The 144,179-nt window shown below is 33.1% G+C and overlaps 1 protein-coding gene across 3 annotated transcripts; it reads left to right on the top strand.

Moving 5' to 3' along the window:
• The first annotated feature begins 3,538 nt into the window (after nt 1-3,538).
• Nucleotides 3,539-75,827, top strand: Triqk (triple QxxK/R motif containing). 3 transcript variants are annotated; one of them, XM_071602428.1, is made up of 6 exons: nt 3,574-3,646; nt 4,647-4,749; nt 18,985-19,144; nt 46,325-46,406; nt 67,373-67,458; nt 72,718-75,827. In XM_071602428.1, the coding sequence occupies exons 4-6, from the start codon at nt 46,346-46,348 to the stop codon at nt 72,829-72,831; spliced, it is 261 nt and encodes an 86-aa protein (XP_071458529.1). In that variant the 5' UTR covers nt 3,574-3,646; nt 4,647-4,749; nt 18,985-19,144; nt 46,325-46,345; the 3' UTR covers nt 72,832-75,827. The 3 variants fall into 3 exon arrangements, with proteins under 3 accessions (XP_071458531.1, XP_071458529.1, XP_027802123.1); XM_071602430.1 differs by lacking the exon at nt 4,647-4,749 and having other exon boundaries at nt 3,539-3,646; XM_027946322.2 differs by lacking the exons at nt 3,574-3,646; nt 4,647-4,749 and having other exon boundaries at nt 19,062-19,144; nt 46,328-46,406.
• The last annotated feature ends 68,352 nt before the right edge of the window (nt 75,828-144,179 follow it).

A 144,179-nucleotide genomic window follows, 5' to 3' on the forward strand; every position in this document is an offset into this window, starting at 1 on the left:
TGAATTATTTGTAAGCTGAATCATGATTTGGGAAATGTTGTAGAATTATTGACATATATAATTGTTCAATAAATTGAGAGAAAAAGCTTAAATGTGAGTCTTTTCAACTGGCTAGGCTATAAGATATGTCTTATCTACATTTCATTTTTTACAGATGCAGCACATAGCTGCATATTTGAAATCGCATCCTTATAGTATTTGATTTGTGACTCCATTTTTCTTTCACTTATGTGAAACTATTCTCTACACATGTTTTTACATTATTTAAATATATCATGTATAATATATCATCTATAATAGATAATTTTTCATGATTTCAGAGACCATCTTGCATTCAATTATTTAAAAACAAACAAGTGTTGAAAATGACTTAATAATATAGGTTCATTCTTCCCATGAAATTCATTTTTTATATGTGCTATGCAAATATAATTTAGAATATTGTACAAGCCAACAGAAAATATTTTCTGTGGTTTACAAATCTCCTGACTTTTGAGAAAGAAGCTTTTCTTTTAAGAAGACCATTCCCATTTTCAAGTTTCTAATAAGTGGTTTAAATATAGTACTGTAAGGCAAAACAATGACTTTCATGCAAAATTTTAGGGGATCACAGAGCTTTTTTTGGGTGGGGAGAGTGTAACCAGAGATTGAACTCAGGGGCACTTGAACACTGAACAATATCCCCAGCCATGTTTTGTATATTTCATTTAGAGACAGGGTCTCACTGAGTATGCTTAACACCTCGCTTTTGCTGAGAATGGTTTTGAACTTGCAATTCTCCTGCTTCAGCTTCCATAGCTGCTGGAATTACAGACATTCACCACCACACCCAGCAAAATTTCTTAAATTAAGTCACATGAAAAATAATTTCTTTAAGTAATTTAAACAAAGTTCACCCTAAATGTTTCCCTGATTTTGTCCTAAGATGAATGCGGGCAAATAGCAATATGGGTCTGACCTATTAAGTAATCAGTTCCAGGTACTTTGATAATTCAACCATTAAAATAAGATAAACCTCTTCTAAACAAAATTAAATAATTTCATGTTATATTTACCATTTTAATGTATTCAATAGACTTCACAATATTTTGGCAGAATCATCATTTTAAGATATTTAAATTTCATGATTAATAAAACAAGTTACTGCAAATGAGTAAAATTGATCCCATGAAACTTTTAAGTGTATTATTTTAAGTCAAAGGTGTAAGCACACATAATTATTAGATTCTAGTGTATATTTCAATTTGTCACAAATAGAACTTAATATATGACATTATATGATAAAGAAATAAGTATATTTATAAAATATATCTGAATGCTTTATTTTATATTAAGTCTTTTAGGTCTTGTTGTATATCTCGAAAATATATTTAATATTTGCTTAGTTATATTAGTTCCTCATAATTTTTTTCCAATGTACATTTATAATATGGAATAATTTCAAATCACACGTTTTCCAAGTTTTGGAGCAGAAGCATGATGTGCAATAGAAATAAGTGAGATGTGAATAGCACAAAACTCTCAATACTCCAAGTATGGGGAGTATTAAAAGTTAACTGGAAACATTACTTTTGGAGCACATTTTGAAAAACTTATAAAACTACTTCACAATAGTTATACTATAGGATGAGTTAGCTAGTGCTCATTTACACATCAGTAAAATGTAGAATAATTGGTTAAGACAAGCTCTTAAGTATATGTTCACAAGTAATTCAGGGATAGACTTATTATCTGCTCTTTTTTCCTTATTTCTTCACAGGGATATAGTTTAAAAATTTATTATTCATATGTAGCACAGTATTTTATACTGGGTGTGTAACTAGATACGAAGGTATAGAGTTTCAAAAAACTTGAATATATGCTTCAAAAATCTGGAGCTGTACCTATGGATAATATATAACTGTGTTTATTTCAAATATTATAAATTTACAAGCATATAATGCATTTACTTAAGTGTATATTTGTATTTTCTCACATATATGTGAGAATGTCCAAACGTATTTGCTATACTTACACTTATTTGAAATGGATTCAAATAAATACATTCAATGCTTAAATTTGCAGTACTTATTTATATAATGCACTTAACATACAATTGTAACTCTTTCTTTTTAGACTAAAACCAGATATTTTTGAAAGATTAAAAAAACATAATGAAGACTAGGAGTCTCACAACTGAGAAAGTTCTATAGAGTTATTTGCAGTTAGTAAGCTTTCAGATTTTAGAAATTCAGCAGGACAAGAAAATAAAATCATTTGCAATTGGAATGTGTTTCTTTTATTTCAACAATTTTATCACAATATGGTGGGCATTTTAATTGAATCTCAAAGCACCATCTAGAGATACTGTTTTTCTTGGTTTTGGTTTGATATGCTAAAAAAGGGGTGGGGTTTGCTATTTTAAAGTCACACACCAGGAACCTGATTAAGGATATTAATATAATCACGTTTTCACGTTTAACTTTACCTTTATTTCTGGTAGATTAACTGGAGACTAGAAGACGATTTAGGAGGACACAAAATAAAATTACATTTTGGATTCAATTCCTGGCCATGATATCCTGGGAAATTTCAGAGAACCTTCTGGTTAGTCTATTTATACTTTTCTTTTTTTTGAATGCTACTTTCTCATGAGTTTTTTTTTTTTTTTTTTTTTTTAAAGATGATGGACTAGCCAGAGATAGGTAAATTATAATTCATCAAGAAAAAAACTAAACTGGAAGTTGCATGATTTTTTGAAGGACATTTAAATTGAGTTTACTAAAGTATAAAAAGACTCCAGACACTTAGATTTTGTTGAATAATTAAATAAATGTAATCTCTCCTAGCCTATGTTTCATTGTTCATAGGCTGTGGATAATAACTTCTCTTAGTGGGTTTTGTAAGATTATATAAATATATTACATAAAGTATTAGATTGTCAAATGTATTCCAAGTAATAACTAATATCTTAATATTTCTTCCTTATTTTATAGAAATAATATTTCTTCCTTATTTCATAAAAACTAAGTACCTGAAACTGACCCCAAACCCTAGTTGTGGGTCATATTTCAGCAATTAGCTTTCCTAAAATTTTAAGTTAAAATTAATATAAAGTTTCTTTTTTCTTTCTTTCATTCTCTCTCTCTCTCTCTCTCTCTCCCTCCCTCCCTCCCTCCCTCTTTTTTTTTGGCTGGCCAAAGCTGCAATCAATACACTGTTTTCAAAGACAGTTCAGACTTCTACCTAGGGATACTTGCCTTTGAGTGTCAATTTGGGAGTATAAGGGTGTGTGGGGTGGGGCCTGTTCAATATCACAATAACTTTTTTTCGTCCTATATCTGTAAAATAAGTCAGTTTTCACATTTCTACCTTGCCAGACAGGTGTGGTAGCTTCTAACTTATTTCAAAAGGAAGGAAACGCCTCAAAGCGCTCTTTAGCCTTCAGGATCGCGCAGAGGCGGGAGAGAGACCAACCAATCAGAGAGAAGACTGAGGGTTGGTCCCGCCTCTGCCGAGTGAGCCCTGCCCCTTTTTCGAACCGCCCTGTGGGAATAGCGGCGTGCGCCTGGCTCGTCCCGCCCCTGCCTCTGAGTGACAGGACGGTGGACAGCAACATTCCCAGCCGGACACGAAGTTTGTCAGCCCTTGCCTTGGCTGAGCGGAGGTGTGTGTGTGTGTGTGTGTGTATCTGGTGAGGGCTAAGGGGCTGGGGAGACCCTGCAAAGAAAGCTCCGGGCCCGGATCTGAAAACGGGCGCACCTCCTTAATTGAGTCCTCAAAACGTTTAGGACACGATCGTTCCGCCCCTGGGAGCGGCTCTTGAGCGGACTGGGGGAAGGGAGATTTTGTAAGAGGAACCCGGAGCTCGGGTAATCACTTAAGGACCCTTTCCCCGAGAGCTAGGCGTTCGAGGTGGGATTGAGCGGAGAGCGGGCGCAGGGTTTGGGCGCAGGGTGGGCGTGGCCGCCGCGGTTGCTAAGGAACGCGCCGTTCCTGCCCTGCCAGCGTGTCTGGTGCTCGCCGCTGGGCCTTGGAAACGTTAGTCCCGCCCACTTCCTGAGGTTTTCCACTCGGCTAGGGATTGGTACCGTTCTGCTGTCAATTATCTTGCGACCCTTCCTCCCCCACCCCCCTGGGCTGCCTTCTTGGTTCTGCAGTTCTCATTCAGGCCTACCTTTCGTGTATCATTTCTGCTTATTCGTTTTCCTGTTTCTCCTTATTAGTGAACAAGTATGCAGACTAAAATATTTGCAGAGAAGAGTGACTTGGTGCTTGTGGTGTTGGTGTTGGAGCCGGGTTACTTTACCTGGTGCTTGGTGAATCCCTTAATCCAGGAGACATTGGTGTCCATGTGGATGATTCTGAAAGAAGGGTTTAGGAATCTGTTCTCTTCACTTGCAGTTATTTTTCTCTCTTGCTTTTCTGAGCTCAGTGTACTTTCTCAGAAAGTTGAGACAATTCATTCCTGGAGGTTCCCCATTATAGGCTCCCCCCTTCAACCCCTATGCCTGGTCTATATTTGACAGTCAGTGGCTGTAGGGTAACAACCATTTCAAATGTCCTCTCCTTTGCTCATATCACTTGGCCCCAAATGATTCAGCAGAGCAAACATTCCAGAGAGAAAACAAAGGAGCTAAAATTCTGCTTTCACTTCCCTGTGCCAGGTTTGCAGTGTAAATCTTCAGGAAGGAAACTTGTACTGCTTGTTAACACTGGGAAGAGCATTGGCCTACAAGTCAGGAAACTGGCAGGATTAATTGCTTTTAGGTAATAACCCATTAATTGCTTTTAGGTAATAACTCTTTCTCATCTTTAAAGTGGGGATACTTGTTTGTGTCCTTCCTTTTAGGAAGGACTGATTTGAAAATGTATTTAAAATAATAATCTTTACAAAGTGTTTTATACTTATAATCTGTCTATATGATCTGAATTTGACAAAATGGTTAATCTGTTTAAAGTACTTTTAATTTTTCCTTATGATTTTTTTTTTAATCTTTAGGTTTAGAAATAATCAAGAAACCACTAATGTATTCATTAATGATTCAGGGTTGTTCTGAAATGTCTTGCAGGATAACCTGCCCTCCGCCCCTCCCCACACCATCCCTCCTTTTTTTTTTTTTTTTTTTTAATGACGTGCATATATAGCCTGAAAGGAAGGGAGAGCATGTTTCTAATCCATTAATGATTAGACACTACAAGGCTGTACATAGAATTCATTATTTTCTTTGCTCAAGTCACCAATGAAAGTAGGCATCAATTGTAATATCAATTGTAGATGTAAGATGTTATCATTGGATAAGGACGAAATTGAAGAGGGAAAGATTTCTTACTTTTGTAATAAATCTTAAGGATATATATGTGTAACTTTTATTTCCTTAGCACTTTAATTTGAACTCTTTAACATTTGACTCTTTCCTTTGACTCTTTCATTATTCAACTCTATTTCTAATAGAAACTAGAATGAGGAAAAATGGATACAAGATAATGGACTTAGTGATTTTAGGGGTTCAGTAGTAGGTCTTTTTGAACTGTCTTGAATTTGTAAAAAGTTTACAACATCAGCTTTGTTACTAACAGGCTGGTTGAGATTAGTGCTTTAAATAGGACACCAAAAATAAGTACTAGTATTTCCTACCCTCTTTTATCCCCTAAAAAAATTTAGCTGATAGAAAAATTTCATTTTTTAGAACAGATGCATTTACCCAGAATCACTGCTGTGCAACCATAGCTGTACTCATTGGCATAATATACACCAGCATATTCCAGCCACTGATCAGATAACTGCCCTACTGAAAAGCTACACAAGGTGAGGGATCTTAGGCCAGGACTGTTAACTTAATGCTCTGGTTTTCCATTGTGGGTGATACCTCTGGTTAACTGGAAATGTGTGGTAGTACTTTTGAGTTATTAAAGTATCTTTAAAGTAAGTAATGGCTTTTGGGACCCTGAAGTTTAGAGATGTAAAATATTTGGTATGTAGAAGAATTATGAAGTTTCACAAAGAATAATTTTCTTCCCTCACTCCAATGCACAAGGCATTTCCATGGAAATATTGGTCCTACAGAAGTTCTTTCATGTAGAAACATGTTTCTACATGAAAGAACTAGGGCATATTTCCCCCATTTTTGATATCAATAGATTTGGCTGTAATTGTGAAGTCTTAAAAATACTACTTAGAATATATATTTCTTAGTATTCTTTCAGAATAACTAAAACGATACTAACTAGTGAGACATATTTTGTATTTGCTACTCTCAAGAATTTCTTACTGAAGAGATAATGATTATATAGTCCTAGAACTGATTATTTTTCATAGCTACTATATGTATTTAACATTTCCTATATGGAAGAAATGTTAAGTATCTTTGGATAATTTGAGTGAGATGGGTATGTATATATTTTTATGAAATAATTTTGAAATGTTAAACAGCAATAAAAAATATGTGTTCTACATCCAGAGGTTTAACAATCTGTTTCATTGAATTTGAAAGTAAATAAATGAGGGACTCTTGTCAAGTTCATGGCTTTATACCACTGAACATGGAGAACGGGGATAGTAATAAAGTAATTTAGTTCCATAATAGTGTTACTAGGGACATAGTTGTAAAAATAGCATAACAATTAGATTGAACAGCTTAAAATTTTAACAAAGAGAAAAGAAACTTGACTGTATTTTAAGCACATTTGTTTTGCATACTTTAAATGTTGAAAATATTTAAATATTTTGGGTATTAGGAATAACAAATGGATACCTAAGAAAATGTTCTAATTTTGGTTTATGGTTTATGACCTACACCAGGTAGAAAATAACACTGGATGGAAAAACTTGGCTCCGGTATTAGAGATATTATTTTTTGGATATTGTAACACTTCCAGTGATCAAATTCATTATATAGGAAGGGTTGAAGATATGTAGTTCTCTTCCATTGTTTTTGAACCATATACTTGAACATTATAATATACTCCCATTATTCATAGAGACTTAATATAGCACTGAATTTCTCTCAATAGGGGCATGTCAGTGTTGTTGTTGTGTTTTTCCTCTTAATATAGGCAAGTATAATCAGTTTCTGATTCTGTTTCTAGGGGTCTGTTCTGTGTCTCCTCTCTACCCCTTCAGGTTATCTCTCCTAAACATATTTGGAAAACATTACACTATGCAGGACCAGCATATACTCTTTTTAAAATACAAAAATAAATAAATTTAGCATTTGAAAATGAATTAAGTGGAACAAAACATCCCACAAAATCAAGGCAAAGGAAATCAGCTGAAGACTCTGAGGCATACCTATGAAAACTTAAAAGTAATTTTCTGCTAAAGAAGAACATTTCAGGGAATTCTTTGATATTTAACATATTCAGGCATACATGAACTCTGTGGATAGGAAAATTCTATTTAAAAAGGACAGATACTGATGATGTGATAATAGGAAGATAGAGAAAACAAAATAAGTACAAGGAAACTAAACATATTAGAGATATATACTTTTTAAAATTCTTGCTATAACAAATTACAACAAACTTTGTAGCTTAAAACAACAATTTTATTTTCCTATAGTTCTATAGTTGAGGAGCCTGACATATACCACAATGGGCTGAAATAAAGAAATCTGCAGAGCTGCATTCCTTTATGGAGGCTCAGAAAGATAATTTTCATTTTCTTGACTTCTAGTTTTTGAGGTTGCCCACATTCCTTTCTTCCCTCTTCTTCCATTTCCATAGTCAACAAGATGGCATCTTTATGGCTTCTTATGTAGTCACCTCTTCTGAATATAGCAGGGAAAGGTCATCCACTTTTCAAGACACATCTAGATTATCCAGGGAGATCTTCCCATTTTAAGGTTCTTCATTTAATCATGCCACATAATCCTTTGAGCCATATAAGGTAACTTATTCACAGATTCTCAAAATTATGATGGAACATATTTGGGTCAGGGGAGTATTATTCTGTCTACCACAATAACATTAAAAATCTGTATTTGAAGCAGTAAAAGGCAGAATTGATATTGTGATAAAGTTTAGTCAATACAGAGTATAGTCTTAAAAAGTTATATAGCTAAAAGTTATGTCATACAAGTAAGATGATATATATGAGTATAAAGTATGAAGACCACTTAATTTTTTAAATATTTGTAGATTCTGAAGATGAGACAATAATATAGATAATTTTTCCAAAAGAATAGAATAAAGCATTTGAAAAAAAAAGTAATAAACAACAGCAACAAAAAAAGAAGGAAATAAAACTTTTCCCAAGCTGAGAAAGACCTATAAATGCAGAAAGTCTTTATATAAGACATGACAACACAAAAAGGGACGATATCACAAAATTTTCAAATGATGATAATGAAAAAAATATTTTACATAGGAAGGAAAGAACAAAAGCATGTTATTATCAGGAAGTAAAAATTAGGTGGGTTTCCAACTTCTATTCTGTAGTGTAAAATGCTTGAAGACAACAGAACAATGTTTTGAATTTTAAAAATATTCCCATGCAAACTGTATTTCTGATGTGATGGCAACATGAGACCATGTGTATATAAGGGGAAAAAACACTAAGATACCTACTGTAAATTATATATAAAAAGAAAAGAACCATGATGTGTTTGTGTATAAAACCTGATGGAATACTCTAGTATAGAAGTACCTTGAGATAGTTTTGTTAAATCTACTTAAAAATTGACTGGAAATTAAAAATTTACCTGCATAAGAAGATATATATTGTAAAAGTTAATTCAGTAGCAACATTCTATATTTAAATAAAATTTTGTGACCTTCTAATTTATTTATTCCAGATATGAAATCTAGTATTTCAAGATAATGAACAGATTTAAAAATATAACCACACCATTGATTTGCAAACTATAACCAATGGGCCTACTCTGGCCCACCATATCTATCACATGACCTTGTAAAAATCATGTCATTTTGTGAAATGAAAATTTAAAAATTCAAATTTTATTATTAATAAATAAAGTTTTATTGGAAAACAACCACATTCATTTATTTCCATATTGTCAATGGTGGCTTTTACACTGCAGCAGCAGAGTTGAGTAATTGCCACAGAGATGCGTATGTGACACTTTCATTGCTGCTTCTGTGCATACTACAAATAGTAGTGACACAGTAGTAACTTGATTTTGCCTCTTGGCATGCAAAACATAAATTATTTGTATCTGGAAAACAGAAAAACTTTTATAACTCCTGAACAGAATTATAAACTTTAGTGTATAAATTAATATTTTTCTTTTCAATTTAAGGAATCCCGATTTACTCCATTATTGCTTTCTTATGTCAGTATCTCTGGTCTTTTATGAATTGGTGTTAACATCAAGAAGATCTTATTCTTTACATTTAATAATCTGTAACTTCTTTTTCCCATCTGTAGAGATGGAACAAATCTCGTGCAAAGATTTCATACTTTAATTTCCAAAGACAAAAATCAGTTAATATGTCATTATTATAATAATGAATACTTTACTGTTTTGTGCTGAAATTATGAGTGCTTATAGAGATAAGCATGTGCAGTATTTAGTGAGTTATATGTCAATCAGATAATCACAGATTTGTCTGGCATGTATAGGGGAATTATACAGATAACATACGTAATTGAAACAGAGTCTTCAAGAACACCTATGAATTCAAGATAGATAAGACTAGGGATAAGGTTACATTGAGGTAAGAACAAGGTTTGTGAAGCCATTAAGCTGTAGCAGAATCTTGTGATTAGGAAATTGAAAAAAAGTTTAGTGCCTAGAACAGGATATAGTTAAAAGCACCTGGAGTTTAGATAATGTGGACCTGCTAGACTAAGGTTAGAAAGCTTTTGAACACCATGCAAAGCAGTTTGCATCTTATAGGCAATGAGGACCCATTTTAGGTTTTAAAATGATAGAATAATATGACCAGATTAGTATTGTAGAATATTGGTTCTTGAATTTTTTAAGTACAACATACTCCAAGATTCATTAATTCTATGGCAACACAAATAAAAGTTGCCTTGGGAAAGATCTACTTATGTCTTACTTATGATAAACTTTTCCTTGAAAGACAGTATATCAACAGTCCCCTAGTTATCCTAGGAACATCGGTGTTATATAAATTTATGTGGAATATAAACTTATGCTATAAATAAATAAAAAACATTTCATATTTTCAGAATTAAGAAGTTTCCTGTAAAGTAAAAAAGTAATCTGTTCTGATTTCTCATCAGTAGATAAAAAGATAGATCTTCTTTAAGATAAAACACAACGTTTTTTTTGCATACTGCCTTACTTTTACATAGGACTTATAAAAAGTTTGCAGAAACTTAAGATGATAGTTTAATTATGGGATATTTGAAGATGTTTGGATTTTATATTTTAAATATTTAAAATTAACACTTAGTGTTTAGCATTTCTTTCAATAAACATTTTTTTTTCAATGTCTACAGTGAATTTGATTAAGGTAAAATCCCACTTTGAACCTTTATTATTTATATAATGAAATAGTTTTGAAGGTAATATTGTCTCTGATTTATATAGACCTTGATATTCAGCATATTATTTTAATAATATTATATTGAGCAATTAACTTACTAAATAATAAGGAAACTCAGTTTCCTCATTTGGGGTTAATTATACCTATTGGAGGAGAAAGTTAGAATTTCTTTTTGGGGGAGGGTGGGGTACTAGTAATTGAACTCAGAGGCTCTCCACATATCCCCAGCCCTATTTTTCATTTTATTTAGAGACAGGGTCTTACTTAGTTGCTTAGCTTCTGACTTTTGCAGAGGCTGGCTTTGGAATAATGCTCCTCCTGCCTCAGCCTCCAGTGCCGCTGGGATTACAGGTGTATGCCACTGTTCCCGGCAAAAGTTAGAATTTCTAATCATATATGTGACCATGTATAGTATAGTATTTGCCATATTAGTTGACATTTGACATTTGGCAACTGCTAATCAGCAGTTGTATTATTACTAATATTATTATCTTTAATAAGGGTCCAGTGTCCATTATTTACATTTTAAAAATCCAAAAGTTCTACAAAATTAAAATTTCCCAAGTTTTGCCTGAACTCAACTGAGGAAAAAACCAGCCTTGATTGAAACAATTTATATCAAGATTTTTCAATGAAGTATTAACATTCTTTATCCACATCCCTTAAGGAGTATTATGTTTTTATGATAAATGGGATGTATTGCTCTTTCTGTAATCTAAAACCTTCACAGAAACATCTGGCCCAAACATTTTAAATAAGGCCTATAGACCTGTGTTATTATGACATCTTTAATATCTTTATTGAAATATAATTAATAATTGTAAGTAAGATTTATCATTTGAAAATATACAATTGTTTGGTTTTTGTATTATTCCTGGAATTGCACAACTACCACCACCATTTAATTTTGGAATATTTTCATTATCTGAAAAACAAACCACATACCTATCATAAGTCATTCTTCATTCCTTCTGCCTATATCCTCTAATGAACTATTATTCTGTTTTTTGTCTCTATTTATTTCCCCATTCTAGGTACTTTTATAAAGGGACTAACAGGAGTAATGTATTTAGCCATATTTTGTGGCTAGATTTTTCAGAGCACAGTGTTTTCCAGCATCATCCATGTTGTAACATATATCAATATTTCATTACTTTATATGGCTGAATAATATTCCATTATATGGACCAACCACATTTTCTCGGTTCCTCATGGATTGTTTTTACTTTTTGTTATAATAATAGAGTAATGAACTTTGCTTTTATTCTTATTTGTTATGTACAACAGCAGAATGCATTACAATTTATATTACGCATATAGAGCACAGTTTTTCATATCTCTGGTTGTACACAAAGTAGAGTTACACCATTCATGTCTTCATACATGTACTTAGGGTAAAGATGTCCATCTCATTCCATGTTCTTTCCTTCCCCTTCCTCTCCTTTGCCCTATCTAGAGCTCATCTAATCCTCCCATGCTCGTCCCCCCCATTCCCATTATGAATCAGCATCCTTATATCAGAGAAAATATTCAAAATTTTGTTTTGGGAGATTGGCTTACTTCACTTAGCATTTTGTTCTCCAACTCCATTTACCGGAAAATGCCATGATTTTATTCTCTTTTAATGCTGAATAGTATTCCATTGTGTATATATACCACAGTCTCTTTATCCATTCTTCTATTGAAGGGCATCTAGGTTGGTTACACAGTTTAGCTATTGTGAATTGTGTTGCTATAAACATTGATGTGGCTGTGTCTCTGTAGTATGCTGTTTTTGAGTCCTTTGGGTATAGACTGAGGAGTGGGATAACTGGGTCAAGTGGTGGTTCCATTCCCAGTTTTGCAAGGAATCTCAATACTGCTTTCTAGATTGGCTGTACCAATTTGCAGTCCCACCAGCAGTGAATGACTGTGCCTTTTTCTCCATATCCTTGCCAACACTTATTGTTGTTTGTATTCTAAATAGCTGCTATTCTGTCTGGAGTGAGATGAAATCTTAGAGTAGTTTTGATTTGGATTTCTCTGATTGCTAGAGATGTTTAATATTTTTTCATATGTTTGTTGATTGATTTTATATCCTCTTCTGAGAATTGGCTATTCAGTTCTTTGGCCCATTTATTGATTGGGTTATTTGTTCTTTTGAGGTTAAGATTTTTGAGTTCTTATATATATCCTAGAGATTAGTGCTCTGTCTGTGCTTGTGGTAAAAATTTGCTCCCCAAATGTAGGCTCTCTATTCACCTCACTGATTTTTTTTTTCTGAGAAGACACTTTTTTAGTTGGAATCTACCCATTTATTGACTCTTGATTTTAATTCTTGCACTATAGGTGTCTTATTAAGGAATTCAGGTCCTAATACGACATGCTGGAGATTTGGGCCTACTTTTTCTTCTAATAGGTACAGTGTCTCTGGTTTAATTCATAGGTTCTTGATCCACTTTGAGTTGAGTTTTGTGCATTGCGAGAGATAGGGGTTTAATTTCACTTTGTTGCATATGGATTTCCAGTTTTCTTAGCACCATTTGTTGAAGAGACTGTCTTTTCTCCAATGTATATTTTTGGCACGTTTGTCTAATATAAGATATCTGTAGTTAGGTGGGTTCATCTCTGTGTCCTCTATTCTGTACCTTTGGTCTACCAATCTATTTTGGTGCCCATACCATGCTGTTTTTGTTACTGTTGTTCTGTAGTTTAAGTTCTGGTATAGTGATGCCACCTGCTTTACTATTCTTGCTAAGGATTGCTTTAGCTATTTTGGGTCTCTTATTTTTCCAGATGAATTACATGATTGCTTTTTCTATTTATATGAGGAATGTCATTGAGATTTTGATTTGGATTGCATTAAATCTAAATAGTGCTTTTGGCAGTATGGTCATTTTGACAATATTAATTCTCCTATCCAAAAACAAGGTAGATCTTTCCATAATCTAAGGTCTCCTTTAATTTCTTTCTTTAGTGTTCTATAGTTTTCATTGTAGAGGTTTTTCACTTCTTTCATTAAGTTAATTCCCAAGTATTTTATTGTTTTGAGGCTATTGTAAATGGGGGTAGTTTTCCTCATTTAGTCTATATACCTCCTTAAAGGTCTATATAAATAATAGACAATATTACCTTCAAAACTATTTCATTATATAAGTAATAAAGGATCAAAGTGGGATTTTGGCTTAATCAAATTTTCTATACACATTGAAAAAATGTTAATTTTATTGAAAGAAATGCTAAACACTAAAATCCTTTCAGAGGATTTGTCACTGATATATAGAAATGCCTTTTACTTATGGGTGTTGATTTTATATCCTGTTACTTTCCTAAATTCGCTTATTAATTCTAAAAGTTTTCTGGTAGAATTTTTTTTGGGTATTCTAGGTATAGAATCATATCATTGGAAAATAGTGCCAATTTGAGTTCTTCTTTTCCTATCCATATCTCTTTAATTTCTTTCATCTGTCTAATTGCTTTGGCCATTGCTTCAAGAACTGTGTTAAATAGAAGTGGTGAAAGAGGGCATCTTTGTCTTGTTCCAGTTTTTAGAGGGAATGCTTTCAATTTTTCTCTGTTCAGAATGATGTTGGCCTGGGGTTTAGCATAAATAGCTTTTACAATGTTGAGATATGTTCCTGTTATCCCTAGTTTTTCTAGTGTTTTGATCATGAATGGGTGCTGTATTTTATCAAGTGCTTTTTCTGCATCTGTTGAGATAATCATATGATTCTTATCTTTAAGTCTATTGATGTGATGAATTACATTTATTGATTTTGTTATGTTGAACCAACCTTACATCCCTGGGATGAACCCCACCTCATCATCATGCACTATCTTTTTGATATGTTTTTGTATTTGATTTGCCAGAATTTTATTGAGAATTTTTCTATCTATGTTTATTAGAGATATTAGATGTTTTTTTCTTTGATGTGTCTTTGCCTGGTTTGGGAATCAGGGTGATACTGGCCTAATAGAATGAGTTTGGAAGTTCTTCCTCTTTTTCTATTTCACTAAATAATTTGAGGAGTATGATATTAGTTCTTTGTTAAAGGTCTTGTAGAACTCAGCTGTGTATCCATCTGGTCCTGGGCTTTTCTTGGTTGATAGGCTTCTGATGGCATCTTCTATTTCATTGCTTAAAATTGATCTGTTTAAATTGTGTATATCATTCTGATTCAATTTGGGCAAATCATTTGACTCTAGATAATTTTTTGATGCTTTCAATATTTTCTATTTTATCGGAGTACAAGTTTTCAAAACAATTTGTAATTATCTTCTGTATTTTTGTTGTGTCTGTTGTCATATTTCCTTTTTCATCATGTATGTTAGTAGTTTGAGTTTTCTCTCTCCTTTTCTTTGTTAGCATAGCTAAGGGTTTGTTAATTTTATTTATTTTTTTCAAAGAACCAACTTTTTGTGTTTTGTCAATTTTTTAATTGTTTATTTTGTTTGAATTTTATTGATTTCAGCTCTGATTTAAATATTTCCTGTCTTCTACTAATTTTGGTGTTGATCTGTTCTTTTTCTAGGACTTTGAGATGTAATGTTAGGTTATTTGTTTGTTGACTTTTTCTTCTTTTAAGGAATGAACTCCATGCAATGAACTTTCCTCTTAGTACTACCTTCATAGTGTCCCAAAGATTTTGATGTTTTATCAGTGTTTCCATTTACATCTAAGAATTTTTTAATTTCTTCCTTGATGTCTTTTGCAACCCATTGATCATTCAGTAGCTTATTAGTTAGTCTCCAGGTATTGGGGTAGCTTTTATTTTTTTCTTTTATCATTATTTTCTAGTTTCATTCCATTATGATCTGATGGAATGCAGGTTAGTATCTGTGTTCTTTTGTATTTGCTAAGTGTTGCTTTGTGGCATAGTATATGATCTATTTTAGATAAGGATCCATGTGCTGCTGACAAGAAAGTGGATTTGCTCATTGAAGGATGAAATATTCTATTTATGTCAGTTAAGTCTAAGTTATTGATTGTATTATTGAGTTCTGTAGTTTCTTTGTTCAGCTTTTGTTTGGAAGATCTATCCAGTAGTGAAAATGGTGTGTAAAAGTCACCCAGACTTATAGTGTTATGGTCTATTTGATTCTTGAACTTGAGAAGAGTTTGATGAACATAGAAACTCCATTGTTTGGGGCATATATATTTATAACAGTTACGTCTTGTTGGTGTATGATTCCCTTGAGCAGTATGTAGTGTCATTCTTTATCCTTTTTGATTAGCTTTAGCTTAGAAGTGTACTTTATTTGATATGAGGATGGAAACCCATGCTTGCTTTTGGAGTTCATGTGAGTGACATGATTTTTCCCAACCTTACACCTTCAGTCCTTGGATGTCTTTTCCTATGAGATGAGTGTCTTGGAGGTAGCATATTGTTGTTGTTTTTTTTTTAATGCAATATGCTAGTCTATGTTATTATTGAGAGATGATTTGTATTCCCAGCCATTTTTGTTTATTTTTGGTATTTAACTTGACTTGTTTTCTCCTTTGATTAGTTTTTCCTTTAGTGTAATATCTTCCTCTGCTGATTTTCATCATAGCTTTTCATTTCCTCTTTATGGAATATTTTGCTGAGGATGTTCTGTATTGCTGGCTTTCTGGTTGTAAATTCTTTTTAACTTTTGTTTATTATGGAAAGTTTTTATTTCATCATCAAATTTAAATCCTAATTTTGCTGCGTATAAATTTCTTGGTTGGCATCCATATTCTTTCAGAGCTTGTTATATATTATTCCATGATCTCCTGACTATGAGGGTCTGGGTTGAAAAATCTGCTGAGATACAAATTGTTCTCCTCCTATATGTGATGATATAGGGGGAGATTCCTCTTTCTTATGACATTTAAAATTCTATCCTTTTTCTGTATGCCACGTATTTTCTTTATAACGTGCCTTGGTGTAGATATGTTGTAATTTTGTACATTTGGTGTCCTGTAAGCCTCTTGTATTTGATTTTCCAATTCATTCTTCATGTTTGGGAAATTTTCTGATATTATTTCATTGAAGAGATTGTACATTCCTTGGTTTGAAACTCTGTGCCTTGCTCTATCCTAATAACTCTTAGATTTGTTCTTTTGGTGCTATCCCTCATTCTTGAATATTCTGTTCATGGTTTCTTACTATCTTCACTGTGTAGTGAATTTTATTTTCCAGATTGTATACTTTGTCTTCATCATTTGATGTTCTGTCTTCCATGTGATCTAATCTGTTGCTGCTGTTTTCTATTGAGTTTTTTATTTGGTTTATTGTTTCCTTTATTTCAAAGACCCCTGATTGGAGTTTTTTCAGAGTCTCTATCTCTTTCTTGAAGTAATCTTTTGCTACCTGTATTTGCTCTCTTTTCTCTCTGTTGGAGTGATTAGTTTTTGTCTCTGTTTGCTCATTTAGGTCATTCTTTAATTCACAGATCATTTTAATTATGATCATTCTGAAGTCCTTCTCTGACATTTCATCAACTTCACTGCCATGGGATCTGTTATGATAGTATCCTGATTTGTTTGGGGTACTTTCCTCCCTTATTTTTTCTTGTTGTTTATGTGTCTTATTTTCTTGCAGTGTGGATCTGAGATATTATAGTTTCTGCCATGCAGATTATCTGTACCTCACCTTGATGCTGGGCTTCCAGACCCTACAGGTGTCCCACGATGGATGCTACTGCAACTAAAGGTGGTGATTGCAATAGGGGAGGCAACTCGAGATAACAGTGGAGGTGCCCCAAGATGGATGCAAAATCTTTCAGAGATTGGGCTGAAATGGTGTACCTTAAACCGGCTTTGGGATGCCTGCTCCGAAATGTAGTTGCTTTTAGGCCCTGTCTGTTGTCGAAAGGTAGAGGCTACTTTGTGGGGAAGACTATGGCAATGTCTGCAGTGTCCCAAGATGGAAGTGGGCTAGGCCTGGGCTCACAGGTCGGAGGTGGGTGGTGAGGAACCTGGACTTACCCTGGGCCTGAGTCCTGCACAGGTGGGTGGAGGCGGATATATAGGTGGGCCTTGTCATGAACATTTATGTACAAGATATTTTCATTTTATTTTATTTTATGTGATGAAAGCTATTTCAGTGTAAAACTAGGAGTAGAATTGTTAGTTGTATGGTAACTTTGTGTTTTGCTTTTTGAGAAACCACTAAACTGTTTTCCAAAGTGTTCACCATTTTACTTTCCTATCAGCAATTTATGAATGCTCCAGTTTCTCTCCACATCCTCATATTCATTTGTTATTGTTTTTTTGGTATCATAATTCTAGTGGGAATGAAAGATATCTTGTAGTTTGTGTTTGAATTTCCCTAATTGCTAATGATGTTGTGCCTTTTTATGCACTTATTGGTAATTTATATATTTTTGGAAAAAAATCTGTTCACGTATTTTATCCATTTAACAATTGATCTATTGATTTATTTCATTGCTGAGTTTTGAGGGTTCTTCATATATTCTGGGTAGAAAACCTTTATCAATCACCTGATTCGCAAGTGTTTTCTCCCTTTCAGTGGATTGTCTTTTCACTTTCTTGATCATGTTCTTTGAAGCAAAAAGGCTTTATATAGATGAAGTTTATCTATTTTTTAAATTTTGTGCTTGTGGTTGTTTTGGTGTTGTGTCTGAGATACTGTGGTCTTAGTCAAAGGCACGAAGTTTTACTCTTGAGCTTTTTCCTAACTGTTCTAGTTTTAGTCTTTGTGTTCAGATTTGTGATTCATTTTGAGGTAATTTCTGCCCATGGTGTGAGATAAGGGCCCAACTTTATTCTTTTGTAAAACCATTTGTTAACAAAAGACTATATTTTCCTGTTATAACTTCTGACTTGGATTATTATTGGTGATCTTAACAACTTCAAGGTATTTTTAATGATCTTATTGGAATTGGTGAAATTTATATTCTCTAAATTTTGAGTTTATTATTATTAGCAGTAGTTCTAACCATTTAAATGTGATATTCTTTTCCATATGAATGTTTTTGTAGTGTAAAAGTATAAAAAAAGTTCAGTGTTGATCACATGATAGGTATTTAGTTAATATTCATTGAACAAAAATAAATAAATCATGCTTTACTTGATTTTTAGTGGGTGCTTCTGGTTGATATTTAGTGGGTGTTTAGAAAATAATATATACTTGAAAGTTTATGATTAAATAAATACAATTGTATTGTGAGTCAGCCTGGTACAAATTGAAATAACAGAAAATAATTTCAAATTAGTTTCTCTGCAGGCATACTTGATTCTAGAATGTATTGGAAATATGTCCTATTACTTTTTAGATAATCTTTGCAGACATATTGGATAAAGGAAATTTTAATAGGATTTTCTATTATATAATCTCTCAGTGTCCTTATTATATAATTGTGGCTTGTGAAAGTGGGCATAAAATGCAATATTTTCTGAGTGTATTCTGGCCATGTAAACTTATTTTGATTTTGTAGGTAACAGAGTTAGCAACCCAAAAAACTTTTAGAAATGCTTTTACTGTGATTCTATTTTGTAGACAATGAGGGAACTGGGGATCATCCATTTAACATTTACATATGCTCTATTTTGAATTTCAGTAAGAAAAAGCAACCAGGGATATTATTTTTGGTATCTGGAATTGAATTTGCCAGGAATCCAAGCACAGCTTCCTCAGTAAAGACCTTGGTTTTGGAAACATCTTACCCCTTGGCGGCTCTCCAGAGTTCAGACTTGGCAGCATCAAGGACACAACACAAGGTGTTTATTTGATTTAACATTTGGCAAAAGGTGTTTTGATTTGTAGTTTATTTCCTCTCACTTTGTTTTCTTGTTTTGGGTTGTTTGGTTCTGGCAAGGAACCTGGGTTCTGAATACAGTTCTTTCTTATGGAAGGCAGTATTACACTGAGGAAATGTTTTTACTTGTTTTTATTTTATGGTATTTGGATAAATCTAAGTAAATGAAGCAAGATTCATAAAGCTATTAATCTTTTTCTGATTGGTTGTTAATTCATTTTATATTATTATCTACTAAGATTTGTTGCAACATAAAGAACTTATTCTCTCTTGATATTTGATACATTATTATACTTTGGTACATTAAAATATTTTGGTAATTACATATTGGTTTTACTCAATCTTGCTGCCTAGCAATTAATGAACATAAATTATCAGATATTCAGTGTTTTTTTGTAAGATTTCTCCATGCTGCACATGTATTATAGAGAGAGGAAATATGGCATAAGATGAGAGATTGGGGCTGTCGTTTCTTTGACCTTATCTTCTACTGTCTTTTCCCAGTCTTGACTCTTTGCAAAACCATTCAGTGGTTCTTCATTGCACTCAAGATAAAAGCTAAAGCTCTTAAATTGACCCATAAAACTGACCCCTTGTTTTCTAATTTCATCTCTGAATATTGTCATCCTCCTTCACTTGCTCCAGGCATACTGACTCTTTTGTTTGAATATGCCAGGCATTTTCCCATCTCAGAACTTTTGTGCTTAGGTTGTTTGCCTTTGCATTGTTCTTGTCTTGGATATCTGCATGGCTAGTATCTTTACTTTCCTTTGTATCTGCATTAAAAAGGTCACCTTCAAATTGAAGGTCTTATCTGACTACCATGCAATACTTGATAGTCTTTCCCTGCTCTATAGCATTTATCACTATTTAATAAGATATGATTTTATTAAGTATTTTTTTTTTTGCTTATTGCCATTGTTCCTCAGAAAAATATGAGGTTATGATGGCAGGAATTTTTGTTTGCTTTGTTTTTACTCTATCTCTACTAACTAGAATAGTCTCTTGTTCTTGATGACTGAATGAATGAACAGTTAATTCAATAAACATTTTAAGAACTTACTGTGCGCTTAACACTGTGTTTTCACTGTATGGTGAGAATGCACGACCGAAGTACACAGTTCCTTCTTTTAGGAGTACAGTTTAATAAGGGAAATAGATAACTGCGACAGTCATTTTATTACATTCTTGTGTTATAATAAGAATATGACTATAATGCTATCAACACTTGGAGAAGCAACATTTAAATCAGTTGATGTTGCACTCATGAAAATGTAACAAAAGTAACCCTCTGTATAAGTAAGAATAGCCTAGGTTGTGCTGCAGGAGCAAACCGGCCAAAAAAATACTGTTATGACACAACAAATGTTTATTTCTTTTATAGGCTGTTTGCCCCAAATGGGTTGATAGGGAAACTTTAGGGACCCAAGATGTTGACCACTTCATCCAAAAGTATTTCCATGATCACAGCAGCAGTGGGAAGACTGGCTTATTATATATTGTCATTTATGAGTTTGATTGGTCAAAGCAAATTGTTTAATTTGAAATGGGGGAACTGTGAAGTATAATATTGCCTTCTATCAGAGGGGAAGGATAATTAGAAGATTAGAGTCAAATTAGTGACTGCCATACCCTTTTTCTGTTTTAAGGAAGAATAGAACATATCCTAATAAAAATATTTTGAAGCATTTTTAGAGAAAGGAAGAGCATGAGCAAAGATAGTAAAGTATTGTGTAATATAATAGCAAACTGTGTTTCATTCCAAATAGTGGGAGCACATTATATGTGTGGGATAAAGACAGGTTAAAAAGATCGGAGAGACTATGGGCCAGAGTTTACAAAACTCTGAAGTAAGAACTGCATCTTAAAGGACATGGGGAAATATTCAATGATATAGCATACTTCAGGGGAATATCTTGACTAAACTTAAATCATAAAAGATTGTTCTGGAAGTGCCATGATATAGATTTGTGGGAAAGAAGACTGAAGATAGAAAAAATCAATTCTGCTACAAATTCAGTATTGCAAGTGATGCCCCAGGTGGAGGCACTGACAGAGCATATAGAAAGAATGGAACAAAAGGCATGTTTTGGGGGTAATCTCCTGTACACAGGGGAAGCCTTGGCAGAAGACGGAACATTTCTTACCCTGAGATCAAAGTAGAAGTACTGATGCAGACAGGGTTTGTGTCTAAGGCTATGTGTAGATTTGTGTGTTGGTGTCTGTGAGAGACTTAGAGCAAGCTTGAATATTGACTGATTTACCTGATGGCCTGTATTTTCTGAGTTAGGAAATGAACCCAAGTGCCCAGGCTAAAATGAATATGGATGGGGATTTGAGCAGAGCTGTGCAAATTGGGATGGCTAGAGTCAAATGGGAGATACAGAAGATTTGAGGCACAGGGATTGCTAGAAATTTTTAGCATTTTTTTAATAAACTATACATTTTACTGCAAAAGTTGCTTTGGGAAACTCAGTTGCTTTTATCTTTAAATTGTTTATAATTCAGCAAAGATTGAAAATGTATACCTTAGCATGTATAGATTTAATAGTTCTATAGAATTTTGAGCATGTGATTTTTATTAGGGGGCTTATGAAATATAATAGCCTCTGGATAAGAATTTTGTTTAACTTGATAAGAAAATTTCAATCATTTCTTAATAGTGGAAAAATTTTATAACTAGTTAAGTAATTATGCAGTACTATTATGGAAATTTTTTTTCTGATAGCTCTAAACTTTTTTTAGAACAGCTTTTAAGTTCACAGCAAAATTGAGAGGAAGGTATAGAGATATCCTATATGCCTCCTGTCCTAATGCATGCATAATTTGTTCGTTATCAACATTTCCTACTAGATTCTTATATTTGTTACAGCTGATGAATCTGCATTGATACAGCATCACCCAAGTCCATTTCTTACTTTAAGGTTCACTGTTGCTAATGTACATTCCATGGTTCTGGACACATGTATAATGACATGTATCTACCATTATAGTATCATATAGAAGGAAACTTTTGTGTTCTGCCTATGATTGCTGCTTCATATTATAAGAGTATGATTATTTTTGTAAGAAAATGCCAAACTTCCAAAATGGCAATATTGTTTTGCATTCCCACCATCAATGAGTGAGAGTTCCCATTGCTCCACATCCTTAACCAGCATTTGATGTTGTCAGTGCTCTGGACTCTGTCCATTATAATAGTGTGAAGAGATCTCATTATTGTTACTATAATTTAAGAATTGTTCTAAAATTGGGTTTCTTGTTGCCATTATATGTTAGATCCAGGATTATTATAAACACAGAAATGCTACATTTATTATCGAAAGGTCCAAACCTCTATGATAGAATGAGTTTAATTAAAGCCAGGCTACTGCTCTAATATAGGAAACTGTATTGACATGCACAATGCATGTGGCAGATATAATAGAAAAATTGACTTACAGACTAAGTAATACTAACATCAAGAAGAGGACATAAGGAAGAATTGGCAGAAGTGGTCACCTGACAAGGTCCTTTTCTTAAACAGAAGTATAATTTGGGACTTCACGCAATCAGATATTAAGCTGCCAGTTTAAAAAATAGTGAATAGTGTGTGTGCTTTTTTTTTTGTTGTTCTAAAGTATTCAATTTTAGAAAGTAAATATTTTTGAGTACCCATTATGTACATATACTGTAAGTATGTAAGTGATACTATGTTAATCCAGAGTTTCCAGCATTTATAAGCAAGGACAATATACATTTATTATCACAAATGAAAGGTTATTTGGCATCTTGTAAGTTATCTAAAGACACTTTTATTGAAGATTCTAAGCTGTTGATAAAAGATGGGTAGGAGATCTAGCAGTAGCAGAAACTGTACAATTACCTGTAATTAAGTTGTTACAGGCTTAGTATATTCTGAGACCATTCTTAAGAACCTATATATAATGGAGCTTATTGATTTTTAATGAGATGGGGTTAAGGTCAGGGTGTTTTATGAGGGGGAGTCTAAAGTACTGTTTGCCCTGTGAACCTTAACAGTAACTTATTGAATCAGCACAATGTAGAGGTATTAGTAATACTGAGTACTTATTGTGTGAGAAGCATCATGTTAAGCACTTTATCTGATTTATTTATTTAATTTAGCCACTATAATACAGCCATGAGATAAGTGTTCTTATTGTACCCATTTTAAAAATGTAAAATGAGCTTACATGGGTCAATAGCTAAAAAGTAAGAGACTCAGAGGAAACAAGTTAAAGTAGAGTTCATCTATACTTTATTATGCTCATATTCTTTAATAATATGTAACTACTTGTGCTAGACATTGTCCCTATTTTTTGAGAATCTTTAGTATGCAAAGCAAAGATCCCTGTTCTTTTGGTACTGCATTCCAGTCAAGAGAAGTCAGAAAATAAACAATAGACTAAGTTTAGTGTGAAAAATTATTTTAATAGTTTTAAACATAGTTTTGATAGATCTAAGAAAAATAACTTTTATGTTTCAACACTGATAATCTGATTGTTCATTAATTTGGTAGTACCTACACCAAATCATGCAAAGTATGAAATATTGAGTGCTATAAATATTTATTAAATAATTAATTTGATGAAATAATGCTGACCATTATTATAGTGAAATCTCTCCCTTTTCTCCTTCCTTATACACTGAAGATGCAGCATTCCAACGAAGCAATTAAATATCATTTGTCATTTTTAAAGGTACTTTGTTTTCTGTAATTACAGACCTAGGTGGTCTGTGGCTTAAAAACAATGAAACTGAATTTTAAAAAGGCCCTAGGATATATTTTTCTAAAGAAGGACACATTTAAGTACAGTCTTGGCATCTCAAAATATCTTCAGAAGCTCATGATTAAAGATTTAATTTTGTTCTTTTTGTTTGCAATATATGGGCTTATATATAATAAAAGAAAAGGGAGACAATGAATATGAAAATGAGAATGAATTACACTGGGGCTCCTTGGGTAACTTTTTCAGAATCCTACCAATGTAATGCAGGGAATTGACTAAATATTTACATATTGTTAAAATAACTATATCATTTTTCTCTGTGTTTCTTCAACTTTTCTTCAAGCAATCTTGGTATTACTATACCATATATTCCCTTATGCAAGCATGTCTAGTTTTACTGCTTTAAACCCTCTGTTAGGTAAACCATGTTGCATTAATTCTTTCTTGTGAGTGCTTCAAAGGGTTAAATAATGGATATGGTTTATGGAATTCATCCCTGAAATAATAATGATGTGGCAGAGTGAAAAATTAAAATGTTCAATCACAAGGTCATTAACAAAGAATAAAAAATAATTAAGGGCAAAAGAAGAAAGAAGGTTTTAAGATAAAATCCAAACTCAACTTGAATATAAAAAGAGCTGGGTGTTGAAAAAGGCAAAGCCAGAATTTTTGCAGAGAATGGAATCTATATTTAAAGAAAAGTATAGTTCTATTTGTAAATAGATTTTTGTATTGAAAGAGATAGCATGAATGTGTTTAGAACAAGATTCTAAAAGAATTTTGGAAAAAATAGAGGTAACAAAAATGACACATATATTTAAAAAATAAACTAGTTTGCATGACACATTCAGGAGAAATATGGTCCAGTCAGAGATTATGATGATGGCTAATTACATTAAAAAGTTGGAAAACAACTTTTTTTTTTTTTTTTTTGCTTATTATTAGCTTTAGGGAATTTACTCATGAAATTAACAGTTGCTTACTTTTACAAAATCACATTTTTTGATCTGAGCTACCCAGAACAAGTTTAAAGGCAGGAACTCAGAATAATTCATAGCCTTTTTACTACATTCATTTTTAAATGCCTTATTTGAAAGGAATGTCCTGGTTTATGATTTTCATATTTTTCCCTTTTAGAAAGAGGCAGATGGTATGAAAACTGGACTCCCTTATTTAAAGGAATGTTGATATTTATAACCAAGCTTATCTCCAGCAAGATTTGTTTTTTGCAGCTGTTCCAGGTTGGAAAAAAATATTATATGAAATTCCTGGCTTGTTTTCCTTTCCATATTTTGGGGGGATTTCAAAATGTGAAAAAATGATGTTTGATTTTAAATATGAATGCAATGTAAACTGTGATTTTTTTCTGTCTATATGTGAATTTTCTGTTTGTATGCTGTGATGATATTACTTTTTGTTTTACTGATCTATTTCCTTGGTACTTCACACTTAAGAAATAATTTACTCATTATTTTCTATATATCATCAAAATATTCTAGGAAATGTAGATTTTCATGAGGAGTTAGCTTATATTATTAAACAAATGAATTTCTTATTTTCCATTTTAATATTTTAGGCATTTTCCTCTCTGTTCAGAGTATCTTTACTTGTTTTTTTTGCCTATAACTATATTTATATAATTTATTTTAATTTTTTCTTTTTATTTTGTTCTCTTTGATTCTCTTTTTAATTATAAATGATGCCATATTTCTCTGGATATATTTTACATCCCTTATTTGTATAACTTAATTGAAAAATAACTATTTTATACTATGAACAATACATGAAGCTGTCTCTTTGGGCACATGTAAATATAAAAGAATGGACACCCATGCCTCCATATGCATATAATTTTTATACATATGTATATGTGTATAACACATATATAGTGTTCCATAAAGAAAGAATTTGTAATTAATGCATTGTGAATAAATGTGTTAACTATTGATTAATGGGAAAGTAGCAAATAGTATGCTTGTCAAATTAAAGGAACTCCATTATTTATGTAGTGATATCTTCTTGAGTATGAAATATTGTGCAAATTGTTACTATGTCAGACTTACATATTTTTCATTTTAAATTCTGAAGCAAAAACTTTTACTTAAAATTTTTTGTTGCCTCTCTATCTCACTCAACAATTTCACCATTTACTTCAACATCATGAAATGCAGCATACTTGAAATCTATGAAACCAGTCATTACTAGTAGCCAACAACTTAATTATCTCCAGAGAGATTTCTTGCTCTTTTATGAACAAATGTTTTAAGTTTCAATCTTTAGTTCCCAAAATAAATTTCATTTTTTTCTCTCATTAGTCACAGAGTGAATGGTGCATGAGTCCTTTCAGTAAATTTTGTCACTTCAATCTATTCCACATCTTCTTTTATCCTTTCTTTATTGTTTACAGTGATGCTCACTGAAGTGAAATGTGAAGAATATGGGAACTCAGTTGGTATATCACCTCTTTCTTTCTTTTTATAAGTGATGTTTTCACACAAGTGGAATACTCCATTACACAAATGCCATTCTGTCCTTTTATGAGTGTTTGCTTTATGTGGATTTGGAAAAAAAAGTTACATGGAATTTTCAAAATAGAGGAAACAAATTGACATGACACAGTTAGTTAAAACTCCTAGCATTCTACTATTCTATACATTTACCATGTAACAAAGCAAGTGATTCTGTATAAGGTATAAAACTACAAATAAAAATGTTGCACATCTCTACTCCAGTTTTTTTTTTTTTGTTTGTTACTGCTTTACGCTTCTTTATGTTTGTTTCCAGTGAATAACTATATGAGCAAGTGTTTAAGGACCATACAATGTGGAGTTGTCTGTTTTCATTTTCTACTCATTAAGCAAGGAGATCCCACATATATGTTATTAAATCCTTTGAAAATAAAAAAAAAATGAAGGATATTCCTTCAATCAGCATCTTACATATCTGAATGAACATAATTCAGATAGGAAAAGCTAGGACATAAATATGATATGGCTGAAGAAGGAGATGATGTGTTTAGCCATATAAATATAAAAGTACCAGTATATAATAGAAAGTGAAATAAAATATATTTAACTAAATTAAAATCATTGGATTTTTAAACTCAGAAAGTTCTTATGAATTTCCTGTTTGCAGCTCTTTAATGTGAAAATTGGTGATTATTTTCAGTCTGTTTATTGAGGCAAATAACAAATTGCTGATGATGGATCACTCTCTTTTGGAAATATCCTTCTTTAGAGCCCAATACAGAGATTAAGTGTCAGCTTTTCAGAAGGAGGATTTGATCAATATTGGTGCCATCCAGCATTGGAGAAAATTTCTTGGATCAAATCTTTTTCACCTAAAATTTTTCTTATTTCTCTAATTTTGATCTCTAGACCAAAATTTAATTTATGTGAAACTTGTCTTCCCATTCATTGTGACATAACCACAGAATATCATCATAGTTACAAATTCTATCCACACACAAGCTGGGGAGGCAGTTAGGCAAGGGTGAGAATCATTGGGAGTCATCTTAGACTTCTGCTTACCACATTTGATAAAAAGTATTACCTATCAATATGAATATAATGATAATTTTAATGAGTAATCTGAAATCAGTTTTCTTTTTTTAAAAAAAAAAAACTTGATCACAGCTCCTTCTTGCTTTACTCACAACATTTTCATATTTACTTTGACATTCCATTCTCTAGATCTCTGTTGCTACTATCATAGTTTCCTCTTTATCTGGGTTTAGAGTAGTATAGACATCAGGAACCTACGTTTTCAGGTTTCTTGCCTTTTCTGAATTCCCAGGGAGAATTATTCTGTGTCTACATTCTACATTCAAAATTATTTTCAGAAAGCACAGAATATCTCAGCTAAGTACAAACAAACAAACAAACAAAAATTCTGCCATATATTTAGGAACAAATGTAGCAGAAATGCAATAATGTATTTTCTTATCCTAGGATCCCCAGACAACATATTTTGAGGCACAACCTAGGGTTGGGTAAAACATTGGAAGATAAAGAGTGAGGGAGAAATGGAAGAAAGAGAAACAGTGAAGGAAGAAAAACAAAAGTTGATGACTAAGCAGCCCTCAGATATATAAGAAAACCCAGACACTGTCTTAGTCACTTGCTCAGTCATGCGGAGCATCGCCAAACTGTATAGAATCAATCCGTTAAATTAAGGTAGGGGAAGAGATTTATCTGCCAACATCTTCCCAACTCTTGGTTTTCATTGGTCAAACTTCTTCTCATGGCACATATCATCCCTGTTCTTTCAGATTGTGGTCCTAATCCTTGTGGGCAATTGTTGGGGGAAGTCAGATCCCACAGTGTAGGCTGTGAGGCTTTATTGGAATCTGGAAGTGATAGGAAAAACCAAGCTTGTGTGGGTCAGTGTATAGGTATTGCTGTGACTGTGGAGGTGATGTTGGAGCTGTGCCTCTTCCTTTACCCACAAAGGAGCGCTATGCCAATCAGTGGTTTTAGAAGATAAGTTGAAGGTAGTGCCTGTTGCTTGCTAAGGGCATTGCCTAAGTGACTGAGAATTCAGTAGGTAGTAAATCTGGGCAAGTACAAAAACTGGGTTCAACACAGGATGATGGTAATGATTAGATCTGGCCAAATTCTTTAAAGATTATTTATCATATATAAATGTGATTTTCACAGTATCTGGTTCACAGTAAGCACTCATTATTTGTTTGTTTAATTTTTAGATAATATAGTTTCTCTGGTCCTTAGAGTCTTTTCAACATTTGGATATGAGTTTCTTTTATGGTGGGAGAATGAATCAGGTATAATTACTATCAGAAACATAAATATCATTTCTTTGGATATCCTTTATTGAGTGTTTGAGTTATTTAAAAAGCATTGATCTTTTGAATGTGTTACTTTTCAAATGTGAATATTCAGTTAGGGTAGTATTCCTTACTGGTGTGACAAAAAGTACTTATGAATTTCAAATGTCTGTGTGGAATAAAGAATTTCACAATTAGGCATTCAGATATTTACATGTCTTCTTACAGAAAGATTTTATTATTATTATTTGTTGGGTATTATCAAGGTTGATTTAATAAATGTTATTTAACCTTTTCACTTTGGTGCTGGTAATGATAAGTCTGTTTTCTAAGAAATGTAAGTTTAAGAGAGAGAGATAGGAATGACAGAAATTCAAAGTGACTGTGGGATTATCCAGAGCAGAGTAGCAGGTTCTCTGAAAAGAGAAACTAAGGAAGTTTCTGAACATTCAGAGTGTCTCACATTTTCTTGCTATTGCAAAAATCTATGACAAATTTATGTAAAAACAAAAACTCAACATCCATGCAAAGTTTATAAGCTTTTATTATTTAAAACAACAGCAACAGGAAATATGTATTTTAATTTTCAAATTTATTGAAACAAGTAGTTTTTCTTGGAATCCTCCTGTTGGATAATCTCTGCAGAATATTTAGTCGTGTTCTATTTTTCATTCCTAATATTGTTTGTATATTTTTCTTGTTCTGTCTTGATGAGAGTTAGTACTATGTCATTATTTTAAAAAATTTATTCTAATTTGTTATATATGACAGCAGAATGCATTTCAATTCATATTACACATATATAGAACACATTATTTTCATATCTCTGGTTGTACACAACATAGAGTCATACCATTCATGTCTTCATACATGAAATTAGGGTAATGATATCCATCTCATTCTACCTTCTTTTCTACCCCCATGCCCCCTCACATCCCTTCCCTCCCCTTTGCCCTATCTAGAGGCAAATGCCATGATTTTATTCTCTTTTAATGCTGAATATTATTCCATTGTGTGTGTGTATGTGTATGTGTGTGTGTGTGTGTGTGTGTGTATATATATATATATATATATATATATATATATATATATATATATATATCTCACAGTTTCTTTATCCATTCATCTATTGAAGGGCATCTAGGTTGGTTCTGCAGTTTAGCTATTGTAAATTGTATTGCTATAAACATTGATATGGCTGTGTCCATGTAGTTTGCTGTTTTTGAGTCCTTTGGGTATAGACCGAGGAGTGGGATAATTGGGTCAAATGGTGGTTTCAGTTCCAGTTTTCCAAGGAATCTCCATACTGCTTTCCAGATTGGCTGCACCAATTTGCAGTCCCACCAGAAGTGTACGAGTGTGCCTTTCCCCCCCACATCCTTGCCAATTTTTATATTCTTAATAGCTGCCATTCTGTCTGGAGTTAGATGAGTAGTTTTGATTTGAATTTCTCTGATCACTAGAGATGTTGAACATTTTTTCATATGTTTGTTGATTAATTATATATCACCTTCTGAGAATTGGCTGTTCAGTTCCTTGGCCCATTTATTTATTGGGTTATTTGTTCTTTTGGTGTTAAGATTTTTGAGTTCTTTATATATCTAGAGATTAGTGCTCTGTCTGATATGCATGTGGTAACATGGTAACAATTTGCTCCCAAAATGTAGGCTCTCTATTCACCTCACTGATTTTTTTTTTTTTTTCTGAGAAGAAGCTTTTTTAGTTGGAATTTACCCATTTATTGACTCTTGATTTTAATTGTTGCACTATAGGACTCTTATTAAGGAATTCAGGTCCTAATCTAACATGTTGGAGATTTGGGCCTACTTTTCCTTCTTCTTTTTTTTTTTTTTTAAAGAGAGAGAGAGAGTGAGAGAGAAAATTTCAATATTTGTTTTTCAGTTTTCGGCAGATGCAACATCTTTGTTTGTATGTGGTGCTGAGGATCGAACCCGGGCCGCACGCATGCCAGGCGAGCACGCTACCCCTGGAACCACATTCCCAGCCCCTACTTTTTCTTCTATTAAGTACAGTGTCTCTGGTTTAATTCCTAGGACCTTGATCCACTTTGAGTTGAGTTTCATGCATGGTAAGAGATAGGGATTTTCTCTTTACTTAATTTCTCTTTAGTCTTTTGTAATTTAAGTTTACTCTAAACATTTTCCTTTTTAAAGAAAAAAACCTAATTGACTTATAATATGTACAGGAACATGCTTATGACCTAATAGTGTATATATTGAATTTTTAAAAAATGCACACTGATGTAAAACCATGAGTATTTTATTTTAGCCACAATTTATATACATTTTGTTGATGAAGTCTTTGGATCTGTATAGTCCACAGCATGGAAGTTAGAGTCTTTTTCTTTTGTACAATTTATTTCAAATCTATATTTTTCTTATTTTAATTTGCTAGCTTTTTGTTTTCTTTCTTTTTTTTGGAACTGAATGCTTTTAGAAAGCTCAACTATCACTATGCAGCATCACTTTGACATCTTTTAAAATGAAATGCCTTAGGAAAGACATTTCACATTTGACAGTGTAGGAGTTTGGGAACAGGAGATGGGAGATGGAAAACCACTAAGATAGAATTTTTTTTGCTTGCTTTATGTATTTTAATCATATCTGACAAATCATTTTTTGTTAATCCATTGTAACTGAAATTTGATTGTACTTCTTTTCTCTCTACATTCTGCATTAGAGTTATGTTAGTCATAACTCAATGCTTTTCCCCATCAATGGTTTCCACATTGTTTTCTCAGTTTGTTACCTCAATTTCTTTATTATATTTCCCTAGTAATACAATTTGGTGGTTTTACAAATGTGTGATTTGTATCATAGTTTGTAAATGTAAATTTTAATTCCACATTCTGTTTAAAAACTACCAGTTTGAAAAACTTATTTTGGTGAAGTGGTAATGATAGAATCACATAGTACTTCAATATAATACCCTTTCCACATTTAATGTAACTTCTATATAATTGAATATATAGTAGTTATTTTTATACTTTTCACAGCTACTTACTAATAAGGCTATTTTAAAATAAATAATACAGAATGATAAATCTATAGAAATGAAATATCCATGAAGGGTATTCTAATGGTTGCTTTCAACTCTTTATTTCACCTTATTTTCTTAGATTAAGATTACTTTGGTAAACATAGCTTACTTTCATTGGTTTTAAAATATGTGTTTGTTGGGCATGCTGAGGTGTACCTGTAATTCCAGTGATTTGAGTGGCTGATGCAAGAGGATTATAATTTTGAGACTAGTCTTGGTAACACAACAATGTAGCAAGACCCTGACTCAAAATAGATAAATAAGAAAATAGATAGATAAATAAATAAGTAAATATAATGTTTTATAAAGCAGACTGGAGATATAGCTCAGTGGCAAAGCATCCTGGATTCAATCCCACATTACCAATAAATAAATAAAGAAAAAAGATATGAGTTTTATAATAGTATTATTATTATTAAGATTATTCTAATATGCAAATATGTGTTTCTAGGCCCCAAAATAATTATTCACAGTTGAGTACATGGGCTAATATATATACAGTTTTTTTTTTTTGTTTGTTTTGTTTTGTTTTTAGTTGGAAAGGAATCTAGAAATTGTTTAAGAAGGGAAACTACATGACTTTGTCAAGGCCATTTAGTCTTTTTTTTTTTTAATAATATGGTTAAACTAAGGTTTTATGCCTGTGACCTGGAATGTTTACCTACTAGTTTTTATTTTGTCAAGGGACACAGACATTGAACAAGTATCTTTTTGAAACTGGACCAAACTAGAATTTTTTTTCTTTCAGTTTATTATTCCTGAAGTAGTTAGCTATATACAGAGAGAGTGAAAGACAAATCTGTATTATTTTTGGTTCCCTCTGTATGGGCTTAAATGGCTTTTCTTATGATGTTTTTGTTAGATCTGGAAATGAATTACTTGAAATGGATAATGGACATGGAAATGACTAACAATTAGCATTAGTGATGGCTGCCATTAAAATAGATAAGGAATTTAGTGAGTAAAATCTCATTTGTATATTTTACAGTTAAAAGTATGAAAATCATTGTTTTAAAATCCTAGATTAAGTGATGAATGAATATATTTACTCATAATTTCACTTTATGGGTATTGAATATAAGTAATTTAGTATAGCCAAACTGTTTTTTAATGTACAAATATTTATGTGTATATACAGTATGTGACTATATATTCAAATGACACTTTTAGTTTCCTGTCTAGAATTCTTACTCTTTATCTTCAAAGAAGTCTGACTATATTCCATTATCTACTCTTGCTGAAGACCGCCACATACTTAGGGGAAACAGATCCCACTGTCAGTTTCAAGGGATAGTTGGTTTAAATACAATCTCATTTTCCTTACCATAAAGTGGAACATATATGTCCATAATGTGTAAAATAATGTGATAGGCCTGTATGGGTGTTTAATATTGGATATTAATATCATCCTCCAGTTGGTCCCTATCAACCCAGGATATTTATTTGGTACATTTGGTTCAAATGAGCTTTTATCATTTTTTTTCATAAGTAATTCACAAATTTAAAAAATCTTAGATATTAATTTTCTTTTACTAATTACTATAAAAATTATCCATATGACAAATTTATATTGATAACTGTGTCCAACAGGTTTCTCAGTGTCAAAGAAGAAAGTTATACAGATAATTGTGGAATAGGCAAGACTAAAACTTGGTGATATTGGATTGGAAGTATCAACTTCACACACACACACACACACACACACACATATATATATATATATATACATATATATATATATATATATATATATATATATATATATATATATATATAAAACAGTATATCTCCATTAGAAATTAGCATATCTTGACTTCAGATCTTTGTTTCTAGATCCAATTTTTGAGGAAATGTATACTGGGCATCTTGGAAAAATAGCAGATTCAAGAGCAGGTGTAGGAAAAGTTCAGGATGATCTATGAATATTTTAAGGGCTAGACAGTATGGAAGTAATTAAAATAATTATGGTAGGGGCTGGGGTTGTGGCTCAGTGGTAGAGTGCTCGCCTAGCATGCATGAGGCACTGGGTTTGATCCTCAGCACCACATAAAAACAAAATAATGTGTCCACCTAAAACTAAAAAAAAAACATTAATAAATAAATATTTTTTAAAAAAATTATGGTGATATGTCAAAAGGACACAAGCCACCTTGAAGGACATTCCATTGGCCAATACCAAAGCAATTTGGGCATTAAAATAAACAAATGATACAGATGAAATCTAACTCATTGATCAAAAAGTGATCTATGATTATATACTGCTATAAACACAAATGAGTAAATAGGGAGAAGCAAATACTCTTGTACATAGTACAACACCAACTAATAAATGTGGTAGGAATGATGAAATTGGAAAATAATTATATGGTAACTGTCAGAGTTTTAATAATTCAAGAAACATGAATAGATGGCAAACTAATAGTTGCAAAATTTTATAAAGAACAAGATATAAAACTTTTTATAAACACATTGATTACTAAGGAAAAAGCTTAAATTCACAGTGGAGAAATTGGGTAGAAACTACCCTAGTGAAGTAATCAAAGTTAGCATCACCAATTGAGGACATCATGCAATAAAAACAATACTATATTTGTGATATTCCTGTGATGTATTTGTGAGTTGAGTGAAAACCAAAAATTGAGGGAGAAAGCAGGGTAAAAAAGTTAGACAAAGGATAAATGAGAAAATTAGGTTGATCATTCTCAGTCAGAATGATTCTGAACGTATGATAGAAGTAGTCAGGGCTAGGGAGACAGGACCTTAGTGTATATTTGAAAGAATAAGGCACCAGAGGAGAGCATATTATATGGAACAGGTGAACTTCGGGAACATCAATTATCAGTTTCACAGGCAGAGGTAGAGTGCTTATAAAGGAGGCCAAGAAAAAAATCTAAATGGAGAGGAGAATCAGGAAAAGTGTTACCTTGGAAACCAACAACTTAATATTTTAGGACTAAGTACTCAGTGGTGCCACATGCCTCAGAGTAATTTTGTAAATAATGACATTGTTTTCTCATAGCACAACTTTCTCTTATATTATCATATTTGCTGCAGGAAATTTCTAAAATATGAATGTTTCCTGAAACATAAGTATTGGAAAAGAAGATTTGCCTTCCTTCCCTTTTATTGCAATACCTTACTAGTTGAACTGTGGTGTATTATAAATTGTCCTTGTGTTTCATAGTTGTGGCAAGGATATATTCCAGCTGTCCTAGTTTACACATTTGACTTTGGGTAGTGGGGACCCTTGCTTTCACAAAAGGGTCCTGGTTTGGATGATAAATTATATAGCCATCCTGTTATAAGCTTCTGTTAATAGGATCATGTGAATCTGGGGAAGTAATAAATAAGTCGGTGTTGCAGCCAGTTATTGATATCTTTTATTCATTAACCAAAAGCTTATTCCCTTCCTTTATAATTCTAAATCAGCTTTTTAATAAATTTGGACAAATAACACTGGGAAATGTGGCATATTCAAGCCCACTCTTTGAGACTGACAAGGCACCTGTACAGACTCAGAGGATTTTCAGTAGACTTTATTAACATATTATCATATTTGGAGTATATCAGAACATTTCATCTACACTGAACACACATGCTTCAGAAATTCGTAATCATATTCATCTAACATTTGGGCTATACAGATACAAATGTATTTTTACTAATAAATCTTCAGAAAAAAATTATTGGAAACTTAAAAAGTAGTTGCCATTTGAGATGTTTACATCTACAGTGTATCTATCACTTTTCTTCATCCTTTAGTCACCAGTTTTTGGTACCAGTTGGAAGAAGTATGGATTATATTATCTATATGAAAGCTAAAGAAACTCTGGATCTCCTAGACCTCTCTTAAAATAACCCAGTTTAAAGGGATTATGCACATTGAAAACTCGAGGTTTGAGACCTTTATTCATAATGTTTTCAGTTATTTTTTGTCTCATAAGCAAAAGAAGACTGAAAGTAGGTTAGTTAATATTCAAAATGGATATGAAACTGTCCTTTCTCAACTGTGTAATCCCTAAAGCCAAACATACTCTTCTTTCTTCTCATTCCTCTTAACTAATCAGGCTCTTGAGTGAAGCTGCCCACCTTATTGGTTGTATGCCAGAACTATAGAAGTCTGTTTTTTATATTTTTAATGTCTTCATCAGTACTTTGTAATAATAAAAACAGAGTCTGCATTTTTTAATTTGATACTATTTAATTGTAACCTTTAGAAAATCTTTTGAAAGAATAATTTTCATAAAAATAACCTTTATTTAGAGAATAATGTAACTTGTGTGACTAATGACCTTTTAATTTGATGCCTACAAGTTCATAATAGGTATCTCATATACCAATCCTAGCTTAACTAACTGATCTCCTTTTGCAAATATACAGGAAATTAACTAAAGTGCACTTCCTGTTTTGTTGAAATAAAACACTTGGTGATTTTAACAATCATATTCCTGTATTGGAAATGATTACTCAATAGAAATTCTCTCCTTTATGTGGCTTCTCAGATTTGAAGTAATTACCCCTTTTATATTTGTGTAAAGTTCAGAATTAAAAAAGTAATCCCAATGGACTCAGCAAATGTGGCACCCCCTCCTCCAGTGATGAGTGTTGTTGATGGTACACACAAGGCAGCTTTTTGTCTATTCTGGGCAGTATAAATTTAATGTGTTGTTTTCAAGTGTGTCATGTGTCCAGATGCCACAACAATCTGTGCATTAAAAAGGCATTAAAACGAAAGTAAGTAAAATATTTGTGGGTTATTTTTTGGTGGGGCCCAAGGAATTTGTGATGTAATTATGTTTGGATCAACTAATTCTGTTAGGTTTTGGGAAAAAAACAAGCACATTGTTTTCTTATAGCAATTATAAACATTTTATCAGATAGATTTCTAACACTCCCTCACTCCCAACCTCACCACATACCCTATACATACATTACCTTGCTGCCAGGGAGTTGATCCCCTTGTTGAACATGCTGCCTCCTTGATCCCTCCCCAGTCTTACTATTTCTAAATGGTAAGGTCTTGGACCTTTTGATTAATTATACTATAGTTAAAAAGCACTGTTATTGTCTCTCAGTTTTCCGTCTGAATCATGGCCCCATCAAGGCTGCTTCTAAATTCTGAAAAAGTCAAACACCAAATATTACTACTTTATATTTGCTACATATCTTCCTTAGTGGATTTGCCTTTGGATTTTAGCAAGTTTTTTCCCCTGTTCTATTAATTATCTTCAAAATTTTCAGTCTTTCTAATCTTATTAAATAGAATCTGATTCAGTTATCATACAAAACTTTTTGATGACTGTTGCATTCAGAAGAAGCTTATTTAATAAAAAAAGAATTTAAAAAGAAAATCATGAAAAACTACCACAGTTTAGTCATGCTGCCCCAACCAGACCTTACCATGCATCAAAGAGGATAAAGGATCCCACAGGTCCTGCTCAAACTTCACATCTGCTTCCAACAAGACTTTGCAAATTACAGCATGCAAAAAACTACCTGTGAGCTTGTTATAAAGAAAAGCAGTGGTTCTTAATCTTTAATGGTCATAATAATCACCTGGGAAGTCTAAAAGCCAAGGAAAATTGGCGATCTATGGGCCTTAGCCCTTGAGATTCTGATTCAGAACTGTGATGGGGCCCAGGAGCATGCATTTTAATGAACATTCCAGACATCTCTGAGACTGGGAATGATGGCCACATTTTTACAAATGCTGACTTACATCCTTGAATTGCACTGATATTGTAAGTATACCAGTGCTGAATTTCAGCTTGCCAACCCTTCCTAGATTGACTGGTATTTCCCCAGGCCGCAATTGACTCCTGAGAGACCAGAACATTCAGTATAGTTTTGGGATAAATATAGTCCAAGGTTCTATACATTCCTGTTCTGTGAATGCTTATGCCCTGCATTATACTGTGGTTCTTTTCATGAACCGCTCTCCTGCTGTTCTCTTTCCTCATATTTTTTATATACCACCTGAACTCTCTGTCATTGAGCACTTCATTGAGTATTAGTTTTACTTTGTGAGATTAAACTTGATTTTCTTATAGACACCACTTTCTTGAAGCATTCTAAAACAGAGACTATTCTTTCTTTAAATTTCTGCGTACCTGTGAGTTAAGAGTTTGATTGTTATCATATTTCTATATTGCTGTCTCTAGATCATTTACTTTTCTGAATTTAAAAACAAACAAACAAGCAAGGCAAGTTGAAACACCCAGCTCCTTTGGGGTTCATTCCATTTAACTGTACTGTTATCTCTCTCTCTCTCCATCTATGGGCATTCAGATCCCTCCTTAGTCTTCTTAGTTCACAATTTTTTGTGTGTGTGCCCAAGCCCAAATTCTGACACCATCCCAATGCTTTCCCTGTTCACATGTGTAATAATATGTGCATTATCCTTTCTCTCAGTTCCTTAGTTTTTCATGTTTTTCTATCCAAAACAAGTACTATCTCAATAATATCAATTCCTCATACTCACTATTTAATAACTTTAGTTCTTCCCTAATAAATAACCTGTAATTCTTCTACTGTTAATATTAATTATCTTTTACTCTCAAGTTTGGTTGTTCAACATCATCTAAACCTTAGAATCAAAAACCAATCAAGTTTCTGGTTAAATCTAAACCCCCGCTATCCTCACTTTCTTCTATAGCTTTAGACACTATGGGACATCACTTCACCCACTTTTTGTACTAGCCTAAACTCTTTTTTTTTTTTTTCACCTTACTGCCCATATGTTGTGCCCATTTAGAAAAACTAAAACTCTGCTTAATCTGACTACCTTTTACCTGTGCCTGTACTGGGCACCTGAGCACTCAGAAAGAAATACATTTATAGTCCTGTAGTCCAGTGCTGCAATAGGTTAATGGTTACCAAATCCATTTGATTTCTTAGTATTTTCCTTCAACCTGTTTTCTTTGTAGACAACTCTGCATTCCTCCACAGCATGAATTCCAGTATCTCTGTACTTTCTACCTTCCCTTTCACAGGAGATAATCTTTCCTCCTAATTCATAATAATAGCAGAGCTACCAAAACTCTCTCCTTTTGGCTACCAAACTTTAAACCACTTTTTTTTTTTTTTTGGCGTGTGTGTTTATGTATTTCAACCATTGTTTCTCTTTTTCCTCTTAAAGTGAAAGGTAGTGTAATATGATTATCCAATCAAATATGTACTAGATTCTACCCCTTCCTATCTACTTAGAATTCTCAATCATTTTTTTTTTTTTTTACTTTTGGTCCAGTTTTATTTTTTTCTCCCTTATCCCTTAATTTTCTACTTGTTCCTTTTAGTTATCATTTAAACCAACTCAAATTTCCATCTTTATTTAGAAATGAGCCTCAAGAGTAAAAACAAAGCATAACAACAAAAAGAGCAAAATCTTCCTCAATCCTAGTTCCTTTCTACTTAGAGGAGATCAGCCTGGTCAAGTGATGCTACAAGGACAAATAAAACTGATGAGTGCCTATTTAATTTGGGTCCAAAGAAACCTTTGCTTCTTTCACTCAGCGTATTTAAACCATTCTAGGAGGTGTGCAGTGGTACCTCAGTTCCAATTTTAATTGGCATTTTGCTGATTACCAATGCTGTTAACTTTTTAATGCACTTGTCATTCATATATCATCTTTGGTGAAGTTACTATTCAAACCTATTACTACCTTTTTTAAAATTGGTCTGTATCTCTAAATATTATTGAGTATTCCTCAGACATTCTGAATGCAAATTCATTTGTCAGATATAGGTATTATGAATACTTCCTATCTATTACTTGCCTTATTTATATTTTTCTAGTATGTTTTATGCACAAAAATTAATTTTGATGTAACACATTTTATTCTATGTTTCTTGCTATTTGTATTATAACTAAGAAATATTTGCCTCTCTCAGGTCTTATAAATTATCTCTACTTTATCCCTAATATTTATTTTATTTTTTTAGGTCTTCTGTTTAGGTCATGGTTATCTTGAACTGTGTATGGTGTGCAATAGGGATTGAGTTACTTTGTTTTTTGTTTTGCTTATTTTGTTTTTCTTAAGAAAATACAGTAATTCTAGAACTATATTTTAATACTGCATTAATTTTAATTCCATAGATTGAAGGCTGAAACCCAGCAATTAGGATTCTTTTCCTGGAGCATAACTTTTGGGATTGACACAGTTAACTATTCTATAGTTACTTTTATGAACATTTATATTAATGTTGGCAAGTTATTAGGGGTTTGGAAGTAATCTTTTCACATTCAAAATTTTAGGTAATTTCTTGTGCTGCTACAAATGAAATTAATTTGGCAAAATTATAGTAAGCTGATAATAAAACTGATATAAAATAAAGGTCATTTGATCTTGAAAAGTTATGAAAGACTGTTAGCTCTCTAGTTTTATACAAAATTTTGTTTCTCATAATAATGACTTGTCCCAATATAATCAACCTTCTGTATATAAGGGTTTCCTACCCAAGGTTTTCAATTCTATAGCCTCAAATACAAACTGAAAATATTTGAAAAAAAGAAATTGTTTTTTTACTGAAAATATATAGGATTTTTTCTTGTCATTATTCTCTTAACATGAAATTATAACAATTGGCATTAAATTTTGATTGTTTAAAGGCTTATAAGTAATCTACAGATGATTTAGAGTACATGGGAGAATATACATAGGCTATATGTAAAAACTATGCCATTTTATAAAAGGGTTTGCCATTTTATAAAAGTTTCTGGGGATTTGAATTTCTGAGAGGTCCTAGAATAAATCTTCCATGGATACCTAGGGATGGTTATTATATTTATTTACTTATTAAAATGTTGACAATTAGTAGTAATATTAATAAATGCAACCAATAATGGAGTGAGATAACTAACATTATTTAATGTAATGTTAATTTTTATGTTTATAATAACATACATTGTCTATTTCACATTCGGATAGTATTTCAAATCTTTTTTTTTCTTTAAATCTCTAGAGACCTAAATCATGTATGATGCCTCTCAGGCTAGGTATAAGTGATTACTCATTGGAGATGATACTGGTGTGCATTATTAAAATATAGTTTCCACTAGTGGTGATGTATTGAAAGGACATTTAAAGCAGAATACAGAGCCTGAGTAAATTCATGAAAATGTTCATGATATTCTTCATGGAACTAAAAGCTGAAATTGATAGTGTACGGAATATAAGTAGGGAACAAATGACAAACTCAGATCGTTAATGGATCTTTATGTTAGGTTTTTTTTTCTTTAAGAAATATGTCATCATTTGCATGACTCCAATAAGTTAATTACATGAACAATTTTCAATTTTAAATACTTTGGAAACAGGGTCATTCGATCAGGAATAAATATCTTCTTTGTTTAACACTATGTCCTAGCAGCTAGCATGTGGTTATATTTTCATGATTGGTTCTCAATTTTGATCCAGCCATATAAAATATTTCTACATAATTATAACTTCATGCTTAAACTGAGGATTTTCTTAGGTAAGGGCTCTTCTCTTAGCTTTAAAAACTGAGATAATTATTTTTCCATGGTCATGGGTTGAATCTTTTAATAACCTGTGTTTTGATATATATTTAAATGTCACAGTCTGGATTTAATGCTTTTTCTGGAAGCAGAGACATGTGTGAAGGCTTTGGGTTTCTTATTTCTTTACTTGTTCTTTCTGGATTTCATAAAAAAGGTATAAATGAGCAATAAAATGACTTGGATGGAATGTGATTGAATATAATACTACATTTGTTTGTTTTAAGAGGTCACATATTTTGCTTAAAATTACATGTGGCAAAATTGTTATGTTAAATTCAGGTTAAGAAAGCATATTAAAAACAAAGATATCTTAAATCTTAAAAGTTCTAGAGTGTAAAGTTTTAATTAATGAAAAAATTAATGATGAATTATTTTAATATGCAATTTAGGTATTCAATAAAATTAGCATTCTTTCTTCCTTAAGTATGTGTTATCAAATTTCAAGAATGTTAAAAACTTCTCTGATGATTTAATCTGAAATCATTCCTACAGCAAAATTCATAAATAATAAATACTATCTTATTAATCCATATTTTAGTTTAGCTGGGTCTCAGAGCAAGTTATCTCCTCAGGGAATGTAGTGTTCTTTATAAAAGGAAGTGATGAGACATAATCTCTAAGGAATTAAATTGTGAAAACAATCTTAGTATTGTACATGCTAATATAAATCTGTTATTCCCTTTCCGCATCTATCACAACACATTTTAAATTGTGGCTGATCTTGTATGCAAATAGCTGTCTTATTAGAAATTGCGGCTGTATGTGCTAATGTCTCCCTGGATTTCTTGGGAGTTTTCTATCTAACCATCAAAGCAATAGAAATGAATGATGATTACTGCAAGACTTTGAAGAACAAAGAAAAGTCAGGACATTTTAGAGGTTCTAGATATATGAGGCATTGACAGTTTGAACCATACAGATGAATGGGTATCTCTTTATTGAGGTAATTTAAAATAGCCTCAATGTGTTTATTAGTAAAGTAAAATATTTTTCACTTTCTTGTGTTTGTTACAACTAATTAAATGCAAGTTTTTTTAAAGTGTGCATTCTATAGATGTTTTTTATTTTACCATTTGGTGAAATGATTTTTGCTTATATAAATAATTGGATATAATTTCAGAAACAATAGTAAAGTTAAAAGTTTTGAAATTTTGGTTATTAACAATCTTTAAATAATTAAGAATAAAAATTGAAAATCAATTGATAATATATTTCCTTGGTGGAAATTGTTTTAAAGTTTTTATATTCAGAGATTATTATACTTATAAAATGTGACTGTTTATAGAGCCCAGGCCCTGATAAAAATTTAAATACTTTGCTATTTTTGTCATACAGAGCACATTTACAAAATAGTGAAATTCAGTTTCCTTTAGTGAAAAGATATTCTCAATTGACCCCTTACTTTTTATTTACTACAGGCAATGAATGAATAAAATACTGGCCACTAAATTGTTAACTCTTCCTGGGATGTTGGTTTAAATGATCAGGAAGGAAATTCAGAGTAGCCATTTTGGCAGATAGCTTTAGTAACCTGATTTTCTTTTCTTTTTTTTTTCTTTTTTACACATATTCCTTAAGGATAAAAAAACAAAAAGGGATATTATCTTGTGTATTCATTTGTATAAATTAACTTCTTTCATAAATTGAGTGATATCTTTTCTAGCCTCACACAATTAAGATAAAAATAACAACTCACAATTAATAAATGCAAAATCACTATGCAAATGGATTTTCTATATGAATAAATTATAATATATCTATCAACATTATTTATGATGCTTGTCTTGACAATTATTTTGAATGTTTTGAATTATAACAAGTAACTATAGGATTAGAGATACCTTGGTTTCATTTATAAAATTTAAGAAATGTGTTATCTTACATGAAAAATTAAATGGTTTATTAGAGTGGAAGTCTTAATTTTTTAACTGTCATTTTTTAATATATTTATATTCCCAGGTATTGCTTTAATACTATAAATCTCAATATTATTATGATTAGAAAGATAGGATATAAGTGAACTTAATAATTTTCTTACATGCAAATAGAAATTATTAGAGATGCCTTTTACTGTGTTATATGGGATCATTTTAGCTATCTCTGTGAGGATATAAATACATACACACAGACACACACACATAAAATGCAGTTTGATCTGAACAGATTTCAAATGCACTTGGTGTTTTAGAACCTTAATAATGCTTATTAAAATATTTGCAGTTTGATAATTGCATCCATTTATATGGGGAGATCTCTACCTGTTTGTTTTAGTTGAAGTAATACCAACTGCTTTAACAAGTAGATGTAAGAAATGTATAGTGGCTCAAATGCTGCAAGTTTATTTCTTGTTCTCACAGAAGTATGAAAGTGAAAAATAAGTTGGTTGGAGAGCTTTCCTCCATGCACTCATTCCAAATCCAGGCTGTCACAGAGTCTCCATCCTCATTATATCATTTCTTAATCCATTCTCATCTCAACCAGATAAATTAGTATACATGAAAAAAAATTTATGTCAGTTCTAGAAGTAGGAAGCAATTTACTCACATTCTATTGGCTAAAATTAGTGATGTGCCCGCAACTATGAGAGGAAGCTGGCAAGTGTAGCCAAATATGCCTGGGGAAAAAAAAGAAAAGCAGGATTTTTGTGAGCAACCAAAAATTTTTACTATTTTGACCTTTCTGGCCTTAAAATAGCCATGTACGTCCTTTTCCCTGCCTCCTCAGTAAGAGAAAACTTGATAGAGTTTATAACTTACTGCATCCAGTTCAAAACCAAGAATCTAAAGCTAGTAATGCACAGTCTTCTCAAGTTGGGATGTGGTTACTTGAGGTTTATAGACCATGAAATTTACCCACCCTTTTCCAGCCTCACCAAAAGAAGATTCTTGCTTAGACCCCAATTATTATCCTTTCAGAGGAACTCCTTCATTTTTTTTCTTTATAATTCTGCCTTCTGGAATGTTCTTTCTTCTTGATCACATATAAATTTGATAATACAAACTCAGCAGAGTTTACCTTCCTTAAGGCTGCTCTCTGTTGTTTTAAATATAGAGACCTAAGCATTGGTTTTCACTTTCAGACCTTTTAAATGAAGTTTTTGCCTTCTTGGTAAATGTAGTTCCCTCAAATATTGCAAAGCTTCTTACCATTTCTAGTGAGCTCCTTGTACCAATAATTGTATGTTAATTTCTTTCATACATATAATTCTCAACCTATGCTTTGTTTCTATGCTTTGTTTCTATCCTGTGATTCTCTGTTTTTACCCAAGAAGTCTACTTGGAAGTAATTTTAAGTAATAGGCCCAGTTTAGACAGTAATATCCTTAATCTTAACTTTGTTTCTGTCTGTCCGTCACCCCTTCTCTTTCTGTTTTGAGCTGAGAAATTTTAATATGTTTTTTGTTTTTCAAAGTCTTTTTCAGTTTTATTTCTTGCTGTTTTGTTTTTAGCAATTAGCATTACCATCTCATTAGTACCTAATTTACTAGACTTTCTATTTCTTAATATTTTTGTTTGTGAGCTGAGCAGTTCTTGCCTTACTTTATCTTCTCCTATAGCACCTTAACTAAAAGCAGTGAGGAACAACTTCTCTTGCACCAATGTTGGTATTATTTTAGCAAAACTTATATCTGTAATGCATAAAACCCACAGATGTATAAGAACTCAATTACAATTGAATTCTGTTCCTTTCTCATAAGTGGGATAATAGGGTGGTATTATGATTTGGATGTGAGATGACCCCAGAAAAGTTCATATGGCAATGCAGGGATGATCAAAAGTAAATTGATTAGATTAATAAGAGCTGTAACCCAACCAGTGGGTTAATACATTTGATGTGTTAATAATTTGAATTTATTTCTGGGTGGTCACTGTAGGCAGTTATGATATGGCTGGAAGAAGTAGGTGGGAGGGGGTGTGCCCTTGGGGATTATATTTTGTCCCTGGCTCTTTGCATTCTCTCTGCTTCCCAGCTGCTATATCTCCATCATCCCCTTCCACCATGATGATCAGCCTTATCTCAGGCCCAGAGCAATGGAATCAACTGACTATGAACTGAACCTTTGAAACTATGAGCCCAAGTAAATTTTCTTACTCTAAGTTGTTTTTGTCAGTTATTTTGATCATAGCAGTAAAAAGCTTACTACTATTACAAGTGAAGTTCGAGAAGTTCATGAGAATACTCTTCTCCATTCCCACGCAGTCTGACCAAATTTCTGTTTCTACAAATGTAACTTGGAGATATCTGGAGTTCATTTCCACTTGAGCCTATTAGAAGGGGAAAAAGGATGCAGGATTATGCTTGAGAGATTTTCATGCTAAAGTTTGAAAGTGATGCATGTCATTTCCATTCAAATTTCTTTAGGAAAAACTCAATTTTATACTTGAATTTAGGCTAGGAAATATTGTCTAATTGTGCAAGCAAGAAAGTGGAACACACATTTGGTGGCAGATTATAATCTTTATTTAAATATTTAAATTAAATAGAAATAGTAGGATTTGAAAGATAATATTGAGGATTAATGAAACAGTACATATAGTATGCAAAATATAAATAAATGGTAGTATCCTTATTGTTTACAGTAAGATGGACACCACTAGAACCTAAGTCATCCATTTTGTCTACAAACAGAATACAAACTTCCTGAAATTCAAACTTTGCCTTCTTATATTGTGCAATGCAATAGATAATTGGTACAAAACATGTGACCAAGAGCAAGCATGTAGCCCCAGCCCATTTGAATAAATACTATGTGATTTTCACATTTACAGATAATATTATCTAACAGTGTGGTTTAATTGAGCATTGATATTTCTTGATAAAATAAATGTTTCCAAGAACAAATGATTGGAAAATTTAATTACCAGCAATTGTATCCTTGATAATTTATTTGAAAGAATTTTGTGTTCTTTATGGATATCTAATGGGAATATGTCAAAGGCATTTTTACCCATTGCTTTAAAGATGAATTTTAAGGAATAAATTATTCCTGAAGTTTGTAGATAGTCTTTTTAAGGATTTCATTATAATTGTTTTCTTTCTTTTCAGCAGGCATTTTGGAGATCAAAGATGGGTAGAAAAGATGCTTCCACTATAAAACTTCCTGTTGATCAGTACAGAAAGCAAATTGGTAAGCAGTGAATTCCCTTTGATATACTCCTGTGAGTTAAGATAAAGAAAAAAGCAATTATGCATGATATTAAGACATATTTTTTGTAATACATATGATACATAGAAATGTACAAAGAAGAACTTAGAGATTTTAGGAACAAAAACTATATTTAGCCAAGCTTGCCATAAAAATACATACTTTATGTACTTGTGATATATGAGTGTTTATACAATATTACTTACATACTAGATCTCAAGGAAAGACCCTCCAATTTTAAAGAAGCAATATTCAACATATTCCTCTAGGAAAGTGTAGAAAATTGGAAATCAGAAGAAAAAATTTAACTTTTCCTCCCCACTCACAGTGCACTCCTTTTGTGTATCCTTTCATCCCTGCTAACTCTCATTCTTTTGGAAATAAAAATGTAATACATTAATAAAAATATGTCTTTTAGTAACTGAAGAATAAATAAAGAATTTCCAGGAGAAGTCAGAAAATAATTAAAAAGAATTGATACCAAAACATAGGGTATATATTTAGTTCATAAATATGGCACAAATGTACATGCCATAAATTTTTGAAAAATTTAAAACAAAATCTGCAAAACAAAAGACATGCAGAAAAAGTAGAATAATAATCTGGCATACATGCAGCCAATTAAGAATTTTTTGTATTGTTTCCAACAATATACAGGTTTAGAAAAGTGATATATATATATATTATATGTATATATATAATATATATATATATATATATATATATATATATATATATACACTTATATATACGCACACACACATATGTGTATATATACACACACTTACATAAATATATACACATACATAGATATACACATAGATAACAATAATTACTATAATCAATCCAATTAAAAGTCATCATTTTACATAGTTATCTTTTTTGTGTGTCCTTAGAGCACCAAAAGTCTACTCTTAGCAATTTTCGGTTATGTACCTTATTAATTATGGTCCCCCTGTTGTACATTAAATCCCTAGATTTATTCATCATATGTGATTATAACTTTGTACCCTTTGACCTATGTGTACCCATTGACCCCTCCCTTACCTCTAGTAAGCACCTCTCTTTCTCTATGTATTTGCCTTTTGTTTTCCTTTCAGGATTCCAAATACAAGATATCATGAAGCATTTTTATTTCTGTGTCTGACTTATTTCACTTACCATAATGCCTTTTGGGTTTATCCATGTTGTTGCAAGTGGCAAGAGATCATTTTTTTAAAGCTGAATGACATTTCATTTTATGTATGTATGTTTATGTGTGTGTGTATATGTGTGTGTGTGTGTATATATATATATATGTATATACATATATATATACATATGTATATATATACATATATATGTATATATATATGTATATACATATATATATATATATATACACACACACACACATATACACACACACATATACACACCACAATTTCTATCTTGCAATCTGTCAACAGACACTGAGGTTGTTTCCGTATCTTAGCTATTGTTAATAATGCTGCATTGAACATGGAAGAGGAAATATCTCAACAAAGTGCTGATTTCCTTTCTTTTGAGTATATAGTTAGAAGAGGAATTGGTTTTACTTTTAATTTTTTGAGGAATCACTATAATGGCCCCACCAATGGTACAGTATTTGCTGTTCTCCATATTGTCACTATCAATGTTACCTTCAGTTTTTAAAATACTTTTTTATTATATCCATCTTAATAGGAGTAAGACTGTACCTCACTTTTGTTTTATTTTTATTTCCCCTGATAATGAGGGTAATTGAGTACATTTTCATGAACCTGTTGGCCATTTTCCTGTCTTTAGAAAAAGTCTGTTCTGATTCTTTGCCCATTTTTAAGTCAGGTTTTTTCACTATTGGGTTGTGTGGGTTACTTACGTATTTTGCATTAACTCTTTCTCAAATATAGGCTTTTCACATATTTTTTCTATCATGCCATAGGTTGCTTTTTCATTGTGTTCATTGTTTTCTATCCTCCACAGAAACTTTTAAGTTTAAAGTAGTTTTGCTTATCTATTTTTAACTCAGTTTGCACTTTCAGTATTTAATCTGTTTGACTTGGTTTTGTGTGTGGTGTAAGATTAGAAACTAGCTTCCTTATTTTGTAAGTTGATATTTCATTTAAGCAGCATCACTTATTGAATAGACTATTTTTTTTTCCACGTTGGTCAGTCTTGGCACTCTTGCCAAAGATCACTGGTCCATACTTATATAAAACTGTTCAATTGATCTATATATCTGATTTTATGTTAGTGTCATACTGTTCTGATTACAGTGGCTTTATAATTGATGTTTGGAATCAGGAAGTGTGATGTCTCCAGCTTTCTTCTTGCTCAAAATTGCTTTGGCTATTCACAATCTTTATTGGTTGTATATGAATTTCAGAATTGTTTTTTTCCTATTTCTGTAAGAAATAACATTGAAGTTTTGATGGATATTGCATTCAATCTATAGGTAGCATGGACATGTCAACAGTATTAATTCTTGTAATCCCATAACATGAAGTATCTTTCCTTTAATTGCACCTGCTCTAATTTCTTTCATCACTCTTTTATGATTTTTTCAGTATACAAGTCTGTTGCTGCTGTGTATTTTCTTCTTTTTGATGCTATTAAAATGAGATTGTTTCCTAAATTTCTGTTCCAGAAAGTTCATTGTCAATGTATAGAAATGCAACTTCAACTAATTTTATTTATGTTGAGTTTATGTCCTGCCACTTTGCTGAATTCATTTACCAGTTCTAACAGTGTTTTTGTAGAGTCTTCAGGGGTTCCATATAAAAGATCATACTACTTGCAGAGACATTTTTACTGTTTCCAATTTGAATGCCTTTGATTTCTTTGCCTTGCCTAATTGCTCTAGATAATAATGTGTTGAATGGAAGTGGTAAGAGTGGGCATCCTGGCTTTGTTTAAGATGTTAGAGGAAAAGTTTCAGTTTTTTCATCATTGAATATGATGTTGACTATTGGTTTGTCATATATGGCCTTTATTGTGTTGAGATACATTTTTTCTATATATAATTTGTGGAGAATTTTTATCATGAGAGGTTGCCAAATTCCATCAAATACTGCATCTGTTGAAATTATCCTGTGATTTCTATCCTTCATTCTGTTAGTATACTGTATCATATTGACAGCTGCGGCATATGTTGAACTATCCTTGCAATGCAGGGATACATTTTTGGTCATTGTGAATGATCTTCTTAATTGATATTGAAATTTACTTTTATTGAGGATTTTGGAACTGTGTTCATTGGAAATGTTGGCTAGTGGTTTTTTATATATTTTTTTATATTTTATTTTCATTTTTTTTCCTTTGGCTTAGGTTGTTGGCTTCATAAAATTAATCTGGAAGTGTTCTCTCTTATATTTTTTGGAAAAATTTAAGAAGGATTGGCATTATTCTTTTTTAAATGTTTGGTAGAATCTGCCTGTAAAGGCCTCTGGTATGGGGACTTTCTTTATTTCTGGTTACTGATTCAGTCTCCTTATTTGTTATTTCTATGTATAGGCTTTCTATTTATTTTTAATTGTATCCTTGTTAAATTTCTAGAAATATGCCCATGTTTTTAGAAATGTACTGTTTCTTCCAGTTATTCAATTGTTGGCATGTAATTCTTCATTATAGTCCATTATGATCTTTTTCATTTCCATGGCTTCACCTATATTGTATGCTCTTTCATTTATGTTTGTATTTATTTGAATCCTTTTTCTTTTTTCTTAGTCCTGATAAGGGTTTGTCAATTTTACCTTTCTAAAAAACTCTTCATTTTGTTAATTTTTTAAAATATTTTGTTACTTGTAGACACAATAACTTTATTTTGTTCGTTTTTTTTTAATGTGGTGCTGAGGATTAAACTTAGTGCCTCACATGTGCAAGGCAAGCGCTCGATTGGAAATCACAACTCCAACCCCTTTGTTAATTTTTCCTATTGCATTTCTTCTCTCTATTCCATTTATTTTTCTCTAATTTTTATTATTTTATTTTTTCTGCTAACTTTGTACTTAGTTTACTCTTTTTTCTAATTTCCTGAGATGTAAAGTTAGGGTATATACTTGGGATATTTCTTTTCTTTTAATATGTTGTTCATTACTATATATGTCTGTTAGTACTACTGTCTCAGTTTGTTTTCTATTTGTATAAAATCTATCTGAGACCTGGTGATACATAAATGAGAGAGAATTTTTAGCTCATTGTTCAGAAAGCTGAAAAGCCCAGAGGATAGTGTCCACATCTTATGGCAGCCTTCATGCTCCACAAGACATAGAAAAAGGTACCACATGGCAAGACAAAGAAAAAATGGTCAGCTCAGTCTCTCTTCCTCTTCTTATAAAGTCACAGATTCCATTATGTGGGTATACCCTATGTAATCACAGTTACCTCCCTTTTGCTCCACCTTCAAATATCATCAACGTGAATTTAGGGATTACATTTCCACGTGAGTTTTGGAATTCTCATTCAAACTATTTCAACTACTTTTTCTAGAGCCAATACATTTTGGTATATTGTGTTTTCATTTCCATTTGTCTAAAATTTTTACTTATTTCCCTTTTGAGTTTTCTTTGACTCAATGGATGTTTAATTTTATACATTTGTGAATTTTCCCTTTTTTCTTTTTTTTATTTAATTGATTTTATTTTTTTAAATACATGACAGCAGAATGCATTACAATTCTTATTACACACATAGAGTATAATTTTTTTGTATATAAAGTATGTTCACGCCAATTCATGTTTTTATACGTGTACTTTGTGGTTTTTTTGCATTACAGTTCTTATTACACATATTACCACAATTTTTCATATCTCTGTATATAAAGTAGGTTGACACCCAATTTGTGTCTTCATACATGAACTTTGGATAATGATGTCCATCACATTCCACCATCCTTGCTAATCCCTTGCCACTTCCCTTTCTCTCCACCCTTCTTCCCATCATTTTGCTTTTCTTATTGATGTCTAATTTCATTCCATTGTGGCCAAAAAAAAAAAGATATTTTGAGTGTTTTCACTCTTCTTAAATTTGTTGAAACTTGTTTTGTATCCTAGAATGTGTACTTTTGCTATTGGGTGGAATGTCATATATATATATATATATATATATATATATATATATATATATACACACACACACACATACACATATATATTTTTTTTCTATAGGATTTTTATTTGTTTCCTTCTTTATTTCTGTATGGATGATCTATCAATTAATGAAGTCTCCTGCTAATATTGTATTGTTTATACTTCCCTCTTCAGTACCATATATGCTGTGATGTTGGGTGCATATGTAGTAGGTCATTCATATCATAGGTTCCATATACATGGATTCAACTGAGTACAGATAAAAAATGTTTGGGAAAAACAAACTGCATCTGTAATGAGCATGTACAAACATTTTGCTTGTCAATATCCCTGAATAATATAATACAGCATAACATCTATTTACATAGCATTTCTTCATATTAGTTATTATAGGTAATCTAAAGAAGATTTAAAGTATAAGGGAAAACATGTATAAGTTATGTGCAAATACTACACCATTTTATAAAAGGGACTTGAGCATCCATGGATTTTGGCATTGAATTCTTGCAATTCCTGTGAAAATGGAAGCACACCTATATACATTTTTAATTATTGCATCTTCTTGATGAATTGACTCATTTATCATTATGTAATGCCCTTCTTTATTTCTTACATTAGTTTATTTTTATCAAGTATAGCTACCCCTGCCCATTTTTATTTTGTAATTACTGCATATACTGTCCTTTTTTCATGTCTTCATTTTTAGCCTATGTATGTCATTAAATCTAAAATGAGTCTCTTATTGACAATAGGTAATTGAATCCTTTTTTAAAAATCCATTTTGCCATTCAATCTTTTGATTGATGAGTTCAATCCATGTACATTTAAAGTAAATATCTGTAGAGAAGGAACTACTGACATTTTGTTGTCTCCATGTGTTTTGTGTTTCTTTTGTTGCTCTTTCCCTCTCTTGCTATATTTCTTTGCAATTTAATTATTTTTATAGTGAAATACTTAAGTCTTTATCTTTTTCTCATCTTTCATATTTTTTTTCCTTGTGGTTACCATGAGGCTAGTGCTACACATAATGGTGTAGTTTAAACTGATAACAACTTAACTTCAATTATATACAAAAATTCTTCACATTTGTCTCCTCAGACTAATTTTTAACCTTGTTTCTTGTTCAGAGTATTTTCTGTATGATATCTTTTTTTATATTAAGGTTTTCTCTTTGAGATATCATGTAGTCAATTTATTAAAATTCCCTTTGTGCTTGAAAGGCATAGGTATTTTCTAATATTTGGATGCATTAATACTTATGTTAATTATGGTGTTGTATTTTCTTTTTTACTTGTTGTATACTCCAGCTGTAATTTTTACAAGAAAGAGAATTATAATATCCTAAAACTATGAAGCTTTTAATTGTTGTATTTCTTTTTTATTAATTTCTGCTTTATATATTTTGAAGCTAGGTGATTATTGCTTAGCATTCTCAAATTGATATATATTTATTGTATTTCCCCCTTTCCTATTATTATGACCTCTATATTTATAAAGTTCTCATAAAGTTTTTCTTAGAGTTCTTTTTGTTTTATATTAATATTGATAAATCACAATTCTTTAGTATTTTGATGTTTTTATACTCTTATTTTCATCTTTACTTTAATGTTTACATGCTTTTGGTATAGCCTAAAATTATTTTTAAGCAGTTTTAATCCAATTACATTTATTGTGAATTAAAAAATCTACATTTATCCAATTTTATTTTATATTTCATATTTCTGGTGACTTTTCCTTGCTAATCTTTATTCCAACCTTCTATCTTGAAAATTTTGGTCATTTTTATTCTTTAAATTTTTAAAGTTTTTCTTTCATTTTTTTCTTCCATTTTTTGTTACCTTAGTTTTTTCTGGTATATTTGACTAATATAAAGTGTATCAAGTTTTAAACTCTTAAATTTAGTTTTTCTTTCCTATTTTTCATGTCTTTTTTATTTGTAGCTATGAAATTTAAATATTCCTGATGTCAGAAGATCCTAATTTTTTTCTTCACTCTAGTGATTTACATGGAAGGCTTTTAATAAATATTTGCTTAAATATCAATAAAGCAACTTCCCTAATCTCAGATAATTACAATTCTATTTACCTGTTTTAATCTAGTGTTTGTATTAGTCTTGATTGTTCTATCGTATCTCTTGAAATGATAAACTTACTGAAATGTTTTATGTATCTTTTTAAAACCAGTTTTTTGTTATCCCATTGTTTTTCTTTGATTTTACTTCCTTATATCCCCAAGAGTACCTTGTATATAGTAGTTCTTGATTTTTTTCTTGTTTGCTAAGTACAAACTAAATTTTGATGTGCTTTAGATTATCTTTTTTTTAACTACCTTTTCCCTTATTAGAAGTATCAGGATGCCAGCGTGGGTGAGGGGCAGGGTTGTGGCTCAGTTGTAGAGTGCTCACCTAGCACTCTGGGTTCAATCCTCAGCATCACATAAAAATAAATAAATAAAATAAAGTTATTGTGTCCAACTACAACTAAAAAAAAGAAAAGAAAAGAAAAAGAAAAACAAACAAAAAAGAAATATGAGGATGCCACAAGGAATCACACATACTTACTCAGAAGTAGTTTGGAAAAGCACACTTTACTTCTGCAGAAGGGTATGCTACTAAATAATGTCTGGCAAGCAAGCACACACAGATTGGGTATAACCAGCATTTTATCCCCTGGAGTATCAGGTCCCTCCCCTAGTTCCTCAATGGCTGAGTACTATGGGGTGTACCGTCTTCCCAAAAGTTACTTTAGTATTACTGACTTCTATTGAGTTATTTAAAGAAATATACCTTTAGTTGTTTCTACCTCTCTTTGTTCTCCTGTGGTGGGAAAGCTTTCTAGAGGGTTCATGAATTTTGATATGTAGGCAGTTCTTACTTCTTTACCTAAGTTTATATTTCTTTACTGAGAGATTTCTATGTGTGTTGGTTAAGACATTCTATTTCAATGCCTCATTTGTTGAGGGGCTGTTCAGGTACATGAACTTTGGATCTGCCACATCCATAGGGTATGGTATTGTTGTGTACCTTTCCATTCTGCTGTATTTCTCCTCGGAGTGCCTTTCTTAAATCCCAATTTTACATTTAAATACTGTAGTCTGAAAATGGACTTTCTATTTCTCATACCCTCCATGTATAATTTGCTGCTTGTTGGTTAGCATTTTACTGTGACTTTTTGGGGAAGTATAGCTATTAGCAACTTGTTGGATTAACTTCCTAGTATCACAATGGCTAGTGTTTGTTTCGTTGTACTGTGTTAAATGATGGTGTGGCCCTTGTAACGTATGATTGATATCCAGATTTTCTGTATAAATATTAAAAAATTATCATTTGTTTAAATTAACTTTATGTCATTAAAATAAAAAGTTTGCAAGAGATTTTCATTCTCAGGATTAATTTACCAGTTTACTCTCTGAAGTACAGATATCTCTAATAATATTGAAAAAAATGCTTTTTGCAAATTTTATGTTTAGAGATAATATCTCCCTTTTATTCTTTTTTGGAACATTGGAATAATTTTGTATGCATGGCTACAAATAAAGGTATACTATTCTGGTGACAATCCACTGAAACCATTTTTTATTGTTTCTAATTTCATAATAATTTTCCTTTTGTTAATTTGATTATTTTTTAATTAGTTACTTTATTGTATTTATAATTGTGTCTATCTTGAAGATATCAAAATGTATACCATTTATTTATTGACATAACAACTGTGGATTACTATAGGGATCCCTAAGAAAGACTATTAATTTTTGGTTTTGTAATGAATCTTTTGTTTTTTTATATAATTTGTAATATAGTAACTAAAATTGTGTTCATATGGCAGTTGGGAAATTATACAACAGATTGTATTGTTCTCTTATATCTAATTCTGATAATATGAGAAAAGTAAGATTCCAAGTAGTGTTTTGTTTTATGAAGCTGGGAGGAGGGATTTGAAGCTGTTGATGAGAAATTATTCTAAAAATGTTGAAGGCAATATAAAAGTCTTTACTGTTGATTAGCAAATATTATTTGTCAGTATCTTTGGCATGCTGTAAATAACTCATCTTCCAATAATTCATTTGAGTAATTAAATTTAGATTGCAAATTTTTCTTTTCAAATATTTTGACTCTTATCTCTCTGCTTTTCTATTGTATCTTAATTGGTGTGGTCTATATAAATGGACAATAAATTATATATCTTTGTTATAGAGATCAGACAGTGAATAGAACTTGGTATTCATCCCAGACAGAATTATGATTGAATGTATTTGCAAGATTAAAGCACTGAATTTACTTTTTTCTAATTAAAGGCAATTAAAGATTTCCAGACACAAATAAAAGACAATGAATTGAGGAATAAGTGTAGGAGCAAGTCCATTTGCAGGTGAAAAGATGTGCCTTTGAAGCAGAACCAGCTGTATTTTCATTGAAAGAATAACAGTTTAGGAAGCTTTTCTGCATGTGCTTGCTTGATAGCATAATGTACTCATAAGCAGCTTATGCAGTATTCAGAAAATAACAGTGCATTAATTTTTAAAGCAGCAAAGGCAGAGGAAGAGCAGTGCTGCCACGTTGATAATGAATGTGGCTAGTATAAAGTTCACTTTGAGAAAGGAAAAAAGTGAGCTTCTGAAAAATGAACATTTATAAAACAATAACCAAATATTCACATGGTAATGAGCTTGGGCAGCAGTATCAACAAAGGGCAAACATGTAGTCTTATTTCTGGGCAAGGGTAAAGAATTGAACAGGAAGGCATGAAAAGCAATTAAGTAATCTTTTATTAAAATAAGTCAACTTCCAGGTAAAAGCATGTAATAGTTAAAACTATTGCTTTGAATATATAATAATTTCTGACATAAATAAAGATTTTATATTGAATTAAGTAGAGCATACAAGTTATTCTTTCTTAAAATAATATAAAAGGGGTAGTGATAAATGCAATAGTGAAGTACTGAAATATTTATGAGATTTATTAAATATGTTGTTATATCCATAAACATTAATATATGTTTTAGTAATTATATTGTGTACCTACTTAAATATGTGATTCTTTATAGAGATGGTGCTTAGGCTTAAGTTAAATATGTTCTAATCATACTTAATATGTAAACAAATGAACTTCTAACACATAATATTCACTGATTAGAAATTATATCTAAAAATGGCTAAATATTTTATTTAAAACAGGTACTAAAGATTATCTGCAAACTATATATAAATAAAAATTATGAAAATTAGTGTAACAATCTTTGCTATAAAAATTCTAGGCATAATTGAAAATCTTTTGTATTGATGTATGATTTTTAATTATAATTTTGCTTTTAGTTGATACTCATAATCCTGTTGAAGACTTAAAGCAGGAAATTCTGTTGATACTGAGTACCATACATTTTCAAGTATATATTTATATTTTAATTTAACAGTAGAATGCAGAGGTAGACTTGTTTAGCTTGGTAAAGTTGTCTGAGTTGGGATCTATACCCGTATTACTGAGTGGATCTTAAGTCTTCTGTATCTTCTGTAATTGGAAGAAATCTTATAGGCAATTTCCTTTAAAGTCTCAGGAAACCTCTAAGACTCCCTAACTCCTGCATCCTGCATTCCTGCAGAACCAGCACCACGTGGTTGATGCTAAGGTCTGCCACCATCTCTAGCAGTAGCCAGGACTCCAGGGACCATGGCTACAGCAGCAGTTTTGAGTCCCAGAGCCCTTGAGCATGGTGAAACAATGTCTTAGATCCCACTGTGTAAGCATGGTGCCCCACTTCTCTCCTCAAAAGAATTTTTATTTATATACCCTTGAGCCTGGAGATGGGTATAGTCTTACAAATTTCTGAAATGCCCTCAAGCTATATTTTCTATTGTATTTGGGTAAGTATTTAGCATTTTTTAGTGGTTGTCATTCCTTTAACACTTCCTTACTTACACTTCTTTGACCAAATTGCAAGTTTATCAAATCTTTCTTCTTTCCTTTCTAATCATAATTTTTCACAATAAACTTGTCTAACAGCCACCAGCAATGCCAGTGTCACCTCCTAAAGGCAATTCTGCCTTGGAATTTTCTCCTTCAGACTAGTCTACCATCTTTAAATTCAGCCTCACAGAAAGTCATAGGACATGAGCAAAATGTAGACAACTTCTTTGCCAGAACATAACATGAATGTCCTCCAGTCCAATTTCCAATTGAGTCCTTGGTTTCCTGTGAAACCTTTATGAGCCTAATCTTTACTATCCACAGTTCTATCAGCATCCTAGTCTTTTGAGCTTCTGCCAGAATCACCCATTAAGCTCCCATTACAATAGTCTAAACCTTTACAGCTTGCATCTCTAAACTTCTCAAAATTCCAGCCACAAATTCCAAAATGCTCCAAAAGCTTCTGAACCACATCATCAGGTTAGTCACAGCACAACCCCACTTCTCAGTATCACATTCTATTTTAATTGTTTTTTTTTAACATTGTGACCAAATGTCATGACAACAATTTTGTATGAGGAAAAGTTTGTTACTCATGAATTCAGAGGTCTTAGTCCATAGAAGGCCAGCTTCCTTGCTCTGGGCCCAAATTGAGGCATATCCTCAAGGTGGAAGGGTGTGGTAGAGAATAGTAGTTCAGGACATGGTAACAAGGAAGCAGAAAGAATTCCACTCACCAGAGACAAAATATAAATCCCCAAAGGTACATTCCCAGTGACCTACCTCCTCCAGCCACACCCTACCTGTCTATGGTTTCCACCCAGGTTAATGAAGTGGATTAATGTCCTGATTAGGTTAAGACTCCCATAACCCAATCATTTCACCTCTAGACTTCTTTGAATTGTCTTATACATGAGCTTTTGGGGACCACCTCATATTTAAAACCATAATAATGTACATTTATAATAGCTCTAATAATACTTGCTTAGCACTATAAGTAACCCAAATACTCTTCAGTAAGTCAATCAATAAACTCTGATACCACCATACAATTGAATACTACTTAGAAATATAGAATGAAGTGTTGATTATATGACTTCAGTAAATCACAAAGACATTACACTAAATGAATGAGTATTGTCACTTTATTGCCACATTGTTGAAAAGGAAAAGCTACAGAAATGGATGATAGATCTGTGGTTGCCAGGAATTATTGGTGGAAAAGTAGGGACTATAAACATATAGTATGTTGCAGTTTTGAGAGGTTCTGCAACTATTCTGTATCCTGATTTTATTCTACATGAATCTATACTTGCATTACCTTTTATAGAAATGTATATCAAAAGGAAAAATGTAAATTTCAATGTATGATAATGCCTCAGTCTGGCTGGGCACAAAATCACAAGCCACCACACACCTTGTAGATTCAAACAGCAACTCTTTATTCTTGAACTGTCACCAGCACTTTACACACACGTTCTGGGCAAATCCACGTTCTGGGCAAAATCCACACACTCCACCAGGCTCTGAATCCCAAATACTCTCTGAATCCCGCGAGAACTCAAGGGGAACTCAAGGAGCGGGTGTGCCTGAGGCAGCAGGATATGCCCTATTCCCAGCAGGGTACACCTTAAACCTGGAACTGCCCTAAACCCAAGGAGCAGGATACTCCCTAATCCCAGCAGGATACACCCTAAACCTGGATCCGCCCTGGTCCTTGAGCAAGGTCACCTTACATGCAATGTCACTGCAAATGACCTGGGTCATGCCATGCGTCATACCTACTTGGCAATGGCTCTCAGCATCTCCCCCCTTCTGATTAATTAAACGACAAGCAATGTGGCTTAAGGACCGCGCCTGGTAGGTTGTCCAATTCAACATATGGTTCTTACCCGTCATGGGAAAAACTGACCTCTAAGCGTCAGCCTCCTGTCTTAGGTTGATACCACTGCAATTGGATCATACCCGTCACTGACTACCGGTCCAGCATACAGCCATACTTGTGGATAGGCCTATGCACCAGTGGGGGGGTGAGGTTCTTGCCTCACCTCTGTTGGCCCCCAAATTTGGCCTTGGTGCCAGTGGGGGTGTGAGGTTCTTTGCCTCACCTCTGTTGACCCCCAAATTTTAGACCATCACTAGCAGAAGGGAGGAGGATACAGAAATGCCACGACACCAAGCCAATTGACGGCTCCTTAGGAAAAATTGCATCACTGGTGACACCATCAGCAAAGGTATGCCAGCACTACCACAATTCGCTGCACCAAACGATAGTTACATAGTCCGGGCAAGTTCTGCAAGCAGTTCAAAGTGGAGGAATCTATCAATATGTCCGTTTCCTCCCAACGTAAGTCGACTCCTTGATTGAGCATTACTTGTTGAGTTATATTCATTGATGCATCAGTTTATAGAGTTTACTGTGATAGCTATCATAGAAGCTGTAGTTTGGTTTTATCTTTGTCTTCACCGGCACTGGGATGAAGATAGGAATTCTGGCAATGATGCTAAAGAGACATTATCCTGAAAAGAATTATTAAATATAATGAAAAGGAAAGGTGAAAGTAAACAAACAGATCTGTTACCCTCCTTTAAAAACAATCCTTAACAGCTGTTTACCTAATTTAAATTAAACCATTTAAATCACGTGAATTAAAAAAAAAAATTCGGATCCATTTTCTCATGATCGCTCCTCATATAAGAAATATGGACATACGCACACACAGACATACAACACAAAACACAAGAGTGCACACAAACGTACAACACATAAGACAATAGTAAAGTCCTTGTAGCTTTACCTAGGTGAAATCTCCATAGCAATGTTTAAAAACTCCACAGTCAAAAAATAAAACTGATCAGAAAAACATTAACCTAGGTTTGTATGAGCTCAAAAAATAAAATAGAACTTTATGATGTGGGAAAAGGCAATAATAAAATAGATATTGAAAAAAGCATCCTGGTTAATCACTGTCGCAGATGTAAGAATAGCCAAGCTGGAGCTCTGGATATCAGCTGTTATGGATTTGAGTCAAATCATCTTCTTTTTGGTCTGTAGAAATTGCTTTGGTTAGTCTCTCTGGAATCCAAATCGGCTGCTGTTCTCCCTGTGGAAACACACAAACAGAACCCCGACTCCAGACAATCACTGGGTCAGGACCTTTCCATTGTCCTGTTAGAATATCCTTCCAAAGTACCTTAGGCTTATGTACATTTTTTGGATACATATGCCTTTCCGCAGCACTAAGTCCTGATGAATCCAAATTTAAAAAGTTTAGAGTAAAAAGGGTTATTTTAAGTTTATCTTTGGGGGATATATACTCCTTTCCAATTCCCTCTTTTTGCTTTAATAAGTATATGTCTGTATCTAATAGTTGTCTTAGCTTTTTGCATTTTCTGTCTGAAATACCTTACTTGACATTTTCAACCATTTTTTATCTTATTTCTATCTTCTAGTTCCCCCCCCCCCCCAAGGTTTGTACATTCACCCTTAGTTGCTTTTTTTTTTCCTCTTAGTTTTCTTTTGTTTCCTATTTTGTGGGTTTAAAATTATTGTCTCCCTACATCTTTTTTATCTTCCTACATCTTTTCTTTTTTTCTTTTTAACTTTCTATACTTCTGTCTTTAAAGTTTTTCACTTCAAATTTTTAATCTTCTTTATCTAAGTATCTTTTATCCTATTATCTTCCCATTTTCATGTGTTTATTTTTTTTTAAGTAATGCCTTTAAGATTAACTAGGCTTCGAATGATGCAATCTTTCCTCTGTCATGAAGGCATTTTAACCACCTTCAATTTAACCTTTTAAAGCCTTTTGCAACTTACTTAGACATTTTACAACTTTTTACTTTACCACACAAAGATTATCTCATCTAGAAACATTTCTTTTTCTTTTGACCTTCCATATTAAAATATATTTCCACATCTTGAATCTTTTTATATCTCTCTTTTCTTTTTTCCGCCATGAAGGTATCTCAACCACCTTCAATTTAACCTTTTAAAGCCTTCCAATTATCATCTATACTGTACTTAATAAATGTACTTTTTCACCACCTACAGCTTCACTCTTTTAAACGAGGCTTAGATTCTGTTTAAATCGCTTAATGTTAGTTTACATGGCTGCCCTTCAACTAAAGGCTCCTTTTTTTTTTTTTTAACTCCATTAAGAAGCTTTGTCTATCTGCCATGTACAAATACCTTTTTCTTCTTTCTTCCTTTCTCAAGCTTTTAAAGTAAGTCTAGTTTCCTCAAAATCTTTTTAAATGGCATTTTACAACTTTTTACTTTACCACACAGAGATTATCTCATCTAGAAACATTTCTTTTTCTTTTAACCTATTAAAATATATTTCCACATCTTGAATATTTTAATATCTCTTTTTTAGCCATTAACCCTTTTTATAAATTCACATTCTGAAACAACTCTTATAAAATTTCTGATTTAGACAAATTACTCCACTTTAATAAGATGAAATACTTTCATGTTTTTTTATGGTAGTATAATAGTATAATTGAAACCCAACTAAAACTTCTTATACTCTTTGTATATAAATTACACATGATAGAATCTTAACTCTTAGTAACCTTGTTTTAGCAAAGACACAGACCAAAGCAATATTAAACCTTTTTTCCATTTACCAATTTATGAAAACACACATAATGCTTAAATATATTACCTTATGGAACTTAATAAGTAAAGAGTACTTGATTTTATATTTAGTGGTTGATATTTTAACACTTTAGCATTGTAAATTAATCAGATATCTGTAAAACCCAAGATCTTAGACAAGTGTAGTAAACAGAACTAGCCATCTCTTTCTTGTTGAAGAAAAATCCTTCTACAGGATACCATGATGGTCCCATTGATATATTTAACAACTCGTCTTTAAAAAGCCATGTGCTACATTTTTGTATTATATCAACATATGCCCTATCTGTTCTTGGTCTTACTGGGGTGCCTCCTTTCTCTAACAATTTCTCTTCCTCGGAGGCGAACAACTTCAAACTTTGAGCCAACCATTTTCCCCAGTTTGCCTGAAAAAGTTCTAGGAACAGGCTACTTGAAATAAAAACAAAATAAATCAAAACAAGAACACATTGTTTTTTGAAATGGTCACCCATTCTTTCGCTCTCCTTCAGGGGCGAGTAATTTCACTTACCTCCAAGTTTCAGGTGTTCCCCGTCCTGGCCACCAAATGCCTCAGTCTGGCTGGGCACAAAATCACGAGCCACCACACACCTTGTAGATTCAAACAGCAACTCTTTATTCTCGAACTGTCACCAGCACTTTACACACGTTCTGGGCAAATCCACGTTCTGGGCAAAATCCACACACTCCACCAGGCTCTGAATCCCAAATACTCTCTGAATCCCGCGAGAACTCAAGGGGAACTCAAGGAGCGGGTGTGCCTGAGGCAGCAGGATATGCCCTATTCCCAGCAGGGTACACCTTAAACCTGGAACTGCCCTAAACCCAAGGAGCAGGATACTCCCTAATCCCAGCAGGATACACCCTAAACCTGGATCCGCCCTGGTCCTTGAGCAAGGTCACCTTACATGCAATGTCACTGCAAATGACCTGGGTCATGCCATGCGTCATACCTACTTGGCAATTGCTCTCAGCATGATAATTTCAAAATTAAACATTATTATGGAATTAGACTAGAGGGAGGAAGCATAAATCAGTTGATCAGAAATGTACAATTGAAAAAGACCTTGTTACCTAAACATTTTAATAAGAAATGAAAATATAGAAATTATATAATGAATGGTATCCTTGAGGACAAAAAAACTGGATGATTGAGGACTCAGACTGGCTTTATAGGCTTGAGTAACAGTTTTTTTTTTCTTTTATATGAAATTACTAAGCAACTGTTGAACAGATACTTTTGTTTTTGTTTTTGTTTTGGTCCTGGAGATTGAACCCAAGGCCTCGTGCATGCTAACCACATGCTTTACCACTGAGCTGTACCCCTATTCCCTGGTGTGTATAACTGAGATCAGACCTAGCTGTGTTAAATGAATAGTCTACATATAAAATCTAGATTATTATTTTTTCCCTAGGTGTTACTACTCAGAAGGCAGAGAATTTCATATTTTATGTTTTTAAATAATAATGGCATATTATCTATCTTGAAGTCATAGAAATTCACCTGCTGTAAACTTATTTCATTATATGTTAAGACATTTCATTTATGAAGAATTGAACAGATGCCCCGTCAATGTTTTCACTTAGTAGACCAAAACCACATTTTGCAACATATACTTTTGTATATCATAGTCAGCAAGGAGAATGCTAAATTAATGACAGATGCATTGTTTGGAAGAGTACCAGGTGTACAATCATGTTTAATACCATCTATTATAAATACAGTTTCAAATGTTCATATCAACTTTAATAAAAATCTAGAAGTATTATTCTCGTAAGAGGATATAGGAGTTTAATTGAAATATAATACATTATTTACCAATGATTATATGGCACTTGGAGGAGAGTGATGAATTCTCATTTTGACTCTCTGAGCTATATTTGAGTCTATATTATGACAGACATATTAGGAAAAATATTGTATATCTGAGATCAAAACTACATGGAGATTTTAACTCACTCCATTTAGAATGGCAACTATCAATAATACATATGGAATTAAATGCTAATGAAGATGTGGAAAAAAGAGAACACTTTTACACTGTTAATGGGATTTATAAATTAGTACAACCATTATCAAAATCAGCATGAATGTCCCTCAAAAGACTAGGAAAGGAACCACCATATGACCCAGCTATTCTATTCCCTAGTGTTCATTCTCAATAAGTACTTTCAGGGTATTATAGCCATACATGTATTTCCATTTTTATACCAGCACAATTCACAATAGCCAAATTATGGAACCAGTGTAGGTGTTTATCAACAGATGAATGGATAAAGAAAATGTGGTGTATATACACAATGGAGGAATCTAGAATGGAAGAAGGGAAAGCAGGGTAGCAGGGGTGGGGGCAATAGTTCTCATGAAAATCAAAAGGAGATTAGGAGAATAGAGGAAAGGGACCAGCAAGAGGGATGAGGAAGGAGAATGGAGAGACACTGGGGGATGCTGTTGTTCAAATTATATTATTATATTGTGTGCATGTATGAATATGTAACAATGAATCCTACCAATATGTACAACTATAATGTACCAGTAAAAAAAATAAAAAAATAGGAAAAAAAGACATAAAAAATTTCAGTTTGATATGGTCTAAAAAATAAAACATTGTATATCTGCATGGAAATTGTATTGGTTAAAGTAAACTTTTCTTCTTCACTTATTTTTTCCTTCTTTGTACCAGAGATTATTTTAAGATGTATACAGGATAAAACAATAAATCACCTTTGACTTCAAATCTGTAATCTTCAAAATTCTTTTTAGATTTTTATTAGAAATGTGCTTTGTAACCCTGGAGTGGAAGCATTTGATGTGTCACCATTTTCATTGTTCTGAACTGTGTATAGCTCAGCAGGAATAATGACATGAATAATTTGACTGTTCAGATGTGAAATCAGAGTGAAAACTTGTCAAAGTTTTTTACCAAAATTAAATGTTCCTAATTTAAAATGGGTCAGAGTGATATTTTTCTGCATTTTATTTATTCCATCCCTGTTTTTACAATTGGTTTATTTCTGGATCATTAAACCACAACTTCAAATAATATTTATTAAGCTTCTGCTTATAGATTCAGAATATCTGGTATACTATAGTGGTTAATGAAAGAACAAATGCCTTCCTTAAAATAATAATAATACATAGCTCTTTAACCAAAAACATTTTTATGTGTCTAATGAATACAACTATGGCATTTCTACATTGCCTCCATCCATATGATTCTCTTATCTCTGCCATTTCAAATTCTAAAAATCTGTATGAAATTTTAAAGGTGCTTCTAATTCATTAGCAGACATATTAAGAAACTGATTTATTCCTTAAGAGACACTTCTCAGAAGATGATGTACAATCAATCAACAAATACATGAAAAAATCTTCATCATCACTAGCAATTTAGAGAAATGCAAATCAAAACCACTCTAAGATTTCATCTCACTCCAGACAGAATGGCAGCTATTATGCATACAAACAACAATAAGTGTTGGCGAGGATGTGGGGGAAAAGGTACATTCATACACTGCTGGTGGGACTGCAAATTGGTGCAGCCAATATGGAAAACGGTATGGAGATTTCTTGAATAATTGGGAATGGAATCACCATTTGACCCAGCTATCTCTCTCCTCCTTCTATACCCATAGGACTTAAAAACAGTATACTACAGGTACACAGCCACATCAATGTTTATCTCAGCACAATTCACAATAGCTAAACTGTGGAACCAACCTAGATGCCCTTCAATAGATGAATGGATTTTAAAGATGTGGCATATATACACAATGGAATATTACTCAGCAATACAAGAGAATAAAATCATGGCATTTGCAGGTAAATGGATGGAGTTAGAGAAGATAATGCTAAGTAAAGTTAGCTAATCCCTAAAAAACAAATGCCAAATGTTTTCTTCAATATAAGGAGGCTGATTCATGGTGGGATAGGGAGAGGGAGCATGGGAAGAAAAGACAAACTCTAGATAGGGCAGAGGGGTTGGAGGGGAAGGGAGGGGGCATGGGGTAATTAATGATAGTGGAATACAATGATCATTATTATCCAAAGTGCATGTATGAAGACATGAATTCCTGTGAATATACTATGTATACAACCAGAGCACAATGAAAACTTGTGCTCTATATATGTAATAAGAATTGTAATGCATTCTGCTGTTATATATATATATATATATATATATATATATATATATATATATATCAGCTTTATTGCAGATTAAATTTTATTATATACTTTAGATAAACTGCTCTCAGATTTATTTCACTGTGAGGATGTGGAAATTAAAGTTACAAGTTGTATCATTTAGATAAAGGAAATGTATGGGTAAGTTTTGGAAGAAGCTGATCATTAAAAGGAAGAGGAATAAGATGGAAACAAAAAGGCAAATTGCAAATGTGAAATAGATTATCTAACCATGTTAACTCCCAATCAGAAAAATACATCAAACTATTATATTAAATTTTCTTTTGATTCTCTTCCTAGTTAAGAGTTTAGTTAATGCCTTTGTTATTGTTATCTAATTAATTATCTAGTTAATGCCTTTGTTATTGTTATTATTAAATCTATTTTTCTGCCCAGACTGTATGTTATGTCTTTTGTAGCTTATTGGTGATGTCACCAGATGGTATACCAAAGTAGAAATTTTGTGATAATTCAGTTTTGCTCATCTTTCACTGTGAAACATGATAGAATTGATTGAGACTAGTATCAAAATATAGGTGTCCTATGTCTTTAATCTACACACATTAGTTCTATCCTCTATTAAGAGGAAACAAAAGTTAAATACATATTTTTCTAATGAATTCAGGAGACCAAAATTGTTTTACACATTCCTTCAGTCTCTTAGAGAAAACTAGTAAATATTTCTCAAATTGATTGTATGAATACTAAATATATCTATACAAGTTTATAATTAGCTATTATTCAATTATGAAGGGAAAAGTTAATTTTTCCTGTTAATAAGATCTTACATATCTTCATTTATACATTTGTTTCCAAATCCTTCCCAATGTTTTACTCCCTTTACCATAAACTTACAATACAAAATGAGTTATAATTTTTAACATTAATTGCACATCAAATCAAAAATGTCTGTCAGACAAATCAAAGATGTCTGTGAGAGTTTTATTCTTGAAGAAGTAAGAGAGGAGAAGTTGACCTTTGTGTACCAAGTTTATGGTTATCACAACTGGGAAGAAGTTTGGAACTATGTGTCCCTGAATTGCTCTATTTAAACATACTTTGATATTTCAGATGACTGTTAGGCTCGAATTATATATAAGCATAACTCATTGTCTAAAACTGTTTCTTTCTAGGCAAACAGGATTATAAAAAAACCAAACCTATTTTACGAGCAACCAAATTAAAAGCAGAAGCAAAGAAAACAGCAATAGGCATAAAGGTAGATCACTATTTGATAACTTTATAATTTCATATGTATATGCCATTTCATTTTCTAAAACTGGATTGCATAACATTGAATTCTAAATGTTTTATGACATTTCAAAATCTAAACACCATGCCAGAATTGAATTTTTGTAAAGAATTTAATTAATGGAAAACATCCTTCTTAGCCTGAGATTTTTTTTTGGTGGGGGGTAGTGTCTTAAAATGAAACAATGTTTCATAAGTAAGCCAGTTTTTCTTAAATTTGTAATATATTTTTTCTCTAACTACTATATGTATTGCTCAAACATTTCAGTGATGTATGTGGCTTTAGTCAAAAACCCTTCTTTCATTTTCAATGAATTTATTTTTATAGTTGATTAAGGTATAGTTGTAATCATATATACTTAGATCATAAATACATATATATATAATTTTGTTATTTTGTTATTGTTGCCAGTATTCTATGTTGAAATTCTAATGACATTCCCAAACTTATCCTTTTAGAAAACCAGTTTATCTGCTTAAGAGGGATAAATGCAACTGAGAATGATGTTAACAGATATTAATTCAACATGCTAGCACAATAAAGTTTCACAAAATTACATTTACATTATTGCTTATGTTATATATTTTTGGCTAAGTATTAGAATTGAGGTAAACTAACTAGAAAAATTAATTTGGCAGTCTTACTACCAAATGTGTAAAATAAAAAATGACCAGTACATATATTTTATTTAAATATTAAAATGTTAAAAGGAGATTTTGGTTTTAATCTGGCAGATGAGAAATCAATTTTTCTAAGTTATAGCTTATAGCAAATGCCAAGGTATTACTACCAAGCTGTAACAGCTGTTGAACTGCCAGATGATATATTTGGTTGTCTTCCAGAATTTGCTATTATGATCACGAAACACTGCCTTCTTTTTGCTTCTGATTGCTGATTTTGATCAAGCATTGCCATGTGATGTGGTTTGTTTTCACAACACAGTCTCCTCAGTTAGTGCTATGTGTCAGTTTTTAATGAAAAAAAAATTATCTTTTTGTTGAAAAGAGAAATTAATCTTTTGAAGATTTTTTCTAATTTCATATGAAATTTCATTCATCCTTTAAATTATTTCAATGACATGACTTTTCTAAAATCAATGCTTAGATTTTTATTTTACGTTCCGTTACTTGATGATTATCTATTCTATTAAGAGCCTTTTGTCATTGTCTTTCAGGGAAGTATGTCACGTACTTTTATCCTTCACAGTGCAGTGGAGTTTTTGTTTATTCACTTGTCAGGAAAATTCTGGTGTAACAAAATTCATTTGTGGCAAAGTTTAATTAGCAGTTATATATTAGGAATTGAGAAATAGTGCAGCCATTCAATTATTTGTATTTCACTCTTTTATACACATCCTTTTTTTCCCATGTGCTTTATAATTTTTGTTATTTTTTTTAATTTGGAGAAATAATTGTGATCCCAGTATGAGCTTAAACCTCCTTTATAATACAATTATCCAATGTCCCTTTATAAACAATATAAAATTTATCTTCAAAAATGTTTTAATTTTTATATTTATGAATGTTTATTCTTAGACTTCATTTACAATTTAAGGTATATATAGAAGAGTTTTTGACATCAGAACATAACTCCTTTTTAATAAGCTAGCATATCATTTTGATTTGTAAGCCTGTGAAAAACAAAGAACTTAACTTTAAATATTGTTTACTTAGCTTGAAAATTTATGTGAAGGGCCCATTAAGATGATATGAAACTTTTTAGAATCAGAACCATGAAGGTGTTTTACATTTCAAATCTGGCATACTAATTAGTTTGCCCTGTCAAACTTTGATTGCCTTGTCATTTTGGCATAGGATTTTAAATAACGAAATTTCTTTCAGCAATTGCCATTTAATGCTTTTTAATTTCCCTAGTGAGTGATTTTATCCATATTGATAATGTCAGAGAAGCAACTAAGGACTAATGAACATCAAACATGTTTGACTCTTATCTAGTTGATAGAGAATGACCATAATATTATACTATTTTATCACTTTACTACTTACTCCTTTGAATGAATCATAGTTTTACGCTTAAATAATTTGAATCTACACAGAGTATGAACAGGTGCATGAAATAGAAAAATAACACCAATGAAAACAACACTGAACGTATGATGAGGCAGCCTTGGATCACATCTTTTTTGGCCCTTTCTATTGCCATGGTCTAACTAATTCTAGGCTGCAACATTTGTAAACTGGAGATTATGCCATTTACCCCATATAATGTTGTCCAAAGAATTAATATTACAGTACAAACATCAAGCACTGAACTTATTACATGGAAGTAATTTATGAATAGTTAGCTGACTGAGAAAATACATGTTAGAATTAATAATATCTAGTTTGTATAAATAAGACTTCCCTAAAATGTTTTCCAGTCGCCTTCCCTTACTTAAACTATTTCTCCATTATGTGGTTCTATAATATATTAGGAAATGTTCTCAGATTTGTTGTGGGGATAGTATTATGGATTAGTGTTGTAATGATTTAAAAGCATTACAGAATTTTAGTATCCTTTGTATAAAGATTATATAAGTATTACTCAAACCATCATGTATTGAGAAATTACTATAAGTATCATAATATTGTAAAATCTATGGAAAGGAAAATGAGTTAAGTCATGATTTTCTTGAAAGAACTTAGAAAAGAAATCACTTACATATTTTAAGTATCACATTAAATCAAGAGTACTGATGCAAATCACAGTATAGAGATATAAAGAATTATACAATAGAGCCTTTTATGTTTTTAATGTTTTCTGTAAATAGACATTTAATAATAGAAAATGTTTTGGGGGAAGAGTTAATGTTTTCAGCATAACGTATGAATAGATTGTGTTAAAATCTATAACTAATTTACAATTGAGAAGTCATTCACTTCTTGTGTCTTACAAATGTAAATAAAATGTAGTACATTATGACACAGTAATAAAATAATAAAAACTGTGGGGTTGAAATGAATGCCATCTAAAAATATTTGCATAACTATATTTGCTATTTAGTTGCTGTTCAATTAGAAAATTATGTTTTAAGAATTACAGCGCCACTAAAAATTTTTTTTAGAATGCAAATATCTGTGATTCCTAGCATGTTGAAGGAAAAGAATCTAAAGTTTTTAGTTAATTTGCTGTTTAAAAGGTTTATTCCAAAGGCACAATCATAATAAAAATAAAGATCAAAGTTTTGCTACATAAATAAAATATTCAGTGTTAACCAAATCCTGCCAACAACCCCTTGAGATGAGCAGCTTGAAATGTTACATTTGTTCTTTTTTGTTATTTCTGAATTAAAGCTAAAAATGGCCAAGGGGCAGGGAAGTCATAAATGCCTATCAGTCTTTTAAATTATGGTTAGAGTCATCAGCATCCTGAAAGCATTATTCTCGAATTTCACAATTTTTTGATTCCCACCCCCCAAACTTTTTTCTCTATGTGCTTGTCTCCTCAACAAATCTTCGGACATTTTGAATAAAATTATTTGTTCTACCTCCCCCCCACCCAATGTTTCTAAACCATCCCATGCCATATGTAGAATAGACATAATTGAATTAATGGATTTTCTGAAGTTGTATTCTATGAATAGCATCTGTTTTCTATCCTTAAATTTCTTTTTCATTCCTCTGGATATCCTGGGAGTATACAGTAACAATAATTCAGAGTTATTTTAAGAATGAGAGTTGAAAAGCAGCAATTAAAGTTGATTATCAATAAGATGAAAAACATGGCCTCCAATCAAGAATAAAAACTTTATTTTTGCATTAAGCTTGAGCAAATGAAATGGTGACTGCTGTTGATCAGTTTTGTTGTCCACTATACAGAACAGATGGAGTTTGCAGTTGTGTGTCACTTGTTTATTACATCCTCTTAAAATTAGTAGCTGTGTAACCAGATGGGTCTGGGAGCACAGCTGTGGATATAAGAAAATAAATGAAACCTGTCTGCTGCTGCCATGCCCTTTTGAGATGCCAAAGTGTTCCAACTGTAACAAAGAAAAATTCACTTTCATTTGACATTATATTGATATATCAGATTTTAAAAACCAAGTCTTAAAAAAATTGACACTGAGTTTTTCAACCTCACAATTTTTATTATTTATTTTCATAGCTTGGATATGTAAATAAATTTAATTATGAACCTAAAACTCTGCATAAAATTATCTATTTGTAATCTCAACATTCAGATGAAAATTCCATGTTGATTATAAACAAAATTGATTTTAATGTTTTTAAAGTTTATTAAGTAGCATATTATTTTATGTTCTTACGAGATGTAAAATCTATTCATGTGAATGCAAATAAATTGCTTTTCCATAAAACAATGAGAGTTAAAGGATATGCTACATAAGTGAAAAAAAGAAAGGAATATCAGGTCCAGCATTCTATTTGTGCTTTTTTGTTGTTGTTGTTGTTAAGCCAAATGACATATTAATATTGAGAAAGTTTTCTTATAATACATACACACATACTTTTTGAGAATGAATATGACTTTTATAATATATATGGTAAAAATTTTGGTCATTTAATGTAGTTGATTAATGTAATCACCAAATTATTTAATGAAATATCTAGTACCATGCTACACAGTTGTGACAAATTGTACTATATCTTGCTTCGTAAGCTGAGTACCAAGTTTTTGATCACCCACAAGATAAGCTATAAGATTTAAAAGTTAAAATTTAAAATTTGAACAAGGTAATTATTGAGGATATAGATAGATACATAATCTAGAACCTGGTTATAATAGCCATTTTCCCACTAAAAATGGAATGATAAATTTTTAAAAAATTGTATGTGCAAATGCTATCACCAATAGCAAATATAATAATTGAAGCAACAAATGAAGTTAAGCATACTCAAATAGAAAAACATATAAACTCTATAGGCACAAACTACATTGCTTGCTTCCAACATTTTGATATATAAACTATGAAAAGTTATCAAAACAATAATTTTTAATTTCACTATTAGGAAAAATACTAGGTTAACTAAAAGTAATAATAGAAATGACTCACCCACTGATGTACTTGCCATTGAAATGGGTACTGACAAGGGCAAAATAAGTTTCTTTATTTAATGGCAAAAAGTGTTGAACAAAAAGAATGTGATTATTAGATTCAAATTATTCATTCCACACTGTGGAATAATACAGTTATTTTATCTAATGAAACTTATGACATTAACCAGTCTCTCTCCATCAATTTTAAGTCTGCTTTTTTTTCTTCCCTAGGAAGTTGGCCTTGTACTTGCAGCTATATTGGCCCTCCTGCTGGCTTTCTATGCTTTTTTTTATCTCAGACTGTCCACGGATGTTGAGCCTGATCTGGACCCAGATGAAGATTAGCTGAGCAGCAATCAATATTTGAAAGGAAAATAATTTTATAAAAGCATCCACTGGGACCAATACTTTCTAAAGTACTGAAACTACAACATCTTCAATATTTTCTTTTGGTACTTTCAGTTTGCTGAAATAGCTTTTTAAAATAGTTGTATAGGATATCAAGAAAAGAACCTTATGTAGCAATGTAGTATAATGTAAGCTACCAGATACATTTATAAATCTGTCAGTTTTGACAGGCTCCCTATACATGTTGCATTTAGATAAAATGGATAACATCCAAGTTTTCAGATGTCTTACCTAACTTACATGTATAACTTCATCACTTACAGATTATTTAATGTGTTTTTGTTCTATATACATCATAAGTAAAAGTATGTATCCTAATCTACAGGAACATACTCAAATCACATTCAGAACCTAAGAAAGATCGAGAAGTCATGGGAAATTTTTCTCTTACAAAGAAATCCTGCTTTCTTTCCAGGCATATTTTATATCATTAGAGAGACTATCTGCACATACATCTACAGTAATCTTTTCCTTCTTTGCCAACTGTTCAGTGCACATGTGCTCCGTCAGAAATGGCACCTGGATGACAGAAGCTCAAAGAGTCACATATGTCTCTAAAATAGAGTTCCTTTCCTCTTGCGCTGCCTGAACTGGTGTAAATAGAAAGTTCGGTTGATCTTGATTTTAATTAACTTATTACTCTATTAATACAAACTTGGAATTCTATTTTAATTATGTTGTTCTGGCTGCCTGCAGTATCAGTTTGCCCTTCTTGTTAGAGAGATATGTAACAATCTGTCATTTAATTGTGCAGTCTTTTTCACAGCACAGAATAGCAAAAGTCTTATCTACTCAGAATCATTTTCTTGGGTTGTGTCCTAAATCTGAACAACACAAAGTTGTTTTCCAAATTTACATTTTATCTTTTAAGAGTTAATCAATTAAAATTCTTTAGGGAAAATAAATAATAGAAGAAAATATGTATCTCATAATACTCTCATGTAGTTTTTTTTTAATATAAACTTTTCAATGTATTTTCTACTCATTGGAGCATAATGATTAGGATATTCAACTTTCTTGATAATCAAATTTTACTACATTTTAAAAAGACATGAAAACATAAAGCTTAGAAAAATGGAAATTATATATCCATAGAAGAGTTGTTAACTACTACCTTATATAAAAATACATAGAAAATAGATATTTTGAGATATCTGCATAATGTATTTCATAGTGTACACATGGTATTTATGAAGAATAAATACAGTATTCAGATTGTTTTCATAGTGGCCAAGAGACAAAAGTTTTGATAAATACCCCAGGAGTATTATGGCTTTATAAGAATTTCTTAAAAAAAAAAAAACATATCTTTGGTACTTTTGCAAAAAGTTGAATATGACAGTGTAACATTATGCTCTGTAGAGTTTTTTAAAGTAGCATAATTTATTTCATCAGTGTGAAAACAGCCAAAGGTTCCAATACCCTCACAGATTATTTATGCCAAACATCTGAGGACAAAATTTAGCCAGTGTTATTTACTGGATTCTTCTCTTGAACTCACAAACTCAAGAGACAGACCAAGAGTTCTTATATCCTCACCACAGTGGACCAATCCAAGTGGCATTTTTAGGAAAGGTTGCAGCATTTTATGCCATGTGGTATGTCTGTTCGCAAAGTGGGAGGCAAGGGAATATCCAAGCTGGCATTTTGGATATGATGGGCCTTTTACTTTCCTGAGTGACATGCCACATGTCAAGAAATACTGCTTTCCTCTACTCCCATCACATTTACGTGAACAATTTTCATTTAGTTATTTCCCTCCCATATGGTGTTAAAAACAGTCATATTAAATAAAGATTATTCCTGGTTTTCAGTTTTAACTTAAATGAGAAGATATGTAAAAATTGCTTATTAGCTACCCATACAAGTGAGATATTAACAGGGTTTACAGTATTTAAAATAGATAATTATGTTTTGGGAAATGTTTGAAAATTTATCATATTGAGAAAAACTACCATTCTGTTCAATTCATGAGGTGTTCTTTTGGGGGGAAATGATAGTAATACATGTTAGCCTAAATATACTGTAAATATAGGCAAATTTTATTGCCCAGTGTTATTGATACCTGAGTCAATAGCTAGTCCATTTGTATGACTGATTGATTTATGATGGCTTCAGAAAACCATAAATCCAAAAGGTTTAAAGCTTTGATTTCAGTAAATAGCAGGTAACATGAGATGATATATGTTTACACAACAGTTTTTGTGAAATACAAATTTTGTGAACTCACATTACCTGGGAAGCAGCCAATATTGTAAAGAGAAATCCCAGATTGAAAGTCTGGTTTGAATCTTTGAAGACGGAAAGGTGATATCTTTTGCTGTTTCGGGAGATTGCACTTTTGAATAGTGAGTGGTATTTGGCAGAAATCTGAGACTGGCATCAAACAAATTTTAGACAGGTTATTTTCCCTCCAATAATTTACTGCTTGGAATAATTCAGAAGACAAAAACAGAAAAAAAATTATAATGACTTTTCAGAATGTTCAAATCTATTTATTAACATACTCTGCAGAATAGATTTCCAACCAATGCTGGAAATATAGCCTATGAAATACTGTGAATGAAGTATGAAGAGTTGCTGATTCTTATTTTTCATGTAAGTTTAGACTAGGGTAAAGAATGTATAAATTATCTGAGGGGAAATATTGTAAAAATCTAACCTCATCTAGTATTTCTTTTAAAACTATTTCAACAAAAATGTAGGATTGATGGTTGTTTTAAGGGAGCAAAATATATAAAGAGTATCTCTTATCGGTTTTTCATAAAGACAGAAGAAATGTTCTCATCCTAACTGATGATTGTAAGATCTAAAATATCTTCTTACTCATTTCTGTACAATAGCATAATAATCTGCACATAAATTTAATAAATGCATGTTAAAATTTAAGCTAATGTATTTTAGTTCTGAGTCTAGATTTCTTGATGTATAGATGATCCAAAATTTTTTAATTTAATAAATAAAATTTAAACATCATAATATTAATCAACAGTATTTAGCATTTATGAACTTTGGTTGTATTGCGATACATATTTTTATATCTACAAATATAGGGTTTTTTTCATTCTGATTCTCTTGAAAATTAAGATAACTAGCCTTAAGGTTGCTACAAAATAGAAACATTGTTTTTTCTAGTAAATCAAGTATGCATATTTATTTAAAAACATGCTCAATGTTTGAATTCAACTTAGCATGCGTCTTCTCTCCAAATGAAAATAAATCTAAAATTTTATTATAATGTTTATATGAATATTAAAGCATTTGCAGGTTCTAAAAGTATATAATCAATGATAATTCAATAGAGTGACTACTGCTTTGAGTTTCAGAAATCAACTTTTTGAAATTAAAACTTATTCAATTTTAATGTATTTCATCATAACATAAGGTTCTTGAACTAGAAACTACCTAAGATAATGTTATATTCTCTCCTTAACAACAGTTAGACTTCTTTACACTTACCTGAGGCTTCTCTGAGAAGATTCCTACCCCTTCTCCCTTAGCAGCACTGCCTTCTTTTATTACAATTACTTCAATGCAGTCTGGATAGAATGTGTTTGCTAGATTTTGTTCCTCTGACACCATATCTAGAATCAGTACAACCAATAGTAAAAAAAAAAAAAAAAAATTAAAAAAATGTAGCAGATGAATTCAGAACCCACAGGAACATTCTTATCATATTTTTGAGGTTTTGACTATAAAGGTAGGTATGGAGGGAAATTGGAGAGTCATGTAAAAAAACTATGGTAGTATGGAAATATCCATAGAAGATCAGTAATTCATTTAAAACAATTGAACTGCAGCCGTAGTCAGCATAGTGTCTCCTTGTTATACGTTTTTTTTTTTTTTTTATCCTTAGCAACAGATATGAGATCCTTATTTCAAGAAAAATAAGATACTTTACATGCCAGAAGATTTTTTTTGATGATAGTACCCCCTCCTATTCTTCATTTTTTAAAACAACAACCAAATTGGTAGGGAGGCAGCCAAAATTTGAGGTACCAATGCTTCTCGAACAGATGTCGCACCATTATTTTTTAGCTCGTTTAGATGAATAAACATGTTAAACTGTGAAGTATTACATTTTAGATTTTTTCATTAAAAAAAGAGACAATCTGTTTACTGTCCTAATTGAGACAACAATCCTTGTGGTTGCCAGTTTTGGCAGTCATAACAATGAACTATAAATATTTGGACCAATCAAGTAAATGGTGACTATAAAGGCTATAGCATGTGTAAAGTTCTGTTTTCACGGGCACCCCTCTTAGTATGGCATTTTTTTCTGACTTCTTCAAATACAATTGTTTGTGTGAAACTGAAGGTTCAAGATAAGCCTAAAAGAAATTGATTTCAATATCTAATTTCTTTCTAGTTTATCATCCCTTTTAGTGCTCAACTATCCATCTGCTTGTAACAAATTGCTTCTGCAGTTGCTCTATTGAATGTGACAAGGCAGGTCTTCATTGGATTGCCTTCTCTGTATGTTCCAGGGTACCACAAAATTCAGAGTTTTTTTTATTTTACTTTTTTTCATATTTATAAAATGAGGTTAAAAATATTTAAGTTTCAAATTGCTGAAATTAGTTTCTTTTTCAGATGAGGTTTTTATGAACAAACATTGCTGGATGTAATGCTTAATAGAATGACCTTGAGGAGATCATGTCTTAGCCTCTACTAGAATGGTTTACTTGAAACACCAGTGTGAGAGAGTTGGTAGACTAATGAGACATAAACAATTGGTGATGCTAGTGCCGAACATTTGTAATCCATGCAGGAACTGTTCTTCCATGCATCTTATTTGAGTGCTTCAGCTCCCTTCTCCAACTTTTCCTTTTTTACCCTGTCTCTCCCTGTTCTGAGTTTGGGCAGTCCCTAAAGTTCTCTCCCTGTTGTTTTGAACTCCAGTGGTATTTTGGTGGATTAGCACTCTCTCCTACTTCATCGTGTATCTTCCCTATTAACCATCTCTGCTCCTTTACTTACAATCATCACTGATCCTCACCTATTTTCCTCTCTCATTTTTTAACTGCTTTCACTTTTATTACTAATCTTTTGTATTACACAAAAATAGAATAATACAATGAAATTCTATATAGCATCACCTATATAAAGGGTCATAAAAGTTTGCCACCCTTATATGAATATCCTCCATTTTTTATAACCTGAAGTATTTTTAATTCTAGACATGGTGGCATTTTACCTGGAAATAAATCAATATGCTCTTTTAGCTAAGAATAAAGTTGCTTTTTGTTTGCTTGTTTGTTTGATGTGCCATTAGTATAGCTCATCAAATTAGATACAATTTCTTAATATCATCTATTACAAGTTAATATTAAAATGTCCTTAATTGTTTCCAAAATAACTATTTACAATAGATTTTGAATCAAGGTTCATACTCCATTCAGTTGAACATTTCTTAAATTTCTTTTATTCTAAAACAAACCTTTTTATTTCATGTCATGGATTTACAAGTCCTTTAGAACATAATAGTATTCTAGACTTGGTCTTTTTCATCATTTTCATTTTATTTCTCTATTTTTCATGTTTTTTTTTTTTTAACTTGCAGTGAGGTCTTAAGCTAGATTAGCTCCAAACAGATTTTTTTAGAGAGAGAGAGAGAGAGACAGAGAATTTTTTTTAATATTTATTTTTTGGCGGACACAACATCTTTGTTTGTATGTGGTGCAGAGGGTCGAACCCGGGCCGCACGCATGACAGGCGAGCGCGCTACCGCTTGAGCCACATCCCCAGCCCATTCAACAGATTTTTTTGTTATTGTTATTTGTTTTTAAGCCAAGAGTATTTCACAGCAATTAATAAGGAACAAAATATACTGTTTTTCTCACAGGATTTCTGAAATATATCTGTGAGTTCATGTAATAATAAACTGATTCTTGCCAAAATAAAGTTTCCTATTAATATTCTATTTATATCTTTTAGCATGCATTCACAATTATTTCTTAGAGCTATTATCTCTTTTTGCATTGAAAAATGGCAATTTTCTGTCATTCCTTAAGCATTACGTGGAATTATTTTATTATTATAATCAAGATAGGATGTTTTTACATTGTTATATAATTGGAGACATTTATACAAGGTGTAACGATCAAATCAGGGTTATAAGTATTTCCATCTCCTCAAATATTAATCATTTCTGTGTGTTAGGAATGTCACACTCTTTTAGTCATCATTTTCATCAATAGTTTCTGTACAGTGCTGCAGAAAATCAGAACTGATTTTTCTTGGTGTTTTAATGATCCTTATATGTCTTCTTTCCATCTTCCTACCTCCCTCTCCCCTCCAGTTCTAGTGACTACTATCCCATTCCATTTATGTGGAATTATTAGATAAACCTTATCGATTATTTGGTTACCCTGAAATGTACCTCGTACAGGAAAAGAAGGATAAATACTTGTATTTTTCCCTTTCATATTTATGCATTAGCATTCTCTAAAGGTGACTAATGAAGATTTGAAACTGTTATTGATGTTGCTTTTACTGTCATTATAATTCATAGATTTAATATATTTGATGTACTTCAGTACCTTGTAATCATTATCCTTTTTAATACCTTAACAATAGAGTATTCTCAAGAAAATCATGAAAGGTATATGCTTTTGCACTATTTTCCATTTTTCAGAAAGCAATAGTGAGTGTAATCAGATTTTAAAAGCAACAGAGTGAATGGTAAATATGGCAAAAATGGAAAAGCCTAACATTTTCTGATTATGTGTCTCACTAGAAAACTAACAAAATATTGAATGAGATTTATATAATATTCTCCTTTAGAAAATAACTATGTGATAATCAATAGTTTTATCAATCAACATATATATATATATATATATATATATATATATATAAACAGTAATTATAAAAATTAGTAAAATATCATAATTGAAAAGTATCTTTCACAACTGCAACTAAAATTATGGGCTATGTATGTGATGAGCCTTTATTTAAAAAAAAACTCTATAGGGTAATGTAATATATTTATACTTAATGACATGAAGAGAAGTAAAAAAGAAGTTATAAAACATGACATGTGATACCATTCTATTTGTTTAAATATACATGTCTTTGTATGTGTATTTATGTGTGTTGGAAGAATATTTGGCAAAAGTAAGGAGTATTTGACTCTAGCTATGAATTACAAATGAAGCTTCAATAAAAAGGAGACCAATGGTCTTCCTGGACAGGAAGAATCAATTGTACAAATATAATTTTTTTCTAATATGGGAATAGAAAAGTAAAAAGTGAAACTTAATCTGTAAATATTAAAGTATAAATAATAAAAATAATGTCATAGTCAAGGAAAAAGTATTGAGACCAGCAGAAAAAAATGCAGTGTCCAGGGATAGATAAAAATATAAACATTTACTTAATGCATCATATGTAATTAAGATGAAAATAAAGCTTATTTATTAAATGTATTTTAACAATTGAGTATCCTTTTGCAAATTAAAGCACATTCATACCATGATTTAAAACAAGTTAATTTCTGATGAAATTTATGATTTCTATGTGAAAAATGTATTCATAAAAACTATTAGAGGAAGTCATAGTAGACATTGTGAGAATCTTTTACTGGGAAAGTTACCTCTGGATAGTATGTTAAATTAGAATGAAGCCTTGTACTTAGAGTTAATGAAGAATTTGAGGAAATAAGTCTGTTTTCTAACCTTCTTGAGGGAATAGGAATCTCACATACTTTCTAGAAATCCATTTACAGTATCCTTCCAAGGCTTTAACTTTCATAAGTATTTGTAGATATTGGATGACAATGCCAGTAGTATGCAAAAATGAGCAAAGTTTGTCATCCATAGCATTGTTAGTAGCATTAAAAAAAAAACCTTAGAGTAATATAAATGTCCAACATTAAAGTCTCTCTAAATGAATTGTTTCTTCCATAAAATAAGCATGATGAAATCATTAAAATCATACATATTTATACTTAATGACATGAAGAGAAGTAAAAAAGAAGTTATAAAACATGACTTGTAATACTATTCTATTTGTTTAAATATACCTGTCTTTGTATGTGTATTTTTAAAATGTGTTGGAAGAATATTTGGCAAAAGTAAGGAGTATTTTACTCTGGCTATGAATTACAAGTGATTTTTACTTTATATTGAGTGACTCCTTCAGTCTATGCTTCTGGAAGACTAGAAGGGAAATGGTTTTCAGAGATATATATTGAGTCCCAACACCTAGTAGGTATGTCTCTATTTTTTCATTATATTCTTCTATTTTCCATAATTTTTAATCACCCATTGGATAAATGTCTTTTTTCACAAGTCCTCAACATAAGCACTATAGAAATAGACAATTCTGCTTTTTCACAGTGAGAAATTGATCAATTCTTCAGAAAGGATGAATATTTGAGCTTATTCATTTTTCATTAAAAAATTGAGGATTTGCTAAATGCCAATGGCTGTTCTTTATGCTTAAAACAAGTTAGTGAATATTAAAAACAAAGAAATAAAACACTCTTGTCTCATGACATGACATGTGATCTTGAAAGATGATGATGGTTTCATCAAAGGGAGGCAGGGATAAAAGTGGATAGAAAGATATTCCATGTGAGGGAAAACCAGTGAGTATAGAGACCTATTAGTGCCAGCTTGCTCCAGCTGGTGTCTCAAAGAGTGTGTGTGGCAGAATAGGTTGTGAAATTTGTTGGTGTTCCTTTATGCTCACTGTTACCTTCTTTTCTTTCTCTGATTTAAAACCATGTTCTCTTGATGAATACAAAAAATTCCTATTTATCTTTTAAGACTCTGCTCAAGGCACAACTCCTTACACCCCAATCTAAGTTCAGTGATTCTTTTCTGTCTTTCATAGAAATTATTCCATAGTAATTATCTATTCATGTAACTGATTCTCTACCTTGACTCCAAGATTCTTAAAGAAGTAGTTCTGGGTTTTATTGCTGTATCTCCAACACTAACATGGTTTCAGACCCATTGTGTATACAAAGTAAATATTTTTAAATAATGAAGTATTACACCTACTTCCCTGAATAGATTATCACATTGTTTTTATTTGCATTTGAGGCCAGACAATTATTTGTATGTGTCCAGATAACTCTGTATGTTGCAGGATATTTAGCAGGATCTGGATGCCAGTATGTAGCTAGGTACAAGTAGCATCTCCCATGCCCAGTTAGGACAACCAAAAGTGTCTGCAAACATTGCCAAATGTTTACCCTGGGGTCATCATTGCCCACCATCTGCTGGATCACTGATGTTGAGAACCACTGTCCCATGTCTATGCAAGTTGCAAATCCAATGAATAAGATGTGAAATTGGAGTGTGCAATGGAACTTTCCACTGACTTCACATTCTTTTTAGTCCAAGCATTCCTAATTCTACATTAATTATTGGATTCTAATGCAGTATTAAATTTTAATTAACAAATTATTATTCAATGCAAAGAAATTTTAATATAGCTATCCAAATTATGTCTTAGAAACATATTTGAGTCTTAGGAAATTTTTTGAAACTTTCCTTTGTAAACACTCTTTCATGGATGAACTGATTATTTCTTATCAACCTCTTTATTCTTAAATATGAAATGACCCAGATATTTTTAAATGCATATATTTCATATATACTATGTAAAAGTATGTATGTTGTTGAAAGAAAAATTAATACCCAGTGCTCAGCATACCAACATTTGGTATTGCCATGTTTCTTTAATTTGTGCCATTTTTAGTGTATAAAATCATTTTACTGTCAAATTTTTCTTTTCTGTTGTCGAATTTGAACACCTTTTTTATATATTTTACTATTCATTTATATTTTCTCTTTGTGAAAATTTTTTCATTTTATTGCCCATTTTCAAAATATTTTCCCAACTTTCTTAAGAAGGATGAAAAATTATTAATTTTAAGTATATTCTGATAATATTAATTTAATATTTTAAATTATTTGTGTGTGTGTATTCCAAATATAATGTTAGTGTTTGTGTCATATTTTCACTTTCTTTGGGGTGTCTATTCACACAAGAGTTCTTGATTTTAATGTGATCAAATACATCTTTTTTTCTTTTTTTTTGTATCAGGAACTGAACTCAGAGGCACACAACCACTGAGCCACATCTCCAGCCCTATTTTTTATTTTATTTAGAGACGGGTCTCACTGAATTGCTTAGTGTTTCACTTTTGCTGAGGCTGACTTAGAACTCTGGATCCTCCTGCCTCCCAAATCTGCTGGGATTCCAGATGCATGCCACCTTACCTAGTACCATTTTTTAAATTTTTAACAGTTATTTAAATGTAGAGAAGCAAGGATATTACCCCAGAGTCATGGAAATATTTTTCCTTTTTTTGTACTAAGGATTGAACTCAGGGCATTTTACCACTGAGCTACCTCCCCATTCCTTTTTATATTTTTATTTTGAGACAGGATCTTGCTAAGTTGCTGAGAATCTCACTAAGTCTCTGAGGCTGCCTCAGCCTCCAGGGTCTATTGGATCACTGATGTGCACCACCTCTCCCAGCTATGAAAACAGCTTTCTATATTTTCTTCTAAATGTTTTACAATTTTTTCTCTTCTATTTAAGTCTTTAATCTCTTCTGAAATTGATTATTATGCTTTGCTCAAATACCATCTACTCAGTGAGTACTACTTTGATCACCCAAAGTAAAAATATACACATTTTGGGTGATAGTCCCTTTTACCCTGCCTTAATTTTCAAGGAGTGTTCAGGCACTGCTTGGACATGTTTTATCTGTGTCAGTTCTGTATTGTTGTCCTCATACCATTTATTGAGCTGCTCCCTCTTGTAAGCAACAGGTACAATTGCTCACTCTGGATTCTATATTCTGGTTCGCTGGAGTATTCTGACACATGCATCTGTATATTTCATCATCTATCCCTTTGCCATCACCACACCATTTTAATAACTTCTTTATAATTAACTTGATATTATAGGGCTAGTTCATACCCTTATTTTTCAGAAATAGCTCTGTTATTCGTGATTCTTTCAACTTCTATTCAGTATTAGAAACAGCTTCACTAGTTTCCTGACAAACCCTGACAATATTTTTACTGAAATTTCATTAAATCAACTTGGGAATAATCACCACATTTAACATATTCAACTTTATTTATTCAGGTATTTTTCATTACTTAGCAAAAATTTTTAAAGTTTTTCTTAAACTTTAAATTTTTTGGTAGATTTATTCACAGGTACCTTTTAATATTTGTGTTATGCTAAATATTTATTTTTTTAAACTAGTACTTGTTGCTTATTTGTAGAAATAGAAATGAATTTTTATGTTAATTTTATTGAAATAATATTGTTAAACAAATTGTTAATTCTAATAATTAGTCTGAAGATTCTTTTGAATTTTATATGAGGACTTAAAATTGTATTCAAATAATTGTAACTTTGATTTTCCTTTTTTTTTTTTTTTTTTTTTTTCATTTCCAGTTGTAGTACTACTTACTTTTCCCCATCTTGGCAGTTTGAACTAGTTCTTTCAGTACCTTATAGTAAAGAAATGTTGAGAGTAGGCATTTCAGCCATGTTCCTGCAAGTCTTTACATAAGTGTCATCTTCTTAGTGAGGCCTACCCTGTTTAAAATTGCAAATCTTCACCCATTCAAGACCTTCTCACCCACTTATCTCTTTTATTTGTCTTTATAACAGTTATTACTTCCTGACAGTCATATTTTATTTATGTGCCACTTTATTATTCATTTTCCTTTTCACAAGGCATGGACTAGATTGCTACCTAAGTTATTTTGAGCAAGCGATTTGATAACTTAGAGTTTGGATATTTATATCCTATTTTGCCAAAAAATTGTTACAGTTTCATATAGTTTTTTTTTTGTTTATTTGTTTGTTTGTTTTTTGTTTTTAAGTGATAACTGGGGATTAAACCCAAAGCATTCTCTGCTACCAAGCCCCAGTACATACCCCACCTTTTTCTGTTTTTTGTTTTTTTTTTTAAGACAGAATCTTGCTGAATTCCTGAGACTGGGCTCAAATTTGTGATTCTCCTACCCCAGCTTCCTGAGCTGCTGGGATTATCGGTACATGCCAACACACCTGTCCTTACAGTTGATTCTTTAAGGATTTCCAAGTATTCTCCTGTTATCTGTAAATTGGCATAATTCAAGGTCTTTTGGGGTGTTCTTTTTCAATTCTTATGTTGCTAATTCTTGTTGCCTAAGAAGACTGAGTCATACTGCTATCATAATGTTAAATACTAGTTGAGATAGTGGTCATCCTTACTCTGCAGAAATTACTCTGTTGCATCATTACATAAGTCTGGCTTTAATTTAGAATTATGTGTATGCATGTGTGTACATTTATAGGTTGAATATCTTTTATCTAACACACTTAGGATCAAAACTGTTTCAGATTTCAGATTTTTTTCCAGACTTGGGGATTTTTGCATATATAGTGAGATTTTGGAGGACAGAACCCAAGTCTAACCCTAAAATTTATTTATGTTTTATATATACCTTATACACATAACCTGAAGGTAATTTTATATTTTAGTTTACCTGCATCAAATCACATAAGGTCAGGTATGGAACTTTCCATTTGTGGTGTCATACTAGCATCCAAAAAATGCCCAATTTTGGAGCATTTAGGGTTTCAAATTTCCATATTAGAGAAATTTAGCCTTTAAGCATATAATTAGTGTTATATAATAATTCATCAATCATATATAAGATGCATAGTGGATTATAAATAATTTATCAATTATAAAATCACATAATTTGTAAAGATATATAATTATGGAATATATAAATAATGAATATATAAATATATAGTATAATAAGTGTTGCATATTAATTATTATATATAAGTCTTATACATAAAAATATGAATCTGTTTTATGTAATATAAATAAATGATGTATAAAATATGTAATTGATTTTGTAAAATTGATACATATAGAAAATAAACATATATGTGTTTACTAATGTAAGGAAGTAAGGAAGAATCCACCATTTCTAGACTCTCAAGATTTATCAGAATATTTATTGAACTTTTTCATCATGTATTTCAGCATCTATGTAGATAATCATGTGGTTTTTCTCTGAGAAAAATTACATTTCCTTTTTAGGGAAAAATTCTACTGTAGTAATAAATTTCTTATTGTTGCATAATCTTTACACAGTATACACCTTACCTGGTCATGCTGTGTATGTTATTAATGATATTTTGTGGTCTGTTACTTATTTTTTTACATCAAATTCATAAATGATATTGGTTTTTAGTTTTCTTTTTTAAACACAAGGATCAAGCATCATTATTACATTTCAGATTAGACATCAATGTTACATTTTCTTTGTAAAAAAAAGTTGGGGAGTTTTTTTGTACCGTGTTTACTCTGAATCGGTTTATGATGCAGTATTTCCATCTCCTTTTTAGAATTCACTTAAATGCCTATGTGAAGCCATGTAATCCTATTGCTCTTGTGAAGTCCTTCTTGATTTTTTTTCTTTCTTCTATGGGAATTTGTCTATTTAAATTTCTGTTTCTACTGAAGTTAATTTTGTAAGTTGTATTTGCCTAACAAACATCCGTTTCACCTAGGTCTTCAAATTTTGTAGCATAAGAAAGCATAAAATATTTTCTTATTATTTAAAGTTTTCTATTTATACCAATAGTTATTTCCTTTTGTCATTCTTTTGCTGTATACTTAGGTTTTCTCCTTTTTATGTTTTTAATTTATCTTTTTTTAAGAATAATATTTTTATATACTAATTTAATCTATTTGTTTTATGTTCTCTACCTAATGCTCATGCTTTGTTTTGGTTTTGCTTCGTTTCTAATTTTTTATTTTCTTCAGTTAGAAATTTAAAACTTATTTTTATTTATTTTTACTGAAATAAATGCTTAAAAAATATTATATCTCTGCTTTAAATTTATTCTACAGATCTGTTGGTTCAAAAATTCTATAATTCTTATTTTGCTTTTTTCTTTTCAGGCAAGTGTTATTTAATAGCAAATTTAAATATTTGTGTGTGTGTGTGTGTGTGTGTGTTTTAGAAGTAGAAGGGCTTTTAATTTAAAATTTAATTTTTAAGTTCAAGTTTTACTGTATTGCAATAGCAATGTTCATTATATTTCTATTCTGTGGTACTTGCTGCTGTTTTCTGTTTCATCGTCTATAGATCAGTTTTTTGTGATTTATGTACAAGGGAAAGGGCTACATATTTTATCATAAAGGGTAATGTCTACAATTGGTATATAAAGTCAATCTTACTAAATATGCTGTATAAATCTCCTGTACTCATGAGCTGGGGCTGGGCTTGCCTCGCACCTGTGAAGCACTGGGTCTGATCTTCAGCACCACATAAAAATAAATAAACAAAAAAAAGGTATTGTGTCCATCTACAACTAAAAAAATAAAATTTAAGTAAATATATCTCCTGTACCTTTATTTGATTTTCTTCCGTTTGATCTGTTTATGTTGAGAGTGGAATGTAAAGTCTTTGATTGCTGTGTTTTTGTTCCTCTTTGTATCTTCTATAGTCTTTCCCTGTGAAGATGGTAGCTCTGTTAATTGGTGTATTGATATTAATAGATATTATGTTTTATTGTGAGTTGCAACTTTTAGCTTAATATTCTTAAGGCTTCTTGATCTTAATTCTGTTTTTTATCATGTCAATATAGCAATTTCTACTGTCTTATTATTTGCCTTCCTGATATAATCTTTCCCATCCCTATTATTTAAGCATTTTTTAGTCACTGTACATTAGGTATTCCTTGCATAGGACAGATGTTGATATTTGCTCTATGATTCAATTTGAAAATTTGTCTTGAAATAAGTGAGTTAAACTCATTTATATTTTTATATAGCCATGTATTAGTACTAATTCTACATGTAAGTTTTTGTTTAGTTCCCATATGTATTTTCTTATATAAACCATGTTTTCCATTTGTTGCTTCTTTGTTACCTAAAAAAATTATTTTGGTGTTTTTGAAATTGGGCATTTTCATTGTAGTTTACTCTTGTACTTACACCTTATTTGTGCCCTTAATATAATTTTTTCATAAATAACCTTTTACTAATGGACTATAAATCTTAACATGATAACCCTGAATCTCATATATTACTTATAAAATATCAATGATTTTATTCCACTTTCTCTACAGCTTAATATTTTCATCTTTGTGAGTAATTTGTTACATTTTTCTTTGTTTATATTTGAATTATTTTTCGAGAACCTGTCTCAAGAATATTATTTTTGAATTTTCAAAGCACACAATGTGCTTTTTGAATATGTAAAATAAGTTTTTTTTATACCAAAAGGTTTTCATATAGTTTTACTTTTATCTAGATTACCTATATGTTTGTTGAATTTTCTTTCCATGTTTTCCATTTCCATAATTTTCTCTTTGATCCTTTACTGGTTATAATAGTCCCGTCTTATCCACAGTTTTATTTTGTGTGGTTTTGGTTACCCTCAGTTAACTGTGGTCCAAATATATTAAATGAAAATTTCAGAAATGGCAAAGTCATAATTTTTTAAATTGCATACCATTCTGAGTAGTAGTATGAAATCTGCTATACTTCACTCTCTGTTCCATTTGCATTGAGAATCATCCCCTTCTGCAGTATATCCATACTATCTATTCTACCCATTTATTAGTCACTTAGTAGCTGACTCAGTTATCAGATTATCTATCACTCTCTGAGTTCAGGTAAACTTTATTAACAGTAAAATAAAGCACAAAAATAGTGATATGGCAATTTGGAGATATGCCAAAAAGAAGCCATGAAGTATTTCCTTTGAATAAGAAAAGCTCTCAGTAATGAAAAAAAAGAATATATGTTGAGGTTACTGAAATCCAAGATAAATTATTGTTCATCTCTTACTGTACCTAATCTATGAATTAAACTTTATAAATCTATGAATTTTTACCTACTCTATGAGTTAAACTTTATATAAGGAGAAAATATATTTGAAATTCAGCACTATCTGCAGTTGAGGCATTCACTGGAAGTCTTGGATATCTCTCCTGGAGAAAGAGGAGCATCTGTATTTCAATCTCATTTTGATTAATTTATTTCCTGCTTTTTTTTCTTCAAAAGTCTCTTATTAAGTTTTTACAACAAACTATTACATTTTTGGTATGTTTTAATTTTTTTCATATTTCTGAGATAGGTTTATCCTTTTCTTCATTTTCTTTGCTGAGATGAATCAATACTTATTGCATTATTCCCCCTTTTCCACTTAAGATTTTTTTCTTAAATTCTGATTTTTGTGAGCTTTCTTTCTTCTTTTTTAGTACTGAGCATTTTATCACTAAAGTAGTTTGATTTGAATTTCTTGTTCTTGTTCTCATTTGCTTTTTGTCGAATAGACCTTATTATTGTTCTCTTCCTAGTCCTTTTGTGGGTATAGTCCGTAGTCTAGAAATTGGCCCTCTGTCAGTATAGAGGGTGGTTTCTTTACTGGATACTGTTGGGAGAAGTAGGGACTGGCATGTCTAATTTCAATTTAGTCTCTGAAAGATTCTTCATTTTTTTCCTCTTAACTTCTCCATTCTCATTTCTGGTACATCACCAAGGAATAATGTTTTCTCTATTTTTATGGTTCTTTCCAAACAGCAGTGCTTTTTCAAGCTGCTAACTTCTTTAATACTTGTAACTTTCAGATCTCTTCCCCATAGGTGGTTCTGTGGACTGCCAAATACCCAATGCAGTCTTTGACCACTTACTGTTTTAGCTTCTTTTTCTGGGGTCTGTGCTTTGTCTATCCACTCCACCTTTCTTTCTTTCTTTTTTTTATAAGCTTCTTTTTCTCTACTGTCTGCACACCCAGGCTTACAGTTGTGTCATATCAAGAGCTCTGTAACAATGTGGTATTTATATATGAATTATATAGCTAACTTGAAGTTCATAGTATTTTCTGTTTTCTAGTATGGCTAAAATCTTCAGACAATTATAATTTTATTTGCACTCTTTTTTGATATTATTATTTTGTGGGAGGACTTGAGAAGAGATTCAGGGGTCAGGGGAGCATTATTATCTCATGTCCTAGAATTTCCTGGGGAATAGAGGGTGAATTGATGGTTTTCCAGGGTGAATGTATACAGTAAAATCACTTTGGAATTGTTTTCTATAGGTCTGTTATGTTTTGCATTTTTAAATGATTTTGTGTCTTTAAGTTGTATATGTATAAGTGAAACCAATACTTCAAGAAAAAAGGATCTTTCAGTTTTGATTTTCACCACAGTACCTGGCAAAATAACTTACACATAACAATTTTTCCATAAACATTAATTGTTCAATTAATAAGGATGTTATTCACTGTTAGAAGGAAAACATTTTATATAGGAAATTATAGCATATGAAGTATTTAAATGTCTTTTAAAAAGTTTCTTACATAGATTAATGTTGAGAAATGTCTTAGAACAAATAAAATGTAGTCCAACTTCTTAAAAAGAAAATATTTTAAAGAAGCATGCATCTAAGAACACTTTCTCCTGACAAAATTGGAAATAATGGAGACTAATTTCTCCAATTCATATTTTTCTTAATACCTTCTATGTAAAAAAAAGAACACCCATAAATTTTATTCTTTATTTTAGTATGTGTAAAAATTAGAGCATCAAACAATAAGAAAATATAACACATTATTTTAATCTCTGCTATTTATTAATTCACTTAATTTAAATGCAAATTATATGTTTTAATAATCATAAATTGCTTGGCATCAGCTTGTTCCTGGTAATGAGCAGCTCGAGATGGTACTTTTTTGAAATTCTAATAAAGCATTCTATGCAGCCTTCTTCCTTTGTGAACATGGCTGTCCCTTGAAACATACTGAAATACAGAGCTGAAATGATAAAACCTCAGAAGAAGGTTTTTAAGGTTGGAACAGGAGCCACTCTTGGTTTTATGGCTAGATCTGTACATTGAAGTTAAGAAGCAATTTCAAATCAATCTGTAGAAGGATTTTACTTCTGATCATGAGCAAACAGAGGCCCTCTCTCCAGTAGGTGTCAGAAGTCATGTGATGGACACTAATGATGTCTGCTGCCTTTTATCATCTGTCAGGGACAAGTCACATTTATTCCTACACAGACAGTGAGAACATTTAATGAAACAAAACAGCACTATCGAGCTCCAGGTTCCCAGTCCTCTTTCGTCCTAGAAATGAGGCTCCAGGTTCATTAAATTGTGGCTTGTGGAGGTACACCACAATTATCATCTACTGAACCAAAAATTATAAGATCCCAAAGCAAGGCTTTAACATACACTGACCCTGATGTCTCTATTTCAAAAGTTCAAATCAATTCAGCAAACCACCATACATACACACACATATAAACTTTTATCATTCTTTGATATACAATCATGTGTTCAATATTGAAACAAACATAAAAGCTAATAAAAATCCCAAATTATATTCCCCGATATATCCTCTGATAATATTTACATTTGTTATTTTGCTATTTAACTTTCCAGACTTTATGAGAGAGTCATATGAATATAAAATATGAAACTTATTTGTTTTCACTCTTCTGCCTATGACAAAAGTAATACCCAGATGGTTGCTATCTTAAACCAAAAGATGTAAAAATGTAGGCAGTCACAGACCCATTATATTTCTATATTTTTCTTATTTATTATTTATTCAATCAACAAGTATTCATTCTAAAAAATACTAGAAATATAGTATTTCTAGTATATGAACCAAAACTAATATTAATAATCCCTCTTCACACAGAGTATGAAGCAGTAGGCAAACATATAAAAAATAAACAAATGAAAAGATACATACACATACACCAAAAAAAAAAAATATTGCAGGTGGTAAGAAATGTGTAGGGAGAAAAAGCACCTAGGGAAGAAAAAAAATTCAGACACTTCTTGATTTCAGAATATATGCTTCAACCTCAGGACCTTTGTGTTAACTGTTCCTTCTGTTATGCACTCTTTCACCTCTTTCTAATATTTACTTAAAGAGCATCTTCTCAATAAGACCCACCTCTGAATACCTTATTTAAAATCTTAACCTGATACTCCATCCTGCCCCAGCACTTGCAAGCCACTTTCCATCATCATTTTTACCTAATGCATATCACTTTTGAATATTCTACACATTTTACTGGCAATGTAACTCAGTGATAAAGCACCCCTGCTTTCAATCAAGTATCAATATATGTTGGATGTTTAAAGTAGAGATGTTAAATTATTGACAAGTTTTGAGAAGGCAAGGATGGAAATAAAAATTGGGGAGTTATATAGGGTAAAATTTTAAGTCACTAATTGGAAGAGTTCTCCCAGAGAATGAGTGAAAATGTGTAAGAGGAAAACTGCTAGGCAAAAGATCCTGGATACGTCCATGTTAAAAAGAAAAATCAACAAGATAAGGAAGCTCCAGGAAAGAAGGCTGAGAAAAGTGTTAGTAAAGAAGGAGGAAAACCAGTGGAGTAAGGTAGCCTATGATCCAAGCAAAGGAAATATTTAAATAAAGAAAAGGTGAGCAAATTTGGCATAGTTGTCTTTCTGTAAAATATATACGTGAAACATCTTTTAATGTTCTGCCACTCTTTAAAGTACTGTGCTACAAGATAACCTGTGTATCTTTGGTGGTAAAAGGATTTTTGTTGAAACTCCAATCTAATTACAAAAGTATTCTAAAGGTTCTAATTTTTGCCAGGCATGGTAGCATATGCCTGTAATCCCAGTGGCTTAGGAGGCTGAGGCAGAGAGATAACAAGTTCAAAGCCAGCCTCAGCAACTTAGTGAGACTCTAAGCCTCTTAGTGAGACCCCGTCTCAAAATAAAAAAGAGGGGAGCTGGAGATGTGACTCAGTAGGTAAGCAACCGTCGTTCAATCGCTGTTACCAAAAAAAATTATAATTTTATATAATTTGCCACATGCAATACTGTAGTATATGAACTGTAGAGCAATCCAGTAAATTAACAGAAAATAATTTGAATCCCCTAAGATGCATGAACTCCACTTTAGAAAATATTGATCTAGAAAATAATATTCACAAGGACCTCAGACTGAGATCATCCAGACTTCATCTTCTTTTTTTTTATCAGCTCCCACCTCTTGTTTCATATTTCTTTAAGTGGCAACTCTTTCTGTAAAAACATATCTGTTTGGTCACAGCTTTTTGTTGCTGTGGCCAAAATACCTGACAAGAACAACAACAGAGAAGGAAAAGTTTATTTTTGGCCCACGCATTCAGAAGTTCAGTCCATGGTTGGCTGACTCCATTACTCTGGACCCAAGGTAGGGCACAACGTGGCAGAGGGACATGGCAGAGGAAATCAGCTCAGGACATGGCAATAGGAAGCAGAGAGAGCTCTGATCACCAGGGACAAAATATCAACTCCAAAAACACACCTCCAGTGACCTACCTCCTCCAGCCACTCTCTACCTGTCTACAGTTACAGCCCAGATAACATATATCAGTGGATTAATGCACTGACTAGGTAAAACTCTCATAACCCAAACATTTCACCTCTAAACTTTCTTGCATTGTGTTACACAATTGCTTTGTGGGACACCTCAAATCTAAACCATGACACTGTACTACATGATTCTACTTCCCTCCCTTCAAGTCAATTGCCAAGTAGTATTGGCCTCACATCCTGTCTCCTTTACATCTATTCTCTTGCAACCTGTTTCCTTACTTTGAGCATTTTTTTAATCAGACCCCTAGGACCACTATTTCTATCTTCTCTTCATAAGAAATCTTGCCTAAGGTTCATCTACTCTCACTAGCTCGCTTTTGAACTCTTTCCATTCTTCATCTATTATATTTTGATTTCTGTCCTCACATCACCACCTCATCTGTCCCAGCTGAGGTTACCAATAATCTCCTAACTGCCCAATTCAATGGAAACTTAATTCTTATTTTGCCCATCTGTGGCATTTCACACTGATGGAAGATACCTTCTGCTTGATGCTTTTTTTTCCCTGGGACATCTGTCATGCCATGTTTCCCCACCTGATTCTTTGCAGCCTCCTTTGTGGCTTCCCCTTTCAATATCTGCCCCTAAGTTTCAGTGGCCCTCAGAATGAAGTCTAAGGTCCACATATCATTCCTTAAAGTATTTAATCTACATAAAGTCCTTCCTTCAGTTCCACTTCTTTATTTCCCATGACCTGTGTATTCCCCCTTTTCTCTGTGATCTTTCTGTTTCTACCTTCTAGAACCTTCTAGGTTCTTTCCCATTTGTGCCACAAATGTAGTCACAGATCTCTAGTACTGGTGCTTCAAGACTCAAGAGATATTTTGTGTTCCTCCCCAAAGTACCTCAAGTACTTTTCACAAGTTCTTTTCACAGCCCATCAAGAAGTAGTCTTATTGATGTAGCTACTGTTATCTCTCTGTGAGCCGACTCCATGTCTAATCCATCCTTTTCTATTGTGGCATTGAATATAGGTGGAACTCATTAAATGGTGTGAATAAATCAATAAGAAAATAGGAATGTGTTCTTACAATGGCACAGTCACTAGGAAAAAGTCATTTAGTTAGCAACATCCAATATTGCATAGCACACTCTCAAATTAAGGACTGAGCAAACTAACTCCTGTCCTGTTGAATGGATAGTGCTTCATGAAATGTCTCAATGAGCAGTGGATACACATAGATTCACAGAGAAATTAATACCTTTTTCCCAATTAATATGGACATTAAAATATAGAAACACATTTCCAAATATTCAAATCATAGTAGTTGTCTTTCAGTTACTTTCAATGGAACATTTATATGTACAACAATACTATTTTTTTCACATGTTTTTTTACAATGTTTTTAGACCGTTTATTAAGTGTGATTTCACAGTTCTCTGACTACCTTGGCAGAGCTCACTTTGAAATAAAATTAACATTAATGATTATTAATACCATTCTAATGGAGCATTATATTAACATGTGAGAAGATTAGGGCTTGTTACTAATATTCCTCATGTGATAATTTCTTTAACAGTTTTAAAATTTATTATGCCATTATATTAGCCACTTTTCTTTGAGCATTGCTTAGGCTTTCACCTACCAAAACTACTAAATTTAATAACTAGGAATAATAGCAACAAAAGCTATCATTTATTGAGTATTATGTCAGTGTAGGCCCATTGGTAATCCATTGAGGTGTATTACCAATACATTTTATACTGAGAAACTGAAAGGCTTAGATAAGTAATTTTTTCAGTCATAATCTAGAAATGGTAGATCTGATTTTCCAAATTAAAAATGACTTACTCCAGAGCTAGTTGTCTAAATTATTTTTATTTGACTTCTATATCTCTCTGATTTGAATAAAAGATATGTTTGAGAAGGTTATACCATGTCCATCTAGTTTGCCAATTTTTGTATTTAACATCCAAGGTCATGATGTGCTAGGTTCTAAGAAGAAAAAAAAAAAAAACCTTAATATTCCCAAATAGGGAAATCATTAAATACAGCATGATTTGCAGTGTATTTACTGCATATCCATAATGTTTCATTTAAGAAACATTAGCTTAAAAGATAATCTGAGGGCTGGGGTTGTAGCTCAGTAGTAGAGTGCTTGCTGCATAGGTGAGGCACTGGGTTTGATCCTCATACCACATAAAAAAAGAAATAAAAAATAAAAGTTAAATTCTTAAAAAACAGATAATGAGTCAGGTTTTTTAGTGTTCAGAGTTGACTTCTATTTAATGGCTCACAAATATATTTTAAACAATTCATTCTAGTATCTTGCTTAGAGTCAAGTTCCAAGGAGTTAAATTCCCTGACATGATTTTGAACATCAGGACTGTTTACTCACCTGAAGTCCCCCAAAACATTGAAATGAAAAACTTCAGTTTTTGTGATTCCTTGAGGATATTCAAGATGAGTGATGAACTAACATTGTTTCCTTATATTCTAAATAAGTAAAATTTGAAAGCTAAGAGACACAAATGCAACGGAAATACATAAATTACATTCCTCTTACGGATTTCTGGCTTCAATTTTCTCTTACCAGTATTTGTCCTACCATTTTTAGCTGAAGAGCATTCTCTTTGACAATGAAAGTGGAAAGATGATGTGAATTTATCAGATTTGCTCATTTTTGTTGCCTGTCATCCAATTAGATCTGAGCAACAGAAAATGAGGAACTTTCCTCCCCTTCTTATTTGGGATATAAGTAAGTGAAAAATTATTATATTTTTCCTTAGTGATTTTTACCTACTTTTGTTCATATAGGGGCTTAGATGTACTGATTAGAGCATTCTTTGGAAGTCCCTGATGCTGGGTGGGGGGTACAGAGTAATAAATACACTTTGTAATACACTCTTTTACTTTGAAATTCATTAGAAATCTCCCTTTGAAAATATAAGTGATTTCTAAATTGACAATACTGGATCATTCTGAATTAACAAGCCACTTTGAAATCTAATGAAGGTTCTGGACATCTCGAAATATTGCAACTGGACATGCAGGGAAGTATACAAACCAGTTATTTTCATTCATGGACTGTTCTGGAAAAAATCCTGATCAAAACCCCATTACAGATTTTCCCATTTTCATCTTCATTGGAATTATGGGAATTTTACTAAAGCAATTTAGTTGCTCATATAAATAATTTAACTTTAATAATTTGTTTTATGATCTTATATCATGCACTCATGCCTGTCTTTACTATGAATATTTTGAAGACTTCCTTCATTAAGATTTAGTTACCTCCTGCATTTTTCTACCACAGCTGTTTTGTAATGTTTGTTCATTGGAGGCAATGTTAATAATTTTAAAAGTTTGGGGCTTTGAAGTATAATGTTAATCAAGGTATTTGATATTTCTACATTGTGCTCATCTGCTAAATAAGATTAGAATCTACCACACTGTTCATTTGCTTGTTTGCTTGTCTGTTTTTTAACAGGTGGGAATTAGATGGGAATATCAGCTCCCCAGTAGCAGGAACATCTTTCTTTTGTTAATGCTGTTCCTTAGAACTCAGTTATATTAGTGCCTAGTACATAGTAAGTGCTCAATGACTAATCCTTTAATGAATCAAGAATATATCCAAACTTCTTAACAGAAGGTATGTCTTTGGTTATAATTTTTCATTACAAACATTACGATAATGTTTCAGAAATGAAACTATTACAGACAAGGCAAGAATTCTCTGGCACACTCCTTTTAGCTGAGTTTTGCTTGTAGCAAGTGGTTAGCTCGTTGTCAATTCCTGCTTCTTTATTTTTGTATTCCTCAGAGATGCTTTCCCTGACAATTCTAGCCAATACTTGCTCCTATCCTAAGCCAAGAACTCTCCACTATATTACACAGCCTGACTTTCATGTGTTTCATTTGTTCTTTATTTCTTTACCCCACTAAGGAGTAAGATTTCTGAGAGGACTTTATCTTGTCCATCATTCTCCCTGCAGTGCCAGGCACTCAGTAGGCACTCAACACACACTTAATAAAGGACCAGTGAGTCCTAAGTGAAGCCTCTTTTCCTAGGATTATTTTCCTCAGGCCTGTTAATGGTGTCTACCTTATTCTCACAAAACACGGAGCTCTACTATCTTCTTATCTAGAACAGCCCACTGACTTTACATCTTGCTTTCTGGGGACAGACCCGACCTCTATTCTTCAGATCCTGTTCCCCTCTCACTGTTAACACTGCTTATGATCCTAGTAGCAGAGACTGCTGGTTGCTGACCTACCAGCTACTTTATACTTCATTCTTCCAAACAGAACTCAAGTTTTGTTTAGTCATTTATACACCTCTTTCATGCAGCCATTACTCCTGGGAATGCCAGACCAACCCCACTCTCAGGCAATGGGGTCCTGATTAAGCTATCCCTATGGTCTCATTCTCCTTTCTGATGATTGGTTTAATTGAAGGCATGAAGTTTATTAGTGGCCAATAAGTTGCGAGGAGTATTTCTGGAAATTTCCATGAACTGATAACAATTCAGTCATACTATCATATTATAAGTTCCAGAAAGCTGTAGAGAACACTAGGAAGCAAGGGCACAGGGAGCAAGAGCAAGAGAAACAATGTACAAATACAAAAGGCAGAGAATGAGTTAAAGAATGAGAAGACACAATTGAAGGAAGAGACTAAGAGAAAGAATAAGAGTCTAAGCATAAGATATACATAAAGATTAAAGTGGGGTTGTGCTGGGCTCAGCGGTAGAGGGCTGGCCTAGCATGTGTGAGGCACTGGATTTGATTAAATAAAAATAAATTTTAAAAAAATAAATAAGTAAAATAAAGGTATTATGTTCATCTGCAACTAAAAAAATCTTAAAAGGTTAAAAAACTGCAAAAGTTAACTCGACTATTTTCCAAGAAGAATAACTTAAATAATAATAATAATAATAAAAGACTTTCCTATTGAATTGGCAGCAAGAACCTTGCTGTGGAAGCTGTACTTTCAAAGAAAATTTTTCTACTTGCTGTTCACCATTAAATTACTAAATGATAGCAAATAGACTTTTATTCGATTTCTTAGATTATATTAAAGGCCCTAAATATCTCTTCAAATTATTTGTTGATATAATTTAACAAACAAATGATGTGTCAAGTATCCATAATCCTGAATTTCTATAGTAATGCTTTCTTTTCATATGATGATATTCAGGGTCTGTTTGCATGACATCATTACATACTTCCTATAAAGAATGCCAAGAAATGGCCACAGGTGTCTGGCACATTCTGACTATGGCCAGGAGACCCATATCATTAAGATAATGACCAGGAGTCATCCTGCTTGGCTATGTGTTTGAAATCAAAACAAGAGGCAAAACCAACATAAGTGCAGTTAATTTAAGGCACTTTCCCTCTATTTATTAAAGCTAATTGCAAGTCTGGCTTACAATTAACAAGTGCCTAAAGGATTAAAGTGCCCATGGCACTTGACATAACAGAGTGTCCATGGCACTGCCCCTAGACTTACTATTTCCAGGAATGGATTCCATCGCCCGTGGTGTTATGGCTAGAAATAGTCCTGCTGTATAATAAGTATCAACACTAGCATGGCAATGCCAAAGCAATTTATGATTTTTATGACAGTCTATATGAGTGTCTAGTATTAAAGCAATACAGCTGGAGGCTAATTAATGGATGCAGGTAGGATGTTCCATCCTGTAAGAGGGAGGTTGCTTGTTCCCTCACCGGCTGCTGGCTGTGGCTCTCATACTGATAGCATGTTGTTGCCAGTGTTGCCACCTCATTAGAAAATTAGCTTTTAATTAACTTTGGAAGCTGTTGCATGGCTTTTGATAGGAGGCATACATTTGTACACATCTTGTTGCAGAATTAAGCCGCCCCTTCATGTTTCTAATGGGCCTCTCCTGCCTTGCAGAAAAGCAGCAGTCTAGCCGCTTGCAGGCAGCCGCTCCGTGGGTAGCAGTGGCCACGCAGCTCCAGCCTGCTCCCAATTACAAAGAGATGTCCTTTGGTGCCCTCATGAGCGGCCCCTTACTCCAAGGCCACTTGAGACATAAAGCAGCAACAGAGAAGACCACAATCCCAGATGCTCCCCTTTCATTCTTCTGACCCCCAACCTGGCTTTAATGGCACATAGTCTGGAAAGAATGTGCCTTACCTCATTTTTATATTTAAACATCTCTGCCTGAGCACAGTGGTGATAAACCTACAGACAAGATAAATAGCTAGATTATCACTCTTCTCCCCAGGGGAAAGTCGTGCTGTCAATTAGGCTAATGGGGGTTCTGGGTTCAGCTCTGGCATGCCCTAACACCAGGGAAGGCTTTTTGCCCTGGATGGCTGCAAAACCCAAGGATGGATTTGAAAAGTGGCGAGGACCCTAGGATGGCGAGCCAGCAAAGAGGGAAGTCAAGAAGCCTGACGATTAATCATCTGCCACAACAATGGGAGGGCGAGGAAGATGAGGCCCAGGAGACCAGATCTTTCGAGCTTTATTATAATTATACATTGCCTCTTTCAATTCTCCTTGGTGGCTTAAAAAGAGATATGGGTGCTCTCTGTTTAAGAAGTGAGGCTCCAGTCTTTACCAAGAATAAATGTTCTTTTGTCATACTTTTTCAAAGCACTTACCCTGATATCTCACTTGATCTTATTACCAGTCTCTGAGGGACACAGGGCAGGTGGCATTTTCTCAATCTGCAGATGATAGAGCTGTGCAACACAGAAGAGGCTAGTAATTTCCCTCTGCTCACACAGCCAGCTGGTGATGGCACCAGAATAGAATCCAAATAATCAAACTATCCTAAATCCTTATTTATTTATGATTCTCCAGTGCATTAGGCCTCCTCTTCTTCCAAGCCCAGAAATTATATTATGACCTGCTCAGACACTCTTTTTTATAACTCTATCCATTATGTGGTTATACCTAGTAGACAAATCTAAAAAGTAACACATCTGGCAAATACAGCCTGCTAAGCCATGAGATAATTTATTTAATACAAAATGGGAAAACATAGTTTTAGCCTGGATTTTTTTCTACAATTGGGGAAACTCGGGAATGATGTATATGTTTTTGATACCATCAGAAAGAGACAAAATCTACAATGTTCATATTTTTCATTCAAATAAAGGTTCTTTGCAGAGTGGGGAATGGATTATAAATTGGGTGACCACATATTCTTCTTTGCCTGCATGAATCCTGGATTTCCATTGTCCAAGTATTCCACCAGTTTTAACACTTTTCCTGAATAATGGTCCAATTGAATAATAAATGTGTGCTTTATCTTACAAATATATTGTCTCTCTGCAGAGACAGCCCACCTACAACTTAACTTTTGGGTGTTTTCAAGAAATACTTTGTTAGTAATATTGTATTCGCCATGTTTTCCTTAGAGGATATGGCAGTGGTGATAAAAACGATGGAATTTATGGGACAATTACCATGTGGTCAGTGCCATGCTTCATGCTTTACCTGCCCTATTATCTCCTTTAAGCACTGCCCTCCCAATCCTCTGAGGTGGTTACCATTATTGCCTATATCTTACATGAAAGGAACCTGAGGCTCATGATATTTAAGCAATGTACTCAAAATTCAACAGCAAGTGCTAAGCCAGGATTTGAACTCGTCTTTCTGGCTTCAAAATCCAGGGTCTTGACAGCTATGATTGTTCAGAGTAGACAAGTCTCCGTCCAGATCCTCAGGTTGTTCTCCAGTGTGTCTGACTCCAACAAAAGTGAAAGCCACAGCACTGTCTCAGACCTCCCAGGCTGCTTTCACTAGCTTCATGTAAATAATTGCTTCTTCTGAAATGCATATCCCTGGGCTCTTCTTCAAAGATTGATTTAGTAGAACTTGTACATTTTTTTTTCAATGAGCTTCCCAGGTGATTTTCTCCTTAAACAGTACTTAGAGAAGCACTGATCCATATATTTTTAAGTATTTATTGTATGTGAACATTTGGATTTGATTAGAGATTACCAAGTAGACTGGGAAAGTCATGGCCAGATACTCTATTTCATTGAAAACTCCTGAAATGGAGAACAATAATAACTATGAATATTAATCACCGACCCTGCATTAGATACTTTCCCATATTTTATGGCATTTAATATTTATAAGGATCCTGTCGTGTGTGTGTGTGTGTGTGTGTGTATGTATGTATGTATTCGTGTGCACATTTTGCTCATAAGAAAATTGAGACTAGAAGTAAAATTTGCTAAGTTAAACATCTCAGGGGTAGCATAGTTACTTACATAAACTTTGATAAACATATTTTCCTAGATATTTATTCTTATGGATGAAAATACATAAAAATTTTAATAATAGGCATTTTTTTTTACATTTATGTTCTGGCTGTTTTGTTTTCTTCTTTAAAACTTCTGTGTTTTCCAAATTTCCTCTAATGAGCAAATGTTATTTTCATAAACAGATAGCAGTAGCAATGTAAAACTATGATTTCTCCTTGGTTGGCTTTCTCAGCAGCAGACTCTAAAATGGAGATTTGAGCACAAGTAATTTATTTGGGGAATAACCACTGGAAGGATGGTAGAGAGTGGAAAAATGAGACAAGAAAGGAACTGATGTCCACATTGAATGTCAGTGATCAGATTACCATTTATGGGTAATTGGAATTCAATCCTACTAGGGACCTCTGAAAAACTATATAGAGAACTACTCAGGGGGAACCCATCTGAAGGTTGAGACATTTGAAGTACTCATCCTCTAGGTCTCACCTATTTTCTTTCCCAGCATTTTCAGCTTTCCTTGTCTCTGAAATGAGAAAGCCCTTGGGAAAACAGATACAGATGTGTGCAATAAAAAATGATCTGGGTATGTGGGTGCAGAGCTGGATACATTACCAAAAGGAAGGTGGAGCCCTGGTAGCTTTACTAACTTCTGTGTCTTCTGCCCAGAGATACAGTTTGACATCTTTAGGATGTTTTAGATGCTTACCATTTCCTTATTAGTTACTTTATGCATTCGAAAATGAACACTATTAAACTTAGACACTGATTTATATCTAAATTATAGCATACACCTAGCTTAATCTTTCTGTTACTAAATTTTTGATTTTCACAATCTTGTTAAAGATTATAGGACGGGGGTGTCAGTTTATGTATATTGTGTTGGCTTTTCACTTTCAGCATGCAAGACAAACTTACATTTGAAACCTCTTTTACTTAACAAGATAATTAAATAGGCAATCTGGAATGTTGAATATGATGTTTCTTCCTCACAGAAAAGGGTGGGAGATCTGTTCTGCATTTATTGTCTTGGACAACCCAAAGGAGAGCTCAATCTTATTGATACAATGAACTGACAGGTAAGATCCAACTGTCCCCATCCATCATAACTTAAATCAGCAGAAATGCTACCATTGTCCTTTGGGGAGCAGCAGCCTACCAGGCGGGGGCTGCCTCCGAGAGACAATGAGGAAATCACCTTTGCTAATTGAACTTCTCTAGGAGAAACTGCCAATTTTTTGCTAAAAGCAGCTGTCTCTGTCTTCCTTTCCAGGAAGGGACAAAGTGGATGGAAAAGAGGACCAATAGATATTGAGTCACCTTCATGTCCCTAGATGTTTCTCCCATCCACATAAATCCATATCAAAGTAAAATCTGGCTTGCACAATGAGAAAGAGTAGAAACTGCATTTTTTAAAAAAATATTCTAAGTAGTTATATATGACAGGTAGAATGCATTTTGACACATCATACATAATCAGAGTGTAACTTCTTATTCTTCTGGTTGTACATGATGCAGAATCACACAAGTCATGTACTCATATGTACATTGAGAAATAATGTCTGATTCATTCTACTATCCTTTCTCTCTCATACCTCCTCCTCTCCCTTCACTCCACTCTGTCTAATCCCAAGTATCTCTATTTTTCCCCAGCCTGTTGTGAATTAGCATCCACAGAGAAAACCTTCAGCCTTTGGTTTTTTGGGATTGGCTTATTTCACTTAGCATGATATTCTCCAGCTCCATTCATTTACCTACAAATACCATAATTTCATTGTGTATATATACCACATTTTTTATCCATTCTTCTGTTGAAGGGCATCTAGATTGGTTCCATAGTTTGGCTTTTGTGAATTGAGCTGCTATAAACATAGGTGTGGTTGTGTCACTGTAGTATGTTGATTTTAAGTCCTTTAGGTATAAGCCAAGGAGTGGGATAGCTGGGTCAAATGGTGGTTCCCTTCCAAATTTGCTGAGGAATCTCCATACTACTTTCCATAATGGTTGCACCTTTTTGCAGTCCCACCAGCAATGTATGGGTATACCTTTTTACCCACATCCTCACCAACATTTATTGTTGCTTATATTCTTGATAATTGCCATTCTGACAAAGTAAAATCAGGAAATGACTGAGATAAATGAGATGAAATCTTAGCGTAGTTTTGGTTTGCATTTCTCTAATTGCTAGAGATGTTGAAAATATATTCACTTGCCAAAAGATGTAATATTCAATATATGTCTGTTAAGTCCAAATTATTGATTGTATTATTTAGTTCTATTGCTTTTTTTGCTAGTTTTTGTTTGGAGGATCTATGCAGTGATGAGAGAGGTGTGTGAAAGTCACCCAGTATTAATGTGTTGTGGTCTTTTTGGTTCTTGAAATTGAGAAGGGTTTGTTTGATATATGTAGATGTTTCATTGTTTGGGGCATAAAAATGTACAATTGTTAGATTGTTATGTTTTCTTGATGTATAATTCTCTTAAACAGTATGAAATGTCCTTCTTTGTCCCTTCTGACTAAATTTGGCTTGAAGTCCACTTTATCTGACATGAGTATGGAAATCCTTGCTTGTTTACACAATCCATGTGAGTGATGTTTTTTGCCCATTATTTCACCTTTAGTCTATGGATGTCTTTGCCTATGAGGTGAGTCTCTTGGAGATAGCATATTGTCAGGTCTTGTTTTTAATCCAATCTGCCAGTTTGTGTATTTTGATGGATGAGTTTAGACCATTAATATTCAGTGTTATTATTGAGATATGATTTATATTCCCAATCATTTTCATTTATTTATTTTTATTTATTTGGTTTTTAATTTGACTTAGTTTCTCCTTTGATTATCCTTTTCTGCAGTGTAGTTCTTCCCTTTGGTGATTTTCACTTTTTTTTTTCATTTCCTCATGGAATATTTTGCTGAGAATGTCCTGTTGTGCAAGCTTTCTAGTTGTGAATTCTTTTAACTTGTGTTTATCATGGAAGGTTTCTATTTCATCTTAAAACTGAAGATTAATTTTTATGAATATAAAATTCTTGTTTGGCATCCATTTATTGCACAGCTTGGTATATGTTGTTCTAGGACCTTCTATCTTTGAGGGTTTGGGTTGAAAAATCAGCTGATATCCATCTGATACTTTTTTCTTGCAGTCTTTAAAATTCTATCCTTATTCTGTATGCTATGCATTTTCATTACAATGTGACGTGGAGTGGGTCTGTTGTAATTTTGTATATTTGGGGTCCTGTAAGCCTCTTGTATTTGATTTTTCATTTCATTCTTCAGTTTTGGGAGATTTTCTGATATTATTTCATTAAAAAGATTGTGCATTCCTTTGGTTTGTATCTCCGCACCTTTCTTGATCCCAATAAACCTTAAATTTCATCTTTTCGTATTATCCCATAATTCTTGGAAGTTCCGTTCGTAGTTTCTTACCATCTTCTCTGTGTGGCCATCTTCATTTTCAAGATTATATATTTGGTCTTCTTTTCCTGAGATTCTGTCTTCCAAGTGGTTTAGTTTTTTTGGTGACACTTTCCATTGAATTTTAATTTGGTTTATTGATTCCTTCATTTTTGAGGATTTCTGCTTGATTTCTTTTTATAATCTTTATCTCTTTATTGAAGTGATCTTTCATCTCCTGAAATTTCTCTCTGATTTTCCTCCTTACATTGTCCTTTATGTCATTCTGAACTCCTTCGCCAACATTTCTTTTACTGTGTTGTTAATGCATTCTATTCTTGGAGTATTTCAGTTTGTTTGGGGTGGTTTGCTCCCTTGTTTTTTTTCATGTTGTTCGTGTGTCTTCCCATCTAGCTGTGTGGATCTGAAGCAGTACAGTTTCTACCCTGTGGACTTATTGTGTCCCTGAAGGTTTCCAGTACCTTGCATTTAAGGGGAAGATCAATATTAACAGTACCCAATGCAAACAATATATAGTCTTAAAGCAAATAGCTCCTGTTAAGAGTCAGGCACTTCTCTTGCAGGCAGTCCTGAGTATTGAGTACTCTGTCCTGTTCACTGGTCACAGAGAACTGTTCTGTATGGGGCTAATTAGGACCAGGCATTGAGAGCTGCAGGCCAGCCACATAGCTGTGAGCACTGAACCAAGTTGGTGGGTAAGGAAGTGTTGTGAGACTGGGGATTGGGGAGCTGGAAGGCCCTGTTGGGACCAGGGAATTAGTGGATGCCTGACTATGGAGGGAGGTGGGGACCAGACACCAAGTGCCAGCCCTAGTGGGCCCTGGGAACCAGATGGGTGCTTGACTTGCTGTCTGGGCAAACCAAGAGCAAGATGCCCTCACATCCTCTTCCAACTTCCCAACCCACTGTAGATAACTGGTCCATCCAAGTGCTTCAGGACTCACTGAGCTGGGGAGAGCCCAGTTCTCTCCCTCCTCTGTAGCAAGATGGTGGCTACTAGCACACCCAGCTGAAAGACCTCAGGTGTACCCAAACCCGTAGGTGCCTCAATAATGGACCTCCAGGCCCTAGTCAGTGTCACCAGACAAAAGAAGTTATGTTCTGAGATGGCATCAGCAGCTGCAAACCTGCAGACACTGGGCCTGTAGACCTAGGTTGACGTCCCAAGATGGAGTCTTCCACATCTTGAGATGGCAATGGCAGTATCCCAAGATGGAGGCAGCCATGTTTGGAGATGAGCAGTGGTGTTTGATGGTGTGGCTGAGGTTGGAGGCAGCCAAGTTGGAGATTCACTGTTACCAGAAATTCAAAGATAACCAAATAATAAAAGCTAACACTTTTTGAAAACTTATTTGAAATGGTGAATTGGATGGTAGTACTAGAAGAATGCAATGTGAGTCTCCTCCAAAAGTCTGTATCATCACAAGCAGCACAACAAAAGGTGTTTGCTTCTCTTCATTCATTCCATGTTTTATCCAGAGGCATTATTATATAGGAATAGCCCTCTTCATTAATATCAGACACATCCTTCCCTTGAGATCCCCAAGATTGCATTCTTGAGAGTTTTCTCCCTGCAATACTTCTCTTCCCCCCAAATATATGTGTTGATCTGCAATGTGTATAAGTCAGGGGCTCTACATACTAGGTCCTCAAGAATGCAGATGTAAGTCCTGAATATGGAAATTACATATCAATGCTCAAAGTATGATAAATTATAAGTGTGGAAGAAAAATCCAAAGGCAGAAAGAGAGTGGGTGGTGATGAGGACTTTAAACTCATCCTCAAAGTTCAAACTTCTTCACTGCCTCATTCTGGGCCAAGTGACATTGTTCTTCATGGCAAACATAGTAATTTTCTGGAAAGGAGCCTTCTCTCTGTATGGACAACATGTTTAACCCCACCCATGAGGGTTTTTCTTTTTCTTTTTTCTTTCAGAGTGTGAAAAGCTATTTCCAAATTGATACTGTGGAAGTCTCCTTACCCCACAATGGATTTTCTATCATTCTTTGCCCAACCTCTGCTCCAACCAATGATAACTTTTCCATCATAATAGCAGCTCTAATAAAAATTTTTCATTTTGTGATCTAACCTTCATTATTCGCTGGTTCTCCAAACAACATTCTATCCTGTTGAAACTCGATATTTTTGTTTGGCTTATTTAAGAAATGAATAAATAAAGGGGCTGTTTCCACAAAATTTCCATCTGAATGGCTATCCAATGAAAGAAATCCAGAATTTCATGTCTGATTGCTTAATAAGTTTTATGACATATTTCTTTTAAACCTCACTGCTTTTTCCTCTAATCAGACCCTCATTATTGCTTATCACCCTCTTAATGTATTACCTTCAAGCATTGCCCTTCTCCACTCCATCAGCATCATTTATTCTTCACATAGTTACAGGGTAATCTTTCTAAAACATAGGTGTGTTGCCTAGCTCCCAAAATTATATGAAAAAGAAAAGGATAAAAGCATATTTTCAAGAACAAAGAGACCTTAGGCAGCTTCTGTGAACATAGTTGAGTATCATGGAAGTCTGGGACATGATAATGCCAAGTTGGGTAAAGGTGATGGATTGAGGTAAATAAAAAAAAGATAAGCTAACAGAGGCAAGATTCAGTGTACAAAGGTACAGTAGGAAATCATGAGATGGACACCAGTCACCTAGGGGATTCTGAGATTTCTAGAGAGCCCATTTCACTGGTGAAGTATAGGGATATGTAGATAACAGTTACTATCCAGAGCTCTACCATGTTGCAATAGGGCTTTGGCTGCCTGTTCACATATGTTCATTAGGACTTTTGGTTGAAAGTGCCAAAAAGTTCATATTAACTTGAGAAAAAAGAATTCATTTCCAGAAGACACCCAGGGAAGTTCATGTTCATGGGTATAGTTAAATATCTAAGGAAAACTTGGAAACTTGAACTCCAATAATACCATCCTTCTCATCTCTTTCTTTTATTTCTTCTTCTCCTCTTTCACTTTCCACTTTATTTCATGTTCTCTCATTCTCTCTCATTCCCTCCTTTCTCCCCTATCATTAGCATATTGTCTTAGTTTTATTAGGCCACTTCTATTCACATACACAAAATACTTTGATCCCCAACAAATTATAGTCACCATATTCCAGAGATGAAAATAGAAAGGATTTATATTTCTTTCTTCATTTCATTCAAAAAGTCCTACAGAAGTTTTCTAATTGACCTCTCAATCCAATTGGAAATTCAACTTTCTGGGAAAGCAGATGGAAGCATAATATGATTGGCAATTTCTTTGAAGACATATGGTGTTCATTAGGGGAAGAAAAGTTCCCTCAAAGGAGAGAGTGATGGTTCTGCAAGATGGAGCCAGGTCCCCCAACTACAGAAAGGTAGTTCTATTGAGGGGAAGAAAAGGATGTAGCAAAGCAACTGATGGTCAATTCACTTACATGGGGGGATGGAATAGTGGTAGTCCTTAGGGCATGAGAGCCTAAGCATAGTCACTTGGACACTGGAACCTCATTCAGATGGCAAGAACAAAAACAGATGATAAAGTAGTAGTTTGCTGTCTACCCTATGGCATGCTCAGGTGTAGGAGGACAACCTAATGTCAAGTCCTTCAGGTAGCAATTGACACAATCCTGTGAAGCCTATTTTATAACCATCTGGACTTGTCTGACTTCAGGAGAAGGTATAAGGTGGGGAAATGCAACCTTTGGCCATTTTCATTCACTCATTTCTTCAGTCAATATATACTCACTGATTTACCAATACCAAGCACTTTTTGTGACAGTGAGTGCACTTTAGAGAAAAGGATAGATTTTTTTTTTACTGTTCACAGGATGCTTGGAAGACAGTTCCCAGTCCCCACACTTGCCCCCAAATACTGAGTAAGAATGTGTAACAGAACCCCTCCTGTCCTCACAAAGGTCCACCTCTAATACAGTATCAGAGGTGTTAAACCTTTGTAGAGACCACTTCACATCTGAAATTTCAGTCTGTGGTATGTGTGCAATGGATACAATTTTAAAACTACTCTCTGACAAGTTGCTTCTTTAATAAGACAAAGGTGAAGGATTTGGGGTTGCTTATTAGTTATACTATTTAATTAATCAAAGTAGAGTCCACTGTTATGCCTTCTTTCAACAGGTTTCTTTATTTAAAGTTCTCAGCATCATTTTACTGACTAAATAAGAAGTTTGCTGGTCTTGATTTGCAAAAGGAAACACAGACCTTTATTCTTTTCTTCAATATTATATCTGTTATCCAGACAGCTTTCAGGTGAATGACATACTTAGTTTTGGTTGTGTAACTGATGAAGTTAGGGATTATGCTATAAAATTTAACAAGAAAAAAGTGTGTTTATTTTATATGATTAAACCGCATTTTCCTCTAACAATTTTAACTAAAATAGCAACATAAATCATTGAACTGTTACTATAAGATGTAGCTAAGAAAATAATGCTAATTTTATTGTGCTATTAAACATCTACTCTGGTGTTAAATGTAGGGATGATGTAGTGTTCATATTAAATTTGTGTTCTGAAAAGAACCTAGTTTCGATGTGGCTTTCTTCATTATTCTCATTTTTCAGGCAATGTTTTATGAAGGAAAAATATTCATGGAACTCTGGGTAAAATACATTCATCTCATGAGTATATGTTTAAAATGTGACTAAAGTTAAATAAAAGAGACATAATTTTGTACTAACAAAGTACTACCTGAAATTGGAATTTATGCTTATAGAATATTTGAAATTCAAGCAAAGAAAACAATTTCTGAATTAATCTTCTAAAAAATCTTTAGAATCTCAATTATTACATCTGTCTTATCCCCTCCTACCACAAGAATTTTGAGAATATTAAATGAGTAACTATACATGAAAATGCTTTGCAAACAGTGCTATGGTGTTGAGGTGAGACTGTTCTTCAAACTTTTTACTGTAACGAATCTGAGTCAATGGTTCTATGTGTCCCTTCTGTGGTACCTGGTATCAGACCTGCTTTCCTACCAGTGCACCATCATAAAAATTCTTAGTAAAAATCACTATTGGATCTCCTCCAACTTGACAGTATGAGGCATTCTGACAGAGACTGTGAAAAAAGTGACTTAAAATACTAAATACACAAAAAAGAAGGAATTAAAATAATAGAAAAATTTCATTTAAATATGATAAAAGATCATGCAGATCTCTAAAAATAACAATCTGAAACTTCAATAAAGAGTTTCGTTTAAATATTAAGGTCAATGACTAAAATAATACAGAATCATAGCATCAAGTGAGCATGGAAAAGAAGGAATGAATACATCCAATTAACATAGGTGAAGGCTGGGAAGAGAATGAGAAAATATAAGCATAGTGAAAAACATGGTAAATATTCAAAAAGAAGTAACCACAATAAATGTAAATGGATTTAAGTTGCCTTTGAAAGGCATACCCTTATGTTGAGTAAAAAAAATAAATCCCATTTAAATACTAATCATGAGAGAGACACCTAATGCATAAGGGTCTTGAAGACTTGGAAGACAAATAAAAGAAAAACTATATATCGGGCATTTTCTAAACAAAATAGGGTTGACATATGAAATATAGGATAATCAGTTAAATTTGGAGTTTAGATAAATAATGAATATTTTTATTATAAGTATGTCCCAAATATTTCATGAGACATACTTATAATAAAAGGAAAAATATTCATTATTCATCTGAGGTCGAATTTAACTGGAGTCTTATTTTATTTTATTTACTAAATCTAGAAACTCTAAATCAAAAGAATGTTGGTTGAGTTATGTTAAATCAGATAAAATAGATTTTGTTTCTGCAAAAAATTTCTTAAACAAGAAAAAATGACAACATAAGCCATATAGTGATAGAAACATCTACTGTTACAGGACATGGGCCTTCCAGGAAACTGGGGCAGCATGAAGAACCTCCCTTCACACCTTGATTTTTATGATCAAGTCAGATTTTAGACAGGTCACTCAGAGTAAGAGGTATGAGTTTATTGAAGGGCAGGAAAGGGGACACTCTCAAGGGAGAGAGCACGTCCTCTCAGAGAAGAGAGGGGCAGAATGCCTCTTCTGCACTTGTTTGGTTGTGGATCCCAGAAAAGTTTCCAGAGAGTCCTGCCCAGGTCTACCTCTTGACTTGTGACTGACAGCAAGAAAACATCAGAGTTTGAAGTCCCCACTGCCATGACAACCCTAGGTACTTTGGCCCATGATAACCAGTTCTAATTAGATTATAAACCATAGATTCTTACAGGTTTTATGATTAGGAGGAAACATCCTTATCTCCCTGAGTTCTTGGATCTGGTCTATGAAAAGGATCACAAAAGTTTCCTCCTTCAGGGTAACTCTTATTGACATTATTTCAGGCCTACAGATTTGCTGAGCAATGTCATCTATCCTGTAAGCCAGGTAGGGCTGCAGGTAAATTGCTTCTTGGTAAAGAAAGCTAGTGGGGGGTCAGCACAATGAGCCCATTTTATAGAATTATTCCCTTAAATTCATGTTCCCACTACTCATATATGTCTGTTCCCTATCAATACCACATTGAAATTTAAAAATGTCCGATCAATACTACAAACAAAGTAAAAGTACAATACATAGACTGGAGGACAATATCTTAGATTCATTTAACATGTAAAAGGTTAAAATAGAGAATTTATAAATTGCTTCTCCAAATTAGGTAGGAAAGAATATAGGAAGGAATAGAGGGAGGGAGAGAGAGAGGAAAGGAAAAAAGAAATACAGCCCAATAGAAATATGATGAAAGAATGAACAGAAAGTTCAAAGTAGAAAGCCAAATAGTCCATATCTTAGTCATCCAACTATTAGAAGTTTAAAATTTTTCCAAACCAAGTGTTGAAGTGGTCAGCTTTAGAAACCCAATCACTGTTAAACATATACATCAGCAAAACAAACTTAGAAATCTATTTGACAATATCTATATAGATGTACTTGGGGTAATATCTATGGAAAAAAATGCCCTGTTTTGAGGAATACACATAGAGCTGCTCTCCAGCACAGAAACCACTAACTACAAATGGCTATTTAAATTTAAGCTTAAATGGAATGATATTTAAAATTTGGCTCATTGTACTAGCCACATTTCAACTCCTCAGCAGTCACATGCAACTAATGGCTATCCTTTTGGACAGAACACATACAGAAAATTTCCATCTATGGGACAGTGGCCCTAAGACTGTCTTTAACATATTTTCTCTAAGGAAATATTTTTATTTCTGGACTTTACCCCACAACTTAGCACAACTGCTTCCATCCTAAGTAACAATCATTGTTCTAAGATGATTCATCTCCATGACATTCTCCCTCTAATTTAGCTTAAAGCACTTTAACAAAATTAGAGAAGTATCTTACTCATATCTGAATAGATATCTAAATAAAGATAAACTTTTAGGAAAGATTCTGAAAAGACCCATTTGTCTAAAACAAGTTATAAAACTAGAGGCACATGAGCCTGCAAATGTATTTTGTTTGATTAGTAGTTTGTTTTCTTTGTTTTAAATTTGTGTCAAATATTAAACAAATAAAGAGATTTTCTTAAAAACAAAGCTGTCTGGCTATTTTTTAAAATAGAAAAATCTAAAAAATCAAATCTACACTTCTTTGTGAAAGACTTTGTAAGTGCTTTCTAGTCTCCTGGGGACTTTCTTTTGGTGGAGCACATGCTTCCAACCAAATACCAGTTCTTCACGAGTTCCTTCATTTATATCAACTGCCTGGTCCCTGTAAGCTTCGAGCTTGAGACTCATGCTTTCATTCTAGAAAAATGAGTTTATTTCTCTTTAGCATACCCAAACACCATGCGCTCCCAGCTACACTGTAGTTGTGTGTGGTCTACCATAGCAATGAGAATAAATCTTTGATTATCACAGGAACTTGAAAAGGCAAAAACATCAATTGATTGAGTTGTGTTATTTTAGTAGGAGCATATGATTCTCTGCATATGTTTATTTCTGTGGTTTTATTTATATAGACATGTCTGTATTTATGCATCTGACAACTGTTATTTTGAAGAAATAAAGTAGAGGTGAAGGTCCAGCCATACTCAGCTGTTAGAAGTTAATATTGTGTTAGCAGATGCACCAGGAAAGGCTAACACTTTGTCACTTTGTTTACACCTGAATGGGGTGTGGGAAGCGCAAAGTACATAAACATTATGTTTTCAAAGAGTGTAAATGTTAAAATCAAGTAGTTAATTGCTTTTTAAGGAAGAGTACCTGACTGTTCCTCACATCTGACCTGAATTCCTTTTCTAAATTAATTAGGCAGCAAAGCCATTAACATAACTATTCAGGCAGAGGTTAAATGGCCATTCTGCAGGGATATTATAAGAAGAATTGCTACTCTGGTGAGTTTGGACATGATTTACTTTAATAATTTGTTTTCTTGATTTCTTGGGATAAGTCAAAGTCAGGAAATTTAAATGGTTCCAGTGATTGGGGACAAGGTTAGAAAGAGGGGTTGATTTTAGTGTTAAGACTCTAATGACTGGGGCACATTGAAGACTTCCTCTAGTATAACACAAACTTCATATCCACTGAAGAACAATTCCTTATTTTCCTTTTCCCCCAGCACCTGGGAGCCATCATTTAACCATGAGCTTGGCTATTTTAGATACCTTATATGAAATTATGTAGCATTTATCCAGTGATTGTCTTATTTCACTCAGCATTATGTCTTTCAGTTCCATCTGTGTTGTCAAAAGTGGCAGGATGCTCTTCTTTTTTAAGGCCAAATAATATTCCATTATACCAATACCCTATATTTTCATTGTGTGTGTGTGTGTGTGTGTGTGTGTGTGTGTGTGTGTGTTGCTGGGGATTGAACCTAGGGCCTGTATATGTGAGGCAAGCACTCTACCAACTGAGCCACATTTTCTTTATCCATTCATTTGTTAATGAATATTTGGGTTGTTTCCATTTGTTGGCTTCTTGTGAATAATGCTATGATGAACATTACAGACCAGAGGTCTCTTTGTGATTCTGATTTTAATTATTTGGGATACACATTTAGCAGAATTACAGGGTCCTGTCACAGTTTCTTTTAATTTTTTTGAGAATTCTGCAGGCTGTTTTCAATACTGTACCAACTTACAATCTCATCATACTTAAGTCCTATGTCCACTTTTTAATCAACTCGTTTGTTCTTTTTTGTAATTGAGTGCACTTATGTAATTTTTATATTAGCCCCTAAACAGATAGATGATTTGCAAATATTTTCTCTCACTCTGTAGGATGAATTCTCACTATGTTTGTACAGAAACTTTTTACTTTCATGTGGTGCCATTTTTTATTATTTTTTGCTTGAGCTTTTGGGGTGATTAAAAAAAAATCATTGCCAGAAATAATGTCAAGAGGGCTGGGGATGTGACTCAAGTGGTAATGTGCTCGCCTGGCATGCGCGGGGCACTGGGTTCGATCCTCAGCACCATATAAAATAAAATAAAGATGTTGTACCCACCGAAAAACTGAAAAATAAATATTAAAAAATTCTCTCTCTCTCTCTTAAAAAAAAAGAAATAATGTCAAGAAGCTTTCCCTGTGTTTTCTTTTAGGTATTTTATAGTTTTGAGTCTTGTTTAAGGTTTTAATTCATTTTGAGTTGACTGTAGTATATGGGATAAGGTAGGGGTCCAATTTCATTTTTCCACATATAGACATGTAGTTTTTCTAATATTATTTTTTAAAGAAGAGACCATTCTACATTCACTTGTGTGTTCTTGACACCCATGTCCATGATCAGTTGACCACATGTATATGCATTTATTTCTGTATTCTCTATTTTGTTCTATTGGTCTATGTCTGATTTTATAACAGTGGCATACTATTTTGATTACTATAGCTTTGCAATATATTTTGATATCAGGAAGTATAGATGCCTCCAGCTTTCTTCTTCTTTCTCAAAATCATTTTGGCTATTTGGGCTTTGTTGTAGTTCCATAAGAATTTTAGGATTGTTTTTTCTATTTATGCTTAAAAATGCCATTGTAATATCCATAGGAATTACTTTGAATCACAGATACCTTTAGGTATGGGAGCATCTTAACAATATTAATTCTTCCAATCTATGACCACTAGATGTCTGTTTATTTGAATGAAGCTTCTGTTTTGCAAGATAAAAAAGTTCTAGCAATTTGAAATATCTATAGTTAACAATATTATATTATGTACTTTAAAATATATGGATAACATAGCTCATGTTAAGTATTCTTACAAAAAAAAAAAAAAAACCCAAACTGTAAAAGAACACAAGAAAATGTTTGGAAGTGATGGATTTTAGTACCTTGGTTGTGGTGATAATATCACAGATGTGAGCATATATCCAAACTCATCAAGATGTGTACATTAAATGTATGCAATTTTTGGCATAACAGTTGTGTCTCAATAAATCTGAAAAGAAAGATTTCTTCTTGGAAAATACACAAAGATATGAGAATGTAGGAGTTGAGGAGGGAGGCAGCTCCTTCTTGTAGTTAAACTTGCTAACCAAAGATGGTGAAGGAATTAGAACTTCTCTTAGAACATGGTCTCTTAAGACTGGTGTTTTAATCTTCCTGTATGACTGGCTTTCTGTATGACCTCTGTTTTCTATTATGATTTTTTAAAACATTGGCTGTGACTGTCCCGTTCTTCTCTTTATTCCCTCCTTCTCCTCCCCCTCCCCTTCTCTCCGCCCCCTTGTCCTTCTTCTGTTACACACACGAAAAAGAAATGGGGCAAGTAAGAGGAAACAATGCTCCATACAGCCCTTTAAGTTCCATCTTATCTTCCCCTGATGTTTTTGTATTTTTTTATTTCCTTGAGCCTTATCTCTTGCCAGGTTTTCTGAGTTTAAAGAAAAGTCAAGTCCTCTTTCACTCTGGTTAACAAAGAATAAAGAGGTGTGTACATTTTCCTGGATTAGGATGTGATTATGATTTTTAACACCTAAAATATTAAGTAACACTGAAGTGTAAACGATATGGGCTAATTCAAAATGCACATTCCTTTAACCAGCGAATCTAAGAAGCAGAACCCATTCTATGCACACAGGTATCAATCAGAATTCAGGGGCAAAACCAAGCCACTCCTTTAAGCAGGAAGGAATTTATTGCCGGTATCAGGAGGGTTACAGACTTACCCAGAGGACTAAAGAAATGAACTCTAGGTTGGTCTCAAGAATAATTTGCAAAAGCCGCACAACAGAACTGGATCATGAAAGGAACTGTTACTCAGAAGTGAATAAAGTGCAAGAAGTCTAGCCTTTCTTGTTAACCCTATGCCTAAGTCAGAGCCTAACCTGTTTATGGTTAGTTGCCATGCCATAACTGAATGCCCGATTTGTCTGATTCTTTCTGCATCTGTGATACCCCGCAGCAGCATGGTGTTTGAGAAAACTGACTACTAACAACCTCTGTGTTCTTTGGTGACTAATTCACTCTCTATGAACTCATCCTATAATATGACCTAATGTACACCCCACTTCTATCAAGATCTTTTAGGGTCAAGAAAGCAAATTCTTGTAGATGTCTTGGCCGGATAAATGTTGATTTCATTTCTTTGTTAAACATCCATATGCAACAGCTTATTTAAGCACTGTTTTATTCTGAAACAGTTAACTTGATGGATTGGAAAAATAGAAGATTGTCTTTTTTTAATCACAGAGGTATTTATACTCATAAATCCCTGGCTTTGAATAAGCATCATTGAACTGAAATTAGCATAGTTCTTCCCTACAGAAATATTGCTGGTGAATGGCAGCGGACCAGAATCCAAATAGCTTAGCTTTTCTGTACAAATTAAACACAAATAATTATTTGATGAGATTAACTCTCTTCTAACACAATAACAACATTGTGGAAAAACATGGATTTTGATTTGGCTTGAGCCAAACGCTCCTTGACCTAAGAGCTGCATGATCTTGCTCAATGTAGTTAGTCTCTCTGAACTTCAGTTTCTGCAGTGGAAAAGCATTTCAATGGTTTTGGAAAGTCCTTGACACATACAAGTACTCAAAAAATGATTGCTACTATTATTAAAATTATTTGTTTCTTTATTTTAATAATAGAAATACTTTTATTTTGGCATAGTATATAGGTAGAGCAAAAGCTGGTGCAGACTGGAGAGAAGGAGGGTACAGCTGTATCATGCATGTTCTTTCTTTCAGAAAGTCTTGATCCTTTTACAGTCACCACCCGCTTCCTTGTTCAGATTCTGACTTCTGGTCAGCAGACTCTTGACCATTGTAGCTTCATATGTGCAATAGTCCTTCTTTAACTTTTCAATTAATAAATACCATTGGATCCTTACAATCAAAAGCAAAATGCAGTGCTTGTCTTCTGCTATTTCTGAGAAAGAAAACTGGTACTTTACATAGCCTTTGTAAATAAGAATATTGCTGAGTTGACCTTGACTGTTGTTATTTCAAGATCTGAGAAATCGGAACACCTCTAGGAAAGAAATACTTAGATAGTTCATAGGCAAAACATTAATTGAAATGATGAAATCAGCACTCATTTATTCTTTTTAAAAATATTTTTTAGTTGTCAGTAATTCTTTATTTTATTTATTTATAAGTGGGTCTGAGAATTGAACCCAGTGCCTCACACATGCTAAACAAGCACACTCTGACACTGAGTCAGAACCCCAGCCCTCCATTTATTCTTATTGGATTTAGGAGAATTGACTTATTTGTTCTTGATTGCTTTGACAGTAAATTTAATAATGGCCTAAGAAAGTAGGAAAAAAGAATAAAACTCTTTAAATTGGCCACTGGTTGGAAATGAAACCGATTCTGGCAAGCCATTTTACTGCATAAATAGACTATGTTATGTCATTCACTTATGGTAGATCATTTAGGTACTCCACATATTAAATAACATCTTACAGTGTACAACAATTACAAAATTAGACTTTACTTGCTTTTGAGTGGCAAAAAATCCCTTTTCAGAATATAAGTATTGTGACAAAACCTGTGGGTGTAGTAAACCCTTGGGTATCAGTGAGTCTGAACTCTCAAGCAAATAAAAGACACACAGCCTATATTTTCCCATGGAGTGAATAGTGCCAAACATAAATATTGCAGCACTGAACATAAAACACCCTATGCAAAAATATAGACCTTGTTTGTTTGATTCCCCTAATGCTTTAAAAAAGCTTACATCAAGGGTACTATAAGTACTATGTTTAAGAATCTAATTCAATTTAAGGGGTTCTACACTGCCTATAAATTTTTCTATTGAATTACTGCCTAAGTTCAATTCATGGAAATGTATTGTTCTATGCCAACAAACCTTGTTAGGTACTTAATAATAGCAATAATATATAAGGAGTAACTAAAGTGCTTGTTGAAAAATTAGTCATTATTAGTAATTACGGACGTCTTCCCATCATAGTTCAATTAGTTCAAGGACCATTATGACTTTTTAAACCAATTTTAAGGAACGCCTACTATGTGTGTGTTCATGTTCAGGAACTTTCTATGAATACTTTATGTAATCATTTTACGAGCTCTGCCAGGTAACTTTTTTGGGAAGGAATCCTTATTATCTATCCTTCATTTCATTGATGGGGCTTATTGAATTCTGAGTTTGGGGAGTTGAGGGGAACATTACTGGTTTTATTCTCTCTGCTTTGTTCTTGCACCTCCTACAGGAAGAAGAGTAGGGCAGACCACCTATGAGAGTCTTGCAGCAGGCAGTGGGGGTCTGCAGCAGGCAATGGGGGTCGGGGTGGTGTTTCACCTCCCACATACCCCACATACTGCTGCCCCTCAGCATTAGAAGAGAAGCTCCTCTTGACTCTCACCAGCTACTATGTCTTAGATAAGTGAGAAAAATGGGACAAATACTTGATAACAGATGTAGGGGTAAATTTTAGAGCCCCGCTTACCCTCCTGAGCTCTCTGTTGTCTTCTTCTTTGAGCAGCAGTTAGTGAGCATCATTGCCAGTCACCATGAGATAGACGGATTCTCTGAGCAGCAGTATTCTGAGGCTGATCTGCAGATCCCAGTCTTTTTTCAGGGCTAGCTGCTGAGGTGTAGATTGAGGGAGGAGACAGCTATGTTAATCTCAGTTACATCTTTATCTCATCTATATCATGGGTCATTATACTTTGGGAGTAACAGACATCCCTAAATAGGCTAATACTTTGATTTCCACTTAACTATCTGTTGTACTCCTTACCATTAGGTGGTAAAGGAGAAGAGAAGTATGTATTTGGGACCCAAACTTATAACAGGAGTGACCTGTCATTATTTTTACCAGATTACTGAGAGGCAGAGAGATAAGTGTGTTACTCCAAGTGCCATTATAAATCTGACATGATTTAGAATAATGATTGTCAAAATAGGTTGTGCAAGCTATATTTATTAATATTTATATTAAAAATAGTGAAGATAACACATTATTTAATTTATAACCAATATTAGCTTTAATATTTTTATTAGTTATAAATCCAATAGTTTGTTTAAATATTAAAGCTCATATTTAATATAGGACTCAATAATAACACCTGTATTAAGCTTGGAATCAGGTAATATTACCACACACAGTGCACAGGGTTCCTCCTAGCACAAGGCTTCTCCCCAGTGTGCAGAGGGTTACAGACTCACTTCACGTTCTCAGTTGCTCTCAGGGTACTGCACACCCTGAGAGTGGATTCATTCACATATGCCTCATGAAGTGGGTTTAAAGATTATATTATCTGGTCCTAAGTAAAGGAACATTTCCACAAAATAGATAAATAAAGATTCCTATAAATAAATAAAAAAAATCAAAACACCAATAACATGAACTGAAGTGAACAACAAGAAAATGACAAAACTGAAATTTCAACATTTCTCACAGTCATATTTAAGGGGACAAAAATGAAAATCTAATCAGATCCCCAAATACATTGACCCCAATTTAGAAAACATCATATGTATCTTTCCATTCACTATATTTAATTACTGAATCTTATTTTGTCTTGAGATATTAATTAACGACAATATAATTAGCAAGATTTTTAAAATATAGGAATTCTAACTATGAAGTAAGTTTCTTTATTTCCCTGGATATTTAAGGTTATTTGAAATTAATTCTAATTTCAAAATTGTACAAAACTTCCTTGAGCTGATAATAAATATTTAGAAGGCTTTTCCTGGGATTTATTAATATGATACTATAATAACATAATTATATGTTTATATAATTTATACACACATCTAATTTTTAATTATTTTTTAATTATGGTGTTGAGAATTCAGAAATGTCTGGAGACCCTTGAATTTCAAGATTAGTGCAAACCTAAAAAGAGATCTGGGGCTGGGGCTATTACTCAGTGGTAGAGCACTTGCCCAGCATGCATGAGGCCCTGAATTCCATCTCCAACACCAGAGAGAGAGAGAGAGAGAGAGAGAGAGAGAGAGTGTGTGTTAATGTAGCACAATGGAAAATGAAAAGCTGGATAGCATGCAAACCATATAAGCAAATAATATAAGCAAACGACTGGGTTAAACTAGTTGATTGAGGCAATAGACTCATTAGAACTACAGTACATTTTAAAAAGAAAAGTTTCAAGTGCTACTTTTGGATAATGAAATCCTCAAAACTTAACTGTAGGATGAGTAGGCAGCAGCAAAAGAAAACAAAACAAGACAACTGAGAGGTTTGTCAAGAAAGAATGTGATGGAGCTTCCATAAAAAGCAATGCAGTCTCTGGCAACATGAAGGGAAATACTTCTTTGTTTAGAACATAGAACAATCCTGTCTGAGACCTAGGGCTTGGTTTGATGTTAGAGCATCTTTTTAAAATAGACTAGAAATAAATAAAAGAGCAGCCATAAGGGAGTCAAATCAAGGGAGGCAGTCTCAGGAATTTAAAAATCCTCAGAGACCTATTAAACTTATTCATGTTTAAAGGAAGACCTTATGAAAGGAGGATGCATACCTCTGAGGTGGTGGTGTGTGCCTTCTTCAGTTCCCTCAACCTCCCTTTCTCCTGAAGGTGCCACTCTGCAGAACAACACTGCATCCATCTTGCCAAGCTACGGGAGCTGGCTGGCATCTGGGTTGAGGCCTGGGATCTGAATGGCCCTCATACACCACAGATTGAGCTTCTCTTCAGGACACATCTCCTCCACTTTAGCATTCAAGGGCAGGGCTCCCCTAGTGGCCATGGAGGAAGAGCTATTGTGATACAAAGATAGCAGCAGGGAGAACTGACAGCAAAACTAAAAGTGATAAATTCCCCCTCCTTTGTCCCTGTGAGAATGATCCCGTTTTGATAAAGATGCTGTAGAACATTCTGCTGTCTCACCTTCTGGCTCACTGTGAAGTGGCAGTCAAGACATCTTACTCATGCCTGCTTGGTTTCCTTTCTCACTCACTCAGTCCTGGGCTTGCACCACCTACATACAATAGCCCCACTTCTACCCTTGGTTCACGCTTCACTCTTTAGAGGGCCTAGCAAAGGCAACCAGTTCCCAGAATGTTATAATATGTTGTAATAAATATAACCATAAAGAAATATTTTGTGGTCAAATATATTTGGAAAACTTGTATTTACAAAAAAAAATTAGTAGATTTGCTTGCTGCAGAATTTATTAAATGAGGTAGATATTATTATGCAGTGTTTTTAGTATTTTGTGTCAGTCTCCCCGGGAGCACATGTAACATTAGAGTAGTACAGAAGGAATTTTGGAGATGCAGTTCTAATAGAAGGAGGAGCTATTTTTCAGCTTAACTTGAAGATTAACTGTCTTCTAGACAATGTTGCAAGATAGGATAAAGAAGTTCCACAAGGTTGTAAATGAGTATATACTGGGAATACCCACTTGGCAAGGACACAATCAAAGGGATACAATGCATTACATGATCTCTAAGGTCTATTCTGGAATTCTGAGACTTCTTGGAGCACGTAATAAAGGTTATTACCATAAAGGTAATAACCTAATATTTTGCTTTAAGGACTGACTGGACTTTTGCCATTCTTTCTAGCAGATCATAAGGAAATTCCAACATTATGTTTAGGTGTTTCTTTGAAGGGGCTATTCACTCTCTCCAGCATCCTGCATAACATTGCACAACAAAAAGGACTAGAACCACGTATGATACATAATCACTGACAAATAAATCATCATTTTTGTTTTTACTAACTTAAAAAGGATGGAAAAGTTGCCAGATTTGGTAAATAATCCGAAGCAGCGAATTCAAAGAAGATCACCTAAATAAATATTAGGGACTTGACCCTTGGTGAATAAATAGTGCCTTATGTTTCATAATGCCATGATCATAACATGACATCTTATACTCAATTCTTTCTAGGAATTCTCTCCTCTATATGTAATTCTCTCTTCTTGCCGATATGCTTGGAATATACTTATCATTTAAGTATCAATGAAAAAATTTACTCCTTCCTTAACTTTCCCAGGCAGAAATAACAATCTTCTTTTATTTTACTATGTTTTATTTTCAAGCAGAGGCTTGGAGAAAGCATTCTGGGTTGTTCAGGTAAATAAACTACCATCATGTGCTATAGAATAATTATATTTAGCTTAACCATAGATGGCATATATGACAATGGTCCCCTAAGAATGTGTCATCCAGTGATATCATAGCTCTCTTAGTTTGTGTAAGTACACTATGATGTGCACACTATGACAAAGTCACCCAACAATGCATTTCTCAGAACATATCCCCATCATTAAGTGACCCATGACTATTTACCAAAGCAGCAGCCAAGGCCATTAATGCATACAGAGATCAAAAAGGGTGAACACCCATCACAAAGTCTAGGGATGAAGAGGGAGGAGGAGACAGAGTGTCAGCAAGACTAATGAGAACTGGAGCTACACAGAATAAGGAGCAGTGCTTCTGTCCTGGTGCAACTCAGCTACTGCTGGAGACCTGAGCAGTCTCAGTGGCAGCAACTAACAGGAAGTCAGCTGTTCAGAGAAGGTAGGCAATGTAGTCCTAAGAGGTCTGCATGCCTTCCATGGTCCAGGGAGGAGAATGGATAGGGAAGAAGTGGAGACAAAAATAACAACAAAATAAATTGTGTTTTCATTGGCATTTTTTAAATTCAACTGATCCCGTAGAATTCCTTTTGTTCACATCCCTATTTTACCTTTCCTTGAACAAAGAGATATGTGTCTTTTTGAATCTCTGTTGCCTTTGCACACACAGTGTAGCAATTTGAAGGGAAGGAAGGAGAGAATGAAGAAACAAGGAAGGAAGGAGTGACTGGCTCAGTCATGGGCTTGCACCACCTACATACAATAACCCCACTTCTACCCTTGTAGACCTATGCCCTGTGTGTTTCATATGAGGCAGCAGTGGGATTCCAGGGTGCTCTCCAGGAGGCATTAGGAAAACATGAAGGCCAGAGGCTCTCATTATGAGTTGGGAACCAAGCAGTACATCACTTGCTTGGTGTAACCACAAACTACCAGCTTCCTTTTGGCTTTTGTACTGCACTGGATTTTATTTTTGCTTGTTGGATTTCAACTTCATTTCACAATAATCCTTCATACAAGTAGTTATGTCCTTGTTCTGGAGGTGTTACAAGTTCATTGCCAAACTTTAGAAAATTAGAGTTTTTTAAAAAATAAATTTCTTTGAAACAGATTTAAGTGACACTGTATGAACTACACTTTTTTTCCTTGATATTCTAATTTGAATTTTTGCGTATTTTGAGATATTCAGTTTCTCTGTACATTATCAACATTTCTTCATTCCTCTGACATTATATTCAATTATTTCAGATTTTTTACCAGATATATAAGATGAAGAAAAGGTTTCTTGTAAAGTCGACATGATGGTGATTAATTGTTGAACTGTTCTGAAAGAATTTTATTTTTCAGTGCAAATACGGAACATTTACATAGATGCTTTTTAAAGTAGCTTTCTGACACTTAGAAAACACCCTCAGGTATTTGAGAAGAAAAGTCTTTAAGGAAGATTCTATACTATTTTTTTTATTTTGTACCTTGAAGTACTTTTTAAAATATTGGTAATATGATGAAATTTTAAGATGATCAAATTTGAACTTTTTTGGGAAGGAAAAATGCTCAACATGGTTTTGTGCAACTTGTATGGTCTTCCTTGTTTAAGCATCTTCAGTGACTAGCTATTTCTACTGATTTAAGTGCAAATGCTCTTCCTGACTTTTCACATCCTTCTTATTCTGACCTTACCCTACTGATCCAACTTTACATTACACTACTGCTTACTAGTTATCCTTGGCTACTACCCATGTAATTTCCTATCCCCATCCCTGAATGTCATGCATATTTATTTATTCAGTTTAACAAATATTATGACCTTTATGTAATAAAGGTAAATGGGAAGGACCAATACAAACATGAACAAAAGGACCCTGTTATGAAAAAAAACATGACAATCTTAAAGGTGGAAAGAGACATGACAATAACTAATGACCATGCAGCCCTGTGAGGGCTGCAATGGTGCTATTTACAAAATGCTATAGGTGCAACAGAAGAAGGTAGGGTTGATGTCATTCTGGAAGACCTGTAAGGAAAACTGCACTTTATTTGGTTCTTGAACAATTAAATAAGTACTTGCCAAAGGTACTCCCAAGGAATTGGTCCAAGCCATAAAATTATTAATGTAATTAATAATTATAAGAAGTTTTATATAATATTTTGCCAAGTAAAAATTGACACATATATTGGGGACAATGCTACACTTATTCCTCAGGGAAACTTCCTATAATATGAAAACATTTTAGGGAAAAAACAATTATTCTCAGTACCAGTCACCCAGTGACTTGGATCACTTCTAAAATCCCCATGTCCTAGCCACTGAAACTTGTAAACAGATTCTAAAAGCTCTTCTCCAAATAATGGAGAGTTGTTTTTTTTTCAAAAGGAATGACTCATTTCATGTAGATATAGCTATCACTTAAATTTTTCAGAAAGCTGAAAGAACATACTTTACTCCCAAGAAGAAAAAAAATACCTTCAGGCACAATTCAAGCAATTTATATTTTAAAATATATGCATTTAGATAATTGCCACTTATATTCTTCAATTCCTTTCTTGGAGAGGAGGAAAATTAAAGTGTTATTATTATTACTACTACTATTATTATTTATACAATGAATGTATTAGTCAAACTTGTACTTCTGACCATGCTGGTGTAACAGAGAGCAGCTTTATCATTCTGACTTAAACTACAAAAAGAGAAAAAATGAACAAAATATATGAAAGATGAGAAATAGGGAAGTCAACCTTATGATTGTTGCAGCTTATGTCCTTGAGCAAGCTTCTAGGCCACTCACAGTAAAAGAAGTCCAGATGAACCCCACAGACACCTACATTGAGGAGACACACATGAGATGTCAGGGAGTCCAAGACAGATAGAATTTTCAGGACAGAATACCAGAGGAGAGAGCTGTGCAGAGAGAGCTCCACAGATTTTCAGAGTCCCATCAAGTATTCAACTGAGTACTGACTAATGCAACTGTATGAGGAAACTACCCACAGCTAGGGAGAGACTAGCTGGAATAATATAGGGAACTCACACAGAGGTGGATAGTGATGATTCAATAGCCAGCCCAGAAATAAAAGCTCTTAATTCATGTCCCTGAGTCGAAGATTAATAGTTTCATATTAGCAGAGTAAGTAACCTAAAAACTCCTTTGTTCCTACCTAACAAATGTTAAAAGTAACACTCAAGATAATCAAATAACTTCACTAGTTCTAGAATAAAGCTCAAGAACATTTGTAGCAATTATTCAGCATTACATCCAATGAAAACTTTCCAAGTAAGCAAAGAAACAGAAAGTTTTAAATTATAATGAGGAGAAAAAAAAAATCAATTGAAATTGACTTATTTTTAATGGGCAAAAAAATCAATTGGAATGGACCTGACAGAGATGTTGAACCTAACAAAGACCTTAAAACTTAGAACAGTATTCCATATTTTAAATTATCTAGGGATAAGATTGAACATGGCTAAGCAGAGACATGGAAGACATAAAAGGGACCCAAAGTCATCTTCTAGAGATTAAATTAAAATTTGTAAGATGATAAAGTACACTGGTTGGAATTAGTAGCAGGTGAGATATTGAGGAGAAAAAGAATAATAATAGAAACCATTCAAAATAAAACACAGGGCAAAAGGACTAATATAGTTGATTATATGCATCAAAGAGCTTCAGAGCAACTTCAAATAGCCTAATAAACATGTCATTGTTTAGTATGGAGTTCCCAAGGGGAGGGTCAGAAAAAAAAGTTCAAGACATAACATCCAAAGATCTCCAAATTTGGGAAAAATATCAACTCATAGATTTAAGAAGCTCAACAACCCTAAACACATGCAATGAAGAAAACTATACCACAGCCCACCATAGTCACACTGCTTAAAATCACTCATAAAGGATAGTTTTAAAGAAAAAAAAAACATAAAAGGTGTCAGGAAAAAAGGATGAGAGCAGATTTCTCACCAGAAAAACTACAAATTGAAAAGATGGTAAAACAACCTGTTTAATGGAGAGGAAGAAAGGAAGGAAGGAATGGAGGGAGGGAGGAAGAAATGAAGGAACAGAAAGAAAAAAAAAGAGAGAAACCCTGTCAAGGGAGAATTATCTGCCCAGTGAAAAATACCTTGCAAAAATGAAGGTGAAGTAAAGGCTTCCAGACATACAGAAGCTAAAAGCTCTCACCAGCAGCAAACCCCTACTGTGAGGAGTGTTGAAGGAGGTCATTGGAGTAGAAGGAAAAGGGTACCAGGAGTATTTACACCAAAGAATGAAGAGAAGGAGAAATTCTGGCTACACTAATAATGTAAAAGATTATTTTTTAAATCTCTTTAAAGGAAAACTAGCAAAACAAACAAACAAACAAAAATAAAAGCAGTGTAGTATGGGGATTTAACACACGTAGATCTTAAAAATGCAATCAATTGCTATCTGCAATAGCACAAAAGCCAGAGCGTAAGAAATGGAAGTACACTGTCATAAAGTTCTTATTCTATTGATGAAGTGCAATAGCATCACTTGAAGATAGAGTGATAAAGAAGTATACTGTAACTCTAAAGTAACCACTAAAATAATGAAGCAAAGAGTTGTAACTAATAAAACAGCAAAGATAGAATCATAAAAATCACTCAATCTCAAATCAATGTGGTTTTTGTTTTTGTTTTTTGGTACTGGGGATTGAACCCAGGAGCGCTTAGCCACCGAGCCACATCCTTAGTACTATTTAGAGACTAGGGCCTCTCTAAATTGCTGAGGCTGGCTTTTGAACTTGCAATCCATCTGCTTCAGCCTCCTGAGCCACTGGGATTACAGGCATGTGCCAAGGCACCGGGCTGGTAAAAGTATTTTTATTACTTCTTATGAAAGTAAAAGATTTCACCAAGGAAAACTAACATAGTTTATATCTCCCCCTTTAACATCCTAGTCTGAGAAACAATAATATGGAAAATACTTTTCAGGAAACCTCTACCATTTTTTGCCACAGTGCACACAACTGATGCCTTCAATAAGTATTGTACATCTTTGCTGAGGTAGGTATATTGCTGAAACGTCCTGCCTTTCTCTGTCACACAGGAAGAATTAAAAAATTATGTGTGAATGGGAATGTCAATATTGACCTTCCATCTTTAAATTTATGTTAAAAGGAATGTGTTCATGTGCTCCAGTCATTTCTTACTAATAATGAATTGCCTGTGATACATCTTACAATGTACCTAGAATCCAGAGTGTCTGCAGTGAAAAACTATTGACTCCCACTCATTTCATTTCTCAGCTTACAAACCCAACTCCAGCTAGAAAACTCTCCACACTTAATGGTCATTTCTTCTCTTACATCTTGAGTCACTTGATTGTTTCACTCCTTATTCCCTAAATTGTCAGGTGAGTTCCAATACATTTTGAAAGTTTGCCAGGCCATAATAATTCAAGTTAGGAAACCCTACCTTAGATACTATTTTTCAAGCATGAATTATCTTACTTGTGATTTTGATGGGAACTAATTTACTAATTAGTTTACATATTAGTTTACAAATAAGATCACAATACAGGGAGTTTGTGTTCTTGATTAGGAAGTCTGAATCTCAGGTTCCAGATGATCTGGTGCCAAAGAAGGACCCCTTTCAACAAAGGGGTACAAATGTACTGAATGACTTTCTGAGCCAGGCTCTGAGCTTAACACTGGAAAATTATGTTTCTAGGCAAATAACATGCTCTGGTGGACATTCACCATTAGTGGAGGAAGACAGCAAACTGTAAATGTGTTGGTGTTCAAAAGTTAGGTCACAGGTACCTCTGAATGGGGTTGGGGAAAACAGGACACTTAATGTTCCCTTTATCTGATTATAATGTTATAATTTTAGGGCTAGGAGTTACTGTTATTAAAAAATGGGGTATTTAAAAATTGTTACAATTATTTCTCATGTTCTCCTTTTCCTAATTATGTTACTTCAATATTTTGTAGTTTTAATTTTATTCCTAATTTTAGGTTAGAAATTAGATAGTTCTAATTTTATGCAGTTGGTATTTGAAAGATCTTTCTTGTGCAGGAAGATTTTTTTACCCAAAATGAGAAACAATATGTGTTTTGTATAATTATGTATCTATGTGTACATGTGCATGTTCATTCGTGTGTGTGTGTGTGTGTGTGTGTGTGTGCGTGTGTAAATCCCTTGATCAAGGACTGAATCAGTAACAGGAGAGATGCAATTGTCATTTTTTTTTTTTTTTTTTTTTACAATCTACAGTCTCAGAAGAATAAGATGGTGCTTATGGTTATGGGTAGTGATGGGCCAGGTTGTACTTCTTTATCATTATTTGCTGAGGTAATTTTGTTTGCTTGTTTGTTCTGAAGATGCTGTCTTACAATTGGATGCTCAGGGCAGACCACTGATTTTATGCAGCTCAGTATTTCATGTTTAAACTCAGTAAGACTGGCTGGAAGCCCAGCTGACAGGTGGCGCTCACCATGTAACCAAGGCAGCCATACCGTGAGCCTGGCCTGTCACCTGACAGGTGGATCTGCTGATGAATTTGGGATCTTTTCAGCAGTAGACCTCACTCTTTTTAGTTGGATGGTCAGGCTCACAACCTTCAGGTGTGACCCTAAAGTGCCATGGAAAAAGCCATTCCTAAAGATACCTATCGGAAGCAAACCAGTTCTAAGAAACACCACACATAGCCTAATAAACACACAGCCATCACTTCATTTGTACTTCATAACTTTAGACTATTACTCCCCTGAATAAGATATCACCTTTCCTGGAGTGGAGCGATGTACAAAGAGTGTCTGTGACAGGTGACAGGTGAGGTGGGTGCACTCACAGTGCAAGCAAGCTTTCTGATCTTGGGCCAATGGGTCTCACCTGTCAGTAGTTGTGACAGCACAGGGCTCACTGCCAAGAGCAGGAGCCCGGTGACTTTGACATGGCAGATGGGAGTCAGGTATAATAGCTGACATGTAAGATGGGCAACCCAGGGAACATTTTTCAGGGGCAAGGTTTACACAAAAGGTCTGTGGCTCTACCCACCTATCCCAGTGACTTCAGCATCTTCTGTGGTCCCAATAAAAAGGTTAAGACTGCAAATCTTAGATAATAACTAGCATTTAGAACCTATCATGTAGTGGATATTTATAAATATGAATATTTTCTTTACCCTTACAACAACCCTCCAAGACAATGGTTACAATATTGACATATGAGGAACTGAAGGTCAGCTGAGATGAGCATCTCAAGACTACATAACTGGGACTAGAGGAGTGGACTCAGACACAGACTTGCTCGGCTTCCTGCTGGGTGATTTTCAAAATTCTGTTACTGGAGTCACAGCAATTTCTTGACTCTATAGCTCAATCAATCATTTCTGCTTCACATTTGTAGTAAAAGGGAGGAACTAATAATAATAGGAATAAAACATAAGTTGAAAAATAAAATAATCAATTGAAATATTCTGTGTTTTTTCCTGTTATGTATAATACCTGGCTTATTACAAATTCCAATAGTGCCTTTTTTTCCCTAAAAAAAAAAAGACTTGACTTATCTTAAGTGACTGGCAAGAGAATTTTCAAATATCAGACCTAAACAGGAACAGATAAAACCTTAGGACTCCCCTTAGATGTGTGGTATGTAATTCACATGTAACATGAATGTAATCAGATGAAAGAAAAATGGGGAAAAAAAGAAAAAAAACTGCAGTATTTTTCATATTCGAGAAGCTGGCAGAATTTATCTCCTCAACAAAACTGCTCTTTTGTTTGGGGAAATATTTTACTGGAACTTTGGAACATACCAAAATAGAGCCAAGAGCCTGTGTAGAATGGGGAAGTTAAGAAAAAGCAGAAGTAAACTATGTAAAAAAATAATTTTTTAAAGTAGCCTTCTTGGGAGTGAGGAGAGGCCCAGCTGAGGAGAGCTGAGAAAGGCAGGAGAAAAGGCTAAGGAATGGAGCCCAGCACTGAGGGGAGCCAGCAGAGTGCAACGTCTGTTCCCTCACTTCAGGAGAGAGGACGATCTTTACATGGCTTGGTTGAGCTGTAAGCAATGGTCCTAAATACTGATTCTAAGTTTCCCTTCTCAGGAACATAATTTCATTATGATAGGTAACGTGTTTATGCCAATTCTCTGAACACTTGACTCCTCTGTGTTACCTGCCCTGAGGATCAGATTGAAGCAAGGGGTGGGATGCATACTCAGGAAGGCCAGTGAAGAGAGGGCAGCACAACCTAGGGGCATGCATGCAAGAAGGAACTGGCATCCTCTGTGAGTTCTGGAAGGAACCAGTGTGCTCAAGAACCCAGAACATCAGGCTGGAGCTGAGAGTGTCGGTGAGGGCCAAGTTACCACGGGGGATGAGAGATCTTGCTTACTATATCATCTCTTCTATTTAAAAATGAATCTTTTGATAATCTCAACCTGTATTGTGGCTCTAAATACCATCTACTTATTGATGTCTAAAGCTAAGGTTCAGCTCTAATTTCTCCACACCTACCTAGCATTTCCACTTGGCTACCTGATGGTCATCTAGAACTTAATGTGCCCAATATTAACCTGTTAATTTGCTAATTCCTTCTCAATTTACCCCTTGCTTAAGTTCCCCATTTCAGTAAATGCCATCACCATTCACTGTCAAAAAAAAAAAAAAAAAAAACCCTGTTACCATCCTCGAATCCATTCTAATATTGATCCCACCTCTAAAATATATCTCAAATCTCATTGCTTCTCAAAATCTTCACTGACCATGCTCTGAGCTACTGTCCTAGCCAGTCTTTCACAAAAGTCTGCTCTCTGTTTTTACTATTTTTCTCCTCTCTGGCCCACCCACCTTGTGCCTCCAAGTCCATGCTCTGCACAGTGGTGAGAGTGAGCCATCTGCCTTTGCTCAGAACCCCTCGATAACCTTCTTGATTGGGCATGCTTGCATCTCATCTCAAGCATATTTGTATCTCAGTAGCTAACACAGTACTTGGCACAGAAAACGTGTTTAATAATGTCTGTTTGTTCACTGACTCGATCCATGTAATATTTTTCTATTTGTAAAGGAAGGCAGTAGGAATTGGGGAGGTGTGTAGTACTAAGGAAGGTGTGATGTACTCTTCGGCAGCTTTCTTTTCAAGGCTAATTTCACAGCAAACATAGGATTATGTTTTAACAGTTTCTGAGAAATGATAGCAAATGGCAGAAAATCTGTACATTAGCAACATAGACAACTTCATGGCTCAGGAAATGAGAAAATGCAAAATCGTGATAGCATAAATAGGGGGTTTTATGTATATATAGCTTCCTCTTAGCCCAATCTTGTGTTTATTGAATATTCATTGGGGTATGTTAGAACAGTGTACAATATTTTATGAGTTTGGCAAAGGGATAAAGAGCTGTGTGGGTTTATGTTTTTGCTACCAAAAAAACACCATAAAATGGACTCAAACTGGGTCTTCAGCCTATCTGCATCAAAGGTGATCAAAGAATAAATTTATTTCACTATCCCTATTGGTTCAGACTCCATCTGTTTGGTGAATTCCCCTACTTCGTAGTCCTTCATCGCTACTGACAACTTTTACAAAGGTTTGTCCTTTATTTGTGTCCTCTCATCTCTTCCTTAACATATGCCCCCAATATCTTCTAACCACATTTCCTTCTTCAAGAATTTTACTTGTACAACAACTCTCTCCAATAAAGACTTGCACTAATAGGCCCAGTTATTTCAGAATATTATGAAAATGGACCACATCACATTGTGACTGTAAAGATGACTAATAGATATTGATCTTTGTACACTTTTTACTTCATCTATTTTCTACTGCTGTAACAGAATACCACAGACTAGGTATTTTGTGAATAACAGAAGTTTATTTGGTTCAAGGTCCTGAAGGCTGTAAAGTCCAAGAGCATGGGATGAGCATCAGGCAAGAGCCTTTGTGCTGTACTAAAACATATCAGAAAAGCAAATGCATACCAGCAGACAGAGAAAACCATGCCATACTCATCCTTGTTATCAGGAGCCCACTCTATTCCCAGGATAAGAGCATTAGCCCATTTATTGAGGAATTGAGAAGGTGTGTAGTACTAAGGAAGGTGTGATGAGAAATGATAGCATATCGCAGAAAACCTGTACATTAGCAACATAGACAACTTCATGGCTCAGGAAATGAGAAAATACAAAATCGTGATAGCATAAATAGGGGGTTCTATGTATATATAGCACTCATAATGCCCAGCAGGCAAAATCATTCTTGAGATCTAATCACTTAATCACGGTGATAAACTGACACATAGTAGGTACCTAATGAACTTCCTTTGGATGACCAGATGGGTGATTTGGGAGGTGAATGAACCATGGAACATATAATTTAGTAGAATTTAGACTCATGATACTAGTTTATAAATAGATTTTAAATTTGAATGCAATTTGAATATGATGTATTAAGGAGCCAATAATTTTATTACTATAATATATTTCAGAATGGTTTGTGATGAGAGCCATAATCCTATCACAAAGCAAATGATCATCACCTAATAGAGTATTTGAAATCTTGCCAGCCAAAATTATCAATAAAAAGTAATTTTAATCTAATTAGAAGCCACCTTAGTCTCATAGCCATCTTAACTTAATTGCCTTCAAAGAGAAGTTAACAGATTTAATCATTTATCTAAAAATATTATCCTATATTTCTTAAATTAATGAAATTCAGGAGAGTAATGCTTTAAATTTACCTCCCCTCCCCCTTCAAAACCTCAGAGTTAAACGAATGTCTAAAAGCTATTGTTAAATTATATTCAAATTAATTTGCCTAGAATTTTCTGTTTCTCCTCTTTTTTTCCTGTCAGTCTTCTGCTCTGGCTTTTAGAACTTCTACCTTCTTTCCAAATGGCTTCCACTTTCCTTTCCTCACTCTTGTTTCTATTTTATTTGTCTTTCATTTCCTCTCATAGTCTGTGTTTCCTTCCGATAGTCAATAATTCACTGTTATTATTCTGCTATTTTTGCTTCTTAGTGACTTAAAAAGCCTGGTGTAGAATGTGTGTCTCACAGTGGTAGATTTCATTATCATTCTCCATTCTTCACTTGTCTCTGAATCTACCTCCAAGATCAGCTATATTGTCTGCCATAAATTTGGTGTTTCCACAGTGTTTACCATGTGACTTTGTGATGCCTTCCCTTGGATGTAATCACATGTCCCCATCCCACCAATCTTGGGTTTGACCATGTGAATTGCTTTGGCCTCTGGAATGTGAGCATATACCAGGTTTGACATTCACCAGATTTGGCATATATAAGGTCTCTCTAAAAGCCACTGGGTACCTCTGCTCACCTGTCTCTTATTTTGCCATAGCCACATCCAGACATGCCTCAGTTATCGATGGGATGTGAAAGACTGAACCTGTAACATAAAGTTAAGCCAAGCTGAGCTCATTCCTTGTCAGTTCGCCCCAGTCAACTTTCAGACACACTAGTGAAAACAAGTGCTTGTTTTGAGCTATCAAATTTTGAATTGGTTTGTTACATAGCAGAAGACAAATAATACACTAAATTAAAGCAGAGTTCACAGAGACACCAGCAGGCAAAAATCATTCTTATTTTCTTATCCTTTCAAATACCTGACCAGGTCAGGTTGTGGCCCAGTTAGTTGTCATATAGTGACTCCAACCAAAAGTCTTATCTGTACTCAAGTCTGCACATGTTGCTTATTTCTCCACCTCAACCCCTGGATCTGACAGTGCTTAACTACATCTTCTACCAGTGATTCTCTATTACAAGAAAAGAAAGAATCAGAACTCCAGGTGTTTGTTCTAATTGTACCTTTTAATCTCCATGTATCCACTTTGGGTGCTTTTTGGGCAATCTTGTATCAAGCACACATAATGACCTTTCAAAACCATTAACCAGTTCACATTACTCATACTTTTATACCCTCTTTGACAATATTTGATAACTGGAGTGCTATGGTTTGTGTAAGTATCCTCTAATGCCCCATGTGTCAAAGTCTTTGTCCCCGGGATGGTACTATTAGGAAGTGGTAGAACATTTAGGAGGTGGGACTTAGTAGGAGTTTCTTAGGTCACTGAGGGGCATCCCTTTGAAAGGAATTTGAGGCCCTGGCCTCTTCTTTTTATTTTGCTTTCTGACCATGGGGTGAGTAGTTTGCTCCTCCATTTGCTTCTGCTATTGCCATGGGGCACGTCTACTAGAGGCCAAGAGCAATGAGTTTGCCTAATCTTGCCTAGAATCTCCAAGTCCAACTGTGAATGAGAATAAAACTTTTCTACCTGTAAATTAATTATCTCAGATACTTTGGTATAGTGAGGGAAAGCTGACTAGCACATGGAACAAGATTTTAACTTCTTATGCTTCCTTTGACCTTACCTCCATTCACTTCTATAGTTCCATGTACTTTAGCCACACAAACCTTCCTTTAAAAATGTCATGCCTATGACCATCTCACTTTTGATCATTCTGATAAAAATCCACTTCTTATCCCATTTTAAAGTTGTTCTTGAATACAACCTGCCTGCCCCCATCTACTCCCGTTACATCCTGATGTATTCTGGGATATGTTTTGTCTGAAATGATTTTGAAACTCAAGGGAACAGGGAATAAAAACAAAATATCAATAGTGAGAAAAAGAGACCAATGATCAGATTTAGAGTTATTACATGTTCTCATCTTTGAACCAAGAAAGCAGACAGAACAAGAGTTCCTTCTTTTACATTTTCAGATAGGAAAAATCTTAAGATGACCTTCCCTTGATTTCCAACTTTTTCAATGAAGTAAAGTTTGAGATGGCTATTCAGAGGTGTTCTGCAACCCTAGTGCCTCAAACTTATATTTAATAAAATATTTTATTTGTTTTAATAAGCCACTTTATTGAGGTATGATTGACATACAAAAAGTTGTATACATTTTATGTATGTAACTTGATGAATTTGAAGTTAAAGATACAACTGTGAAGTCAGCATCACAATCTATACCATCAACATATCTGTCACTTCCAAAAGTTTCCCCTGCCTTTATTATTATTTTTTATGCATGATAAGAACATTTTACATAAAATCTATCATTTTGCAAAATTTTAAAGATACAAAATTATTACCCATTGGCACTATGCTGTACAGTAGATCTCTAGTATCTCTGTCTTCTATCACTGAAACTTTACACTATTTGACTAATAACTTCCTATTTCACCTTTCCCTAGCCCCTGACATCTACCATTTCCTTTTGTGCTTCTACAAGTTTAACTAGTTTTGGTTCATCGTATAAGTGCTATCATGTAGTAAATGTGCTTCTATATCTGTCTTATTAGGTTTATCATGATATCCTTAAGGGTCATTCATGTTGTTCCACATGACAGGATATTCTTACTTAATAAAGCTGAAAAATATTCCATTACTTATATGTACCACATTTTCTTTATCTATTCCTCTGTGAATGGACATTCAGGTTGCTTCCATGTCTTAGCTATTGTGAATACCCAGATCAAAGAGCTCTTCGGAATCCTGATTTCACTTCTTTAGGATATTTACCTGGGAATGGGATTGCTGAAATATATAGTTGTTCTACTTTTAATTTTTTTGAGGAACTTCTGCACTGTTTCCATAGTGGTTGTACTCTTCTACATTTCTACCAATAGTGTACAAGGGTTTCAGTTTCTTTGCATGCTTTCCAACATTTGTTCTTTTCTTTGTATGTAATACTCATCCTAATAGCTATGAGGTCATATTTTCATTGTGATTTTGGTGTACATTCTGTGATGATTAGTGACGTTGAATATCTTTTCATAAACTTGGTGGCCATTTTTATATCTTCTTTTGGGAATTGTCTACCCGAATCTAAACCCATTTTTAAATCATGTTTGTTTTTATGCTATTGCATATAGGAGACTTTTAGATATTAACTTTTTATCAGATAGATGGTTTGCAGATATTATCTCTCATTCTTTAGGATGTCTTTTCATGGTATTGGTTATTTTGTTTGTTGTGTAGAATATTTCACTTGTGTAAAATTTGGAAAAGAAAAATGAAAAAGAAAGTGAAAAATAGGAAAATGTGATTTCACCAACCTGACTTCATATGTATAGCTTTTGTTTATGCAAGCTGGAATTTCGATCTTGTCATCATATATCATCTTACCATTATCATAAATTTCAACTTCTGTAGCAAGACTTTGTCTAATGTTTATAGACAAATTATGTAGATATAATAATTAAGGTTTAAAATTTTCTCCTAAAACTAAATCATCCTTATTTTTGACTTCTCCATTTTTGAGTGTCTCTTTTTTGGGTGAGTATCATATTTGAGTAATTTTTTTCAGGGAATTGTTTTCAATATTAAACTTTCTGAATCAAGGATTTTATAGATTGTTTCCTGTGACTACTTGGCTGGGTATAATAGTCTTTAATTACAATAATTTGCCTTAAAAAAAGTTGTTCCATTGTCTTCTGACATTAAATGGTCATGAAAAATTTGGTATCTATCCCATTTCCCTTTTTTTACATGTGAACAATTTTTTTCTTCCTGAATGCATAGCAGGAATTTTATTCTTAAAATTTATTTTTCAGTAGGTTATGGCTTGATATTTGTATCTTTATAGTAATCTACAAATATTAACCTAGTTATTTGAGGCTTTATTTAAAATCATTTTCTTATATGGCTCATTTACCATAATTATGACTCTATGGATGATTTCTTTATCATAAAATTAGTATATTTCATATAATATTTTATCTGTTGGAAAAAGAGAGACTCAAATTGATCATGTTTTCTGATGCATAAACTTTTGACTTCATAATAACTTATTTTACACCAATTTGGTCACAGATGCTATTGTAGGTGAAGAAAATAGAGAATAAAACATGTTTCATGTCTTAAATAAATTTATAAATATTTTAATGTTATGACACTATAATAATAAAAAACCAGACCAATAATGTAGAAAAGTACTTAGATGTGTCTTTGAAAAAGAGAAATCAAGTCCAGTTTACTTTCATACACTGCTGAAGTTAAAAGCTCATAAACAGTTCTGTAGTATATTTAATGGTAACAAAATATATACACAAATCTATACACATAATTTATAAATAAATCAGTATAAACAGATGCTTTATAATAACAGCTTTTATGTTCAGTATGTGGTACATACTGCACTGAATCCTTTTCTAGATCATCTGACATAATTCTAACAATAACCCCATGGGTTATAATTTAGCTCTCTTTTACAGATGAAGAAATAAAACTGAGTTGAGTTCCAAGGTCAAATAATACAGGACACTAATTATGTATTCAATCAAAAGTCATTGAATGAGGGAATGAACTGGGAGTTAAAGCCAAAACATGGTAAATGGAAAATCTTTATCTTAAGTACTATATTTAAAATATAAACGGACAGCTCACTACAGAGAAACAAAACAAAACAACACAAATAAAAACAAAACAATTCTAGCTAGTACTAAAAGATGAAATGATTTGAACTAAACCTATCATGAATTATGATTCTGTTATTTAGATTAGTTTTCTGCTCCTCCCTTTTTAGGTAACTTGATTAGACATTTTAACGCAAAATAACTTTATAATAATTGATTCATATGAGAGCCTTAAATATGAACTTCTTTAAAATCATGATATTCAATAATTAATCATAGAATTAATAAAGAGAAGATGAGAGTTTTAAACCACAAGTAGGTCTGAAAATTTGCATTGTAAATATCAGTTTATGTTTTAGAGTACTTATAGTGGAAGAATCTAATATTTAGGCTGATGCGATTTATGCACAGGAAAAAAATTAACTAAGAAGGCAGAAACCTCTATACATAATGGTTGCGTAGCTGACAGCTTTCAGTTAAGAAAAATTCTCATGAAGTTATTTTACATAAAATAATTATTTCTTTCAGTTATAAATTATTAAATATGTGTGTTTATCTCTAAATATACTTTTCTCCTAACACATAACTACACACTTATTGTGGAACATTTAAAAATATAAAAAAATATTAGAACATCAGTGTCACCCATTTATTCCATTATCCTTAGATAACAACTGTTGACATTTTTATGATATATACATTCATTCACTTCAAAATAATGGTAAATTAAAAAAAAAAAAGATAGGCTACAATTTTAGGCCAACACAGAGATTCCTGCACTTCTAACTTCAGACAAATCATGTGAACCCCTAAGGTTTCAGTGTAAACAACAAAGATCTAATTTTTTCCTTTAAAAATTAGTTACACAGTTTACCTAGCTTAATATTCTTGAACAACAAAGGAGGGTTTTTTGGGGGGGTGAAGTGGGGCTTGGGGGTCGGCTGAGGATCCATAGCTGAAGGCATGGGAAAGACACTCAGGAAAGTGCGGCATTTAGGGCAGGAATAGATCACTGGGTGGATAATTAATGGTGGCAAAGACAGGAGGTCTTCCCTTCCTTGGGCTTGTTCTCACACTGGGGACATAGCTTATAGCCCTGAGGAAGGTTTTATTTATTTATTTATTTATTTTATTTAAAGATCATTCTTTCTGAAACTTTTGGTCTTTCTGTGGTTTATTGAGCTAGTTTCTAAAGTTCAAGAAGGTCAAGACAGAAGGTATCTTCTCCAAGGCATTAAACAGACATTAAAGGAACAAAGTCAGTCTGCAGAGTTTCCACAGGGTCTTCTTCAAAGATGTAATCTACAAAGGAATTTTTTTTTCCACATAAGACCTTTACTTAATGACTTTAAGAGTTTTAATTGATTTCTTTTTCTCTTTCAGTAAAAGTTTAAAACCAATCAAATTTGAACACATAAATTAATATTAACAGTTTAATTAATGCTCCAGACTAAATCCTAAGTTTGAAAGTAGGAGATGGTTTGTGACATATTTGTGTCTTGATGCTTCTCACATAAATTTTTTGAATCGGAATTTTCTACATTAGTTAATAAACACTACATGAGTATATGTAATAAGAGTATGAATAATGATTTTCAACTTTGAAGTTAATACAAATAAACTTTATTTTTATAGTATTTAAAATAACCCTACATACCTTTTATAAGTAATTTTGTTGCACAAGTAATAAAATACAACATATGCATGATCTATCAAAGTATTTCTTCTATTTATGTCATGGCAATAAATATTTAAAACCAGATAAAAATAGATATATTTTAATAACAGTAAAATACACATTGACTAATATTTATCAATTTTGTCAATAAGGTATGGTTATAATACAAGAAATGATTATATTGACATGTTCTTAGTGTCATAGATATTATATGAATAAAAATAGCCTTCACATCATTTGAACAATAATGTCTTGTATTTTGAATCATTTTAAAAATAATTATAGGTAAACAATTTTTTAAATTTCCTGTTTTTACTGCATGTGTGTGTACATTCGCATACATGCACATAGATCATGTGTCTTCATTTAAAAGCCGTGGCTTCTATAAAATTTAATTACATCTCCCTGCAGCTTTAAATTGTGAGTGGCTTTAAATCAAGTGTGTCTTCAAAACAGGGGCAGCTTCTATTAAATTTAATTATGTTTCCCTGCATATTGCACAGTGGAGGTGTAGCTGTTAAATGAGGGCATCTTCTATTAAAACAGCTCAGAAAAGATGCAGGAGCAAGGTGGATGGCCTTCGTGCTTCTTTGAAAGGAATAAAAATACTGTTGCTTGACGTAGTCAAAATGCTCTTGAGCCAGCTTTAGTAATGTAAGACAAAGCCAAGAAAATTGAATTTTTCATGCTATTTTCACGTATGATATGTACATTTTTGGAAATATTCCATTTATGTTAATGTTTCAATACATTAAATGTGAATTCAAATGATTGAAGTGTAGAGAGTCTTTTGCATTATATTTGAAATTCAAAACCATATGCGTCACTAATTTTCCAGCCATACAAAGGGGATTAAAGAGGCAAAGCAGCTTGAAATTATAATTTCTTTTGTCAAAAAACAAACAAACAAAGAACCCCAGGAATTTTTTGTAACACCCCAAAATAATTTTTTTCTCTTTCATCTTAAAGTAAAAAAAATGTTTTATGACTGGAAATCTCCTAATAGTTGTTTGACCATATAAGACTAATTTTTATTATAGTATGTATTTGATCACATATGTGTTAAATACTAAAAGTTTTTTTTTTTTTTTTTTTTTTAAATTGAGGTTAAGGAAAGGGATGAATGAATCACCTATAAATTGAGATTGATACTGAGTACCTGTATTGGAAAGATTGATATGTAAAACAATTTTTTTTAGTTGTAGATGGACACAGTACATTTGTATTTATTTCTATGTGATGCTGAGAATCGAACGCAGTGCCTCACACTTGCCAGTCGAGTGCTCTACCACTGAGCCACAACCTCAGGCATAAGATTGATATTAGTAATCCTGGGAGTATAAATTGCTTAAACAAAGTGTCTATAGGTGCAGGCTAAGTAAAATGGATAAATTTTCCTATGTGTGTTTAAAAATATTTAATATATATCATGATAGCATTTATTATTACCTTTACTATTGTTGCTTCTGAGAGGGTGGGAGGAGGTTGATTATGGAAGAGCCATCTCCCTCAATGACATAGAATTTTAAAACGTATTACCAGTAAGAGTGTAATACTTTGAGAAATAAGTCTAATTACAATGAAATTATAGAAACTTATGTTTGCCAAACTTGATGGAATGTTTTTTTTTTTTTTCCTTTGGAGTTTTTCCTTTTATAAGCTGGGGGTCCTTTCCTAGGATGTAAACAAATATAGTCTTCTCCTCTTGAGCAAAGTAAAACTCTGGCCATTTTCCTAACTTGTCTAGAAATAAAATTAATTCACACAACTGGCATCTCTTTTGAAATGCAGACCTCTATAGTGTGATGTTCTGTCCTTGAGAATTACCATGCACTGGTGCAGACATGTTTACATGGAAAATAAACAAACTTTTAACGAGCAAGGGATGCTCTTGCAACTAGTCTGTTTTCTGAGATATATATAGTAATGCATCAAAGACAGGTGTTTGTCCTCAATACACTTTTACCTTAAGTTAAAAACACTTCGACTCTTACCTAAAATTTGTACACGTAAACTTTTCATTTGGTATTAAATATCACTTTCAAAATCTTGCCAGGTGTTAGAAGTGTGTCTATATGAGCATACAGAAGTGAAATTTTGAATCAATCATCTTGTAATTTAGGTGGAAACCTCTACAAGTAAGATCAATCAGTCTTGGAGGGTCAAATTTTTGTGATAGCTTGTCTCCACTGGCTGAAAATAAGAATGAGGTTTTCAGCTCTATTGACTATATTTGCTCGGGTTGAGAATTCTGCAAAAATTTACATTTACTCAGTTGATTTTTTATTATTCAGAATACATATTTATCAAAGCCCTGACATGACATTATATTTTCTCTTAAATTTATCAACACATTGCAACTTAATAGTCATAGCTTATAAAAATGATTTGTAGATTATTTGTTTAAATTATGGTCATTTTGCTTATTGGCTTGCTGTTTGAGAGAAAATGTGCTCAAATAAATTACAAACCAAGATGTTCATTAGTAAATTGGGGGCGTGAGGATAGAAGACGCAAAACCACCCAAATGCTTGGAGATTAGCTGAGTACCAATATATTCAGGTACCAACATCTGTTAGGTACTCACAGTTGTTAATGAGTTTCTTTTTCCACTAAAGAGAAGGAGATATTTTTTTCACTAATAGTAGTAAGGAATTTTATGGCATGTTAAGAATGTGCTCTATACATATTATGTATGTGTGTATGTGTGTGTATATGTGCATTAAATAGCAAAGTTTCCTGCATTCCATTTCCACTATTTCTAAAGACTGTATAAAATAAAATGATTAAAATGTCACTGGATCCACATGCATTCCATTTTTGCAATAAGCATTTCTTTCTACAAAAGAGAAATGCTGTTTAATTTCAATGTGATTGTGAATTTTGTAAAATGAGGATGTAATAGCATTTTACTTAAACTTATAGCATCTTCTGCTCATATTGTGTTTCAGAATAGTTCCTTCATAATTAAAGTGTCAAAAAACACATTTGTAACAAGAATGATGAAATTCATTCTGAATAATCCGTTAGCAAATAATAACCTGCATTTCCTGCTCTCAAACAGAATCATTTAATACCTTTCAATCATTTGGTTCTTCCCTCTTTTTTCTTTTTTCTTGTTACTCTTAGAAAATAACTTCCTATAACAGCTTAAAACTATTTTATGGTCTTAATGGAAGTTTCTCTTTAGCTAGAATGTTATATGGTTAGGAAATGTTTCAATAAATATGTAAAATGCTCTTCCCAGATTCCCACTGGATGCCTCCCAATCTAGAGCATTTCCAAAACAATAAGCAAGGCAAACAAATACTGCTTCAAAATAATCATAAGTTCTCATTCCCCCAAACATTGTCCACTCATCTTTCCATTTGTTGATGAAAGCAGAAATCTTATTGTGAATGATTTTTATCATGGTGAGATGAAGCCAGGGTGACACTTAGGTGCTAAACATAGTACGTTTCTGAAATATTGAAGGAGCAAGTCAGATTATTCCTGTGGATTTTTCCCTAAGATTTTATTTTTACTGTTTCCTACTAAAGTGACATTCAGAAAAAAAAGTAAAATAATAAAATGGCATTTTCTTTATATTTACAACTTAAAAAAAACTATTTAGAAAACATAATATTTACATATACAGATAGATATCTGTAGGGGACTATAACAAAATGCAAAAATGAATAAGCAAGGAATATTCATGTAAATAATTTAGCTTATATCATGAAAATCAATGTTCTGGTTGGCTTAATATTTTCATACCACATATGCTTTAAACTTAGCTTTTGGAGAATTATTGGATCAGATACCCTATGTCAGAATGATAAACATATTTATAAAGCCCATACATAGTGAGTTTTCATGCATCTCTCTTTTTCATCTACTTTAGTACAGTATTCAAACTGTAAAAGGCAAGCAACCATAAATCATTTTATAATCTATCTTAAAATTTTACCCCAACACAGGTCAAGCATAATTATAGGAGGAAAAAAAATCTTTTTAAATAATTTATTCTTTTAAAATGCTTGTACCATCTACTGCAGCTGCAAAACCATAATGCTTTCATTAAGGATCACATCTGGGCTGCATTAAAACAGGAGCCTTTCCCAGCCCTGGAGTATTTGTCAGGTTGAAAGTTTTTCTCATAGCTCCTGAAGCCTTTCCAAAAATCGAGGGCTAAGACAGAGAACAGACCTTGTCACGAGCTGGTACCCGGTTTAAGTACATTCCTGCTATGTTATTCACCGTCTGGCTCTAATTCGGAGGTACATCTCCCTTGTGTTCACTTTATTAACTCGCATATGACTAGCTCTTTTGTTTAATATAGAAATAAAGAAAACAGGGTTTGTTGGAGAATGGTTCTATAGATGGAGACTTTTATTTTTCCACACACTTGCTTTCCCCCCACCATGTTTTCTCTTTAAAGCAATTTCCCTATATATTAACCAGCTGTATAATGAAAAAGATAGATAATGCAGTGAATTCACAATAAATCTTGTTTTCTACTCCATTTTATGGAAAAAGTGGGTGGAAATACACAGATCTTTATTCATTGCATATTTTTTTGTAATCTGCCATTAGTTTTATCTTGGAAATGAAAAGAAAAAAGTGTTATCCATAGACATGTGATATGAAAGCAAAATTATCTAAATTTTAGCGAAATTATTGCAACAATGTATTATAAAGTTGAATAGAATGTCAGTGAATGCTGGAATGTCATGACATTAAATAAAGAATAGAGCTATTTTTATAAAACTTTCAATAAG

The sequence above is a fragment of the Marmota flaviventris genome, chromosome 15, assembly GCF_047511675.1.
Source record: "Marmota flaviventris isolate mMarFla1 chromosome 15, mMarFla1.hap1, whole genome shotgun sequence".
Classification (NCBI taxonomy): domain Eukaryota; kingdom Metazoa; phylum Chordata; class Mammalia; order Rodentia; family Sciuridae; genus Marmota; species Marmota flaviventris.

Bases quoted from the DNA above. Each gene is read 5' to 3' on its own strand.
- Triqk (XM_071602430.1), top strand. From the start codon at position 46,346: ATGGGTAGAAAAGATGCTTCCACTATAAAACTTCCTGTTGATCAGTAC. The intron at 46,407-67,372 runs GTAAGCAGTGAA...GTTTCTTTCTAG, and splicing joins TCAGTACAGAAAGCAAATTG to GCAAACAGGATTATAAAAAA. The intron at 67,459-72,717 runs GTAGATCACTAT...TTTCTTCCCTAG, and splicing joins AAACAGCAATAGGCATAAAG to GAAGTTGGCCTTGTACTTGC.